Source organism: Bos grunniens, chromosome 18 (assembly GCF_055505025.1).
Source record: "Bos grunniens cultivar Pamir isolate PY7600 chromosome 18, Bosgru_T2T1.0, whole genome shotgun sequence".
Lineage (NCBI taxonomy): Eukaryota > Metazoa > Chordata > Mammalia > Artiodactyla > Bovidae > Bos > Bos grunniens.
Window position 1 is genome coordinate 46,767,854 of NC_141182.1, and position 121,369 is coordinate 46,889,222.

A 121,369-nucleotide genomic window follows, 5' to 3' on the forward strand; every position below is an offset into this window, starting at 1 on the left:
ATAGCCCGCCAAGCTCCTCTGTCCATGGGATTCTGCAGGCAAGAATACTGGAGTGGGCTGCCACTCCCTCCTCCATGGGATCCTCCTGACCCAGGGATCGAAACCGTGTCTCCTGTGCCTCTTGCACTGGCAGATGGATTCCTTCCCTCTAGCACCAGCTGGGAAGCCTTCAGTATGTATAGCAAAGTTGTTAAAACTAGAGGTCATGAAATCTGATCCCCGAGGTTCAAAACCTGACTCTGCCACTTACCAGGTATGTGAAGCTGGGCAGGCTATGTTATTTCTCTGGCCTCAGTTTCATAAGAGTCATATGGTACAGACCGTCTCATCAGAGTGTTGATGAGGATTTAATATCACTTAAAACATTATATGTTTAATAAAATGTTTTAAATATTTACTATTTTCAAATAAATGGATTACATAAAATAATATAAATTAGGTGACAGTATATTAAAATACCAATTGCATCATATTATATTACACATTTTATTAACCTACTCTGTTATACATTTTTATAAATAAAATATTAAAGCACTTGAAAGGGTGCCTGGCACAGAGTATGTGCTCAGTAAACAGTTACTAGATTATGAAGACACAGATGAGAGATGTGACAGGTTCCAGAGGCTTTTTTCATTTTTCCTCTCTAAAGTTCCCTTCTGAGACAGTGTTTATTATGAAAAATTTCAAGCATCACAAAAGAATAGTGTTATGAAACCCCATTACAGTTACAAATATTTTGCCATGCTTCCTTTCATCTTTTCCTCCCACTCTTTGTTTTGTTTGTTCTGTAGGATTTTAAAGCAAATCCCAGACCTTATTCCTCTAGCAAAGAACCTGGTATGTGTTTGTGACAGAGAGACACCAGCAGGAATCACAGCGGTTTCAGATCTCCCTATTGACTCCCAGGGCTTGCCTTGTGGCTCAGCTGGTAAAGAATCTGCCTGCAATGCACGAGACCTGGGTTTGATCCCTGGGTTAGGAAGATCCTCTGGAGAAGGGAATGGCAATCCACTCCAGTATTCTGGCCTGGAGAATTGCATGGACTCGGCTCCAAAATCACTGCAAATGGTGACTGCAGCCATGAAATTAAAAGAGAATTGCTCCTTGGGAAAAGCTATGACCAACCTAGACAGCATAGTAAGTAGGGACATTACTTTGCTGACAAAGGTCCATCTAACCAAAGCTATGGTTTTACCATTATGGATGTGAGAGTTGGACTATAACGAAAGCTGAAAAAATAAAATAAAGAAAGAAAGCTGAGCGCCAAAGAATTGATGCTTTTGAACTGTGGTGTTGAAGACTCTTGAGAGTCCCTTGGATTGCAAGGAAATCAAACCAGTCAATCCTAAAGGAAATCAGTCCTGAATATTCATTGGAAGGACTGATGCTGAAGCTGAAACTCCAATACTTTGGCCACCTGATGCGAAAAACTGACTCATTAGAAAAGACCCTGATGCTGGGAAAGATTGAAGGCAGGAGACGGGGAGGACAGAGGATGAGATGGTTGGATAGCATCACCTAATCCATGGACATGAGTTTGAGCAAGCTCCGGGAGTTGGTGATGGACAGGGAAGCCTGGCGTGCGGCAGTCCATGGGGTGGCAAAGAGTCGGAGACGACTGAGCAACTGAACTGAACTGAACTGATCGACTCCCAGACTCAGGCCCTCTCCCCAGCCCCTGACCAGGCTAGTCTCTTGCGGAAGAACGCATGCCCAGATGCGCGGTGGCGTGGTCGCACGCTGGGCGGAGGGATCCCGGGTTATCGTTTCCCGGTCTCCCACGCTCCGGGTGCTGGCAGGTGCTGGTAGGGTGTTGAGCGGGTCGTGGCCTTGCGGGCCTCCCAGCGCTACGAGGACGCCTCCGAATAGCCTGCGGGAACTATAACGGAATTGCGCCTTACTACCTGATACTTCCTGGCGGTCTGCGGAGTGCCAATATAGTCGAAGAGTTCCGTGTAGGCTGGTTTCGGCTTCAACAGCTAGGGAGGCCCCTCCCTCTCCTACCCTCAGATACGGCTCTCTTCGGCAGAGAGCGCTACCGGCCCAAACTGGCTGCGTTTGGGGGCTTATAGCCCACGGCATATTCTCAGCATGTTCTGCCTGCTGTGACCCAGGACTTTACCGCGTATTCCCGTCCCCAGGGGTTGGGGCCCTCGATGTACACTTGCTCTGGGAGTGGGGATGCACGGAGCTTCCCATGGTTGCTTTAATAAATGAGGATAAACCCACGTGTGTGCCCGTCTTCTCTCCCCCAGTGCCCCCAGAGCTCTGGGGAACACAAGGATCCTAACCTCTAGCTCTCTCCACTCGCAGGACCCAAGAGTCAGGTCAGGATCCCCTGGTCTCTTCCGACCCCAAACCTAAGAGTCTCAGCGTCTAGCGTCCTCCTCCTCCAGGCCCTCAGGAGTACCGTCCTCTCAAGGACACAGATGTCCAGTGGGGCGGGCCAGTGAACCATTAGCTCCGCCCCTTACACACAACATTGTGACGTACAAGCAGCGACAACCTATGAGGCGCGAAGGCGCCGCAAAGCTGGGAGCGGGAGGCGGAAGTTCCTATGGCTGTGTTTCACCGCTTCTCCCGCTTGTGCACGGGCGCCGCTCCGTGCCCCGCGGCCCAGCTGCTACCATGAGCCGGCACAGCCGGTTGCAGAGGCAAGTTCTGAGCCTGTACCGCGAACTGTTGCGCGCTGGGCGCGGGAAGCCGGGCGCCGAGGCACGGGTGCGGGCGGAGTTCCGGCAGCACGCCTGCCTGCCACGCTCCGACGTACTGCGCATCGAGTACCTGTACCGCCGCGGTCGGCGCCAGCTCCAGATGCTACGCTCGGGCCACGCCACGGCCATGGGGGCCTTCGTGCGTACGCGGGGCCCGACCGAGGAGTCCAACGGCGCGGGGGCCCCAGGGACCCTGTCTGGTGAAGGTGACGACCCGAGGAAACCGCTAGACAGCCTGAGGACACCGAAGACACCGCTGGATGGACGGTGACCGGCTGAAGGGCTCGCCCGATGGCTCAGGGGGACTGAGGACTGGGGAGCCCCCCAATGGAAAGTGAGAGGTCTTGAGAAACTAAATCGACAGATTGAGGTAGTTGAAGAACCCTCCTGGGACGTGGGGTGCGATGGCGAGAAATGCCCGGCTTTACTTGCTGTATGGTACCGGGTCAGACTTAACCAATGAGGCTTGGGGCGTACTGTCAAACTGAAAGCTACTTATCCTAAGGCCTGGGGAGCCAAGACGCCCCTCTGTTGGACAGAAAGAGACTGACGCCCTTGTCTAGAACCCTGAGAAATACCACTGCTGGCTCCTCAAAGAGACTCCTCTCTCCTGTATTTAACTCTGAGAAGAGCAGATGAGGAGGAGTTTGGGACGATGCCCTGATGGACGGTGAGAAGCCTGGAAACCCCCTCAGAAAAATCTTTACTCCATTGAGACCAACTGGGATTGGTGAGGAAGGGGGTAAGGGGTCTCTCACCCCGCTAATCAGTTAAAGATCCCCTCAAGACCTATACATGATGGTTCTGAGGGGAAACCTCCCCTCACCCACCCCGATTCCTGCTCCTTTCCCTTCTCAAGACTGTTGGACAAAAAGGCAATAAAATGGGGGTGTGCTTACTTCCCTGTTGGTGGTGGTAAAGATGTGATGTGTTTGGGGGATTTTGATAGTTATCAAGAAGTGACCCTCTGGCAAGGATGGGTGTGGGGAACCCTCTAGAATGGCAGATTGGTTGGAGCAGCATAGTTCTTTCTCCTGGGCAGATCCATAGAGGGAACCCACCCTGGTTTGACCCCCAAGGAAGCCCCTGTTGACCTCTTAATGGAAGGTAGTGAGTCAGAAGAGGAATGGTGGAGCTGAGGAGGCCTGGCTGGTAACCCCTGCGGTAGTAGTGGGACCCTCAAACCTGGCTAAGGAGTCCAGCCTCAGCTACAAGCTGGAATTGTTGTTAGCAAGGCCTAGGGGTGGGAAAGGAGAGGTGGACCCATAGGCCACAGACATACTTCTTCCCATGCCCCCACAGGGACATGAGCTAGACATTCCCTGAGGTGCTGCATTTTGTAGCCCTCAGCTGTATTTGCACCCATTAAAAGCAGTTGAAAGGAGGAGGACCTCAGGAAAGGAACTCAGAGCTCAGATCAAAGGTAGGATGCCATGGCATGCCTGCTGCTCAGTCTTGTCTGACTCATTGTAACCCCATGGACTGTAGCCTGTGAGGCTCCTTTGTCCATAGAATTTTTTCCAGGCAGGAATACTGGAATGGGTTGCTATTTCCTACTCCAGGGGATCTTCTCAACCCAGGGATTGAAACCACGTCTCTTGGGTCTCCCGCATTGGCAGGCAGGTTCTTTACCCCTGCACCACCTGGGAATCCCCAAAGGTAGGATGGACCAAAGAGAAACACAGTCTCTCCCCCAATCCCAATGGGGGAGGCAGTTACTCAAATAGTTATAAAATGAGGTTGAAATCTGAAGAATTATGAAGTGTTTGCCAGAATGTAGGGATAAGCTCTGAGCAGGGGGACGGTGTGGGTAAAGGCCTGGAGAGGGCGAAGGGGAGAAATGCTGGGGCCTGGAGTGCCCCAGAGCACAGGCTGTGCAGTTTATGCAAGTGGCTTCTACTTCAGCTTTGTCTCTGGTTGGTACTCAGCCTCCATGCCCATGTTCATCTGTCCGCCTCAGTTTCTTCCACCAGGGTGTTGCTGTTAATCCTGGCCTGGTTGCATTTCAGAGTAAAAACCAAAATCTTGAAAGTGGCTAGTGGAGTTAAGTCCTACCCATCCAGCCCGCATTAGAGCTCCACCTGCATCTCCCTCCTCTTCCTCCTGCTCATTCCAGGCTCCAAGATCTTGAGCCCTAATAAGGTCCAGGATGGGAGCTTCTGGCAGGGTTGCAGGCAGTGATCGAGTTCTCACTGGGGCTGGGTGTCCTGGTCAGAAGGGAGTTACTGGGTGAATGTCGGGTGATTAAGAGCTTGGACTCTGGAACTGGAATGCTTAGGTTTGAATCGCAGTTCTAACTTACTGATTACTTGATCAGAGGCAAGTGATTTAACCTCCTTGTGCCTCAACACCCTTAACTGCCAAATGGGCATACTAACTACAATAGTGTCTCCCTTTTGCAGCTGTTATGGTATGTTTTTGTTCAGTCGCTAAGTTGTGTCTGACTCTTTGCACACCAGGCTTCCCTGTTCTTTACCATCTCCCTGAGTTTATTCAAACTCCTCTCCATTGTGTTGGTGATGCCATCCAACCCTCTCATCCTCTGTCATCCCCTTCTCCTCCTGCCTTCAGTCTTTCCCAGCATCAGGGTCTTTTCCAATGAATCAACTCTTTGCGTCAGGTGGCCAAAGTATTGGAGCTTTAGCATCTGTCCTTCCAATGAATATTCAGGATTGATTTTCTTTAGGATTGACTGGTTTGATCTCCTTGCTGTCCAAGAGACTCTCAAGAGTCTTCTCCAACATCACACTTTGAAAACATCCATTCTTTGGTGCTCAGCCTTTTTTATAGTCCAAACTCTCACGTGACTACTGGAAAAACCATAGCTTTGACTATATAGACCTTTGTCGGCAAAATGATGTCTGCTTTTGAAAACATTGTCTAGGTTGGTCATAGCATTTCTTCCAAGGAGCAAGCATCTTTTAATTTCATGGTGCAGTCACCATTATGACACAGTGAATTAAATACCTGTGGCAGCAGAGGGTGATGTCCCAACCCCATAACCCTCCTGTCTACTTGAGTTCACTTGTAGCTGCAGAGGAGGGTTCCCAAGAAACTGCCAGCTTCCTGCTCTGAGCCCCTGCATCTCTGCTCTTCTGCTTGAGGGCTTTCTAGGAATTATGAGAGGTGGGTTAATGCCCTCAGGAGCAACTGCAGCCTGTGGGGGACTACAGTCACTGGATAAGTGCCCCAGGTGCCTGTTGTCTGGTGGGACTGAGCCCCAGGTACTCAGTGGCTCCCGCACCATAAGCATATGTTTTGCTTTTGCCCTGTTCACTGTCTCTCCTCATTCCCTAACTCCTGCCTCCTGGGATCACATTGCAAATAAACCACCTCACTCAAGCCCTTATCTCAGAATGTACTGATGTTAAACCACCCTCCTTGGTCCTGTCTGTGTCTGCTGCTGTGTTTTCGCTCTTCTAAGGGACAGGGTCACTGCTTGTCAACCTGTCAAAGAATCTCCTGATCTAAAAAAAATTGCTATAAAGGACTTAGGGGGTGAGAATAATTTGGAATATGGATTGTGGCTTAATAATAGAATGGAATTGAGTGTTGAAATTTCCTGAATCCAGTAACTATACTCTAGTCGTGTAAGACAGTGTCCATGACATTAAAAACTATACACTGAAGTATTTAGGAGTAAAGAGCATCATGTCTACAACTTAGTCTCAGATGGTTCCAAAATATATGCATAGATGTATTACTGAGAGTGTGAATGGTGAAGCCCATGGGGTTAAATGTTAACAATTGATGAAAGTGGGTAAAGGGTATGTGAGAGTTTCTTGTTACTAGTCTTAAAGCTTTTCAGGAATTTGAAACAAAACAAAAAGTTACCAAAAAGACAATGGTCATATCAATGTCTTACTGGTCATTTGTCTTTGGATGCCAGATATCTTCACATACAGGGTATATTTTTACAAGAGATTTGAGAAAAACAAAGCCTGTATTTTCTGAGACTTGGATAGACCTCTCATGCATAACTTTCTCACAGATTTAGCAATCAATTTAAATTCCTGACCTTCAAAATAGTAACATCTGCTCTCCCTCACAGGTTCTGATCTCCACCCTGTCAGGAATGACAGGTCACTAGACTATGTTCTTGTCTTGGATCACAAGCTCCACTGTTCCAAAAGGGTGACCAGGTGCATGAGGTGGTCCAGGGGGCCCTGGGGAATTCTGGGAAACTCATCATACTGGATGAGGAGCCACAGGTCACACCTGCAAGTTCCCACCCATCCCGTTCATCTCTCTCTCCCTAGAATGTCAGCTCCACAGGGACCAGGATTTTAGCCTGTCTTGTTCACAGTCATAATCCTGCTCTTTGACCTGGTTCATAGCAGACACTCAGTGAGTAGTAAATGAATGAGTGAATGACATGGATTTGCTCCATTACTAAATTGGTTGGGATGATACTGCCAAGACTCTGCCCATCCATCCAATTTGCTGGTGACCCCAGGGACACCATGCCTCCTCCTCAGCTGGGGACAGGATCTGGTCTGGCAGTTGAAAGAGAACAGACCCAGGTTTGCACAGACATCTCCCTGAATGTGGAATTACTCTGAGGATCTGCTGCTTCCTGCCCCCCACCCCTGACCCCAGGGTCCATTCCACCTTCTGGTAACAGCTCCCTGATTTTTTTTTTTTTTTTTTGAGAACTACTCCCCCTTACCATTTCAGTACAAGCAAGGCTGACTGCAGCCCCCAGTGAAGCATGTGACACTAGCCAGAGGAGGTGGCTTCAGAACTTAGATGGTAAAGAATCCACCTACAATGCAGGAGATCTGGGATTGATCCCTGGGTTAGGAAGATCCCCTGGAGAAGGGAATGGCTACCCACTCCAGTGTATTCTTGCCTGGAGAATTCCACGGACAGAGGAGCCTGGTGGGCTACAGTCCATGGGGTCACAAAGAGTCAAACACAACTAAGTGACTTTCACTTCACTGCAACTCTCCTGTTGGGCTTCCCAGTGGTGCTAATGGTAAAGAACCTGCCTACCAATGCAGGAGACATAAGAGACTCGGGTTTGATCCCTGGGTTGGGAAGATCCCCTGGAGGACAGGATGGCAACACATTCCAGTATTCTTGCCTGGAGAATCCCATGTACTGAAGTGACTTAGCACACACACAGAACTCTCTATTGACTGCTAAATTGGTGGGATGTAGGTTTGGTGGTTTCGAGGAGCACTCCCCACCATTTGGATAAGACCGAAGCCAGAACAGGAAAGAACTGAGCCCCTGGATCCAGCTGTGCTTGCAGTCCTGAACTTTTAAGTTACCCACAAAAATTAAGTATTAATTCCCAGTTTTTTAAAAGAGATTACTGCTGTTTTTGTTTGCTTTAAATATTTATTTGGCTGCGCCGGGTCTTAGTTGTGGCATGCAGAATCTTTAGTTGCATCATGCGGGCTCTTTATTTTTTTAGTTGTGGCATTCGAACTCTTGGTTTCAGCACATGGGAGCTTCAGTCTGCATTGCAGCATGTGAGATCTTCAGTTGCAGCATTCAAACTCTTAGTTTCAGCATGTGGGATCTAGTTCCCTAACAAGGGGTGGAACATGGGCCCCCTGCATAGGGTGCTCACTGTCTTAGCCTTAAATCAATGGAGACTGGGTTTCACTCACTTGCTCCATGCGTGGCCTCAGGCTAGTGGCTTCCCCTCTAGAGCCTCAGTTTCCCATTTCTGTTAAGCAGGGACACATCATTGGGTAGTTGTGAGAATTCAAGGAAGTGTCTGTCTTAAGTGCACATCCAGGAGACTAGCATGGGGCTCCTGCCTCTGTTCTTGAGTCTGGTTCTGCTCCACCTCTTGTCCTGATACTTTAAGTTCTGGGAGAGGATAAGCTTAGACACCTGAAGCTGGGAACTGGACTCCAGGACTGAGCCCTGGCAGTTCAGCTTGGTGACCTGGGAGAAGAGGGCTTTCACAGTCCAGTCAGTGATGGCCAGCCTGGGAGCCCACCATGTAGAGTGTTTGAACAGAGCACCTGGATGAATGCAGGTCAGGGGCTAAAGCAAGTGCTGTCAGCAACCCACCAACATCCCTCCACCCCTCCTGTATACCTGCACCCCTCTAGTAGCCTGTGGCAAGCACCTATACCTCTTTGCCTGAAGGTCTTTACAGGCAGGAGAGGCTGGAAGTGCTGGGGAGTTAACATTCTCCAGGATTAATCCTGAATCAATGAGCGATGAGAGCTGGTACATATATGCCACAAGCCCTTCACCTCCTGTGTGTCCCACAGTCTCCCAAAGGTCCCTAGGGGCATGGCACGCCAATGCCCAGAGAAGCCACCAGCTCATTGACTCCCTTCCCTGGTTCACTTCCCACTCCCCTATCAATTTGCCTAGGATCACCCCCCCAAAAAAAACTACCTGTGCTTGAGGGACTTCCCTTATGGTCAAGTAGCGAAGACTCCCCTCTCCCAATGCAGGGGGCCCAGGTTTGATCCCTGGTCAGGGAACTAGATCCCACATGCCACAACTAAGAGTTCAAATGACACGACTAAGGATCCCTCATGCTGCAACTAAGACCCAGCACAGACAAATTATAATTAAATAAAAATACCCCATAAAAAAAGGGGTATATAAATATATACACACCATGTTTTAAAAACAAAAAACTACCTGTGCTTGAATCTTTGTCTGATGGTCCGGGGGAACCCAACCCAAGATGGGCTGATTCAATTCTATATTCTGTGCTCAAGGCAAAGGGATCTGTGGAGGAGGTTGTCTAGATGTACCAGGGTCATATCAAAGATTGTCAGTATTCAAGCATCCAGTATCCTCGCACATCCTGCTATAGAATGAAGGTGTGTGTCCCCTCAATACTCATAACCCTCAATGTGATGGTATTAGGAGGTGTGGGGCCTTTGGGAGCTGATCAGATCATGAGGGTGGAGGCCTCATGAAAGGGATTAGTGCCCTTCTAAGAGACCCCAAAGAGGGACTTCCCTAGGGTCCAATGGTTGACTCCATGCTTGCAATGCAGGGGGTGTGAGTTCGACCCCTGGCCAGGGAACTAAGATCCCACATGCCATGTGGCCAAAAAAAAAAAAAAAAAGAGAGACCTCAGAGAGTTCCCTGGCCCCTCTTTGATGTGAGGACACAGGAAGAAGATGGCTATCGATGAACCAGGAAGTGGATCCTCATTAGACACTGAATCTATCAGCATCTTGATCTTGGACTTTTCAGAACCCAGAACTGTGAGAAACCAACTTCTGTTGTTTCTAAGCCACTCAGTCTATGTTATTTGGTTATAGCAGCCCAAACAGACTAAGACATATCCTTTAACAGTGACTATTTATTACATATGACTAGACTGCATTCTCACATTGGAGGGGGACCATTGACATAGCTGAGCTCCAGGTAAGGTATCCTGATCAGTTGGGCTGGAGAGCAGCAGGAGCCCCCTGACGTGGGCAGGAACAATGTGATACCCACCAGGAAAAGGAAGAGGAGGAGGAGGAGGAGGAGGAGATAGAAGAAGGTCAGAGGTCGCCTGGATGCAGGAGTGGGCACTCTGTGAAGGGAAACACAGTGTTAAACATACCAGTGGGTGCCACCGTGAGCCCTGTCCCCCAAACCCCAGACTCTTCTCCCAAATGTCTTACCCAGGGTCCGCCTCCAGCATCACATCTTGGAGACTGGGAGATGCTTGCCTCATCCTGTCCTAAACATAGAGAGTCACCAGCAGCAGAATGGGTGGAAGTGACATTTAATGTGCTCTTTACCTTACTACCATAGACAGGCAGAACTGGGCTTATTTCTCATCCTTTCCTAGCACCCCTTCCATCCTCAAGCCCCCATGGGGACTTGGAATAGTTCCAAGTATAGTGGAGTTCTGTCTGTGCCTTCCCTCCATGCAGTCCCCCTTTTCCTGGTAACGGTGGTTCAACTTGGAAAGGATGGTATCATAACTTCCTACTTTTCTGAATTCACAATTCTACTGCCATGACTAGGCATGTGACCAGATCAGGCCAATCAAAGCCCTCCATCAGCTTGGCTACTGTGATTGGTGGCGAAGCAGGAGTCCGACCTAGAACTTCTGCTGCCTGTGAGTCCGGAGCATTCTCTTCTGGGGTGAGTGAGCCAGTGGGAAGTGAATGTGTAGCTGCTGGGGCAGCCATGTTGCTGAGAAATCCACCGTGAAGTAGAACCCAAGACAGGGAGGCACTGCGCCCTGGCAGTATTTGAGGTCTGAAATTCAACAGCACCTGGACTTTTCAGTTAAGTGGGGAAAAAAAACAACAACCCAGCATCCCCTTTTTTTGTGTGTAATTCAGTCAGGGTTGGGTTGCTGTCACTTGCTATCACGATTCCTGAGTGATACACCTGGCTGAGGACCAACTCACTCGAGACTTCCAGAGCAGGGGTTGTCTTCGGTGACTTGCTACGTGTTTCCGGTGGCTGAGGCCCAACATGAGCATGTCCTGTGGGGCGAGAGAGGTGTGGGGTTCTTGGAGAATCAGTAACAGACACAAAGTTGAGGAAGGGCCACGATGGCAGTATGGTATAATATAGATGAGATTCTGGGGGAAGAGCGAGATCTCAGGGAGAGATGAAGAGAGGGCCGGAGCCCAACAACAACAAACCCGAGAAGAGAGACATTATTTATTCATTCACTCAACAAATACTTAATGCGTGTCTGTTACACTCCAGGTACTGTTCTAGGAGTTGAGAACACAGAGGGCACAAAAGCAGGCAAAATGCTGGCATACATGGAGTTTATATTCTAGCAGGAGAGAGACAGACTGTAATTTAATAAATATATAATGTCACGATGTGGTAAGTACTGTTAGGTGCTAACTTTTCACTCAGTCGTGTCCAACTCTGTGACCCCATGGACTACAAAGTCTGGAATTCTCCAGGTCAGAATACTAGAATACTGGAGTGGGTAGCCACTCCCTTCTCCAGGGGATCTTCCCAACCCAGGGATCAAACCCAGGTCTCCCACATTGTAGGCAGATTCTTTACCAGCTGAGCCACCAGGGAAGCCCAAGTAAGAGGATAAGGAGTGATAATGTTCTGAGGCCAGGGCAGGTCTCTCTGAAGGGGTGATGTTTGAGGAGAGACTGGAGTGAAGGAGGAAGGGAGCTGGGCATGCATCTGGGGGTTTAGAGATGGGAGTGTATTTGAAATGTCTGAAGAGCCAGGAGGGTAGTGTGGTTGTGGTGGGGTGAATGAGGGGGAGAGTGAGAAGAAATGAGGGAATGTAGATACAACAAAGAGACCGGGAAGGAGAACACTGAGACACCAAAAGAGAAAGAGACACTGGGAGAGACAGAGCCAGAGGTTTGAAGGCCTTCTCGAAAGGCAAGGACCCTGCTAGGAGACACACAGAGGGTCCCATGGGTGCTTGGAGGAAGGAGGTCACCCCACCTGCTCTCACCTCCAGGCTTTGTCCTCTGCTCTGGGGCCCCCTGTGGCCACACAGCTCACATGGAGCCCCTGGTGTCCGGGCTGTCCTTCGCCCTAAAGGCTCAAGGTCCCCAATGTCCCCCGCCGGGTCCCATTCCAACTCTGCTGGCGTGGGGAGGCTACTGGGTGCCCAGGGCCCCCAGACCCCACCAGGGCCTGGCCCATCTAAGTCCCCCTCGAACTCCAAGTCCTGTTCCAGTGTGCTGGCCTCCTCCAACACCTGCTCGGAGGACAGAGGTCATGAAGGTTGAGACTGGCACCTGCGCCAGGGACTGCCAGGGTGGGCCATAACAGGCTGGTGCTGACCAGCTGGGCCTGCAGCCGCCACAGCTGCCGGAAGATGCTGTCTTGGTGGGCTCTGAATGTGCTCAGGACTTGCTCCAGGGCTGCCCGGGCCTGAGGCTCACTGCGCTGCGCCAGCCCCTCACCGAACGCCAGCAGCGCATCTAAACGCTCAGCTGCCCCACGTAGGTCTGCCTGCAGCGCCTGGGTACACATGGTTGGACATCATCAATACACCCCACCCCACTGCCTACACACACACACACACACACTGGGTACACATGGTCGGACATCATCAATACACCCCACCCCGCTGCCTACACACACACACACACACATACACACACACACTGGGTACACATGGTCGGACATCATCAATACACCCCACCCCACTGCCTACACACACACACACACACACACACACACACACTGGGTACACATGGTTGGACATCATCAACACACCCCACACCACACCACCCTGCTGCCTACACGGAGACACACATAGACACACACACCACAGGGGCACCAGAATACCAGAGACCTAGGACTGGAGTTACTACCCCCACCCTCTTCCCATCCAGACACGAGGAACATGGAACAGATCCATTTCCAAGGGAAGCTGGCCCTGACTCCTGAGGCCCTTACCCACCTGCAGCTGGACCATCCTGCTCTGGGCTGACATGCAGGGCCCCAAGCCTCGCTCCAAGTCCTGCAGCCAGAGGCCCAGCCCCAGAAGACAAAGATGCAGACTGTCCTGCTCAGCCTCCAGTACCTCCCGGCCAGAGATGGGGTGCTGGGGAACACAGAGCTGAGTCAGGGCCAGTGAGCCAACCTGGACCTTGTTCCCACTCCATTGCACCCAGGCTCCTGCCTTCTGGATGCTTCTCTGCAGCAGAGTCCATCTGTGGGTGTGCCCCAGGGCCGCTCCCACCTAGAGAAACTTCCCAGTGGAGTCAGGCCCGAGAACCTCTAGTTCAAGTTCTCCAGGTTTTCAAGGCTCCTAGAAACTTGTCCATATAGGGCCTGGGGGTCTTGGAGAGGGAGGGGTAATGGAACCAAATTACTCCCACAGGAAACACCGGGGCCAATGATGAGATAATTCTTGGACTTCCCTGGTGGTCCAGTGGTTAGGAACCCACCTGCCAATGCAGGGGACACGAGTTCGATCCCTGGTCCAATGCTGTATGGCAACTAAGCCTGCGCTGCATCTCAACTACTGAGCCCATGCACCGCATCTAGAAAGCAGCCCCACTACGAAGAGTCAGACATATTGGAGTACCTGAACAACAATAAAAACTCTCCGCAACTAAAGAAAGCCCACATGCAGCAGTGAAGACCAAGCACAACCATGCTGCTGCTGCTGCTAAGTCGCTTCAGTCGTGTCCAACTCTGTGCGACCCCATAGACGGCAGCTCACCAGGCTCCCTCGTCCCTGGGATTCTCCAGGCAAGAACACTGGAGTGGGTTGCCATTTCCTTCTCCAATGCATGAAAGTAAAAAGTGAAAGTGAAGTCGCTCAGTCGTGTCCGACTCTTAGCGACCCCATGGACTGCAGCCCACCAGGCTCCTCCATTCATGGGACTTTCCAGGCAAGAGTACTGGAGTGGGGTGCCATTGCCTTCTCCACAGCACAGCCATAAATAAATAAAATATTAACATATAATTCTCTCTCAGTTGATAAAATATGAAGTAGTAGACAGGTCAGGAATCACTGTCTAGAGCATCCCATCCCCACACAGTTGGCCAACACTTCCTGAATCATCGCCTCATCCCCGGTGTGGAGGCCAGACTCTGGGAGACAGACAGGAGGTGGGGGCTGGCCCAGGGGCCCAGGTCACCTCAGCTCACCTCTAGGTTTTTGGATCCAGCTGACTCCTCAAGAGAAAAGGGCGCTGGCAACCTGGGGAGGCCAGCAACAGGCTCCAGGCCCCTCGGCCCACCCCGAAAGTGCTCTGGAGGGTCCAAGGAGTCCTGCCCCAGCTTCTGGGCCTGTTCTGACCTGGGAGGTGGAGGACAGTGACAGGCCTGTGGGTGAGTCTAAGCAAAAGTGAAAGTGAAGTTGTTCAGTCCTGTCCGACTCTTTGCAACCCCATGGACTGTAGCCTACCAGGTTCCTCTGTCCATGGGATTTTCCAGGCAAGGGTACTGGAGTGGGTTGCCATTTCCTTCTCCAGCGGACCTTCCCAACCCAGGGATCGAACCCGGGTCTCCCGCATTACAGGCAGACGCTTTACCATCTGAGCCACCAGGTGAGTCTAGGTGCCCATTATTCACTCTACTCCACCGCTGTCCCGTGTTACCTCTCCCATGTCCCCAGGGGGTCTTAGCCACAATACCTCCTACCCTTCAAGGGCCCCTGCTAATGCCCCCACCACTTTGGACCCCAGTTTCTAAAGCCCCAGCCCCTACCTGATGCTCTCCTCTCCAGATGCAATGCAGATTGTGTCTCCAGTAGCGTCCAGTTCCCTAGGGGCTCCAGGGGGGTGACTGAAGAGCTCTGAAGGGAATCTAGGGCCCAGAGGTGGGGGCCGGGCTATATTTGGGAGCCTGGGGACAGAAAGTCAGTGAGGACCCCCAGCAGGAGCCCTTTTCCTAGCCCCAGTTTCCTCGAAAACTTCCTCAGTAGGACTCACCCAGGCCTGAGGCAGCCGAAAGCCCAGGGGCAGGTTCAGCTCCACCTCCTTCCAGGTGGAACCTGGACCCAGGTAATTTGATGCCTAGCTCAGGTGACCCTACCTCCATTTAACTCCTTCCTCCCTAGTATACCAGTAGCTGACTCTCAAGCTCACCCCACCCAACTAAGGGGTTTCCAGATATGACCCTGCCCTCTCAAGAGCCCCAAGTTCTGAGCCACTCTGAAACCCAGACCGCTCACCCTGGGAACCCACGTCCGCGTGTGCATGCATATTCAGTCGTGTGGGAGGCTTTGCCAACCCCATGGACTGTGGCCTGCCAGGATCCTCTGTCCATGGGATATCCCAGGCAAGAATACTGGAGTGGGTTGCCATTTCCTACTTTAGGGGAGCTTCCCCACTCAGGGATTGAACCTGTGTCTCCTGCATTAGCAGGCGGACTCTTTATCACAGAGCCCCTCGGGAACCCAAACATTTGCCCACTCCCACCCCCAAATGTCCAAAACCAGAGTAAGACTTTTTTGTTGTTGGTTTATTTGGAATGGGTCCTCTTCCTGTGGTTTCCACACAGGTACTGGAAAATAACCCGAGGGGAGCCGCCTCTACCCCAGAGATCCAAGGTCACAGGGCGGTAGCAGTCCAGAGCGGGAGCGGGCTCGGGAATCCGAGCGGGTCCTGGGTCCTAACGTCACTTGCTGAGCAGGAGGCCAGCGCGCAGCACGCGGGGGACTCGGCGGATGGTCAGCGAGACGCGGGTGCCGCGCACCAGGCGGGCTCCCGGCTGCGCCGAGGGGCAGGCGGCGGCGTTGGGCGGCAGGGAGGCTGCCTCGAGCGCGTCTACGCTGGCTGCCGCGATGCCATGGAGGAGGCGCGTGTAGGCGGTGCCACGGAGCACCAGCAGGCTGCGCGGTTCAAGCAGCAGAGAGGTGGCCGGCCGGGGCGGGGGCCGGGGCTGCAGGGAGGGTTGAAAATCAGCGGGTCCCCAGAATTCGGTGGCGGAGGCAGACGAGAGTTCAGCAGGTTTGGGGGTTCAGGGGGTGAGGGTCAGTGAGTTCCAGGGGCAAAGGCTGAGGGGCAAGTGTGCTCCTAAGAATCAAGGCTTTGGAATGAAAATCCCAAGGGCGACAGGGCCAGGGCCTGGAGGGGAGGGGCACGACGGGAGGGAATGGGGAGTGGTCGGCAGTCTTTTGGGAAAGGGTAGGAACTAGGCTGCAGATGGGGGCGTCTAGGTGTCTAAGGAATCTGCAAGGGTCTGGGACTGAGGGATCAGTGGTCCCAGTAAACTGGGTGAAACTGGGCCAAGGACTTGGCTGAAGCCAGGAAGGGAAGGAGAGAGAAGCAGGTGTGGTCTGGGCAGATGTGGGCTATCTCAGGATGCTTTAAGGACACCAGCAGAGGGGAGCAGACAGGAGCATGTGGGATTGACAAAGGGAGCCCCGGGACTTCCCTGGCGGTCTAGTGGTTAACACTCTGTGGTTCCATTGCAGGAGGTGAAGTTTCTGTTCCTAGCCAGGGAACTAAGGTCCTACATGCTGGGTGGTATGGCCAAATAAATAAGTTTTTTGGTTTTTTTTTTTAAAGGGGGAACCCTAAGGAGCAGCTGTGATCAGGGTGTCCAGGGTAGTTTCTGTGAACACTGGGGCATCAGACATGCATCAAAGAAAAGGTCAGGGAAAGTGCTGTCATGAGCAACCCTCACAGAAGGAAGGGGGCTTGAGCAGTGAGTCATAGGTTGAGGTGCCAAGAGAATCTGGAGGTGTCCTGCACGACAGATCACATTATTGGAGTGGGAGGGAGGAGGTCAGTATTGGGGTGCCTATGCAGTGGCCATTGAGAGTCAGGGTGTCTTGGAGGATATCAGAGACACCCCTGAGGGGATGGTGTGGGGGTATCAGGATATCAGTGTCTGTTGGAGAACTGGGGAGCCCTGCCTGTGGTATTGGAGTGCTCACTCTAAATATGTGGGGCCAGGACATCTGTAGGATGTCAGGATAGTCACTCAACAGGTGGGGGTATCGGGGTATCTGTGAAGATCATGATTTCTAGGGCACCCTGCAGGTAGATGGGTATCAGGGCTACCTCATAGGTGGGTGGAACTAGGGTCTCTTGGAGGATATGGGAGGTCGGAGCGCTCACAAGTGGCTGGGGCAGCATCTCAGGGCCCACCTGCTCTGTTGGGTTATCATCCTCTGGCTGCCGAGGCTCGTAGAGGTCCAGCATGGTGTGAGAGCCCAAGCTGATAGTGCTGACGGTCGGGTAGTACAGTGGCCCATCCTCGTGGGGCTGAGGAGTGAGTACCAGAGCTGGATGGGGCAGGAGTCCACACCCCACCCCCCAACCCTCTGAGGTGAAAGGTGTCCCCCAGCTGGGGACAGGGAGGCGAATGCTTGGTTGGGCTATGTGAACTGCTTAATGAGAGTGGATGTGGGTCAACATGATGCCCCGCGCCGTGGTGGGTCCTAGGTCTGGGGGGTGGGGTGAGAGTGTGGTTACCATGATGCCCTCCCCAGGCAGATACTGGTTTACAAGGACGTGGTTGGCTGGGAGACCCCCAAAAAGGCTGAGGTCAGACACTTTGTCCACGTAGCGCTGGAGCCATGGTGGCAGTCGCTCAGGAACCATTCCCCGGGGATGGGGGAGCCCACCTGGGGGAGGATGATGGGATGCTGAGGGCACCCAACCAAGGAGCTCTGGCACCAAGGAGCCCCCATTAGGAATATCCTAGTGGTTGGTAGCACTCTGACCTCCTCAGGGACCCCTAACTCTTTGGAGATCCCCACTCCACTCTTCAAAGCTTTCCTGCTTCTCCAAAACCTAGAGATGCCCCCCAACCCATCAGGAAATTCTAACCCCTCAAGACCTCTACTGACCCCTCAGAATCCTCCTGATCCTTGGGATCCCTTGAGCCCTCAGGGACCCCCCACCTTGGCCTCAATGTCCTGAGACAATCAAACCTGACATGCCTACCCCAGCCCACATCCCTAAGTCAGCTATGCTCACAGTCAGGGACACTCACCCCAGTTCTGTAACTTCCTCCCGGAGAGCTGGGTCCATTTTGGCTTTGGGGCATTGAAGACCTGGGAGATGAAAGGGGGTCAGTCCTTTTTCAAGGACCACCCTCTCTGATTCTCCCACCCAGGCCAACAAAGCGGTTTTTACCTGGGGTGGAAATGGGTCATCTCAGTTTCTGTGGGATCATTCTCTGGGATAGTGTTCCCAGGATTTTGTTGTTTGCCTTCTCCCCCTGTGGAGACCACAAGCCTCAAAGCTGACCTGTGTCTACCAGGATTGAGGAAGGGCTACAATCAGGGTCTGAATCTACCCAGAGCTCTGGGATGGATTGGGCTCTTTCAGCCCAGCAAACAGTCTGCACTCTAATTTTCTGATCCCTGGGCTATCTCAGGACAGTCTGAGTCCGGAACCTCCTTGTTCCTATTGCCTGGGGGAGACAAGGTGCTAAACTGGGTTATTCAGTACAGTCAAGGGAGTACTTTGAAAATTCTCCACTGCCAAGACCCCAGGGGTCTAGAAAGGGTTGTCTCAAAGAAGTCTAAGGGACTTCCTGGATGGTTCAGTGGCTGACTCCACACTCCCAATGCAGGGAGCCTGGGTTTGATCCCTGGTCAAGGAACTATTAATATACCCCACATGCTGCAACTAAGAACCCGCATGCCACAACTAAGAACCTGCATGCCGCAACAAAGTTTGAAGATCCTTAATACCGCAACTAAGACCCGGCACAGCCAAATAAATACTAAAAAAATAAAAAGTTGGACTTCCTTGGTGGTCCAATGGTTAAGAATACACCTGCCAGTGCAGGGGACATGGGTTCGATCCCTGGTTTGGGAAGATCCCACATGCCGCAGGGCACCTAAACCTGTGTACACAACTACTGAGCCCACACACCCTACAGCCTGTGCTCCAAAACAAGAGAAGCCACTTCAATAAGAAACCCATGCACCGCGACAGAGGGTAGCCCCTACTCGTCGCAACTAGAGAAAGCTTGCGCACAGCAAGGAAGACCCAGAGCAGCCAAAAATTAATTAATTAATCAAAAAGCATCCTTAAAAAAATAACCCTAAGAAATCTTCTTATTCCCTTCGTGGTAATGGGGCTGGGATGGGTTTTCTCAGTAGGAGAGTCTGAGCTTTCAAGCTAACTCATTCCTGGGACTCAAACAAGATAGGAGTAGTTGAGACTGCACAGGGCAGGTTCAGGCTCTATAACCAAGGCTCTGGGGCTGCAAAGGGCTATCCCAGTGCATGGATTCTGAACTTTGTAAAACTCTTCTTTCCCCAAACCTTAAGAATAGAATGCAGACTGTACTATCTAACACAGTAGATGGTGGTCTGGGCTTGGTAACCTTGTTCCCAAGGCTCTGGGTCTATGCTGAGCTATCAGAAGAGGGAAGCGTTTACTCTTAACATTCTGAGGCCTGAATTATCTCAGCACAAAAACCTGAACATTGTAAATTCTTCATTCCCCAAATCTCAAGGGCCTGAACTGGGCTCTTTCAACATGTGTTATAACCTCCTTTTCCCTATAACAGTAGCAGGATTGAGTTGTCTTAGCACAGGAAGCCTAAACTCCATAATAACCACCACCTTTCTAGGTATCAGTTTGGAAAGTTCCCTGGTGGTCTAGTGGTTAGGATTCAGCGCTTTTATTGCTGTGGCCTGGATTCAGTCCCTGGTTGGGGAATGAGATCCTGCAAGATGTATGACTTGGCCAAAAAAAATATCAGTTTGGTTTCCCCTAAGTCTTCTGGGAAAAGCTCTTTTGCCAGGCCCTAGCAGGTGTTGAGAAAGGAATATGGAAGGTGAGGGATGGGTGCTGGGTGGCACTCTCCTTTCTGCCAGGATCTTCACTGTGGCCTTGTGGGCTCTCACATGAGAGCTGGGGGTTGGAGAGGGATCTGGGAAGAGGAGAAGAACAGACCAGAACAGTGTTGAGATCACCTGTCGAAGCAAATACTCCTCCTCTTCCTTGGAGATGAAGTCAGGGATGTAGTAGATTACAGGTGGTGCCTAGGACAGAGAGATCCCCCTGAAGGTGTGGCCCTTCCACCTGCAGACTAGTGCTAACACCCATGCGCAGCCTTTCCTCTGGAGCATAGCTCAGGATGTCCCCAGACAGGCCAGGGCCTTAAGTCAAGGGACCGATGACTATTTGGGGGATGAGGAGGTGGGGGTGAGGATAGGGCTGGATCCTGAGGGTAAGAATGGAGAGGGAGGGGTCAGTCCCAGCCCACAAACCCAGGAGCTAGCCTCCCTATCCATCTCCACTCTTATCTCCCACCCTCTAGTCCCCACCTTCACCCTCTGCACCCCCAGTCCTGACAACCTGCTCCACCCTGAATGGTTCCAGGGCTGGGACCCTGGCATCCTGATCCTCCATCGACAGCAACTCCAGGTACCCGGTCAGACCTGTGGGGAGGGGAGAACATGCTGAAGTAACCAAGCCTGCCGCCCTCAGACTATGATCCAGCTTTCTGCTCTTACCATGGGCCACAGCCTCAGCTCAGACCTCTAGGGAAACTCTTTTGGTTTCTAAAACCTAAGCCCTCAGTATCTCAAAAGCCACTCAGTGCACATCCCCCACACTTGCCCGGACACAAGGAGCACCCAGAATACTCCCCCAAACTCCATCCACCAAAGGTCCATCAAACTACACATATTTGCTGTCTTAAGCTCCCACAGAGAACAGCCTCTGACTCCATCCGCCGCTTTCCCAAGAGCGCCACACATATCCCCCAGGGCTACACACCAGAGTCCCTTTAAACACCTTGATTTGAGACCTCATCGTAAAAACTGCCATGCCCTGACTAAGCACAGCACAGCATGCGTGCCTAAAAACTGCAATCCTGGCTAACAGTGTTCAAGGTCTTCATAGATCCTCCTCTCTCCTCGAGCGCTTTCAGACGCTCCATTCTGAGCACCCTTGTGCCCCCAATCTAAGCCTCCTCAGACATACCCATTTTCAGTCTCCTCGGATCCCCCTACTCTAGACTCCTTTCAGATTTCTCTTCCGGAGCGCCCCTTCACTGCAGCACCCCCGGACCTGAGTCTGACTCCTTTCACGCCCTGAACCCCCTGGGTCCCCCGACTCTGTCTTCTAGAATCCCACATTCTGAGCTTCCTCGGACTCCCATATGCGCTACCCTGGGTCCCCACTCTCAGCTCTCTTGGACTGCCATCTCCACCCTCGGCCACCCCGCAAACTGACCGTCCACCAGTGACCCCTCCAACATCCAAATTCAACACCCCAATTCCTTTCCCAGCTACTTCCGCTCCCGTGCCGACGCAGGCATGCTCAGACCAATGGGAATTCTCAAAGGCTCTAAAGCTCCGCCTTCCACCCAATAGGCCCTCTCACAGAGTGTCGCCCCGCCCCCTCACCCTCGTTCGGTGATAGGCTATGCCTCCTGGCCTTTGAGCCACTAGACCCTTCAGAGACCGAGCTTCGTCTGGACCGACCAATCAGAGCTTCAGAATGGAACCCATCCACACCGCGGAGCCAGCCCAGAGCGGAGGCGCAGCCTTGGCGGCCCACAGGGAAAACGCGTGTGTTGGAAGGACCCCCGCAGGTTAGGCCATCCTATACGAGCCGTAGGGAGACGAGATTGAGGGAAGGACTTCCTCTGCCGTGCTCCCCTAGTAAGGGTAGAGAGGCACGGCCGTTAACTCCCTAAACACAGACCCCACACGGAAAGCCATAGAAACGTCTTTATTGAAGGGGATAGGGGTCATGCTGAGTTTGGGGACATGCAGTGAAGGGGCAGTCGTGAGCTGTCCTTGGTTTTCAGGGCCCCAGGTCTGCCCTGGACACCCTGGGCCTTCAGGGTCTCCGTCGGTTTCTGCTGTTCTGACCAGGGTGCTCTGAGGTCCTTCAGGGCCAGTAACTTAGATTTGGCGTTTTGGACCTGTGACCAGAACGTAGATTGAAATGGGGGCTCCAGGATTTGGGATCCCCTGAAGGCCTCGATGCTCCTCGTCTATTAGAGAGAGAGGCTTGAGGATTTGGGGTTCCCTTGGGACTGGGGCTCTTGGAATTTGGGTATCTTGTGATCCATGGACTCGGGGCATCGAAATCCTCTGGTTTCCAGGGATGAGAATTTCTGTTTGGGGGTCTCCTGGTGCCTATGAATAGGGCTTGACGTGCCCTGGGTGCCTAGGATGCATATCCTGACTACAGTCTCCTCCATCTCAGGCATAGGGACTTCCATGGTTGGGGGATTCCTGGGGGCTTGGAATCGGATTTTTTAAATTTGGGATTCCCTGGGGATTTGGGGTTCCATGATTTGGGGGTCCTGGGAGTTAGGGTTTTGGGCTCTCCTAGGGGCTGTAGGAATTAGGGGCAGAGGGAAGTTTGGGACATGTACTCTGGGGGTTGGGATCCTGAGTCCCAGAATGGGGCCTCCAAATTTTGGGGTCCCCCAAAGGGGGAAATCATTACTTAAAAAATAGAGAATTTTCTGGGAGCCTGGCCAGCACAGGTGCTGTGGGCCACATGGGGTGGGCTTCATACAAGGCACTGGGGGTTTCTTGAGGGTGCAGAGGGTAGGAAGACTTGGGGGTCCTGTAATTAGCACTTCCAGGACTGTTTTGGCATCTGTAAATTGGGGGTGACAGTGGGCTGGTTAATGTGGGTCTCTTCTTGAGGGGTAAGAGTAGAGGCTTTTGTTAATGGAGGGAGTGTCCGATTGCAGTCTAAGGATTTTGGGGTGACCATGGGAGTCACAACATCTTGACAGGACTGATAGTAAATGTGGGTCTGTTACTCTTCTCTGGAGATGTTTCTTTCAAGGGGGTTTGACGTGGGGAGGGACTTTGTTAATAGGGAATGGTTTTGCTCCAGTGACTAGTGACTCAGGAATGTTCTACTGTGGAGCATCATGTAGAGAAAGTCACCGTCATTTGGGGTGAGATGGAAATCTGTTCATTGGAGGGTCTGATCTGAGGGGTGGGACTAGCCTGAAGGTACTACACTCAGGGAATCTCTTTCTGGGTAACATAGGGTCTGTACTTGGGGGGTCATCATGGGGGAATCTGTTAATAGGGCCTCAGTGATCGAGGGCTGGCTAATGGGGGTCTCTATTCTGGATGTGTTACTGGGAATCTCTATCTCAGGGTGACTCGGGGGCTCCTCGTGTCAGGAGACGCTAGAGGGGGCTCTGTGTCTCTGTCGGATGTCCAGAGCCTCTAAGACTGCATCTCCGCCCTCAGCATCCAAGGAAACCAGCAGCAGAAGAGCAACCTGGGGAAAAGAACTGTGTCACGCCCCAGTGCAGGGTGCGGGAGCATCTGGACCCATCCCCACCCAGCTCTTCCCCAAGGTCTGGGATTTGGCCTTTCTGGGTTCTGCCTCCACCTCTCTGGCTCTCTTAGGCTCCTCTGGAGCAGAGGGTGTTCTGTCTCCCTTGTTTTTGTTTAGTCGCTAGCTGTGTCTGACTCTTTGCGACCCCATGGACTGTAGCTCACTCCTCTGTCCATGGGATTTCCCAGGCAAGATTATTGGAGTGGGTTGCCATTTCTTTCTCCGGGGGATCTTTCCGACCCAGGGATTGAACCCCTGTCTCCTGCTTGGTAGGCAGATTCTTTACCACTGAGCCACCAGGGAAGGTCTTACTTGCCTCTTAAAAATTGAATTCACCAGAATTCATGGTGGGTCCGGGGAAGCTAACTTAAGTCCTAAGTTTTCCTAACCTCTATTTCCAGCCCCAACCAGAACTCCAGACCTCTCTGTCCAGTGACCTGGCGGATGGCTTTCCCTGAATTATCCCACAGGAGAGGGGACCAAGGGTTGCTATGCACCTGGAGATGGAGTTCTCTGATGCGATGTCCTTTGGGGTCCGGACTGTTGTAAAAGTGCGTTTGGGCTGCGTCACTGAAGAGAAGGGCAAGGTTTCAGGTGATGGGATGACAGACCCACCTCTGTCCTCAATATCCACCCAGACTCTTTGTCATTAATATTTATCTACATCCCCAATATCCTACACTTCCAACAGCCATCTAGACTCTCTTTTCAGTAATATTCCCTGTGTCCTCTGAGACCTACCCATGTCCCCAATGCCTGCTCAGAGCCTTATTAACATCCTCTTCTCCATAACACCCATCCTTTCGGGGGTCCGACTCATCATTTTCCTGGATCCCCAATTAAATACTGGAGATTCTGTCACCAGCATATACCTAAGGACCCATGACCTTACTGCCTACCCCCAAACCACATTCCTCCTCACACCCAGCCCGCAACTCACTTGTCACTTGATGCACTTTTTTGGCTCCAACATTGTCCCCAGGGGGGTCAGTGGATCCACCAATCCTGGGGAGACATGACAAGTGCGAGGAGTCAGAGCCACAAGAGGCCAGAGTCTGGCAGGAGCTGAGCTGCAGGGGGCCTACGAGGAAAGCGCTAGGGTATGGGGATGGGTGTCCACTCTATCCTCCTGGTCCAAGAGGAGGAGACATCTAAGGTGGGTATCAGGGCTCTGGGAAGTACCCTGGGTGATGATCAGAGTCTGGGCTCACCTCTGAATTCGAGATGCTGGTGCAAAGACGCCATGCTTCGGGGGGCAGGTGAAGTACCGGACACCGAAGACAGAGCCATCGTGCTTGCCGGTGGGCTGGTCTAGCTCGATGCCATACCAGTACCCTGCAACAGGAGGGTGTCAGGATGCCTTGAGGCCCTGCCTGCCCCCCGGCCCAGATAGTGATCCTCACCTGGGGCGAAGTCTGTCTTTCCGTAGAAGCGCACAATCCCTTGCTTCTGGCCAGCAACGAGGACTTGGTCTCCAACCTCAGCCTTGGCTCCTTCGCGCTGCTGCAGGCTGCCCAGAGATGGGGATGATGAGGGCTTCTTCTTACCTGGGGGTGGAGGGGACAAGAGTTGAGGGTGAGGCCTCCGCCCAGGGGATGCTGTGCCACCCAGAAAACCACAAGGTAGGAACTCTGTCCTTGATCAAATGAGATGAACTGCAGAGCCTTTCTCTGAAATAGGAGTGGGGGGTTGGGGGGCTTGAAAGAAAACCCCAGCTGCCAGAGAAATGGGGTTGGGGGCTTTAGGCATTAGAGAGAAAACTGAGTCAAGAACCTAAAGAACCCCAAAAACTCTCAAAGTTAAGGATACTGAGGCCAAAGGAAAACCCGAGTGTCAAAAGTCAGAAATTATCCTTTTAAAATGAAGGAGAGGGGGAACTTCCCTGGTGATCCAGTGGCTAATACTCCACACTCCCAATGCAGGGGGCCTACATCAATCCCTGGTCAGGGAACTAGATTCTGCATGCCACAACTAAATATCGCGCGTGCTGCAAGGAAGATGGAACACCCCACGTGCCACAACTAACACCCAGCACAGCAAATAAGTAAGCAAATAAAGAAGTATTTTTAAAATAAAAATATGAAGAGGGGAAAATAAATAAAATGAAGGAGGGAGTTGGGTCTGAGGATAAATCAAGTCACTAAAGCCAGGAATCCCACAGATTCTTCCCTAAAACTGGGAGAAAGCCTTTGAGTCTAAGGGGAAGCTAAGTCACAGGGGGCAGGGAACACATACAGGTCCTTCCAAGAACTGGGTGGGACCAGTACTGAATCAAAGGAGAAACTCAGGTACAAAAGTCAGGGACTCAGAGTTTGTCCTCTAAAATGGGAGTTTGGGCCTGAGGAAAAACTGAGTCACAGAAGCTGGGCTACCCACAGAATATCCTCAAGACTGGCTCCTGTCACCCCATGGGCTCCGCCTGACCTTTGTGTTCCCTGCGGCCCTTGCCAGTGACACGGGAGAAGTCCATTCGGGGAGTCCGAGGTGTGGAGGTGACGGATGAAGGAGGTGCGTCCACTGCCTTGGAGATCTTGGACACAGAGGCAAAAAGACCTGGGGGGACAGAGCCTGGGCTGGGACTTGTCCAGGCCTCTGCCCCCTGCCCCATCATCACCCGACCCCACCCCTCAGTCAGCAGCATCACTACTGAGTGGACCCCTGTGGGACTGACCCTGCTTGGGAGGGCAGATGAAATACCGGACGCCCCCAACACTGCCATCATTCTTGCCCTCGGGTTCATCCAGCTCCACGCCCACCCACTGGCCACTGGCGAACTCCGTGGTCCCGCAGAACCGCAGCGTGCCCGTCTGGAGGAAACAAGGGAGGATATGGCTTGGGTGGGCCTTGGGAGGCCATGATAAGATCACTGGCACAGGGAATTCCCTGGCGGTCCAGTGGTTAAGAGTCAGCACTTTCACTGCTGAGGGCTCAGGTTCAGTCCCTGGAGATCTTGCAAGCTGCACAGAGTGGCCAAAAAGAAAAACAAATCACTGGCAAACAAGCAACATGGTGGGGTGTATGAGGGAGCCCCAGGCTCAAATCTCAGCATCTCAGCTTGGACATCACCATCCACTGGCTATGTGACTTAACCATACTGTGCCTCAGTGTCCTCTGCGAAATGGGAGTAGAAATTGCACCCACCTTACAGGATTGTTACAGAGCTGCCCTGCCCAATGTAGTAAATAGCCACTAGCTACATAATGACAAAATCAGGACCTCCCCCATGGTCCAGTGGTTAAGATTCCATGCTTCCACTGCAGGGGCTATGGGTTTGATCCCTGGTCAGGAAAGTTCCACATACTGAGCAAGGTGGCCAAAAAAAAAAAAAAAAAATTAACTAAAATTAAAATATTTCCCCAATTGCAGTAGCCACATTCCAAGTTCTTAATAACCACATGTGGCTTGTGGCTACTTCACTGGACTATAAATACACAGAACATTTCCAATCTCACGAAGTCTATTGGACATGAATGCTACAGACACGGAAAAGTCCTCAGTACAGGGCTTGGTGCTGAGTAAGGGATCAGTAAGTGTTGACTATTCGTATACTGTGACTTTCATAAAAGGGCTGAACGGGCCTCAGTGTCACCTGTAAAATGAGGATAACAGTCCACCTCAGAGTCTAGTTATCTGGTGGAAACATTTTTAATATATGTGACATTGCTTAGCTGCAGTGAGTGTGGCTATTATCATTTGGGTGAGATTCCTTCACTGCTCTACACCTCAGTTCCTTGTCTATGCTGCTGCTGCTGCTGCTAAGTCGCTTCAGTAGTGTCCGACTCTATGCGACTCCACAGACGGCAGCCCACCAGGCTCCGCTGTCCCTGGGATTCTCCAGGCAAGAACACTGGAGTGGGTTGCCATTTCCTTCTCCAATGCATGAAAGAGAAAAGTGAAAGTGAAGTCACTCAGTCGTGTCCGACTCTTAGTGACCCCATGGACTGCAGCCTACCAGGCTCCTCCATCCATGGGATTTTCCAGACAAGAGTACTGGAGTGGGGTGCCATTGCCTTCTCCGTCCTTGTCTATAAAATGGGCTAAATAATAGTGCTTCCTTTGGAGAGTTGGTGTGGGGATCAGAACAGTGGCTGGCACACAAAGAGCACTTGGTGTACACCAAGCCCTGTTCTAAGGGGTTTACTCATTTCAACTAATTTAAACTTGGAAAAGAATCTAAAAGAGAATGGATATGTGTGTATGTGTAACTGATTCATTTTGCTGTACAGTGAAGCAAACTAACACAACATTGTAAAATACAAATTCATTTTTAAAATAAACCTCATACAACCCCCTGAAATGGGTATTTTTAGTTTCCTTTTACAGATGAAGAAACTGATGCCCAGAGAGGTGAAATCACTGGCCCCACAGCTGACAAGTGGCAAAGAGATGTGCTTGAGCAAATCCTAATAACCACTGTGCTGTGCTGCTTCTCTCCAGGCAGAGACTGTTATTACATGTCTCCAGACAAAGGTTTCACCACTCTGGATTTCTTACAGTCTTCTGTGTTGTAAAATGGAGAGAGTCAACCCCTCCTGCTTTCAAAACTGGCACACTGATTTGATTAGATCATGTACAAGAACTTTCCAAAGGGGGCTGATGCATGCAAAACTCTTGATTAGGAAACAAAGTGTGACTTTATGGCTTCTCACTGTACAAAGAAACAAAATCCAGTCACTGCAGTGGCCTGCAGGTCCAGCCCCTGCTAACCTTGCCACTTCACTCTCCCTAGATAACTCCCTTCCATGCACACTCCTCTGAGCCTTTGTACCTGTGGTTTCGTCTTATATTTTTGCAAGGTGAGCTCCTTCCCATCTCAGCCCGTATATCACCTCCTCAGAGATGCCTTCTCAGAAGACGCTAGCTAAAAGCACCTCTGCCCTCGGCCAGGGCCAATTTATTAAATATTTGCATTTAATAAATGTTTTCAAAGCCCTTGCTACTGGAAATTATCTTAACTGTGAGTTGACTTTATTGACTGTCTCTTCTTCAATAAAAATGGAGTTCTATGAGAGCAAGGCTGGGGCTGACACAAGTCTTTACCCCCAAGGACAGGCTGGGTCCAGCATGGAGCCTGACGGACAGCAGGTAAATGAATTCAATTTGGAATACCTGGATGAATGAAGATGTTCTCTGTCCTCTGGGACTTTATCCCTGCTCCCTCTCCCTGCTGCTGCTGCTGCTGCTAAGTCGCTTCAGTCATGTCTGACTCTGTGCGACCCCATGGACTGCAGCCTACCAGGCTTCTCCGTCCCTGGGATTCTCCAGGCAAGAACACTGGAGTGGGTTGCCATTTCCTTCTCCAATGCATTAAAGTGGAAACTGAAAGAAGTCGCTCAGTCATGTCTGACTCTTAGAGACCCCATGGACTGCAGCCTACCAGGCTCCTCCATCCATGGGATTTTCCGGGCAACAGTACTGGAGTGGGGTGCCATTGCCTTCTCCCGCTACCTCTCCCTAAGACCCCCCTTTCTCCTTTTCTTCTCCTGGCTCACTCCTCCACATCTTCAAGTGGATGCATTCCCCATCACACCCCTGATTGCTCTGACCAGTACTTTTTTCCCAAGCAAGGGAGTGATCACTCTGGGAGCACAGGTGGACCCTGAATGGGGACCACAAGGCCCAGGGGACCCAAATGGGGCCGACCTGTGCTGATCACTCTGCCTGTGCTTCCTCACGAGAGCCACAACTGCTCTGGGCTGTCACTGTCAGCAGATGGATCTGTTGTCCCCCTTGGACTAAGAGCTCAGTCCAGCGTGGGGCATAATGGAGGCACTAGCAGAACGGCTGGATGAAATAAACGCTGTGTGCATGCCTGGGAGGGTGGACAGACAGAGGGGGCGAGTCTGGACTCTGCCCAAGGCCGCAGCTTTGCGCGCTGAGTCCTGCCCTCCCCTCCCTGCTCCAGTTCCTGACCTTCTGGCCATCCAGTAGCACGCGGTCTCCCAGGCGCAGGCCCAGTGCACTGAGCATGAGATTGCCTGGGACGTTGTCATAGTTGGGTAGTGTGACCTTGGGGAGGGCGCAGGAGAGTGGCACTGCCTCCTCCAGTAGCGTCCTTAGCTCCTTGGCCACCAGTGCTGCCTCTGCCTTGTCCAGGGACATGTCCATGGGGTCTGGGACCACCTCTGCTGGCACTTGTCCCTTTCGGTTCTGTGGACCGACAGGAAGAGAGGGGGAGAAAACTCAGTGGTGGTAGGCTGCCCTCCCACTGAGGCCATGCCCCCAGAGACCCTGGGTCAAGGTGAAGCAGAGACGGGAGTAAGGTCATGCTCTGGGCCACCATGGCAACAGGAAGGGATGCGGCATTAAGGTTCAGACCACGGTCCCCAGGGAAGTCCACCCCTGAGCCCTCAGCCGGGGATGTCAAGTATGGAGCCGACGGGGAATGAAGGTCCCACTTCAGTGCTGGAGGTCATGCCTTCAGGGCCAAGACCCCAAGCCCAGGAATGGGGCCATGGAAGGACAAACACAGAAAATGGGCTCCTGTGGTACCAGGTCAAGGGTCCAACTGGGCCAATGGGGAATGAGAGCTTCAAGAAAGGCAAGTGGTCCTGCCCCTCTCCCATTCTCTGCAGAGGCCTGCTGGCTGGAAAGGGATTGGGAAGGAAGGAAAAGGAAGGTAACAGGACTGGGCCAGGGTGGCAGTACCCGAAGCGCCGGGTTGGCGCCGTGTTCCAGCAAACATTTGGCCGCGCCCAGGCACAGGTTGGAGGCAGCGATGTGCAGGGCTGAGCCGTGGTTGAAGTCACTGCACGTGGAATTCACCACTGGGAAGTGGGTGAGAGGAGGGTTCCAAGTGAGCGCCCTCGGCACCCAGCCCTTTCGCTGCTGCCTTCCAGTCTCCCGAAGTCCATCTCTTCATCTCTTAACCCGCAGGCTCCAGTGCCTCCCCCAGCCTCAGACAGAGCCCCGCCCCTGCTCGGCCACGCCCCTCCCGACTAGCTCCTGCCAGGTCTCAGTAGCGTTAAGGACCACTGAGCCCCATTTCCTGCACCTCCCACCTTCCATCCTGGCCTCCCAAGCCAGGTCCATTAGTCGTCTTCCCACCCTTCTTCACTCCCTACACCTGAGCACCCTCCCCCTGCTTCAAGACCTCCTTCCTCTCCGGGGCCCTGCCCGCTCCCAGCCCGGCCCCTCCTCCTCACCTCGGGGCCGCGCACCCTTCAGCAGCACACGCACGAGATCGGGCACGTCGAAATAGGCGGCGTAGTGAAGCGCGTTCATGTTAGTCCAGCGGCTACGCAGGGTCACGTCTGCGCCCAGAGCCAGCAACTGCTGCGAGAGGCGCACCGCCGCCGCAGGGTCCCCTGCGCGACAGCCCAGGTCAGCTTGGGTCCCCTCCTCCAGAGAGTGGGGCCAGGGCCATGGGGCAGACCCTGGGCCTCAGGGACTGCACTTTGGGATCCTAGGCTGTGGGTGGACTCAGGATGGAGGTCTGAGGGCTGGAGTTCTGAGAGTGTCGGGCGTGGGAGCCTAAGTTTGGGGGTTCATGGTTTGGGGGCTAGGACCCTCACCGACTCCGTGGGCCCCAGCCTTGCACGCATAATGGAGCAGTGTCATGTCGGTCAGCCCATCGCGATCATTCACATGGCAGCCTCGACGCAGAATCTAAGGGTACCGGGGACCAGGGAGGGTTACCCAAACACGTGAGGGACCCCTTCCCCTCCTCCCTCGCATCACCAGTGTCCTTACCTCGTTGCCGATGACGTCGATCTTGTGTTGGACTTGGGGCACCCACTGACGCACGATGGCAAACAGCTCAGGGATGGTGGTCTGGGGGTCAAACAGAATCTCCTGGCAGGCAGGGTCGTTGGGGTCGAAGAAGGTGAAGGCTGGGGTGGTGAGAGGTCCAAGGTCACCCCCAGGCAACCTGACCCCGCCTCCTTCCACCCTGAGATACAGCAGCCCTAAGTCTTTGTCTTTAAGACCTCCTAAGGCAGGGTCTCACACTGGTGGCCTGTGGGCCCTGGCCATTTTCTGTGGGCCCAGCATGAGGTTTCAAAATGAAGAGGTTTCACATAAAAATTAGGATGCCCTCGTGTTTTGAAAATTAAACATCAGGCGATTCCTGTATAACAGCCACCTCTACCTCACGAAACAAGAGTGTGACAAGGAGTCTGCATGCCCAAGGGGATTGCTACTGTTCTGGCCCATGGTACTCTGTCAGTCTGGGCACGATTAGGCCGAATCTCCAGAGTAAAGAAAAAAATTTTTAATATTGATTTATTTATTTGGCTGCATGTGGGATCTTTGTAGTAGCAGGCAGTATCTAGATCTAGTTCCCTCACCAAGGATCGAACCCAGGCACCCAGCATTGGGAGTGTAAAGTCTTAGCCCCTGGATGACTAGGGAAGTCCCAGAGTAAAGAAAACTTAAAAGCCAGAAATCAGTTTTAAGAAAAATCTCCCCAATTTTTCAGCTACTGTGCAGTCCACATAAATGTACCCATGGGCAGGATCCAACCTGTGGCCAGCCAGGGAGAAACCCAGAGGAACTTCCATCTCCCTGCTTTAGACTCTGAGGATTGCCCTCTAGTAATGTTCAGCACCCAGCACAGGGCTGGCACGTGGTGGGAACTCTGCCTGTTGAATGGATGAGCACGTGAATGACAAGATGATACAGAGCCCAGGGAAGTACCGTACGGTGTCCAGTAGGCAGCCTGTGTGCTCCTTTAAAACCCCAGCCCTTCTTGGCTGAGATCCCTGCCCTGGCTCCCATCACACTTGAGTACAGATCCAAATCTCACTCTGGCCCAAAGGCCCTGCACCAACTGGCCTTGTCTGTTCTTTGCTCTCTCCCCCTCACTCATTCCCCTCCAGTCACACTGGCCTCCTTCCACCCTTTCAATTTGCCAGGCAAATTGCTGTCTCAGGGCTTTGTGCTTGCTGTTTTTCTTGCCAGGGCCAGTCTCCCCTCAGATCTTCTTAAGGCTCCAGAGAGGCCTCCCCAGACCACCCTGGCCAAGTGAGCACCTCTGCCCTTCTCCATCTCTTGCCTCGCCACCCCCCCAACTTTTTTTTTTTAAATTTGGCTGCATCGCAGGGCATGTGGGATCTTAGTTCTCCAACTAGGGGTCAAACTCACACCCCCTTCATTGGAAGCACAGAGTCTTAACCACTGGACTGCCAGGGAAGTTCCTCTTGCCTTTTTAAAAATTTCTTTAAGAATATCACTACTTGGGTACTTCCCCAGCCATCTGCTGGTTAAGACTGCAGAGACCCGGGTTCAGTGCCTGGTCAAGGGACTAAGATCCTGCATGCCTCATGATGTGGCCAAAAAAAAAAAAACCCCACTACTTGTTTACTCCTTCCTCCCTCCTCTTTTCCTCTCTTTCTCTTCTGCCCTCTTTTTCCTCTATCTCTCTCACTTGTCCCCCTCACTAGGACATTTCTGTTCTCCCTTATCCCCAAGGCCCTGGCATCCAGGAGATGCTCAGTCTCCACTGAATTAATGTACACATTTAATAAACACATACATGAGTTTCTCCTGGAGTCCACCTTAGCCCTCTCTCTGGCCTCAACCACATTTTCAGATTCCTTCACCTTCTGTGACCAAATCCTCCTTGTTTTACAAGCAGCAGGATTCCTGGGCGTGGGGAACAGACACCCTAGGCTCTTTGACATCCCAGCAGGCCACAGGCCCCAGCCACACTTCCAAAGGAAATTTTCCAGTTTTCCGGGATGGATACCCCACCCTGGACACCCAGATAATGTTATTTTTCTATCAGACTGAGGGTAACCTATAGCCTCTCTGATCCCCCTCTAGTAAGTGACACATGTCCACAGAGGCCATCCCTCTTGCCCTATCCTGCTGGTGCCTACTCTCTGAACTTGGAACCTAGTTGAACGTACAGCTACTGAGGATTCCCAGCCAACATCTAAAAGCCTCCTCCTATACCCAGTTCTGGCTGAGCTCCACTCTCTCTATGCAATAACCAGAGGGAGCTTTTAAAAATATAAATCAGAACTGCCACTCCCCTGCTTTTAAATACCCATGCCCCCACCTCCAACTGCTCTCCCCACCATCACATTTAGAATATACACGAAGTCCTCACAGTAGCCTTGAAGGCCCTTCCCAGATCCAGCCCTTGCCAACCTCTAACTTCATCTCTGATCACTCCCTAACTGCAGCACCATGATTTTCTTTTTGTTCCAAGCTCAGTCTTGCCTCAGGGCTTTTGCAACTTGCTGGTTACAGCCTGGAACTCTCTTTTCCCAGCTTTCCTATGGTTGATTCCTCCTCTTGCTCAGTTGTTGTTGTTTAGTCACTAAGTTGTGTCCCAACTCTTTGTGACCCCATGGACTGTAGCCTGCCAGGCTCCTCTGTCCATGGGGTTTCCCAGGCAAGAATACTGGCGTGAGTGAGTGATAGTTGCTCAGTCGTTTCCGACTCTTTGCGACCCCATGGAATTCTCCAGGTAAGAATACTGGAGTGGGCTGCCATTTCCTTCTCCAGGAGATCTCCCTGACCCAGGGACTGAACCCACATCTCCTAATTGGCAGGCAGATTCTTTACCACTGAACCACCAGGGAAGCCCCCCTCATGCTCAGGGTTTCCACCTAAATGCTTCCTCGTCAGAAAGACCCATCCTGATTGCTCTATCTCAAGGTGCTGCCCCCTAGCCATTCTCTATTATTATATCTCCATCTTTTATTTCTTTCATAGCATTCACTCCAATCTGGACTTATCTGATTTTTTTTTTCCTGACCATGCCTCATGGCATGTGAGAGTTACCAGACCAGGGATCGAACTCATGCCCTCTGAAGTAGAAGTGCAAAGTCCTAACCGCTGGACCCCCAGGGAAGTCCCTGAATTTATCTGATTTATATATCTGTAACTTGTTTAGTCTTGCCTTCTCTCCTGAGAGCAGAGATCATGCCTGGACTGCTCACCATTAAATCTCCATCTCCCAGCAAAGGCTTGTCACCGAGTATAGTACTGCTGGTGAATGAGTAGACACTTTCTATATATCTAAGAGGACACCTCCCTCTCAGCTCCACAGCTTCCTACCTCAGAACCTTCACTCCTGTGATCACCTCTCCTGGGATCCCCTTCCCCTTGTTAACCCTCAATCCATCCTTGGGTCTCCCTTGAATGTTATTTATTCAGGAAAACTGTATCTTAAAAGGCTCTTGCAGACTCCTATTCTTGGCAAACACGATTCTCATCATGTCTTTAATTATGTACTTGTATTTTTGTACTTATTTGTGTGACCATTATTGAAGCCTGTGGATTTTCTTAGGCAAAGACTAGATCTGTCTGGCCCCACCTCCTAGGTCCATAGCAGGCTTTCAAAACATGCTTGTTGAATGACTAAAGGACTGAATGATGTGTCATGAATCAAATATTAGGATTATCCCAATTCCATTCTCCAGTGGGTGAATGAATGAATGAGTGAAGGGGGGTGGGGATGCAAGGGCCATGACTCCTCCAGACCACCTTCAAATCCTCGGGAGTCCTCCCACCATCTCCACCAGCGGAGTTTTCAGCCGGATCTCCCTGGCCACCCAAGGCTCCAGGCCATATTGCAGGATGGGGAGGGGGGTTACCGTAGTCCTTAGGGAGGGGGGCTGGTGCCGAGGGGTGCACAACAGGCTTCTGCCGGCGCTCCTGGGTGGGGCTGGGGGGCTCCGGGACGGGCTCATCCTCCTCCTCCTCCTCTTCTTCCTCCGCCCTGAGCGGCGGGGCCATGGGGGCAGGATCTGTCTTAGTCATGGTCCTCGGTGGCCCTCGGGGGGCAGGTGCAGAGTTGGGGGTGGGCTTCAGGCAAATCCTAGGGGCAGAGGTCAACTAGAGAGGGTGATCCACAGTCTCCAGAATCTGAGCCCCCGATACGCTCCCAGGGCTCCGGATTGCTCTCACGCCCCCAGCACTGGATTTTGGGCAACCATAGAGATGTCAGTCACCCATCAGAGGACCCTGGTTTGTGGGCCTACGGTCTACCATTTCCCCCAGGCCAGTCCCCCATTCTTCTCCTCCCGCGTCAGGCCCTTCAGTCTAGGCCGCCCCCTCCCCGGGTTTGTTTATCTCAGGATGCAGGATGCTTTGCCCCTCCCCTTCTCCGCCGGCCTCCCCTCTATCCGTCTTACCTCGGGTGGATGGGGCTGAAGACCAAAGCTGAAACCGGGGAAACTGGAGTAATGGGGTGTCAGTGTCTGGAGAAGTGATGGGGGAGAAGGAGACAGAGAGAAGGGGATGAGGCCCAGACGCCGACGGGGGGATGGGGGTGGAGAGGGAGGGGCACTGACAGCGCATGCGCCGTGTCACCCCCAACCAGGCGCGGGGGCGGAGACAGCGAGAGGCTGTTTGCATTGATGAAAAGGCTGCAGGCAGGAATGGTAAGGGAAGAGACACAGAAGATGGGGAAGAAGAAATGGCCACCAAGAAAGATGTGAGGCTTGGAGACAGAAGGAAAGAGATGAAGCAGTTGTTCATTCGTTAAGTCCTGGGAAAACCTGCACAGTCCTTCCCGCTGTGATAGCGCCTTCCCCGCAGGCCTGCAAACCAGACCAATTAGGGCAGGGGTCTGTGGTAGTGACAGGTGTTTTCTCTCTCTAACGTATCAGACCTGACCTCTTCTCCACGTTCGCCCTAGACAAGTGATGTCTCAGAGGGATGGTTTTGTAGAGACTCCTATGGTCATTGTCATGGTAATTGTCGCAGAGTGCTCGCACCGCACTTACCAGGCCAAGAGAAGTTAAGCCACTTGCCCAAGGGTATAGAGCAAGTAGGTAAAATGGAGCTAAGACTTGAATCCAAGTAGCTCGGCTTAATCACCATGCTACCTGACTTTGGCAGTGTAGGGCACACATCTGCCAACAGACCCCTCCCCAGAAAGGCCTCCAGGAGCCAGCCAAGGATGGCTCCATCACAGTGGCTTGGCTGTTTCACACCTGACTATGGCCTGCCGTGTCCACTCCGATCTGAACATAACTGGTTGACTTTGCCTTCCACCCCTCATCCTTCTAATGCGCCGGCCCAGTAGCTCCATTCAAGGTATTCCCAAGGTATTTCATCCCTCACCCTCATCCCAGGCCCTGACCCTGGTCCATCCTTCATCCTCTCCTACCTGGACTATGGCAGCAGCCCCTTCCCTGTTCTCCCTGCTCCCCCTAACACCCCAATATGCTGCCACAGGGGACCTATTAATGCCTATCACATCAGGACCTTCCTAAAGGCATCTGCTTGCTGCACCTCACCCCAGATAAAAGCCAATGTCTCAACCATAGCCCACAAGTCCCATCATCTTGCCAATCTCACCTCCTCTCACTGTCCCCGTCACTCGCTGCACTCTAACCACACTGGCCTCCTTGTCCCTCCTCACCCCTGGACCTTCGCACTAGCTGTTTCTTCTGCCTGGAATGCTCCTCCCCCAATACCTGATCTCCTTTCTCCTCTCCTTTAGGCTTTCACTTATTGGTTCCTTTTCAGTGAGACCTTTTCGGCTGTATCTAACGTTGCCTCCCAACCCCGCCCTCCTTACAAACTCACTCCTTTCCCTGATTCACCATAGCAACACTGCCCTCCTCCAGCTCACACCTCAGATGCTGCTGTTAGAACAGGGGCTGTTCTCCCTGAAACATCCAATCTGCATGCCTTCCAGGCCAGCTCCTTTTCATCATCCAGGTCTCTGCTTAAACACTGTCTCCTTAGAGAATCTTCCCTCCCTCCCTCTGCCCACACCACCACCCCCCAAACCCCGTCTCGCTGCAGCCCATTATATTTTCATTCAGTCTTTATAGCACTTATCACAGTCTGAAATTATATTGTTTATTAGTTCACTATTTCATCTTCTACTCAAGCAGAATTGGAGCACCATGAGGACAGGACTTTTGTCAGCTGTGTTCACTGCTGTATCCCCAGCTTGGCGCCAGGCTTGGGAAAGGGTATGAGGGGCTCTTCAGCACCAGTTACAACTCTCCCCAAGCAAACAATGCTTGTCCTGCTCTGAGAATATTTTACTGACTACAAAGATTGAAAGTGGGTTTGGGACCTGATACCCAGGGTCATCACTACTGACAGAGGTCTTGGGCCCAGGTCGGCCCTAAAGTTCAAGGGGTTCCTAGGAGGAGGTGGTGGGAGCCAGGCCTTTGAGGGAGGCAGTGCTATGCCCCAGGCATGCGGGCCAGGCCTATGTGTGATGTGTCTCTCTTCCTCTTGTCTTCTGTCATCCTTCCCACGACATTATCTGTCCTGGTCCTTAGGCACTGGGAGTCTGAGTGTCCAGGAGCTCAGGCTTGGCATCCAGCGTGGGAGATGCAGGACCATGGGCAAGGACCACAGCAATGTCAGGCCCTCCACAGATGATGGTGAAGGCTTGGGATTCCTCAGGTCGAGGGAGCTGGGCCATCCCAGGGAAAGTAGTAGTAGAGATGGAGGACACAGGGAAGTAAGAAGAGGGGAGGAGGGAAGGAAGGGGGAGAAACCATGAGGAACAGGGAGGTTGAGAGGGGAAGTGGTATCAGGAGACAGACAGAGACATGGGCAGAGAGAGAGGTGAGAACAAGAGAGACATTCAGGAGGGAATGAGGTGGTATGGGAAAACAAGGACAGAGATGAGGGAGGACAGAGACATGGAGAGACAGATATGGGGGGTGGGAGAAATGCAGGGACAGAGAGACAGGGACATGGGTATGGGGGACAGACAAAGAGGCAGATGAAGAGACACGGGGAAATGGGGAGATAAATGGGATGACAGAGAGATTGGGGGCGGAGGGCAGAAAGACAAAGATAAATGTGGGAGAGAGAAGAAGAGATTGAGAAACAGGGATGGAAGAGGGGCAGGGGATGCAGAGAGAGACACACCGTCAGCCCAGGGGCCCTGGCAGGCTCCATGAAGAGCCTCAGGCCTGAGTCTGAGTTCTGTGCTTGTCCCTCTCCCCTCCCCAACCAGCATGTCCATCTGGTGCATGGCTGGTTCAGGCCAGTCTCAAACAGAGCCTCCAGGGACAGCCACTGCAGCTCCAGCTGACTGCTACCATCTGGGGATATGAACCCAGTCCTGCTAGATCTGCTGAGCCTTCGGGAAAGGCCAGAAAATATGTTAAAGCATTACTGAGGCCAAATGAATGGTATCTGTGGGCCAGGTCCACCCCACTGGCTGTCAGGTGAGGACACCTCAGCTACAGAGGCACCTCAGGGGCTTTCGGAAACTCCTCCCCACCTCCCTTTTCCAAGCAGGAACAAGAGCCCCGGGACCTCAAGTGTGCCCCTGGGGTTTTAAGCAGGAAAAAGTCCTGGCCAATTTTTAATTTTTAAAAACATGATCCTTTCCACTTCCCACCCCAGAAAATTCCCAGCAGTAAAATACAGGGGCAAAGGGCCTTAGATAGGGTCTGGGAAACTCTAGTATAGAGCTGCAAACCAACCTCTATAGGGGCCATGCCCAGAGGTCTCCAACAGAAGTGCACAGGCCTCCTCTGGGGCAGGACAGCTGAGTTTGGATCCTGACTCTGCAACTCACTGGTTGCCTGGCTTTGGGCAAGTTACACTGTACTTCAGTCTTTCATATGGGAAATAGGGACTGTCAAGATCAAGGTCAAGCGAGTTTTCATTAAGTTATTAACTGTGTCTAAAAGAGAGTATGTGTGTATGCTAAGTTGCTTCAGTCCTGTCCAACTCTGTGCAACCCCATGGACTGCAGCCTGCCAGGCTGCGTTGGCCATGGGATTCTCCAGGCAAGAATAATGAAATGTGTTGCTGTCCCCTCCTCCAGGGGATCTTCCTGACCCAGGGATCCAACCCACATCTCTTACTTCTCCTGCATTGGCAGGCAGGTTCTTTACCTCTAGTGCCACTTGGGAAACCCCCTAGAAGAGAATAGGGGTGCTTAAGTATTATTAATAAAGGGAGAAGCCACTACTCAGCTCCCGCCCATAGTTGCTTAGCATTGCCAGATTGATTTTTTTCACGGCAGCAATTTGGAAACCTGGGTGAAATGTTGTGACTTTTCAACTCTGGACTCTAGACGGAAACACTGGGGCTGTGTGAGCCAGGCGGGGCACTCACCGCACACAGCCGGCCCCAGTGCGCCCGCGCCTGCAGCTGCCGCGCCAGCTGTTCCAGGGCCCGCAGCCGCGCCTGGTGCCGCTCGTGGCGCCGCTGGAGCCTCCGCACCCGCCGCTGCAGCGCGCCCAGCGCCGCGCCCAGCCCGGCCCTGGGGTGCTGGGCCGATGCTCCAGGGCGCGGCCCCGCGGGCGCCGGCTGAAGCGACAGGGGCGTCAGGAACACGGTGGCTGGAGCCTCGGGGGCCCCGGAGGCTGGCCCCAGCACCAAGAGCTGTACAGGCCCAGAGGCCAAGGATGGGGTCTCCTGCAGAGGCGGAGGCACGACGGGTTTCTCCGTGCTTCGGGAACTCTGCTGCCTCTGGAAGACAAGGCGCGGGGGGACATCAGTGCCAGACTCCAAGGGAAAATTCCTCAGGTGGGGAGGGCTGGGGATACGATTCCAGCTACAGGGCTTCCCCAGCTCACCTGGGCGGGCGGCACTCGGGAGAAGATGGAGGGCACGGCGTCGGGTCGCAGGTAGCGCACGCCCCAGCGCCACTGGAAGCAAGAGGGGGCGAAGTGCTCGCTGCACAAGTGCTGGTGGCAGCTGGGCACCCAGTGCTCACGGCCCATGTGCCTCAGCCAGGCCTGCAGCCGGGGGCCATCCTTCAGCGGGAACCTGCCAGGGGAGCGAGGTCAGCCATGTCAGGGGTCCAACCCCCGCCCCACAGCAACCGCCAGCACACGCACACCCAGAGAGCCTTGAGTGCCAAACCTCTGCCTCCCCTGGGCCAGAGTCTGGCCATGCCTCCCAACGAGGGTGTGTGTGTGTGTGTGTGTGTCTCGCAGGTGGTGTGTGTGTGTGTGTGTGTGTGTTAGTCGCAGGTGGTGTGTGTGTGTATGTGTTAGTCACAGGTGGTGTGTGTGTGTGTGTGTGTGTTAGTCACAGGTGGTGTGTGTGTGTGTGTGTGTTAGTCACAGGTGGTGTGTGTGTGTGTGTGTGTGTGTTAGTCACAGGTGGTGTGTGTGTGTGTGTGTGTGTGTTAGTCACTCTGTCCTGTCCGACTCTTTGCTACCCCATGGACCGTAGCCTACCAGGCTCCTCTGTCCATGGGATTCTCCAGGCAAGAATACTGGAGTGGGTAGGCATCTCTGGATCTTCCCCACCCAGAGATGGAACCTGGGTTTCCAGATTCTTTACCATCTGAATCACTAGGGAAGCCCACCTCTGCCTCTACCCATATCTGATTTTTTGGCTCCATCTTGTGGTTCAGCTGGTAAAGAATCCGCCTGCAATGTGGTAGACCTGGGTTCAATCCCTGGGTTGGGAAGATCCCTTGGAAAAGGGAAAGGCTACCCACTGCACTATTCTGGCCTGAAGAATTCCATGGACTATATATAGTTCATGAGGTCACAGAGTCTAAGAGACACAACTAAGCGACTTTCACTTTCATCTTTTAAACACCCAGCATCAGCCCACCTCTCCCACAATCTGTTGTCTATCCCCCAAAGCCTCCAATCTCCCTCCTGGTCTCTCTTCCATGGCCACTATCCCCTCCCCACTCATCTGTTCCTCCACAGGAACCTAAGGGAGCAGTTAATAAAATTGGACAAATCTAGAATGTGGGAGATCCTATATACATGGGGCTAAGGGTAGGGCTATAGATTAAAGGGGATTTAAGAAACATCAACACAAAGGCAGATCTGGGCTTCCTCTGCAACCAACCATTCTGTAAAAAGACATTTTAATCTAGTTGGGGAAAATTGAACATGAATTGGTTATTAGATAATTGTAAGAAGTTAATTTTGCTAGGTGTGATCATTACACTGATTTAAGCTTCTAAAATAGTCATCTGTTGGAAAAATATTCTGAAATATTTATGAATAAAAGGCTGGAATTTTCTTTAAAATACTGCATTAAAGATGTACGTGGGAGGAAAGTGGAAGAAAAAAATTAGTGAAATGTTGACTACTGGTGTAACTGAGTGATAGATACATGAGGATTCATTTAAACAACACTATTTTTTGTGTATGCTTGAAAACATGTCAAAAAGTTTTTAAACAACAACAAAACATTAACTGATTAAAAATGGGCAAAGGGCTTGAATAGACTCTAAACAAGACACAAATGGCAGCAGCATATGAAAAGATGTCCAACATCATTTATCATTAGGAAAATGCCCATCGAAACCACAAGCTATTGCCTCATAACCATTAGAATGACTACTATATTAAAAAAAAAAAACAAGTATTTACAAGGATATGCAGAATCTGGAACCCTATGTGGTGTTGGTGGGAATGTAAAATGGAGAAGCCTCTATGAAAAGTAGTATGGTAGTTCCTCAAAAAACTGAAAACAGTATTACCATATGATCCAAATCCCACTTCTGGATATAGACCCCCCCCAAAAAATAAACTTCAAAGCAGGGTCTCAAAGAGATATTTACACACTCAAGTTCATAACAGCATGATTTACAATAGCCAGGAGGTGGAAGAAACCCAAGGGTCCATCAACAAATGAATGTATTAACAAAAGGTGGAATATATATACACACACATACGTATACATACATGATATATATATATACAACACACACACATACACAATGAAATATTACTCAGCTTTAAGAAAGAAATTCCGGGACTTTCCTGGCAGTCCAGTGGTTAAGACTCTACGCTTCCACTGCACGGGGCATGGGTTTTGTCTCTAGTCAGGGAACTAAGATCCCACATGCTGGGGAGTGCAGCCAATAAAAAAAAAAAGGAAAGAAATTCTGACACATTCTATATAACATGGATGAACCTTGAGTACATTATGGTAAGTGAAATCAGTCACAAAAAAAAAGTCCTAATATTGTATGATTCCATGACACTTTCTAGAACCAACATCAAAAAAGATGTCCTTTTCATCATAGGGGAATGGAATGCAAAAGTAGGAAGTCAAGAGATGCCTGGAGTAACAGGCAAGTTTGACTTTGGAGTACAAAATGAAGCAGGGCAAAGGCTAACAGAGTTTTGCCAAGAGAACACACTGGTCATAGCAAACACCCTTTTCTAACAACACAAGAGATGACTCTAGACATGGACATCACCAGATGGTCAATACTGAAATCAGTCTGATTATATTCTTTGCAGCTGAAGATGGAAAAGCTCTATACAGTCAGCAAAAACAAGACCGGGAGCTGACTGTGGCTCAGATCATGAGCCCCTGATTGCAAAATTAAGATTTAAATGAAGAAAGAAGGGAGAACCACTAGGCCATTCCAGTATGACCTAAATCAAATCCCTAATGATTATTTGGGCTTCCCTGATAGCTCAGTTGGTAAAGAATCCACCTTCAATGCAGGAGACCCCGGTTGGATTCCTAGGTTGGGAAGATCTGCTGGAGAAGGGATAGGCTACCCACTCCAATATTGCCCATTGAGTCGGTGATGCCATCCAACTATCTCATCCTCTGTCATCCCCTTCTCTTCCTGCCCTCAATCTTTCCCAGCATCAGGGTCTTTTCAAATGAGTCAGCTCTTCGCATCAGGTGGCCAACATATTGGAGTTTCAGCTTCAGCATCAGTCCTTCCAATGAACACCCAGGACTGATCTCCTTCAGAATGGACTGGTTGGATCTCCTTGTAGTCCAAGGGACTCTCATGAGTCTTCTCCAACACCACAGTTCAAAAGCATCAATTCTTCGGCACTCAGCTTTCTTTATAGTCCAACTCTCACATCCATACATGACCGCTGGAAAAACCATAGCCTTGACTAGACAGACCTTTGTTGGCATCATTAAGCTCTGGCCAGCTGATCCCGTGGCAGCTGCCAGAAATTGTGAGGTTTAAAATAAAAGGTTTATTTTAAGCTGCTAAATGTTATGAAGCATTAGATAACTAATAGTTATCCACATCCCCCCTTCACAAAGTCTTCCACCAGGTGACATTATTTACTTAATATTTTTCTTAAAACTGAGCAATTTTATAAGTTAGAGGAGAAATATTATATGACATCCCTTATATGTGGAATCTAAAAAGAAATGATACAAAATGAACTTACTCACAAAACAGAAAGAGAATGAACTTATGGTTGCCTGTACACACTGCTATATTTAAAATGGATAAACAACAAGAATCTACTGCATAGCACAGGGAACTCTGCTCAATGTTATGTGGCAGCCTGAATGGGAGGGGAGTTTGGGGGAGGATGGATACATGGATAGGTATGGCTGAGTCCCTTAGCTGTTCACCTGAGACAATCAAAACATTGTTAATTGGTGACACCCCAATACAAAATAACAAGTTTTTAAAAAATTGACCAACGTTAAGTATTAAACAAAGATACCTAAAAGAGAAGCTTTTAGGTATCCTAAAATCACAATTGAAAATGGCAAATCAGTCTCAATTCCATAAATAGGAGTTAACCGTAAAAACACCTGGATATCTTAACAGACTGAGGGCTATAAGGTCTGTACCCTCTTTGTTAAAAAGTAAGAGCAAGGAGTGTTAGAAATTAGATAAATAAACTAGGAGACAAGATAAATAAACTCAAACACGTGCACACAAAAGAACACTATGAGCTCTAAAATAAGTTTGAGGCACTGTATGAACTGACATGCTATTTTTAGGCATATATTATGTGAAAAAAATGTTTCAAATGGAGTACACCAGCTTTCATAATTGTGGTAGGCTAATAATAGTCCCACAAAAGACATCCCTGTCCCAATCCTGGATGCTGTGAATACTGCATTTCATGACAAAAGATGTGATTAAGGATCCCGAGATGGGGAAATTATCGGAGATCATCCGGGTTGGTCCTCCATGCAATCAAGTTTGTTTTTTGTTTTTAATTTTTTGGCATACCACATGGCATGTAGGATCTTAGTTCCCTGACCAGGGATTGAACCCCTGTCCCCTGTAGTGGAAGCACAGAGTCTTAACCACTGGACTGCCAGGGAAGTCCTGCAAGTATTCTTCTAAGAGGGAAGTGAAAGAATATATTATTACCACAGACAAAAGAGGAGAAGGCAATGTCACCACAGAGGCAGAGACTGGGATGATGTGGCCACAAGCCAAGAAATGCCTGCAGATACCAGAAACTGGAAGACTGAGAAACAGATTTTCTCCTAGAGCCTCCTGGGGAATGCAACCCTGCTGACACCTTGATATTGGCCCGGTAAAACCAACCTGGATTGTGAGAGCATAATTCCTATTGTTTTTAGCCACCAGCAGTTTGAAACAGCAGCCACAGGAAACTAACCAACATATACTGTATTTGTATAAAGAAACACTGGGAAAGCCACATAAGTTAAAGAGGCCACCTGTGGGGAGGAGGTGGATGGGATGGACAGAGGTTGGTGGTGGGATGCAGAGCAAGACTCCTTGGGCAAAAGGCAGACAGTGGTGGGTAGCTGGTCAATGAGGACTGAGGGCTGACTCAGAGGGGAGTGATGGCAGCCAAAGAGAAGAACCCCAGGGCACAGAGCCAAGAACTCCGGCTGCTGCACTTCCCTCAGCCTCCATCTGAGATCCAGCTGCTCTCACCAGCCTCATTCTGCCTGGACATGAAATAACCCTGTAATAGCACAACCCACCTGCTCCTGGGCAGAGACTGCCAAAGGATTATTCCATATCCACTCTCTGCTTCTTCCTTACTAACAAACTCCAACTTTTTTGAGGCATAATGTGCCCTGTTAAATGACGGTTTCCTGGGTTCCTTTGCCATAGTGGGGCCATGCAATTAAGTCCTGACGAATGAATATTTCCATGTTGGGTGAGACATCTGAGATGGTACCTTAAATGTGGAAGCAACCTCAAATGGAATCAGAAGCAGCTCAAGGGGCAAAGGAGGAAAGGAATATCATTAAAAAACCCCTTCCTAATTTGGTCTTATTTTTATTCTCTTTTGTTCTCTCTAGATAGCAACATCTATAATAGGAAATGTCCCTCTCTAAAAATCTACCTTAAGTGGACAGCCAATCTTTTTTTATATATAGAAATATTTTAGTCTTGTTAGCCATTCTATCTAGAGCACTGCTAGTTCTTTTTTACCTTACTAACATAATTTAAAATGTCATCAGGGTGGTTAAAGGTCTATCAAAAAAGACTACATTTCCCAGCATCCTTTGCAGTTGTAATGCCCAATGATGAAGAATCATTGGGTGGGATTTCTGGGAAGGCTTTGTGAAGTGGACCAGCTTGGTTTAGAGTTGAGTCCCTTTTACTCTTCCTCCTTTCCCTTTTCTCCCTACCTGAAATGGTAGGGCATGAGGGCTGGGCACGTGGCAGCTGGAGGATGGATATGAAAGACAGGACCTTCATCCCTGATGACTATGGAGCTGCCACATCAGTGCTGGTTTGCAAACCTACGTACTTGCTTTGTATGAGAGAAGAACAAACCTTGCGTAGACTGAATTACTGTTCAAACCATTTGCTACCATTCCCCACACAGAGACACATTTCCACTCCACTGACCTGACGCTTGCTATAGACTTGTGAAAGCAGTTAAAGTGACATGGGCCACTTCAAAGTACACAAGTTACCAGGAGCCACTGGGTGATTTCTCCCCACTTTCTCTTTTTTCCCCTCCCACAAGATCAGCAACATTCCACCTAGGGGCAGCTCCTCCAGCCCGAGTCCCTAATTAAGATACAGTAGAGAAATGCCATCAATGGCCTGCCAAGGACATTAGTCTGAGTGAGAAATAAACCTTTGTTGCCGTAAGCTATTGAGTTTCGGTGAGTTTGTTACTGTAGCATAACTTGGCCAGATTGATTCCTACAGACCCCATAATTTGGTTAAGCCACTACTATTTCAGGACTTTGTTAACTGCCAGACAGCTGCAATTCATACCTGATAGACACCCCATGAGATGACTGTCATTTGCTCCTGTGTGCTGAAAGGGTCTAAAACACAATTAATGAAATGTTTCCTTTGGCACCCTGGCAGGAATTTCAAGTTATTTCCCAGTACTTTGTTCATTATTTCACCTTGTTCCTTCTAGCATCCATGCCCTCTGGAATCTACTTTGGAGCCTATTTCTCATCAAACTCTTAGCTAAATGGCTTCTGCAACAGTGATTCAGGGTTGGGCCTTGCGGTGGGAATGGGTCAGCCTGTGTGAGGAACAGCTTGGCAGCCATTGGTGGAGATTTCAACACAGATGTGAACTGATTTTTTTTTTCCCCCACACCAAGTGGCTTGTGGGATCTTAATTCCCCAAGCAGGGGTTGAACCCGGGCCCTTGGCAGTGAAAGCATGGAGTCCTAACCAGTGGACCACCAGGGAATTCCCTGGAGTGATTTTTACACGGTCATCTGGCTGCTGTGTACAGTCATTATTGTTCTCATTATTATGTGTGAAGAGCTTGGAACAGTACCTGGCCTGCAGTAAGTGCTCTCTAAATAAGTTATTACTGTTGTTGCTGTAAGGGAAGCAAGAGTGGAAGCAGGGAGACCAGCAAGCAACTATAACAGCATCTCATTAAGAGACAATGACAGGGACTTCCCTGGTGGTCCAACGGTTGAGACTTCGCCTTCTAATCCAAGGGGCTTGGGTGTGATCCCTGGTCAGGGAGCTGAGCTAAGATCCCACATGCCTGTGGTCAAAAAACAAAACAGAAACAGTATTGTAATGAATTCAATAAAGACTTTACAATGGTCCACATTAAAAAAAAAATCTTAAAAGAGAATGACAGCTTGGACTGCACTGTGATAGCAGAGGTGATAAGTAGTAGTCAGACTGGGAACGTGGTGGGTTTTTTCCTTTCTTTATTTCCTAATAGTTTAGTGAGGATTCTATCATCAGCATTTGTAACTGTATTTCCAAAGAGTTAGGGGTTTTGTTGTTATTGTTGCAGGATGGGGAGTGTCAGAGGGTAGAGTTAAAGCATGGATTAGTTGTATAGACTGCGGGCTGGAAGAAGCACAAGCTGGAATCAAGATTGCCGGGAGAAACATCAATAACCTGAGATATGTAGATGACACCACCCTTATGGCAGAAAGTGAAGAACTAAAGAGCCTCTTGATGAAAGTGAAAGAGGAGAGTAAAAAGAGTTGGCTTAAAGCTCAACATTCAGAAAACGAAGATCATGGCATCTGGTCCCATCACTTCATGGGAAATAGATGGGGAAACAGTGGAAACAGTGTCAGACTTTATTTTGGGGGGCTCCAAAATCACTGCAGATGGTGACTGCAGCCACAAAATTAAAAGATGCTTACTCCTTGGAAGGACCAACCTAGGTAGCATATTCAAAAGCAGAGACATTACTTTGCCAACAAAGGTCTGTCTAGTCAAGGCTATGGTTTTTCCTGTGGTCATGTATGGATGTGAGAGTTGGACTGTGAAGAAAGCTGAGCACCGAAGAATTGATGCTTCTGAACTGTGGTGTTGAAGAAGACTCTTGAGAGTCCCTTAGACTGCAAGGAGATCCAACCAGTCCATCCTAAAGGAGATCAGCCCTGGGTGTTCATTGGAAGGGCTGATGTTGAAGCTGAAACTCCAATACTTTGGCCACCTGATGCGAAGAGCCAACTCATTTGAAAACCCCCTGATGCTGGGAAAGATTGAGGGCAGGAGGAGAAGGGGATGACAGAGGATGAGATAGTTGGATGGCATCACCGACTCGATGGACATGAGTTTGGGTAAACTTCGGGAGTTGGTGATGGGCAGGGGGGCCTGGCGTGCTGCAATTCATGGGGTCGCAAAGAGTTGGACACGACTGAGCGACTGAACTGAACTGAACTGGGGGCAGTAGTGCTGAAGAAAAGAGGATCAATTTGTGTCCTCAGTTTGTCAATGACTGACCCTGCACCTTTCCATGAGCTCTGTCAGGGCAGGAACGAGATGTGTCAGTGTCTCTCAGCAGGGGCTCGCTTACTACAGGAGACACTCAAAGTTGCTGAATTAACAAATGGTGGCAAGTGGCCCCAGTGGTAAAGAGCCCACCTGCCAATGCAGGAGACACAAGAGATGTGGATTGGGCCCTGGGTCAGGAAGATCCTCTGGAGGAGGGCACACAACCCACTCCAGTATTCTTGCCTGGAGAATCCCATGGACAGAGGAGCCTGGCAGGCTACAGTCCATAAGGTCACAAGAGTCTGACACAACTGAAGCAACTTAGCACGCATATGCACGTCAGAGTGATACATTTTAAAAAGCAAGTCTGGACATATTGATTCAGTTCCAAAGACCACTCTACTCTCCTCCTACCCTGAAACAGGGTCCCTCAAAGGATAGCTGGGATGTGGAGTTCCGGGTTTCCTGGGAAGCTCATATGAGACACATTCACCTAATTAACCCTACAAATATTTACTGAGCACCCACTATGTGCTAGGCACTGTTTGAGGTGATAGAGACACAGCAGGGAATAAGACAGACAAAAATCCCTGCCTTCAAGAAGCTGACATTTTAATGGAGGAGACAATAAACGGATATATTTGGTTGCCCAAAAAGTTTGTTGGGCTTTTTCTATATAATCTTGTGGAAAAACCCAAATGAACTTTTTGGCCAACCCAATATTAAACATGTGGTATGCCAGATAGTGTTAAGGTTAAAGGGAAAAATAAAGCAGGAAGTGAGTAAAGAAAATATGTACGTACTGGGAGAGGGTTATCACTTTACAGAGTAGCGGTCATAAAGGGAAGAACTTTCTGTGCAAAGGCCCTGGGGCAACAAAGTGCCTGGCATGCTGGAGGAACATCAAACGGACAGTGACACTGGCATGGAGTGAGTAAGGGGCAGGAGAGAGGAGATAAGGCCAGGCAGTGGGGATCCAGGGCCTGTAGGGCTTCGTAGGCCTGCCTTCTGCCTGCTCCAGCCTCACCTTCTTGTCTTTTATACAGTCAGGTGGGAGCCAGGGGAGGCATCTAAGCCCTGATCTGACTCAGGGGGTTACCAGTCCCCTGTGACTGCACGTGGAAGACTGTGGGAGCAGCTTGTCAAATGGAGAGCCTACTAAAATAGTGCAGTCAGGAGGTGGCCGATGCCAGGGTGGGGGAAAAGATGGGGGACAGAAGTGGTCAATTCTGGATAGACTTTAAAGGAAGAGCCTGGACTTCCCTGGTGGTTCTGGGGGTTAAGAATCCACTTGCCAATGCAGAGGACATGGGTTCAACACCTGGTCCAGGAAGATTCCACATGCTTCAGAGCAACTAAGCCTGTGGACCACAATTACTGAGCCCACTCATGCAACTACTAAAGCCCCCACACCCTGGCGCCCGTGCTCTGCAACAAAAGAAGCCACCACAATGAGAAGCCTGGGTACCACACCTAGAGTAGCCCCCACTCACCTCAAGTAGAGAAAGCCTGTGTGCAGCAATGAAAGCCCAGTGCAGCCAAAAATAAATTTTTTTTAAAAAAAAAAGGGAATGCCAACAGGATTTGCTGATGGACCAGATGAGGAATGTGTCCTGGCCCATTTAGACGAAGGCCACCAGGTACAATCCTAGAGTCTACTAAAGTCAGGTTTATTTACCGTGGCAATAAGTGAACTGCCATCAGAGGTACTGTGGGGAATTTCATCAAACAGAGGAAAATAATTATTATTGGGGTTTGCATGCTAAGTCGCTTCAGTCATGTCCAACTCTGTGACGCTATGGACAGTAGCCTGCCAGCCTCCTCTGTCCATGGGATTCTCCAGGCAAGAATACGGGAGTGGACTGCTGTGCCCTCCTCCAGGGGATCTTCCTGACCCAGGTCTCTTACATATCCTGCATCGACAGTTGGGTTCTTTACCACTAGCGCCACCTGGGAAGCATCATTATTGGGGTTTGGGGGATGGGTAAAGTTTAGATGAAATATAAGTGAAACAGTGTTTGGATAATATCAAAGCAGAGCAGAACTGTGAGTAAATGGATCAATATCAGACCTGGATTGCAAAGTGGGCCCAGGGTCTGTCTCCTTGGAAGCAATTAAGTGTGGATAGATGTGAACTACTGTGTCCAGAAACCCCTTACCTGAAGCTCTGAACCTGGGCTGTAAATCAAGGCTGCTTCTCTGTGTCACAGCGACCTAACTTCTCCAGGCCTTAAGTAAGATGTTTCATTCCTACTGATGTAATTTCAAACAGCAAAGTTTGTGATAGCCTATGATTTTAGAGAACAAAGCTTCCTAGTAAAAAAGCAGTAGTCTCTTAAAGAAGGGAAGTTTTGCTACTTCACATCTGCAGCACATCCCTGAGAAAAATTTTTTTCCTATTAACTCTTCAGCCAGCTTTTCCCATCTCTGTTATCCCACCTAAACAAATTAGAAGGCAGGTTTTTGGGGGTTTGTTTTGTTTCAAAAATTCAAGCTAAGTTTTACTTTCTCAGGTGTGAGAAAAAAGTAAAGTTGGTTCTAACATTTCTAGCCTGAAAGACAGTAAAGGATGGAAAGCTATTGGATAAGAAAGCTTATGGGAAGTTCTGGGAGAGTCAGGAGGTCGGTTTCGTATGTTTTGAGTTTGAGATGCCTCAAGTTCGTGGGGATGGCGAGTGGGCAACTGTAAGCTCTTTCTGAGCCTGGACCAACCTCACTCCTCTACACAGCCCTCCCTTTCCTCCGTTCGCCCCGTACACTACCTGCAGTTAATCGTCTATCCCTGCTGTATCATACTTTTGCACGTTTACATGTACCGTGTTTACTGCAAGTGAAACGCGGGGAACATGATCCCTTCATCCAGCTAACCCTGCTTCCAAATACCTGCAACCTGGACCAGAAGCCCCACGCCGCGGCATTTATCCTCGGGCCCCGCCCCACATTGCTCCGCCCGTGGTCCCGCCTCCCTCTAAGCCCCGCCCCTCGCTTGCGCTCACTTGTAGAAGCTCACCGGGCGATTGTCCGCGCCCAGCTGGCCCGCAGTGTTGGAGCAGTTCGGAGCCAGGCAGTACTTGGGCATGGCTGTCCAGCCCAGCTGGGTTTTGCCCGGTCTGCTGCCGCACTTTGATCCTCACCAGGCGCCGCCGAACCCCGCCCCACCCGCGCGCTTGCCGCCTGCCTCACGTGACGGCCCTTGGGGCCTCGTCACATGCGGAGGGAAGGAAAGCTGCGCCTGCGTATTACGCGCCAGACGGCGTTGCCACATCACGTGGCAAGTGGATAAAGCAAAACCGGCTCTGAGCCGCCGGGACTTCATCACGTGTTGGGGAAGAGGTGGCGTAAAGACCTTTCTGAGTCTGCGCCAACTCTTCAGTCTTTTTTCGGCTCCACCCTAGCTTACATCCGGGCGACTGCTACTACGAGGATAGTCGGCTTGGGGTGGAGGTAGGGGCTTTGGCATTAGCCTCTTAAAAGTTCAAAACTGAAATTCAGTGAATGATGAAAACACAGACGGGATTAAAAAAAAAACTCCACAACGCTCGATCAAACATCTAGCTAAGAAGCCGCGGCTCCACCCAGCCAGAACCCCCGCTCCGCCTCTTAGCCCTCATTGGTCAAAAGGGCCGCCGGTAACCCTGAGATTGGCCAGACCAGCAGCCCCCCGCGCCCAATGGGCGGTGGCGCCGGCTTTCCCGCGGCCGTTCGCTATTCGAGTGGACCGTGGCGGCTGCGGCGGTTGAGAAGTGTAACGGTCGCCGGGCTCCGACGCGACGATGGCGGCCTTGGGGCCCGGAGGCTACGCGCGGAATGATACAGTTGAGAAGCTGCCATCAGTCATGGCGGGAGTTCCGGCGCGGAGGGCCCAGTCTTCTCCGCCCCCGGCTCCACCGCTCTGCCTCCGGCGGCGGACGCGACTCCCGGCGGCTCCCGAGGACACGGTGCAGAATCGGGTGAGGGGTTGCTTGCCTTGTCCATCTCAGTTCCAGGTTCCCTGCTCTTCCTTTGTCCCACCCTTAGATCTTTGGCCCCGCCTATCATCCCCCGGCTGGTACTCCTCTGGCTGCTCTCTGGCCTGCCTAGTCCCTAAGCCCCGCCCCTAGATGAGGCTCCTCCCACTTCCTCGTCTCCTCCTCTCTCGGATACTGCCCATCACCCCTAGTCCCACCTCTCAACCCCTGGCCCCGCCCTCAGTCTTTAAAATTTTTTTTTTTATTGAATGATCATTGCTTTACAGAATTTTGTTTTCTGTCAAACCTCAGCATGAATCAGCCATAGGTATACATATATACCCTCCCTTTTGAACCTACCTCCCATCTCCTGCCCCATCCCACCCAACTAGGTTGATACAGAGCCCCTGTTTGAGTTAACTGAGCCATACAGCAAATTCCCATTGGTTATCTATTTTACATATGGTAATATAAGTTTCCATGATACTCTTTACATACATCTCACCCTCTCCTCCCCTCTCCCCATGTCCGTAAGTCTATTCTCTATGTCTGTTTCTCCATTGCTGTCCTGTAAATAAATTCTTCAGTACCATTTTTCTAGATTACATGTATACGCTTTAGAATATATTTATCGTTCTCTTTCTGACTCACTTCACTCTGTATAATAGGTTCTAGGTTCATCCACCTCATCAGAACTGACTCAAATGTGTTCCTTTTTATGGCTGAGTAATATTCTATTGTGTATATGTACCGCTACTACTTTATCCATTCATCTGTCGGTGGACGTCTAGGTTGCTTCCCTGTTCTAGCTATTGTAAATAGTGCTGCAGTGAACAATGGGATACATGTGTCTTTTTCAATTTTGGTTTCTTCAGGGTATATGCCTGGGAGTGGGATTGCTGGGTCATATGATGGTTTTATTCCTAGTATTTTAAGGAATTTTCATACCATCTTCCCACCAACAATGCAAGAGCATTCCCTTTTCTCCACACCGTCTCCAGCACTTATTGTTCATAGACTTTTTGATGATGGCCATTCTGACCCATGTGAGGTAATATCTCATTGTAGTTTTGATTTGCATTTCTCTAATAATGAGCGATGTTGAGCATCTTTTCATGTGTTTGTTAGCCATCTGTATGTCTTCTTTGGAGAAATGTCTGTTTAGGTCTTTTTTCCACGTTTTAATTGGGTTGTTTGTTTTTCTGGCATTGAGTTGTATGAGCGGCTTGTATATTTTGGAAACTAATCCTTTGTCAGTTGTTTCATTTGCTTTTATTTTCTCCCATTCTGAGGGTTGTCTTTTCACCTTGCTTATAGTTTCCTTTGCTGTGCAAAAGCTTTTAAGTTTAATCAGGTCCCACTTGTTTACTTTTGTTTTTATTTCCTTTACTCTAGGAGGTGGGTCATAGAGGATCTTGCATTGATTTATGTCATCGAGTGTTCTGCCTATGTTTTCCTCTAAGAGCTTTATAGTTTCTGGTCTTACATTTAGGTCTTTAATCCGTTTTGAGTTTATCTTTGTGTATGGTGTTACACATACCATACACAAGTGTTGGTATGTGTTCTAATTTCATTCTTTTACATGTAGCTGTCCAGTTTTCCCAGCACCATTTATTGAAGAGGCTGTCTTTGCCCCATTGTATATTCTTGCCTCCTTTGTCAAAAATAAGGTACCCATAGGTACATGGGTTTATTTCTGGGCTTTCTATCTTGCTCCATTGGTCTATATTTCTGTTTATATGCCAGTACCATACTGTCTTGATGGCTGTAGCTTTGTAGTATAATCTGAAGTTAGGAAGGTTGATTCCTCCATCTCCATTCTTCTTTCTCAAGACTGCTTTGGCTATTCGGAGTCTTTTGTGTTTCCATATAAATTGTGAAATTTTTTGTTCTAGTTCTGTGAAAAATGCCATTGGTAATTTGATAGGGATCACACTGAATCTGTAGATTGCATTTGGTAGTATAGTCATTTTCACAATATTGATGCTTCCTACCCAGGAACATGTAATATCTCTCCATCTGTTTATGTCATCTTTGATTTCTTTCATTAGTGTCTTATAATTTTCTGTGTACAGTTCTTTTATTTCCTTAAGTAAATTTGTTCCTAGATATTTAATTCTTTTTGTTGCAGTGATGAATGGGTTTGATTCCTTAATTTCTCTTTCTGATTTTTCATTGTTAGTATATAGAAATGCAAGTGATTTCTGTGTATTGATTTTGTGTCCTGCAGCTTTGCTAAATTCACTGATTAGCTCTAGTAATTTTCTGATAGTATCTTTAGCGTTTTCTATGTACAGTATCATATCATCTGCAAACAGTGAGAACTTTACTTCTTCTTTTCTATTCTGGATTCCTTTTATTTCTTTTCTTCTCTGATTGCTGTAGCTAGGACTTCCAGAACTATGTTGAATAATAGTGGTGAAAGTGGACACCCTTGTCTTGTTCCTGATCTTAGGCCGAATGCTTTCAGTTTTTCACCATTGAGAATAATGTTTGCTGTAGGCTTATCATATATGGCCTTTACTGTATTGAGGTAGGTTCCTCCTATGCCCATTTTTTGAAGAGTTCTAATCATAAATGGGTGCTGAATTTTGTCAGAGGCTTTTTCTGCATCTATTGAGATTATCATATGGTTTTTGTCTTTCAATTTGTTAATATAGTGTATCACATTGATTTGCATATAGTGAAGAATCCTTGCCTTCCTGGAATCAAATCAACAACTTGATCATGGTGTTTGAGCTTTTTGATATGTTGCTGAATTCTGTTTGCTAAAATTTTGTTGAGGATTTTTGCGTCTATGTTCGTCAGTGATATTGGCCTGTAGTTTTCCTTTTTGGTGTAGTCTTTGTCTGGTTTTGGTATCAGGGTGATGGTGGCCTCGTAGAATGAGTTTGGAAGTGTTTCTTCTCTGCAATTTTCTGAAAGAGTTTTAGAAGGATAGGTATTAGCTCTTCTCTAAATGTTTGATAGAATTCTCCTGTGACGCCATCTGGTCCTGGGCTTTTGTTTTTGGGGAGATTTTTGATCACAGGTTCAATTTCAGTGCCTGTAATTGGGTTGTTCACAATTTCTTTTTTGTTGTTGCTGTTCACAATTTCTATTTCTTCCTGGTTCAATCTTGGAAGATTGAACTTTTCTAAGAATCTGTCCATTTCTTCCAGGTTATCCATTTTATTGCCATATACTAATAGTCTCTTCTAATCCTTTGTATTTCTGCATTGTCTTTTGTAACTTCTCCTATTTCATTAATGATTTTGTTGATTTGATTCTTCTCTCTTTTTCTCTTGATGAGTCTGGCTAAGGCCTGTCAATTTTGTTTATTTTCTCGAAGAACCGGCTTTTAGTTTTATTAATCTTTATTATTGTTTCTTTCATTTCTTTTTCATTTATTTCTCTTGGATCTTAATGATTTCTTTCTTTCTACTAATATGGGTTTTTGTTGTTGTTTGTTGTTCTTTTTCCACTTTTAGGTGTAAAGTTAGGTTGTCTATTTGATGTTTTTCTTGTTTCTTGAGGTAGGATTGCTATAAACTTCCCTCTTAGAACTGCTTTCACTGCATCCCATAGGTTTTGAGTTGTCGTGTTTTCATTTTTATTTTTTTTAGAAATTTTTTTATTTCCCTTTTGATTTCTTCAGTAACCTGTTGGTTATTTAGAAACGTGTTTTTCTCCATGTGTTTGTGTTTCTTACAATTTTTTTCTTGTAATTGATATCTAGTCTCAGCACTGTGATCAGAGAAGATGCTTAATATGATTTTAATTTTCTTAAATTTACTGAGATTTGATTTGTGACCCAAGATGTGGGTGGACCTATCCTGGAGAATGTTCCATGTACACTTGAAAAGATGGATGAAATGTCCTGCATTTGGATGGAATGTCCTGAAGATATCAATGAGATCTATCTCATCTAATGTATCATTTAAGACTTGTGTTTCTTTATTAATTTTCTGTTTTGATGATCTGTCCATTGGTGTGAATGGGGTATTAAAGTCTTCTACTATTATTATGTTACTGTCACTTTCTCCTTTTATGTCTGTTAGTGTTTGTCTTAAGTATTGAGGTGCTCCTTTGTTGGGTGCATAGATATTTACAATTGTTATGTCTTCCTCTTGGATTTATCCTTTGATCATAATGTAGTGTCCTTCTTTATCTCTTGTACTCTTCTTTATTTTAAGATCTATTTTATCTGATATGAGGATTGCTACTCCAGCTTTCTTTTGCTTCCATGCAAAATATATTTGCATGGAATATATTTTTGTGTCCTCTCACTTTCAGGCTATATGTGTCTTTAGGTCTGAAGTGGGTTTCTTGTGGACAGCATATATATGGGTCTTGTTTTTGTATCCCTTCAGCCAGTCTATGTCTTTTGGTTGGAGCATTTATTCCTTTTACATTTAAAGTAATTATTGATATATATGTTTCTGTTGCCATTTTCTTAATTGTTTGAGGTTGATTTTGTGGATCTTTTTTCTTCTCTTGTATTTCATGACTACGTAAGTCCCGTTAACATTTGTTGTAAAGCTGGTTTGGTGGTACTGAATTCTCTTAACTTTTGCTTGTTCAAAAAGCTTTTTATTTCTCCATCAATTTTGAATGAGATCCTTGCTGGGTACTGTAATCTTGGTTGTAGATTTTTCCCTTTCAATACTTTAAATATATCCATAATTTAAGGCAGCAGTATGGAATAAGCATCCCACCGTGGTAAGGGAGAGGAAAGAGAAGAGGGAATGAGGGAAGGCAGGCTAGAGCCCAGGGAGAGTTGGAACAAGTAGCTGGGGACTGAACCCTGGTAGGGACCCTAAAGACCCAGCGGGGGATGAGGTCAACAAAAGCCTAAGTGTCCAGAGAGACTTCTAAAGGTGACTGAGGAGACAAGCAGGAAAGCAGGACTAGGAGGTGACTAGCAAAACTATAACGCGTTCCAAAGTATAAAGTATAAAGTATAAACTTTTAAGTTTCTGCTGAAAGATTAGCTGTTAAGTGTATGGGGTTTCCCTTGTATGTTACTTGTTGCTTCTCTCTTGGTGCATTTAATATTTTTTCTTTGTGTTTAGTCTTTGTTAGTTTGATTAGTATGTGTCTTGGCATGTTTCCCGTTGGGTTTATCCTATATGGGACTCTTTGTGCCTCTTGGACTTGATTGACTGTTTCCTTTTCCATTTTATGGAAATTTTCAGCTATAATCTCTTCAAAAATTTTCTCATACCCTTTCTTTTTCTCTACTTCTTCTGAGACCCCTATAATTCAAATGTTGGTGCATTTGATATTGTCCCAGAAGTCTCTGAAACTGTCCTCAGTTCTTTTCATTCTTTTTATTTTATTCTGCTCTTCATAAGTTATTTTCACCATTTTATCGTCCAGCTCACTGATTCATTCTTCTGCTTCAGATATTCTGCTATTGATTCCTTCTAGAGTATTTTTAATTTCAGTAATTGTGTTATTTGTCTCTCTATGTTTATTCTTTATTTCTTCTAGATCTTTGTTAATTGATTCTTACATTTTCACCATTTTGTTTTCAAGGTTTTTGATCATCTTTACTATCATTATTCTGAATTCTTTTTCAGGTAGTTTGCTATTTCCTCTTCATTTATTTGGACCTCTGTGTTTCTAGTTTGTTCCTTCATTTGTGTAGTATTTCTTTGCCTTTTCATTATTTTATTTTAACTTACTGTGCTTGAGGTCTCCTTTTCCCAGGCTTCAAGGTTGAATTCTTTCTTCCTTTTGGTTTCTGCCCTTCTAAGGTTGGTCCAGTGGTTTGTGTAAACTTTGTATAGGGTGAGATTTGTACTGAGTTTTTGTCTGTTTTTCCTCTGTTGGGCAAGGCTGAGTGAGGTGGTGATCCTGTCTGCTGATGATCGGGTTTGTACTTGTTTTGTTTGTTGTTTACATGAGGCGTCCTGCACAGGATGCTACTGGAGGTTGGGTGATGCCGGGTCTTGTATTCAAGTGGCTTCCTTTGTGTGAGTTCTCACTATTTGATACACCCTAGGGTTAGTTCTCTGGTTGTCTAGGGTCTTAGAGTCAGTGCTTTCACTGCAAAGGCTCAGGGCTTGATCTCTAGTTAGGAATGAAAATTCCACAAGTGGTTTGTTATAGCATTAAGTGAGACTGAAACAAATATCCAAAAACGAGAAACCAAAGATGAACCCCAGACAAATGGCAGTTACAAAATCAGGCAAATAATAATAAAATAACAGAATATACACATATACATATACACCCATGAGCAAAGTGAAAACAGTCCAACAAAAACACAGTAGATTGACCCAGCGAACAAGGTAAATCAAAAATTATATTTACCAGTTAAGAACAAAACTAACTAAAGCACAAACCGGAAAACAAAACTAAAGCAAGGTGTCAGGTGGGGAATAAAGCAAGGAAAAAAAAAACTAACAAATACGTTGAGAGAAAAGAAAAGAAAGAATAGATATGCAGAGTTAAATAGAGGTAGATGAAGAAGATTTATATACAGTAAAGATTAACTGCAAGGGGAAAAGAACAGCTAGGAAAGGCAAACAAAGGCACCCTCAGCCTTTGGATCGTTCCAGGGCTCCTACCTGACTTTATACTTTGGAACGCGTTATAGTTTTGCTAGTCACCTCCTAGTCCTGCTTTCCTGCTTGTCTCCTCAGTCACCTTTAGAAGTCTCTCTGGACACTTAGGCTTTTGTTGACCTCATCCCCCGCTGGGTCTTTAGGGTCCCTACCAGGGTTCAGTCCCCAGCTACTTGTTCCAACTCTCCCTGGGCTCTAGCCTGCCTTCCCTCATTCCCTCTTCTCTTTCCTCTCCCTTACCACGGTGGGATGCTTATTCCATACTGCTGCCTTAAATTATGGAGAGGATGTGAGTGAATTTAGTAATATTTAGAATATTTAGAATCCCCATGCGGGGGGAGGGGCATGGGTATAGACCAGTTCTCTAAATCCTGAGATGCAAAACTTTAGAGTAGGTAGAAGAAATTCCAATAGTACAGCAGCAACTTTTAAAATATATTTATTTGTTTTTATTTATTTTGACTGTGCCCGTTCTTCATTGCTGTGTTGCAGATTTTCTGTAGTTGTGGCAAGGGGTGGGGGCTACTCTTGGTGCACAGGCTTCCTACTGTGGTGGCTTCTCTTATTGTAGAGCACAGGCTCTACAGGGCAGGCTCAATAGCTGTGGAGCAGGGGCTTAATTGTCCCAAGAATATGGAATCTTCCCAAACCAGGGATTGAACCTGTGTCTGCTGCATTGGCAGGGAGATTCTTAACCACTGGATCACCAGGAAAGTCCACACAGCAGCAGTTTAAAAATTATTCTCCAGGACTTCCCTGGTGGTCCAGTGGTTAAGAATTCACCTTGCAATGCGGGGGATGTGGGTTCCATCCCTGGTCAGGGAACTAAGATTCCACATGCTAAGAAGCAACCTAGCCTGAGCAATGCAACTACTGAGCCCTCACGCTCTAGAGCCCATGGGTCACAGCTAGAGGGTCCGAGCGCCACAATGAAAGATCCCGCATGCGGCAACTAAGACCTGATGCAGCTAAATAAATAAGTATTTAAAAAAAATAAAATAAAATAAAAAAATAAATAAAAATTATTCTCCAACTTGCAGAGCTGCAAAGTCTGTTTTTATAAAATGGTGGTAACAATAGCCATGGTGTTGCAGGGAGATGAAAGGAAAGTGTGAATATACCAGATAAAGGGTCGATATGCAATACCTGCGGGTGGATCTTGTTTCTGCTCCATGGCTTCCTGGCTGCAAGTTGCTGGGCATGTGCCTGCTCCTCACCTCTCTGGCCACACTTCCCTTGTCCTTCCTCTCACAAAGGTCCTGTCACACTGGCCTGCCTTCTGTTTTCTTGAGACTCCAAGCTCTTTTCTGCCTCTTAGCCTTTGTGTATGGTGAGTCCTCTGGGCTTTTTGCTGCAGTCTACCTGACTGGCACCTATTCTTTGAGTCTCAGCCTGAATATCTCTACCCTGAAAGGCCTTCTTTTTTTATTCCTCTGAGAGGCCTTCTTGAACCCCAGCCTAAAGCGGTCACCCAACTCAGTATCTTATCCAGCACCTTATACTTCATAGCTTTTATCTCTTATGTTTCTGAAAGCCTTGTGAGCTCTAAAGAATATGAAGGAGAGGAATAACAACCAGTTTCAGAGAGGTGGTACATGCGTGCTAAGTCACCTCAGTCGTGTCCAACTCTTTGCGACCCTGTGGACTGGCTCCTCTGTCCATGGGATTGTCCAGGCAAGAATACTGGAGTGGGTTGCCATTTCCTTCTCCAGGGAATCTTCCCAAGCCAGGGATCGAACCCACATCTGTTAGTCTCTTCACTGGCAGGCAGGTTCTTTACCATTAGCGCCAGAGAGGTGGTATAGCAAGGTGGTTAGGAGCACCACCTCTGGACCCAGACTGCCTGGGTTTTAACCTGAATTCTTCTTTTTTTCTTGAACTTTTCTGTGCCTCAGTTTCCTCATCTGTAAAATGAGGATAATAATACAAATGTTCCCTTATAGTATATTTGTGAGGATTAAGTAAGCTCACATATCTTAAGTACTTAGAAAAACATTTGGCACATTGTAAGTACTCTATTGCTGTTAGTTACTACTGCTGTGATTGTGTATTTTGGGTGACTGATGTCATGTATTTTTCCTGTTTGGTGGTGCAGAGTCCATCCAGCTTGCAAAAGACCTGGTCTAAAAATAATGACCAGCTACGCTCATGCCCAGTAATGCTGATTAACAGATTGAAAAAACAACATGAGTCCCATTGCCTGGGTTAGTCCTGCTAACTTCCAGATGGGTTACCCTTCTAGGCCTCTCTTTCCTCATCTGTAAGGAGATGATGGTGATAGTGACCATATCACAGAGTTTTTGTGAGCATTAAATAAGTTAATACAGTTGTATAAACAGCACCTGTCTCCTGATCAGATACTCAATAAATATTGACCGTTACTGTCCTCTCTATGCCTCTCATTTCGGAGGCCCAACACCTTGTTTGAGAGTGTTTTACTTTATAATAATTAGAAACTAATCTGTTAAGAATATGAAAACATCACGATTTGTTAGTCCATCCTCTGTAAATGTTTAATCAGCCATGATGGGGACTAGCTCATTTGACTTATTTTGCTTAGACAGTTTTTAAATTGTAAGTGTGATTGTTCCAGTTCACTCGTTTCTTTACTCATTGAATCTCTAGACTGTCAATTTACTGAGCAAACGGACAGTGTCCTCTTCTGTTCCCTGCTGTGAGCACAGCGCTAACTTTGAAACCAGAGACTGCCTGAGTCTGTATCCCAGCCTGCTACTCCACAGATGTGGGACCTCGGCCCTCCGTGTTCTCATCTGTAAAGTAGGGCTGATAACAGCGCTTTCTTCCCTGGGTTGCTGTGGGCTCTCGAGTCTTTCACATAAGACACTTACTCTTTTCACTGAGGCCTTCTCCCCTTCCTCTGTCCTCTCAGTTTCCTTCCATGCTTAGTTTTTCTCTAATGCTCCCATCATCACCTGATATCTATTTTACATATTCATTCTGTTCATTTCCTGTGTCTACCATCCCGTCACCACTAGAATGTGAGCTCCAGGAGGACAGGGATTTGTCTACATTCTTCACCGTTCTGTGCTTTAGCACAGTATTTGTCAAAGCAGTACTGAAGAGGATAAGCATTAGCTGCTGGTAGATGACCCTAGAAGCTCGGTGGACATGTTGGAAGTAACAGACTGAATGGATGGCTGAGGGGTGGGGAACCTGCTGGGGCAGGCGCTTCTGATTGGGCCTTTTCCCTGCAGGTATCACTCGAGAAGGTGCTTGGCATCACGGCCCAGAACAGCAGTGGCCTAACCTGTGACCCCAGCACAGGCCACGTGGCCTACCTGGCAGGGTGAGTGAGTCGGTGGGCCTTGGCCTCTAATCACTGATCCTGAATTCAGAGCCTGAAGTCTTCGATGAACCTCTCTGGGCCTTGGCTGTTCCCTCTGTAGAGTGCAGATAATGCTGCCTGCCTCTGAAGGCTGTGGGAAGGATTGTACCGGCCCCTCTATGTCTAGAACGGTACTGGCACGCATGTGTGCTAAGAAAGCCTTATTGTGGCTGCAAGTGGGAGGTGGCAGCAATTCTGGGAAAGACAGGCTAAGATCAAAGCCACAGTTGGTGTCAGGCAGTCTGCATTAGTGTCCTAGCTCCACCATACAGGCCCCTGTCCTAGCCTCTGCTTTGGTAAAACAAAACTAGTGGTACCCTCCTCCTGGTAGTTAGAGAGGACTGAAGGTCATCTGCAACCATTTATTCCACAAATACTGGTCTAACCTGCACGGTTCTAGGCACCGAAGGGACCCCTCCCCCCTGCAGGGCAGGGCAAGGCCATAGTAATTCCTGATGAACAGCATCTGTTACTGAGTCTTTGGGAAGGAGCCAGAATACAGGACAAGGGGGGCTCTTGAATCTGACAGGTGTGGAGTCACATCCCCACTCGTTCCCTGATCTGCTGGGGAACTCTGGGCAAAGAACTGCTCTCTCTGGGCTTCAGTTTCATCATCTATGAAAAGCAGCTAAGACTGCTGACCTCACTTGGCAGTTGTGAGGATTTAAAGATGTTGTATACAGTAAGTCTTTCGTGGGCTTCCCTGGTGGTTCACTGATAAAGAACCTGCTTGCCAATGCAAAAGACACAGATTTAATACCTGGGTGGGAAAGATCCCTTGGAGAAGGAAATGGTAACCCACTCCAGTATTCTTGCCTGGAAAATCCCATGGCAAAGGAGCCTGGCGGACTACAGTCCATGGGGTTGCAAAGAGTCGGACGCAACTTAGTGACTGAACAACAGTAAGTCTTTATTAGACCAGAGCCTGACAATATAGTTACTACAGAGGGAGTATTGGCTTCTTTTTAAGAATTGGTTGATATCAGTAATAACGTTAAGTGCCCTAGAATTCTCAGCATAGCTAATGGGGGAGGAGGAGACTGAAGAGAAGCATCTGAACAGAAAGAGCTTGTCTGTCAGTTCAGTTCAATTCAGTTGCTCAGTCGTGTCTGACTCTTGGCGACCCCCTGAACAGCAGCACGCCAGGCCTCCCTGTCCATCACCAACTCACGGAGATTACGCAAACTCATGTCCATTGAGTTGGTGATGCCGTCCAACCATCTCATCTTCTGTCATCCCCTTCTCCTCTTGCCTTCAGTCTTTCCCAGCATCAGGGTCTTTTCAAATGAGTCAGCTCTTCGCATCAGGTGGCCAAAGTATTGGAGTTTCAGCTTCAACATCAGTCCTTCCAATGAACATTCAGGACTGATTTCCTTTAGAATGGAGTGGTTGGATCTCCTTGCAGTCCAAGGGACTCTCAAGAGTCTTCTCCAACACAACAGATCAAAAGCATCAATTCTTCAGCGCTCAGCTTTCTTTATAGTCCAACTCTCACATAGCCTTGTCTATATGTGGGCTCTTATGTTGGGAGTGCAGTCATCCCTGGACCTCAATACTCCCCTCAGTTTGGGCACATTTTCTTCTTTCTCCCCAGCTGTGTGGTGGTGATTTTGAACCCCAAGGAGAACAAGCAGCAGCACATTCTTAATACTGCCAGGTAAGCTGTGGCCTGGGACGGGGTAAGGGTGGGATCAAGGTCCTGACACATCCCTCCTTCCCCACACTGCCTGGAGGTGCTAGTGGGTGACTCATTCATTTACTCACTTGGTTCAGGTTCAGTCTGCTCTGTGCTAGGCACTGTTCCAGGTGTTGGGAACACAGCCATGAACAAAGGAGATAAGCTGCTCTCCATAGAGCTGACAGCTTGTGGGGGAGACAGACTAAACTAGTTGGCAAGTTACTAGCCAACCATCAGACCTTGACTGTGGCTATGAAGGAAATAAGGATGTGTTCAGGAAGGTTGGCAGGCAGAGGATCCTTATCAGAGTCTTATCAGAGCCCTCCTGGGGCTGAGACCAGGAGAAAGTGAGGGGGTGACTCATGTGAAGGTGTGGGGAAAGCATTGTAGGCAGAGGGGACAGCAAGAGCAAAGTCATTTTTGAATCTCAGGTTGAGTAGTTAAGAATCTTAAGTTGTTTGAGGAGCAGTCAGGGTTCCATGGTTGAGGCTAGAGCCCCAGAAGTCAGATCACCTTGGGGAGTGGTTGGCTATCATGCTGATTGCAAAGAGAAGCCACTAGAGGGCGTTTGCAGGCTGAGGCTATGCTTAGCCACCCCAGCCCTCTAGAATGCTCTATTTCCCTTCCCCACTTTGCTTTTTCCCACAAAATGTACTCCTTTTTGATATACTTTCTAATTTCCTCAATGATGATATTTACTGTCTCTCTCTACAAGATGAGCTGTCTGGGGGCAGGGACTTTCTCTTAGTTAATTTCTGTGTCCCTATACCCTAGGTCAGTGTCTAGGACATTGGCAGCACTTCTTGTTTCCTGTATGAATGAATGTAATTTGGGTTTTAGAAAGATCCCTCCAGCTGCCAGTTTACTGGGGAAGACTCTTGGCCCCAAGTTGGTACCTGGGGTCTGCCTGGTGGCCCATTGATCACTATGTCATCCTTGGGCTTTGGTCCCCACTGAGTTGTGACCTTAGGAAGGCACTCCACTGCAACTTTTTTTTTTGGCTTGTGGGATCTTAGTTCCCCAACCAGTGAGAGCAGTGAGAGCTCAGAGTCCTAACCACAGGACCACCAGTCCTTCCCCTCATTGCAACTTTTTATTCTACAAATACTGCACAAATAGCTCAAGTTTAGCTCCTTTGGCCCAGCTCTCCAGGTGGACAGAGAAGATATGGGTTTTCTTCTTCCTTTACAATCCCTAAGGCAGGGTTCCTGAGATATGGTTTGGCAGATACAGATTCTCTCTTGGAAGGGGCTTCTTGGATCCTTGGCTCTGACTGTGGGTTCTGTCACTGGTGATGAGGGCAGAGGTGGGTCCCCATCCAAGCATGTTTATTCACTTTGTGATCTCAAATGAAATACTTCTTGTATGTATATCTTAAATATTGGACTTACTTGACAACCTTGAAAGTTTTCTACACGAAAATCCAGATGCCCTCTCATTTTGGAAAAGTGAGAGGTTCACATCTCTGGGGCCCACATTCTCCATGGCAGGAATGGGCTGGAGCTTGGTGGCATTTGTCAGAATCTCCATTGGCCAATTCTCATCCTCCCGGTTGCCTTCCCGATGCCCACAGGTGGTAGAGTAGGTCACCTTGATCTGAAGCACATAGTTGAGAAGAGTCCACTCTCAGTCAGTGGTGGGTCTGTCTAAGGAGGTGGTGTGGCCAGAGTGGAGGTTTCCATCCTGGCTGCATTTCAGAGTCACCTGATGCCAGGCTTCACCCTCAGAGAAGGCAGAATCAGTATGGAGTAAGGTGTAAGCACTTTTTACATTGAAATAATTTCAGACTACAAGAATAGTTCAAAGAGCACCTGTACACCTTTCACCCGTATTTCCCAAATGCTAACATTTTACTAACATTTGCTTTATCATTCTCTGTCTCTGGCAATTTTTTGCTGGTCAAGTGGTTAAGGCTCCACAGTTTCACTGCTGAGGACCCAGGTTCAATCCCTGGTTGGGGAACTACGATCCCACAAGCTGTGCAGTATCCACTCCATCAGGGCTTGAGGTTTGGGGGAGGAAAGGGCCTTTGCTTTTACAAAACCTCATTTCTCTGTGCACTGCCCCTGCTTCTCCTGGCTGCAGTAAGTGCTGGGAATGCACCGGGTGCTGTGCTGGGCCAGCTTACAGCACTGGCTCTGGGGAACCATGGTCGCTCACCTCTCCTGGCATCTTGGGAGCGAGGAGTGCACCAAGTGCGGTGAGCACAGCCAGGCCAGGGTCTGGCTGCCCACCCTCAGTGGAACCAGTGATCAACCCCTTTCCTTGTCCCCAGGAAGTCTCTGAGCGCTCTGGCCTTCTCCCCTGATGGAAAGTACATAGTGACGGGGGAGGTGAGTGGTGATCATGGTGGAGTGGGTGGGGAGGGGTCTTGGGGCCATTCCTCTGGCCCCAGCAGACCTGAGGAATCCGTGGAATAGCTCCTTCCTGGACCAGATGCGGCAAGGGGTGGTGGGGGATGGCTTTCGGGCACACCCTGGGGCAGTACCAGCTTCAGCCCTGACAGCCCCTCCAGCCTCACCCGGTGCAGAACCCAGCAGCAGTAAATGGCACCATCTTCCCCAGAATGGGCACAGGCCTGCTGTACGTATCTGGGACGTGGAAGAGAAGAGTCAGGTGGCGGAAATGCTGGGCCACAAGTACGGCGTGGCCTGCGTGGCCTTCTCCCCCAACATGAAGCACATTGTGTCCATGGGCTACCAGCACGACATGGTGCTCAACGTCTGGGACTGGAAGGTAAGAGCTGGTGGGTGGGTGGCAGACAGCTGGCCGCCAGAACACCCTGAGTCTCAGGCATGGGGAGATCTAAATGAGAGAACTTGGTAAAGCGTTTATCCAACACACTTTTTGTTTGTTTAATAATTTTTACTTTTGGCTGGGTCTTTGTTGTGCAGGCTTTTCCCTAGTTGCAGCACTTGCGCCTCTCATTGTGGTGGTTTCTCTTGTTGCAGAGCACGGGGTTCTAGGGTGTGCGGGCTTCAGTAGTTGTGCTCATGACTCTAGAGCACAGGCTCAATAGTTGTGGTGCACGGGCTTAGTTGCTCCGTGGCATGTGGGATCTTCCCGGACCAGGGATTGAACCCGTGTCTCCTGCATTGGCAGGCGGATTCTTTGCCACTGAGCCACCAGGGAAGCCCTATCCAGCAAATATTTCTTGAGCACCTACTGCATGCCAATCCCTATTCCAGGCACTTGTTGTAGGGCATGTGACAAGCTCTCAACTAGTGGAACATATCATTCTTTTTATACTGACCAGCTGTGACCTTGAGCAAGTGACCTAACCTCTCTGTAAGTCTGTTTCCTCATCTGTAAAATGGATGTAATAGTATCTACTTTGTTGAGTTGGGAGAACTCTGGGCTATGCATTGGAAGGCTGGGCTTGGGAACAGCTCGGGGAGGACTTATAGTTGGCAGAAGCGGGTGTCAGTCCTGGCTCTGTTCATTACCTGCTGTGTGACCTTGAGCGTGTGACAGTCCTCCCTGAGCGTGACAGGGTAAGGGGAGAAGCACCTCCCTCATAGGACTGTTGAGGGGTTTCCTGAGCTGTCCTGTGAAGGGCTCAGTGGGGCCCAGAGTGAAAACCCAATCTCCAGCAACACGGGTTGCATTGTCCTTCACTTCTAGCTGTGGCCGTCTTCAACACCACGTGTGGGCTGCAGGGCTTGGACTCCTGAGGAGAGTTCTGGAACTTCCTCTTATGTGGAAGCCCTTTTAGGCTTCAGTCTCCTCTGTGTTGGGAATGATAAGAGGGTCACATGTAGTTTTCCCCAAAAAGAAGGGCCTGAGGAAGACACCCTTGGAGCAGGCGAGGGCAGAGAAACACAGGGCTGAGAGAAGAGGCTCAAAGACTCTGATGAGGTGGGTGCTGGGGTGACCTTCTCTGCACTGATTCTTCCAGAAAGACATCCTGGTGGCCTCCAACAAGGTATCGTGCCGGGTCATTGCCCTCTCCTTCTCAGAGGACAGCAGCTATTTTGTCACTGTCGGGAACCGGCATGTGAGGTTCTGGTTCTTGGAAGTGTCCACCGAAGCAAAGGTGAGTTTTCATCCCCACCCCCTCAGCTAGGCCTAGGGGAGAACCATCAGGGGTAGTAGGGAGTCCTGGTTCTGCCATGATTCGGGGGCAGCGGCTGTCTAGCCTCTCAGTGGGGCAGCCTTCTGCCTCTGGGACTGCTCTCCAGGTGCTGACTGACTGCCAGACCTGCCGGGAAATCTCTTCTCCCCTGCTGGGCCCTGGGGCCACCCCTCATTCCGGGCCTGTGGCCTCCAGCCACTCTGCCTGGAAGCATGCGTGTTCTGTTCTTCCTTCTCCACTTGGAGGTGTTTCTGCGAGTTCTCCCATTTAGCTGTGTCCTGTCCACTGGTCAGGAGAGCCTGTCGTGACCTGGCTGGGGACTAGGCCGTCTGTTCAGGGTCTCACTGTGCCCCACTCTCCCTCCAGGTGACAGGCACGGTGCCCCTGGTGGGGCGCTCAGGCATCCTGGGTGAGCTGCATGACAACGTCTTCTGTGGTGTGGCTTGTGGCCGGGGCCAGATGGCAGGCAGTACCTTCTGTGTGTCCTACTCGGGCCTCCTCTGCCAGTTCAACGAGAAGAGGGTGCTGGAGAAGTGGATCAACCTGAAGGTACCCCAACGCCCCTCCGCTGTCAGTGCAGGAAACACTCTTCCCATGACGTGTGTCTCCAGAGACACACAGCGGTGCCCCTGCGTCATAGCCGGTCACGCCAGCTCAGGGTCTAATTTCTGGTTCTGCTTATTTGATTCCAGGAGAGGCTCTCTGAGCCTTGGTTTTCTCATCTGTAAAATGGGACTACTGCTGTCTGCCTCACCAAGTTGATAGGGGTGTCCTGTGGGGTGGTATATGTAAGGCACTTGGCACATTGCCTGCCCCCGTAACGGGTCAGGGTTACAGTTGCTTCCCCATCACTGTGTAATCCAGTTCATATTTGTCTTCTTTACTGGGCATTCTTGGCTGGGGGGAGGACCGCTTTTTTTCCCTTGTTTAATTTAAGGTATCATGGACTTAATAATTTCTATATTATTTTTACAATCAAAAGCTATATAAAATACATAAAAATTTAGGATGTGTGTATATGTATGGCTGAGTCCCTCTGCTGTTCACCTGAAACTATCACAACATTGTTAATCAGCTATGCCCTAAACAAAATAAAAAGTTAAAAAGAAATACATAAAATTTTAAACCAAAAAATGATGTATCAGTGAATTGCAGAACCACTTTGCTTCAGATCTGAGGGTTTGAGTCCAAGCTGTCTTTCCATCCTGGGATTGGGTGCCTGTTTGGCTGTTAGCAGAAACATCAAAGTTTTCCTGCTTGTCCTATTCCTGCTGTTGCGATTCTCCTCTGGACCTCAGCTTCGGGGTTAACTGCCTGGCAAGAGGCATGTAGACAATTCTGAGCCTTTTCTGTCTTTCCTAGTTGGTTAAACATCATTTTTTTGTTTTGTTTTGATTTTTAATTTTTACAGTGTTGTGTTGTTTCTGCCATACAACATCATGAATCACCCATAATTATACATACATCCGCTCCCTCTTGAGCCCCCCTCCTCTCCCCCCTCCCACCCCTCTAGGTCATCACAGAGCACCAGACTGGGCTCCCTGTGGTATACAGCAGCCTTTCCAGCTATCCACTTTACACCAGATAGTGCATATATGTTGATGCTACTTTCTCCATCCGTCCCTCCCTCCCCCACTTTTGTGCCCACAAGTCCATTCTCTGTAATCTCCAATCCTGCCCTGCCAATGTATGCGTTAATATACGGTATTTATTTTTCTCTTTCTGGCTTACTTCACTCTGTATAACAGGCTCTAGCGTCATCCACCTCACTAGAACTGACTCAAATGTGTTCTTTTTTATGGCTGAGTAATAGTCCATTGTATATATGTACCACATCTTTATCCATCCATCTGTCGATGGACATCTAGGTTACTTCCATGTCCTGGTTACTGTAAACAGTTCTGCAGTGAACATTATTTATTTTTCTCATATGAATCCTCCTGCTAGAACTACTGAAGCTTTTAAGCAAGTCAGAAGTTTTGATAGATAGATGCTTAGTCCCTGAGTAGTGGTCTTAGGATGACTCAGAAACCAAGTCTCTCTAGATTTGGCATTGCTACTCTAAGCTGTATCTAGAAGTTTGGCATGCCCTACCCCGTTATGTGCATGCCCTGGTTGAATGGATAGTCCTTCCTAAAAGATAGTAACTTTTTTCTGTGCTGCTTTGAAGTATATACTCTCTGAAGTTGTTTTTAAGTAATATGGAATCAAATTTAAGCTTAAAATTCAACACTTTTAGTGCAGGTGACCTCGGAGGTCACAATCAGCTAAGGAGATATTTTACATACACAGCTGAGTTCCTCTATAGCAATGACAACTCTGCCCCAATTTATGCCTTTGTGTACCTGCTGCCGCCTTTTCTTCCACAGTGACTGTACATTATATCTTGATTTCAAAGATCTTAAAATCTGCAAAAAATAGTTTTTTTTTTTTTTTTAATTTTGTTTTATTTTTAAACTTTACAATATTGTATTGGTTCTGCCATATATCAAAATGAATCCGCCACAGGCATACATGTGTTCCCCATCCTGAACCCTCCTCCCTCCTCCCTCCCCATACCATCCCTCTGGGTCATCCCAGTGCACCAGCCCCAAGCATCCAGTATCGTGCATCAAACCTGGACTGGTGACTCGTTTCATATATGATATTATACATATTTCAATGCCATTCTCCCAAATCATCTCACCCTCTCCCTCTCCTACAGAGTCCAAAAGACTGTTCTATACATCAGTGTCTCTTTTGCTGTCTCGTATACAGGGTTATTGTTACCATCTTTCTAAATTCCATATATATGCGTTAGTATACTGTATTTATGTTTTTCTTTCTGGCTTACTTCACTCTGTATAATAGGCTCCAGTTTCATCCACCTCATTAGAACTGATTCCAATGTATTCTTTTTAATGGCTGAGTAATACTCCATTGTGTATATGTACCATAGCTTTCTTATGGGGTATAGCTGATTAACAATGTCATGATAGTTTCAGGTGAACAGCAAAGGAATTCAGCCACACATATTCATGTATCCATTCTCCCCCAAACTCCCCTCCCATTCAGGCTGCCACATAACATCGAGCAGAGTTCCCTGTACTGTACAGTAGGTCCATGATGGTTATGCGTTCTAAATAGAGCAGTGTGGACCTGTCCATCCCCAATTCTCTATCTCTTCCCCCTAACCTGCCTCCTGGCAACCATAAGTTCATTTTCTAAATCTATGAGTCTCTTTGTGTTGTGTGCTGCTGCTGCTGCTGCTAAGTCGTTTTAGTCGTGTCCGACTCTGTGCGACCCCATAGACGGCAGCCCACCCGGCTCCCCCATCCCTGGGATTCTCCAGGCAAGAACACTGGAGTGGGTTGCCATTTCCTTCTCCAATGCATGAAAGTGAAAAGTGGAAGGGAAGTCACTCAGTCGTGTCTGACTCTAGCGACCCCATGGACTGCAACCCACCAGGCTCCTCCGTCCATGGGATTTTCCAGGCAAGAGTACTGGAGTAGGTGCCATTGCCTTCTCCGTTGTGTTGTGTAAGTAAGTTCAAAATATGGGCTTCTTAAATGCAAGAACTATAAAGCTTTCTGGAGGCCCACGGCTGACCTGATCTGGGCCACATGAAGCACCAAGTCCACTCAGGTCCCCTTTGCCCCCACAGGTCTCCCTGTCTTCCTGCCTCTGTGTCAGCCAGGAGCTCATCTTCTGTGGCTGCACTGATGGGATCGTCCGCATCTTCCAAGCCCACAGCCTGCAGTACCTCACCAACCTGCCCAAGCCGCACTACCTGGGGGTGGATGTGGCCCAGGGCCTGGAGCCCAGGTACTGCCCGGCACGGGGAGGGAGAAGGGCCCACCTAGAGTCTGTCTGCCAGTATCTACCCATGCTTCCCGATCCATCTGCTTACTGGCAGCCCTGGGCTGGAAGCAGGATACAGACCCTAAGGAGGCAGCAAAATCTCATGATGTCTGTAGTTTAATGCATACGTGCTCAGTCGCTCAGTTGTGTCCCGCTTTTTGTGACCCTATGGACTGTGGCCCGCCAGGCTCCTCTGTCCATGGAATTCTCCAAGTAAGAATACTGGAGTGGGTTGCCATGCCCTCTTCCAAGAGATCTTCCCCACCCAGGGACTGAACCTGAGTCTCTTACGTCTCCTGTGTTGGCAAGCGAGTTCTTCACCCCTAGCGCCACCTGGGAAGCCCACGGTGCTGGGTGATGGATGAACATAAACATTTGAAAAATGAAAAAAGGTCATTTCAGATAGTCATAAACGCTTTGCTGAAATAAAGCAGGGACTCCAGGAGAGGGTCTTGGGATGGGGCTGTGTTGACTGGGAGGCTGGGGGAGGCCTCCCGGTGACATGAAGCCAGCTGTGTGGAGAACTGGGTCCTGAGAGCGAATGCAAAGGCCTTAAGGGGACAGCACACTGGGCTCAGTGTGTCATGGGGACAGCAGGAGGCCATGTCGCTGGAGCCTGGTGTGCTGGGTGGGGGACAGATAACAAATGAGAACACTCATGGAAGCTGCTGAGAGGGGCTTGGAGCCTGTCCTGAAATCAGTGGGCAGCCACTGGGACCTCAGGCATTGGTGTTACTTGGTGAGGCCTCGAGTAGTAGATCCTCTGGCTGCCACATTGAGAGAGAGTAGAGGGGCTGAGCTGTGTTATATCTTCCTGCTTTGTTGTCAGTCTGTGGGGGTGGTGGGTGCCTGGGACTACCTCCTGGGTAAGCGTTCGGAGAGGGTGCCCAGATGTCACAAAGGAAGGAGAAGATGGACCATAGTGTGTTGCAGTGGTCAGCTCTGCTACTTTCCGCTGTGAGCTCTGTGGCCTCAGGCAGGTCACTGTACATAGAATATAGGACCTACCTTTCCTGGAAGTTGTGGGAATTCAGCACAGCTAGAGCTCTCAGCTCAGCACCCTGTGAGTGCTCAGTAAACTGTAGCTGTGGTAGGAAGGTCCCAGGCCAGGACTGGTACAGGGAATTTTGATTATGTGTTGAGGCCAAGAGAGAAGGCCATGATCCTGTGCTCAGAGAGGATGGATTTTGTGCCGAGTAAAATGAGGGGAGAGAAGTGTTGACAGAAGTTGAAAACTGAAACACTCTCAGGGGCCAGGCAGAAGCTTCCAGTTTACAGCCTGTGTATTAGAAGCAAAGCAAAGGAAGAAGACGGAGCGAACAGTAAAGTCGGAGTGGGAGAGCTGGGTTACCACAGCATCATCAGAGATGGCACTGCCAGGCAGGAGGCTGCTCGGGCGTCACCAGAGGCAGCTGTCACTACTCACAGTGACATTGGTAGTGACTGATGACTCACGTGGCCCTGTCAGCTTCCTCTTCCACAGGAAGGCAGAGGCCACCTACCCGGATACAGTGGCGCTGACCTTTGACCCCATGCACCAGTGGCTGTCCTGCGTGTACAAGGACCACAGCATCTACATCTGGGATGTCAGAGACATCAACCAAGTAGGCAAGGTGTGGTCGGAGCTCTTCCACAGCTCCTACGTCTGGAACGTGGAGGTGAGCCCCTCTCTCCCTCCCCCTCCCCCTGCTCAGCCCCAGCCTGGGAGCTGAGAAAGCTTCTGCAGAGTTTGGGAAGCCCGTTCAGCCATACCTGCCAAAGATACTCCTGGACCCCTACTGTGTGCCAGGTGCTGTTCTGGGTGCTGGGGACATGTCTGAGCAGGAAGCTGACATGAGTCTGCATCTGGAGCTCACATCTGGGTGGTAGAGTACACCTATGAACAAATCAGTCTAGAACATGCCGAGTACAATACCTCTCTGAAGCAAAACAAAGCCACCTAGCAGGGAATGGGATCAAAAGTGCTATTTTAGAAAGGAGAGTGGTCAGGGAAAGCCTCTCTGAGGGTGTGACATTCTTCTAGTGAGGGACCTGCAGGAAGAGAGGGGTGAGGCCAGCCACCACTGGGGGTATGGCAGGTGCAAAGACCCCACAGCAGGAGTATGTGTACCTCAGGGAGCTTTCTGTCAAGGGCAATTGTGTACTTTATTGCTTTTTTTTTGGATTTCATTATTGTATTTTTGGCTGTGCTGGGTCTTTGTTGCTTCGTGGACTTTTCCCTAGTCACAGAGAACAGGGGCTACTCTCTAGGTGCGGTCCGCGGGCTTGTCTTGTTGACCATGGGCTCTAGAGCTTCCGTAGTTGCAGTTTGTGGGCTCTGGAGCACAGGCTCAGTAGTTGGACGCTCTCAGTTGCTCCATGGTATGTGGGATCTTCCCAGACCAGGGATCGAACCTGAGTCTCCTGCATGGGCAGGCAGATTCTTTACCACTGGGCCACCAGGGAAGCTTGCTTTTTTTTTGTTTTTTAAGTATTAAAGAAGTCTTTATTTTCTGAGAATGAATCTGTGGGACTTTTTCATTCTCTGAAGATATTCGAAGTACTTCTTGCCAATAAAGCAACTCTTGGAGAAAGAATTGTATCCAATTTTTTTTTTCTGAAAATGTTTGTGCTAGATAAATGATGTTTTCAGTGGCTCAATTCAAGACTGTGAGAAATAACTTCATTCTTTCTTTTGAATAGGCATTATCCAGCTCTTTGCTTGAATGTATCTGCCTTCATGGATCTGACATTTCTGTTGCTTGTACTTTTCTCACTTAACAAGAATATTTTTAAAAAATAATTTTCAAAATTTATGTATAAAAACATTTTTCTTGGGAAAAAACATGAAATATTACAGATAAAGCTAAAGTCTGTTTTGATCTTTTAATAACTTTTTATTCAAAGTCTATTTTATCTAACATTTCTATAGACATGCAAAGCTCCCTTTTAGTTACTATTTGTATGGAGCATCTTTTTCTCTACCTTCACTTTCAACTTGTATGTATCTTTGAATATAAAGTCAGTCTCACTCTTTCTTGTTTTGGCCACACCACATGGCATGCAGGATCTTAGTTTCCCAACCAAGGATCAAACCCATGGCCCCCTGCCGTGGAAGCACAGTCTTATCCATTGGACCTCCAAGGAAGTCCCAACTGAATTGCTTGTGGACAACATATAGTTGGATCTTTTAATCTTTCTGCTATTTATTTCCTTTTGATTAGACAGTTTAACTCATTTACATTTAAAGTAATTCTTCATAAAGTAGGTCTTTTTTTTTTTTTTTTAAGTAGGTCTTACTCTTACTATGCCACATAAGAGAACTTAGGTTGTTGTTCAGTCACTAAGTAATGTCCAACTCTGCGACCCCATGAACTGTAGCACACCAAGCTCCTCTGTCCTCCACTATCTCCCGAAATTTGTTCAAATTCACGTTCATTGAGTTGGTGGTGATGCTATCCAGGATTTACTCTTGCTATATCTTTGATGTTTCTTAATTCTTTTATCACTACCTTCTTTTGTGTTTAATTGATTTTTTTGTATTATTCCGTTTTGATTTGCTTCTCATTTTTTCTTTTGTATATTTTAAAGTTACCTTCTTACTAGAAGATTATAAGTAACATCTTACATTTTTAACAAACTAGTTTGAAATAATAGCAATTAGGTTCAATAGTATACAAACACTCTGCTCTTTATGTAGTTCTGTCCCTCCTCCTCTGTGTTGTTATTGTCACAAATTATTCAATATCTTCATCATTGTATTTTCATCAACACTGATTTCATTTTGTTATTTATTTGTTTGTTTATTTTTGGTTGCACTGGATCTTCGTTGCTCCCTGCGGGCTTTCTCTGTTTGTGGCGTGAGGGCTTCGCTTGTTGCAGAACATGAGCTCTGAGCCCTAAGGCTCAGTAGTCGTGGCTCCCAGGCTCTAGAGCACAGGCTCAGTAGCTGTGGCACATGGCTTAGTTGCCCCAAGGCATGTGGAACCTTCCCAGACCAGGGGTCAAACCTGTATCCCCTGCATTCCCTGGCAGATTCTTAACCACTGGACCACCAGGGTAGCCCTGGAACTTACTATTTTTCACAAAAATCCAATAGTAGGTCACAGTGTTGTCATCAAAGTGGTTGTACTGAATCGCCCTTTGCCTTGTTCTCTGGGGACTGTAGGTGTATCCTGAGTTTGAAGATCAGAGAGCTTGTCTGCCATCAGGATCTTTTCTGACTTGTTCCTCAGACAATACCATCCGCTTCTGGAACATGGATAGCAACCCTGACTCTCACTGGCAGAAGAACATCTTCAGTAATGTGAGTGGCTTCATCGTGATCTGTCTGTTAGGAGGAACAAAGGCCTACTTGAAGCTAAATATGAGGGCAGGAAAGAGTTTTATGGAACCTGGGTGTTCGACTTCACTAGGGGCAGGAATCAGGAACCAAGGCAGGTCACTTTCTGGCTCCTCTCTCAGTTTTCTCTCTCTCCCTCTCTAAGTGGCATGGTCTTTCCTCTTTGCTTTCCTTTGAGTCAGCTCCTACTCTCTTAAGTGTATGTGAACACAGCTACTCCAGGCAATCCAATATACTCAACAAAGAAGAAATTGTTCCCCAAGTCTTGGGCTAGAACCCTCCTGGGGAGCACGTGATGAGCCAAACCAGGCAGAGGTGTACCCTGTCTAGCAATGACTGGGATGGGGTGCTGACATGATGAGAGGCTGGGGAGAAAACAGTTTGCTGGAGAAATGTTGGGTGTTGCTAGGTCAGTGAGAGAGCTTCTCTGGGGAGCTAAGGCCTAAATCATACATTCATTGATTCTGCAGTTACTACCAAGGTCAGTGCTAGGTGCTGTGTTGCGTGCTGGGGACACATCAATGACTAAGACACATTCTTCTCTCATAGCACCTCCAGTCTAGTGGAGGAGGCAGACAATGAGCCAGTAACTACACACACTGTGATATACTCCCAAGCATAATAAGTACTGAGAAAGAAAGTTGTGAGGTATGAGTAGGATACATGAATAGTCATCTGATTCTATCTGTGGCACTAGGGGCAGCCTCTAGAGGAAGAAATAACTTAGATGGGAGGACTGGGCAGCGTAAAGAGGGGAAGGGAGAGTGTTCTACACCAAGGGACAAAGGCCTTGAGATAGGAAAGAGCTTGGTGAGTTGGAAAACCCAAAAGAGGTCAGTGTTACTGGAACATATCCCTTAATGCAGGATATGTAAAGCAAGTGCTCCTTTCCTACTACCCTCACTAGCACCTCTTGTCCCCCTACCATCTTCTCTTCTGCACCTGTGATATATGTGTTGTATTTGGTTATACACAATAGAAAAAGCCCAAACAAGAGGTAAATGTTTGATTTTCTGGCTTATAAAAATAGCCTAGCGGTTACAAGTCCAGGCTGTTTTGGCAGCTTTAGGAAGCACCTAGAGACCTAAGAACCATCCATTTTGAAGGAGTGGCCCTTGTCCTCATGACCCAAGATGGCTACTGGAGCACCAGTCATCACATCCAAGTTCCAGGCAGCGGGACAGTGGGAAGAAAGAAGAGTTTTCACTTGCTTTACATCTCATTGACCAGAATTTATTCACACAACTTCATCTAGATACAAAGGAGTCTGCGAGGCATAGTAATTATTCTGAGTGATGAAGCTTCCAAGTCAGAAACGGAGTTCTCTTGCTAATCAAGATTGGGAGACTGGCTGTAAGGAGACACAATGGCAGCGGTGCTTCAGAGCTACTCATAGCACTGACCTCAGCCTTTTCCTCTCTGCAGACCCTGCTGAAGGTCGTGTATGTGGAGAACGACATCCAGCACCTGCAGGACATGTCACACTTCCCAGACCGGGGGAGTGAGAATGCGATGCCCGTGGACGTGAAAGCTGGTGTTCGAGTCATGCAGGTCAGTCCTGATGGCCAACATTTGGCTTCAGGCGACCGAAGTGGAAATCTGAGGCAAGTGGGCCCTGGCGGTGTCTAGGGCACACCTCCCAGCTTGGGCTCGGGTGCTCAGGGCAGTGGGGAGGAGCCCTGGCCTTGGCACCTCCAGCTGCCCGTTGGGAATGAGGGAGTGTGGGTAGCAGTCTGGTAGCCAGCCTGCCCTGGGAACATAAGTTGAGAAGGGGCTTCCAGAAGGCTGGCTCCCAGTATATCAGAGTAGTTACCTAGGGACTGGGCCATGTGAACTTTGCCTGCCGAGTGGACAGGCACACTTGGATGACGCCAGGGCAGGGGGACACCTTCTTGGCCCCATGGTTCCACTGCTGAACCCTCAGAGAAGATGCCAGCTGGAGCTGGGGTGCTAGGAGAGGGGCCAGAGGATGGGACATCTGAGGGCTCAGGCTGTTTACCACCCTGCAGAGGTTTTTCAGGATGTGACAGGCCCAGTAGGTGCTGACAGAACATGAGCCCTGTCATAGGAATCAGGTGTAACGTGAGAGGGTGCAGCAGTGACAGCCTGGGTGCTGGGTCTCTGGCGGGATGGGAGGGACCAGGGGCGCTGGAGACCGTGTGGCCATGACGGGGCAGCCGCCACACAGCACCAGCAGACAGCCCACGTCGGCACAGATTCCCGTCATCCAAGAACAACAGAAAAAAACTTTCTGTGCGGATTTTTTTCTGTGAAATTCTATGGTTTTTAAACGTTAGCAGCTGTTTTGGTGTCAGTCACTGATGAGGCAAACCACGCAGGTCGGGGGACTGCTCCGGTTGACAGCATCCTGGTGTGAATGGTGGAGAACAGTAAGGAGAGCTAACAGGCATCACGGTCTTCTCCCAGGCCGGCCGCTGGCCTGAGCACCATGGTATCGAGTGATTTAATCCTCTCAGTGACCCTCTGGTGTCAGTGCTGTTGTTCGCACCACTTTCAGATGGATTTGCTGAAGAAAGAGGGTCTGAGTGGCCAGGCTGCGATCACACAGGTGGAGGATGGAGGAGCTGGGATGACCATTTCTTACTTCAGTCATGGATGACCTGTTGTCTGATTTCATTTGGCAAGAATATGCGGAAAGTCTGGATTTGAGACCCTTTAAGAATGAGAGGGAGTTCCCTGGCAGTCCAGTGGTTAGGACCAGGCTTTCACTGCCAAGGGCCTGGGTTCAATCCCTGGTCAGGGAACTACGATCCTGCAAGCCCTGGGGTGTGGCCAAAAAAATTAGAATCAAATGGTCCCACCTGGGGAACTTCTCTGGTGGGCCAGTGGCTAAGACTCTGCTCTTCCAATGCAGGGGACTTGGGTTTAGTCCCTAGTCAGAGAACTGGATCCTACATCTACAGCTAACAGTTTGTGTGCCACAAGTAAGACCAGGCACACCGAAATTAATAAATATATATATTTTAAATGTTCCCACCTGGGACTTCCATGGCAGTCCAGTGGTTTGGACTCCGTGCTCTCACTGCCAAAGGCCCAGTTTTGATCCCTGGTCAGGTAACTAAGATTCCACAAGCCACACAGCGTGGCCAAAAATCAAAAGCAAAACAAACAACAAAAATGTTCCCACCCATAGGGCCTGTCTTTGAGTATGACCTCTGACGCCTGCCCCACCTCCAGTGATCACCTCTAATAATAGCCCTCCCCTAACCCTTGTTCCAGAGAAGGCAATGGCACCCCACTCCAGTACTCTTGCTTGGAAAATCCCATGGACGGAGGAGCCTGTTAGGCTGCAATCCATGGGGTCGCTAAGAGTCGGACACGACTGAGCGACTTCACTTTCACTTTTCACTTTCATGCATTGGAGAGGGAAATGGCAACCCACTCCAGTGTTCTTGCCTGGAGAATCCCAGGGACGGGGGAGCCTGGTGGGCTGCTGTCTATGGGGTCGCACAGAGTCGGACACGACTGAAGCGACTTAGCATAACATAGCATAACCCTTGTTCCCCGAGGGACCATCCTAGATGTTAACCCATGGAACCACAAGGGGCGGGGTGCCTGCTGAGGTGCTCCCAGGCTTGGGAGCTTTCTGGGTGCCGAGAATGGTCAGCCACCTGTAGTCAGTTGGCCAGGGCAGGGTATTCTCTATGTCCCCCCATGGCTGCTCTGACCTTTTCTAGTAGCAGAGCACCTGGGGCTGAGGGCTGGGGGCGGTGGACAGGGTACAGCAGGCAGTGTGTGTCTCCCAGGATCCACGAGCTGCACTTCATGGACGAGCTGGTCAAGGTGGAGGCCCACGATGCTGAGGTGCTGTGCCTGGAGTACTCTAAGCCAGAGACAGGTGAGCCTATGGTGGGGGCACGGCCTGCCTGGCAGAGCCACCGGGACGGGTAGTTGGTGTCTGGTGGGACTGTGAATGACAGCTAGGGCTCCTGCATTTAATAAGAGTTCCTGTTGCCAGGCCCTGGGATCAGGGTGGCTGGGACTCCTGAAAGCAAGACCCAGCAGGCAGGACTTGACCTGCTTACCCTGGTCCCCAGCACCCCATACAGTGGTCAGGCTAAAGAGGTCAAGGTTAATGAGTAAATGGATGGATGAGCTCCTTCTCTGCTGGAAAAGATAGATCAGTAGTCAAACATATTCTTTTGAAAAAATTTGATGCTTATAGAAAATTTACAAGAATATTATCATGGACACCTGTAGATTCTTCACAACTCCCCAGGTTTTTTCTTTAAATCCTATCTAACCCTGTGAATATACATATGACATTATCTGCTTCCCCTCTTTCCTTTTCTCTCGATTTGTGCATGTGTGTGTATACACACATTCATAATAAAATAATACCATGTATATAATTTTTTTTCTTTTTAAAAAAATAATTTTATTTATTTACTTTTGGTTGTGCTGGGTCTTCATTGCTGCTTGAGCTTTTCTCTAGTTTTGGTGAAGGGGGCTGCTCTCTCATTGTGGTACATGGGCTTTTCGTTGCAGTGGCTTCCCTTGTTTCAGAGCACGGGCTCTCGGGTGTGTGGACTTCAGTAGTTGCGGCACGTGGGCTCAGTAGTCGCGGCTCCCAAGCTCTGGAGCAAGGGCGCAGAAGTTGCAGTGCACGGGGTTAGTTGCTCCATAGCATGCAGGATCTCCTCAGACCAGGGATCGAACCCATGTCTCTTGCATTGGCAGCCAGGTTCTTTACCACTGAGCCACCAGGGAAGCCCTGTTTTTTTTTCTTTTGCTAAACCACTTGAGAGGAAGTTAAAACTACTTGAGAGGAAGGCATGCTGCCCTTTCACTCTGAAATGCTTCTGTGAGCATTTCCTAGCAATGGGAACCTCTATTTACCCGACCACAGTGCACTTACCCAACGCACATCTTATCAAATCTGTCATCTCTCTTGGGCTTTTTTTTCTTTTAGCCGTGCTTGGTCTTTGCTGTAGAGCACTGGTTTCTCTAGTTGCTTCTCTAGTTGTGGCGCTCAAGGCATGTAGGATCTTAGCTCCTCGACCCTTGTGCCCTGCGTTGGAAGGCAGATTCTTAGCCACGGACTCACCAGAGCGGCCCTCTCTTGAGTCCTCGTTCCCATCTTGCCGGTTCTCCCAGTCGTCTTCGGCAGCCTTTGTCTTCCCAGTCCAGGTTCACCCTTTAGTTGTCGTGGTTCTTTTGTCATCTTTGTTCTGGTGCTGACGCGAGGCTTATTTCTACAGCCTTGTCTAGTTTCTCTTCATGACTTTGTCTTTCTGCAGAATACAGACCAGTCATCTTACAGAATTTCCTTCCGTTTGGATTTGTTTGTTACCCTCATGTTTTGATTCTGATGATACCTTTTTGGCAGGAATATAATGTTGGTGAAGTTATATACTGATGAGGTTAATATTCTTTCCCATGCTCTTCTTTTCTCCTTCCTTCTCCCATACTCTGTTCTGCCAAATTTCCTCTGCATTTCTTTTCATCCAGTACACCTCTCCCGAGCTCCCCTCCACCTCAGATCACGTGTCAGGCCTTAGACCTAGCAGGTGCCCAGGGTAGGCACCATTTGAGGGGGCCAGCACGAAGGTCCAATGTCTACGTGAGGCTCATGCAGCCAGAGTGCAGAGAGTGAGGAGGTGGGTGGAGTTTAGGAGAGGCTGAGAAGTTGGCAGGGCCTCCCATGGCTGCCAGTAGCTGGACTGGGGGGGAAGGCATACTGGGCTTTGCTGAAGTGTCTGGTGTGGACACAGGTGGAGGAGTGTCCTTGTGTACATCAAGATTCATCCTGCGCGACCCGGTGGTGAGGGATGTAGAATGCCAGGGTCTGGGGCAAGTTGGCTGCAGTTAGGAAACCAGAGATCCCCTTCCACAAGGCCAGGAAAGCTTGGTCACACTGTTGTCTGAGAGGCCAAGCCATCAAGTGGGTCCCTGGGAACCCAGGACCTCCTTCTCACCCACAGGGCTGACTTTGCTTGCCTCGGCCAGTCGGGACCGACTGATCCATGTGCTGAACGTGGAGAAGAACTACAATCTGGAGCAGACCTTGGATGACCACTCCTCATCCATCACGGCCATCAAGTTCACTGGTAAGTCCCTGTCTTCTACATCCTGCACCTCATTCAGTGGGCTCCTTTGGCTGCACATAACAGCAGAGTCCCCTTCAGCTTAGAGAAAAAAGGGAGCAGCAACATCGGATTCAAGCCCGGCTGGATCCAAAGGTTGAATGTTTTTTTTAATTTATCATTTATTTAGTTGGCTGTGCTGGGTCTTAGTTGTGATACTCAGGATCTTCCATCTTGGTTGCAGCATTCAGGATCTTTAGTTGTGGCATGAGAACTCTTAGTGTGGGATCTAGTTCCCAGACCAGGGATTGAACCTGGGCCCCTTGTATTGGGAGCACAGAGTCTTAACCACTGGACCACCAGGGAAGTCCGCCAAAGGTTGAATTTTTTTAAGTTATCCAGACTGTCTCCCTCTGTCGGCTGTGCCTCTCTTGGGTGGACAGGGTCTCAGTCATTCCTTTGCTGCTGGAAAGACACTTCCCCTCTTCCTATCACTTTGGCAGAAATTGAGAGCTGACTTTCCGGGTACTGACTTGAGGCACCACCCCTTTCCAGGACAGTTATCAGTGCCAGAGCTTTGGAGTATCCTCTTAGGCTGGGTCTGACTCCTATTTCTCCAGCTCCCACCCGCCTCCACCTCTGATCCAGGAGAACTGACATTAGGCGAGTGCCCCAAAAGGAAGTCAGAATGCCAGTCCAGGATGGGATGGGTGCTGGGGACCTTGGCAGAAAAATGGGTGACAGCGACAATTACTGGAGGCTAATTCCGTGCTGGGTGATGACCCTTGTGCTGTCCCAGCAGTTACCCCACTTGACAGCCAGAGTCACACAGCCAGTATTTTGCAGAAGGCTGTCTTCCTTCAAAGCCGTCACTCAAACAGGCAATTGAAGGGATCCCTCTGAGACTGAAAAGATTCAGTTTGGAGATCCCTGGCCAAGAGGAGGTGAAGCAGGCCCTTGTAGGAGTTTAAATGATCAGAACCCAAGAACGTATTCAAAACTATATTCAAGAAGAATCCATTTATGGAGAGAATACGTCCCTGCACTCCATGTTCTTGACTAGGAAGAGTTTTGTACATAGAATCTTGTGGCTGAGAATGTATCCCTTGGTCTTCCCCACTTTCTGCCCTGTCTCTGTCTAAGGTGATTAGGAGCTGAGCAAAAACAGGTTAACAGTGTTTGCTATGTTGTGATGTGTGTGTGGGGGGGTGGGGGTGGGTGTGGGTGTGTGTGTATGCACAGTCGCTCAGTCATGTCCAACTCTTTGCGACCCCATGGACTATAACCTGCCAGGCTCCTCTGTCCCTGGAATTTTCCAGGCAAGTATACTGGAGTGGGTTGCCATTTCCTATTGCAGGGGATCTTCCTGACCCAGGGATCAAACCTGCATCTCTTTGTAAGGTCCTAATAAATGCTGATCAGCTCAACTTTCTCAGACAGCCTTAAAAAACTGTTTAGACCACCCCATTCCACAGGGGAGAGGTAGGTAGAACAGATCAGTAAATCTTGGGCTGTGCCCAGCAGTGACCTTAGCTTTAATGAACGGTCTAGATCCAGGAGAGGTGATGACTGGCCAAGAGGGTGACCCACGAGTTGGTCCTTCTGGCAGTGTGGACCTCTGTTAAAGCCCCGGGTAGTGTGAAAGGATGGGCATCCTAAACCCAGCTCCTGTGAGCCCTGCTCTGGCTGAGCTGGCTCACCTGGGCATTGTGCTTGAAACATTGATGATTTGTATAACTGGGCACCAGCCAACGGAAACTGTCTGAAGCTACCCAGCTAAAGAATGTCAGTCTTTGAACTCTTTTCTTTGAATCATATATTCCAAAAAGTGAACAGAAAATCTGTGAATAGTTTACAGCATAATACAATGAATATCCACATCAAAGTTCACAGTCGGTAGGCCTGAACTAGACACACCCTTGTTTTTAGCTAGAGACTGTTCTGATTGATCCTGGTCCTAATCTTGCTAAACACATGGAGTCTCCACCCCAGGTTAGAACACATGGAGTCTCCACCCCAGGTTAGGAAACAAAACATTACCAGTAACTTGCAGGCCCTCTCTGGGTTCCTCCCACACACAGGGCTCTCTCCCTTCTAGGACCAGTGACTCCCACTTGAGTAACATCTTAGCTTGTAGTGTCAGGCCTGGGAGCTTGCAAATGTCCTGTCACGAAGGAGCAGCATCCATTGTACCAAGGCTCTACATGTTTTATATTCATTCTATCTTTTCATCATCACTACAACTCTGTGAGGTACTTGTGCTCTGATTATTCCTCTTCTATAAAGACAGAAGCCTAAAAGCAAGAACATCGATAGTACCTACCAGCTGGCAGCCACTGTCTGGTAGGTACTATCCCAGGGGCTTCAGTGCCACTCCACGGGGCAGTGGCTGATACTGGCTCATTGAACAGACAGGAAGCTGAGGCTCAGAGAGAAAGCTTGGCTTCCGAGCACAGTGTTTAATAACCAGAGGATGCCTGGATCAGCCCTGGCCCGGTCCTGACTCTCTGCACCCTGGGACAAGGACTGTGTGACTCTGAGCCCCTGAGGGTTCACATTTGCAAAAATGTGGCTGGTGACAGTCAGGAGGGGGAGGCTCAAGTGTCATAGGGCCTGGCCTGGGATCTGTGTGGATTTATTTTCTTTTTTGGCTGTGCCACGTGGCTTGTGAGATCTTAGTTCCCTGACCAGGGACTGAACCCAAGCCCCCTGCAGTGGAAATGTGGAGTCCTAACCACTGGACTGCCAAGGGAGTCCCTGTACGGATATTCTGATCATTCTTTTTTATATTTTTATTTGTGGCTGAGCTGGGTCTTCATTGCTATGCAGGCTTTCTCTAGTTGTACCAATTGGTGGCTCCTCTCCCTTGTGGCACACAGCCTTCTTACTGTGGTGGCTTCCCTTGGTGCGGAGCACGGGCTCCAGCGTGCATGGGCATCACTAGTTGTGACGCATGGCTGTCAGTAGTTGTGGCGCACGGGCTTAGTTGCATGTGAAATCTTCCTGGACCAGGAATCAAACCCACATCCCCTGCATTGGCAGGCAGATTCTTATCCACTGGACCAGCGGGGAAGTCCCTCTGATTGTTCTTGATGGCATGAGCCTCCCAGCAGCCTGCCTGTCTCCTCTTGCTGCCAGCTTCAGTCACGTCTCCACTCTGTGGCCTGACTCACTTTTCCGAATCCCAGATTAAGCCTGGTGCCCCTGCTTCCTGTATGCACTTCCAGGTGCCCCTGGCCTGTTTCCCTGTATGCTGTTGCTCTGCAGGGCCTGCCTTGCCCACTGCACTGTTCATACCCCTTCACGCACATGGCTCACAGCTTACAGAGTCCTCCCACCTGCCAGCACTCCTGTCACCACCTCCAGGAAGCCCTCTGTGATGCCCAGCAGAGTTCCCTTATGGTAGGGTTCCCTAGCTAGGATCCCTAGCCCTAGTTGGGCTCAGAGGGGCCCAGCCCTACCTCATGACGGCCTCCTCCTCCAGGCAACAGAGACATCCAGATGATCAGCTGTGGCGCCGACAAGAGCATCTACTTCCGCAGTGCCCAGCGGGTAGAGTAGAGTGGCCTCCTTGGGGGCTGGATGTGGGGGCTCCTCCAGGGTGTCCTCTGAAAACCCCATCTGCCCTGCCAGGCCTCGGATGGACTGCACTTTGTCCGTACCCACCACGTGGCTGAGAAGACTACTTTGTATGACATGGACATCGACATTACCCAGAAGTACGTGGCCGTGGCCTGCCAGGACCGCAATGTGAGGTGAGGAGCTGCCCTGGGCGGCTCGGTCGGCCTGGCCTCAGCTAGTCTCTGGGCAGGGCTTTTGTGGGTCTGTCTTCTCATGAGTTTTCTTCCCCCGCCCATCACTCCCTGAGAAGCTGGGTGGAGTGGAGGGACCCAGTGGGTGTTTCTTAGGAGCTGGGCTCACCCAGGCCTTGTCTCCAGGTCAACAGTGTGTTCCCTGGCTCTCAGGAGCCTGTGTGGGGTAATCAAGAGGTGCTGACATGGTTCATCAACCTCGTTTCTTGAGTATGAGAGTCTGCGGGGAAGAGAGAGGGAGTCCCCAGCCCTGCCTCCGTGGAGTGCAGGGGAGGACAGACAGACAGATAGTGACAGCATGGAGTGGTCAGGGCTGGGATGAGGAGAGCCCAGAGGCTTCGGGGGACATCCATCCCACCTGGGGCTCAAGCAGGGCTCACAGGAAGGGATATCTGAGCTTAGACTGGGAAGGATATGGAGGAATGAGCATGTCCAAAGAGATTCTCCATCTCCTACATTTGCTTATTCCAATTGTGTGCCAGACATAACCTCTATGACCTCAGCCTGAGACAGGGTCCCATTCCCTGATACAAGGTTTCAATCCAGGCAGTGAAGGAAAAGAGGTACTGGGGGCTTCCCAGGGAGAGGAGGGCAGCAGGTAAGGTTGGAACAAGAAGGAGTGTGGGTGGGGCCATGGTAGCCACTCCTGCCCTCACCTTCCAGAGTCTACAACACCATGAACGGGAAGCAGAAGAAGTGCTACAAGGGCTCCCAGGGTGATGACGGGTCCCTGCTGAAGGTGAGGAACTGGGGCCCTGGCTGAAACCACACCCAGACACACACATACCCCTGTCTGTTTCCTGCCCTATTGAGCCATCTGATATATGGGTCCTTCTGAGCATGGGATCAATGGATCACATGCTGGCCAGCATCGACTCAGGCCTGGCTGACTAAGGATGCTTGGGAGCCAGGAGTGGCCCCAGCAGCTCTACATTTATTTACTGAACCCTTCCCCAAGTGGGGGCGTCCCTGGTAGCTCAGCTGGTAAATAATTTGCTTGCAATACAGGAGACCCTGCTTTGATTCCTGGGTTGGGAAGATCCGTTGGAGAAGGGATAGGCTACCCACTCCAGTATTCTTGGTCTTCCCTGGTGGCTCAGCTGGTAAAGAATCCTCCTGCAATGCGGGACACCTGGGTTTGTTCCCTGGGTTGGGAAGATCCCCTGGAGAAGGAAACGGCTACCCACTCCAGTGTTCTGGCCTGGAGAATACCACGGACTCTATAGTCCATGGGGTTGTAAAGAGTCATACACAACTGAGCCACTTTCTTTCACTTTCCCCAAGCAAGGACATTTAAGTAGTTTCCATCTGAGTGGCAGCAGAGTGTGGTGGGAAGAATCAGAGAGGTCTGGGGTCCCTCTTCAAATTTTCCCCCCTGCCTGTGTTATCCAGGATGAGGTGGGAACCTTCTCAAGAGTCTCTGGACTAGGGGAGTTGTTATAATGCTCCAGAGTCAGATCCTCTTAAAGTTCTGCCTCGGGCTGTCTGTGACCTTGGGCAAATGTCATCTCCTCTCAATCCTGTTTCATCATCTCTAAAATGCAAATAAAAAGAGCCTCTAGAGGAACCTCTCTGGAGGTCCAAAAGCTAAGACTTCGCCTTCCAGTGCAGGGGGGCAGGTTCAATCCCTGGTTAGAGAGCTAAGATCCTACATGTCTCATGGCCAAAAAACCAAAACATAAAACAGAAGCAGTATTGTAACAACTTTAATTAGGATTTAAAAAAAATTTTTTTTAAGCCTCTTTCACAGGAGTCTGTGGGGGAAATAAATCCACATACATACAGTACTTAGCACAGGGCCTGGCCGCCATTAGTACCATTGTGATGGTTGTTAATTTCTTTACCTGTGAATTGGGGACAGGAGCTTCTACCTACCATGGGTGTGTTGTGAGGCTAACTTGGGATGAGTCCACGTACCTAGCGCCCAGCACAAGGGGGTCCTTGGTCAGTGGGGCTGTGATATTGAGACCCCAGCCTCTGGGAAGACGGAGGCCACCCCAGTGTCACGTGGGCGCTCTTCTCGGCAGGTCCACGTGGACCCCTCCGGCACCTTCCTGGCCACCAGCTGCTCTGACAAAAGCATCTCAGTGATTGACTTCTACTCAGGCGAGTGTGTTGCCAAGATGTTTGGCCATTCAGGTGGGTGTGCCTCTCTGCTTGGGACCCCTTCGCACCTGCCCTCACCCAGCCTTCTGGCTCAGAAGGCCAGTGCAGGACTTCCTTGGTGGTCCAGCAGTTAAGACTCCCTATTCCCAATGCTGAGGGCCCGGGTTCGGTCCCTGGTTGGGGAGCTAGATCCCACAATGAAGATTAAAGATCCCACATGCTGCAGCTAAGACCCGGTGCAGTCAAATAAATAAATGAAAAAGACCAATGCAGCTTCTCTGCTCTACTTGCAGAAATTGTCACCGGCATGAAGTTCACCTATGATTGCCGTCACTTGATCACCGTGTCCGGAGACAGGTGGGAAAGGCCTGGAAGCTGCCCGGCAGGGCCTCCCTCTGGGAGTGGGTGAGACCTATCCTATGGGGAGAGCCAGGGCTCAGACACTAGAGCCCGGTGCCCACAGCTGGAACTCAAAGCATGCCAGCTTACTCTCGCCGGACAGTGTGCCAAGCCCTGAGTTCAAATCTAGACCTGCCACTTACTTGTACCCTGAGCAGGCCATTTCCCCTTTCTGAACCTGAATCTCTGTGAAAGAGAGATGAGCCCGAGACTTCCCTGGTGGTCCAGTGGTTAAGACTTCAAGCTCCATGGCAGGGGGCAGGGGGTTCAATCCCTATTCAGAGAACTAATATCCTGCATGTTGCATGGTGGGGCTAAAAAAAGAGAGAGAGATGACCCCATCTGCCTTGAGAATCGTAGGTGAGAGTCAAATGAGATGACATATGTCAGTCCCTTAGCACCTGGTTGGTGTCCTAGGGCGTCCCTTTTGTCACTGTTTGATTTACTACCCTCCCTCACGGCTGTCTTCCGTGTTTGAGGTCTTCAGCGCAGCCTTGGTTTACAAGGGGCCCTGGACCCCACCAGGCTGTAGACCTGCACTGAGCTGATGGGAGCTGTTTTCCAGGCCAGGGAGTAGGGTCTTGGCTATGGTGACACAGGTGGCTCCAGGGTCAGATGACTTCCGTATTCACCGTTCCTCCTCCTTCCACATCTCTCCTTGGCCTCTGCAGCTGTGTCTTCATCTGGCACCTGGGCCCTGAGATCACCAACTGCATGAAGCAGCACTTGCTGGAGATCGACCACCGGGAGCAGCAGCAGAACACGAAGGACGGGAAGTGGAGCGGCCACCCCAGGTCCTGGCAGCCTCCTATCCATTCACCAGAGGGCTGTCTTCTTGCCCCGGCCTCCGTAGGGAGTGAGGCTGCGGACACGGGCAGGGCCCGGACCCAGAGCCTGCCCCTTATGCCCTCAGGGCCTCGAAGAGCAGATGAACTTTATGGGGGTTTGATTTTTGTTTTCATTTATTGGGGTATAGTTGTTTGACCATGTTGTGTTAGTTTCTGCTATACAGTGGAAGTGAATCAGCTGTATTTTTGCGTGTATTCTCTGGGAAATGGACTTTGAACACGAAGTTACAGTAACACACGTGAGAAAGGCTTTGAAGTGTAAAAGTGCAAGTGCTAGGAGAGCCTGTGAGCACTTGGTGAGGAGCCCTCGGAGGGCTGTGGGGACTAGAGGAGGCCCCCGACCCAGCCCTCGGTGCAGAGGGAGGAGGTCAGGGAAGGGTTCAGGGGAGCAGGGATGTCTTCTTAATCTTTAAATGGAAGTTGTTCTTTCACTTACATCCCTGAGTTTCCCAAACCTATTTCTTAAGTCTTTAAGTTCCAAGACCAGTTTTATTTGGAGTGAATTCCTATTCTGGTCTTTGATTTGGGATTTTGGTTTGGAAGTTTCACTTGGAGTGGGAGGTTTTAAATTTTCTTCTCTCCTGTCCCTGGAGCTGTCCCTGTCTCTCTCTCTTTTTTTTTTTTCATTTATTTATTTTTGGCTGCCCTGGGTCTTCATTGTTGCACATGGGCTTTCAACTGGGGCTGCTCTCCCTTGAGGTACACACGGCTTCTCATTGCAGTGGCACCTCTTGTTGCAGAGCACAGGCTCTAGGTGCGTGGGCTTCAGTAGTCAGTGGTGCACAGGCTTAGTTGCCCCACAGCATGGGGATCTTCCCAGCCTAGAACCCTGTCCCCTGCATTGGCAGGTGGATTCTTAACCACCAGACCACCAGGGAAGTCCTCTCTCTCTGTCTTGAGGCTTTGCCATTGCCTTCCCCTGGGGACCAGGCCTGACATGGCCTCATTTTCTGCAGTCATCTTGAGGTGATGCAGATCTAGGGACCAAGGGAGTGGACAGCTCTTTGGCCCTTGAAACTAAAATCTCATTGCTAACCCTGCTTTCTGGAACAGAAGCCAGCAGCTCAGGATTCATGCCCTACCATCTGCTTTGCTTTCTGTTCCATTGCTGTGGGCCTTGAAGAGTGTGTCTTATTTTTTGAGCCCAACCTTTGTTGTTTTTAGTTGCTAAGTCATGTCCAACTCTTTTGCGACCCCATGGACTGTAACCCGCCAGTCTCCTCTGTCCATGGAATTTTCCTGGCAAGAATACTGGAGTGGGTTGCCATTTCCTTCTCCAGGCCAGCCTTTGTTATGTGTCATTTATTGTGACAGTATGTTTCTAGCAGAGGGGTTGTAGCAGGTGAGATCTCCCAGCCCCGTGTTGACCAGAAGCCAAGAGTGTGTTCTTACAGACCCAGCCCTAGGCAGGTCCCCTCTCCCACCCCATTTACCTGTGTTTCTCTCCTGCCATCCTTTTTCTTGTCTTCAGGCAGGAGATATATGCATCCGTGCCTAGTGAGATTTGCTCCCTGGGCCCCGGAGAGCAGACGGAGGATGAGCTGGAGGAAGAATGTGAATCTGAAGAGCTGCTGAAGACCCCATCCAAGGAGAGCTTGGATCCAGGTTGGGAAAGGGGCCCTATTTTGAACTCTCAGCAGAGGGATCATTGCTGGGTTTTGGCCACTACTTTCACAGCCTGACACATATTGAAACTCAATAATCACATCAGTCAGGGCTCTTTCAAGGTCATAGCAACTAGACTCTCACTGGCTTAATTTAGAAAGAGGATTTATTGGTTCCTGTAATGGAAACTTTGAGAGTATGGGTTCAGGCATACCTGGATCCTGGTAGTCAGGTGACATTAAAGACACAGATGTTTCTCCATCTCTTGGCTCTGCTTTTCTGTGTTGACTTTGCGCTCAGGCAGACTCTCCCTGTTAAAGGGGCAGAGTATCCCTGGCAGCTCAAGGTTATAACACTAGAGAAGAAAGCACCTCTTCCCCAACAGTTTGGAGTCCTCTGCTCATGACTTACATTCCTGCTATAAGTCACCCGCCAGTTTCTGATCCAGCCACTGTGACTAGCCAGCCCTGAGTCGTGTGGTCATCACTGAGGGCAGAGGCTTTAGTCAACTCCACTTGAACCATGTGATCAAAGGCCAGGGGTGAGTGTAAGGGGCTGTCCCAGGGGGAAAACAGGGTGATGTTAGCCAGAAGACAAACCAGATTCTCTTGTTCAGGCAGAAGGGAGAGAAGTGGCTCAGCGAGTTTGAGAGGCCAGGCCCTCCATGAATTCCTGCTTCCTTGCATATTGCCTTGGCTTCAGCCCTCATGTTGCAAGATGGCTGCTGAAGTTCCAGCCATCAGAGACATGATCAAAGAGGACATTCCCTCCTGGAATCGCCTTTTTGGAGCTTCTTCTTTCCCAGAAGCCCCTGCAGGCTTCTTGCCGGTCATGTTGGCCATAATAGCTCCAGCTGTGAGAGAGGTTGGGAATGGTGACTAACCTATGTGCTCTTAGTGAAGCTGGTGGGCTCTGCCAATAGGGAAGAAACAGGCAGGGGCCCCCTGGATGGCTGATTGGTAGGCAGCAGCCATGTGAGAATTCAACCTGGGGAAAAAACTAAAGAATAAGCTCATTTTCTTTGTCACCACCCTCACATCCAGTCCAACGTCTCTTCCAAGGTGGTGTGGATCCTTTCAGGCCTTTTTCTGAACATTAGTATACATAATATACACAGGGAGCATCTATGTCTACAAATTATATTAGACTGCAGATATTCTCCTGTATCTTTTTTTCTCTCAAAACGATCTCACTGACTACAAAGCAGAGGCCTCCCTCTTTTAACCAGTAGCATCACCACTGATTGTGCTCCAGGGGGACACTGAGATGTTTTCTTTTTTCTTTTTAGCTTTATTTATGTACTTTTATTTTTTAATTGGAGTATAATTACTTTACAACATTATGTTAATTTCTACTGTTCAACACCGTGAATCAGCTATATGTATACATATCCCCCTCTTGAGCCTTCTCCCCCATTTGGGTGTTTTCTGACTTTACACTGTTGTGAACGAGGCTGTGCTGACTACCCACCCCCACCCAATGCCACCTCCTTGGCCATGTGTGAGGGTGTTTCTCTAGGACAGAGTTCAAGGACACATGCTGCTGGATCCCAGGATTAATACACTTCTTATTTTAAAAGATAACCCCAAGGGCCCTCCAAATCCAGTGGCTGCCCCAGCCAGCAGTCAGTATTAAGCCCGCTATTTCCTCATACTTTTGCCAATACTTGATAGTTTGAAGCCTTTTAATTTTGGTCAATCTTAAGCTAGTGGTAAAGAACCTGCCTGCCAATGCAGGAGACGTAAGAGATGCGGGTTCAATCCCTGGGTCAGGAAGATCCCCTGGAGGAGGAAATGGCAACCCACTCCCGTATTCATGCCTGGAGAATCCCACGGACAGAGGAGCTATGGTCCATAGGGTCGCAAAAAGTTGAACACCACTGAAGCGATTTAGTGTGCGTGGGGAAAACATATCCCATTGTTTAAATTTGCATTTCCCGTAAGACTTCCCCGGCGATCCAGTGCTGAAGACTTCGCCTCCCAAAGCAGGGAATGTGGATTCCATCCCTGGCTGGGGACTTAAGATCCCACGTGCCTCACATCCAAAAAGAAACTGAACGTAGACAGCAGAAGCAATATTGTTAACAAAGTCAGTAAAGACTTTAAAAATGGTCCTCATCAAAAGAGAAATCTTTAAAACAAATGTGCATTTCCCCGACAGCTAGTGAGGCCAGCCATCTTTGGATATGTCATTTCCTGTGTGGTCTCTGGAGAGCCGCCTCTTTATGTTCACGGTGGTCTCTTGACTTGTTTATTCTCTCTTCATGGATGTTCTGTGTCTCTTCAGATCCTCAGTGCCTGCTGACCAACGGCAAGCTGCCGCTCTGGGCGAAGCGGCTGGTGAGTCTGCCGGGGGAGAGGGACACTTAGAGGCTAACAAAGTACAGGTGCCTTTTCCCCTTCATATCTTTACTTTCCATGGAGAATCCTTAGCATGGTTTCAGTCTCTGTTTAGACAGCTCTTCATTCATGCCACAGGTATTTACTGCATGCCTATCCTGGTGGCTCAGTGGTAAAGAATCCACCTGCCAAAGCAGGAGACACAGGTTTGATCCCTGGATCGGGAAATCCCCTGGAGAGGGAAATGGCAGCCTACTCCAGTATTCTTGCCTGGGAAATCCCATGGACAGAAGAGCCTGGTGGGTTACAGTCCATGGGGTCACAAAGAGTTAGATACAACTTAGCGACTAAAACAACAATAACAATTATTCACAGCACACTTGGCTCTGTTCAGGTTCTGTTGAGTCTTTTATATGTATTGTTTAATCATCATTGATGTCTGGGCTTTTCATATCCCCTGTTATTTCACAGATAGGAAACTGAGGCACAAAGCGGTTAAGTAACTTGCCCAGGGTCACACAGCTAAGAATTAGAGAAGGTGGGATTGACCCTAGAAGGCTGGCTCCAGAACCCAGGTTCTCAAGCACCCACCCTTCCACTGTCTGCCAAGCAAGTCTTAGTAGGAGGCAGTGGTAAGCAGGATCAGGGAAGCGGCAGAGAAGAGAAGTGTACATATCTTGGGTGTGTTTGAGTGGCAGAGTTGCAGAAATGTAAAGTGTGAGGACAGAATAAGAGGAACAAAGGAGGACCTGAAGGTTTGGGGCCTGAGTAGCTGGGAAGAATCACTGAGATGGAAGACTTGAGGTTGAGTTGGTTTAGGGGGAAGGGTCAGGTGTCTTCAACATGTTTGCTTTGAAAGATTGCTAAACATCTATGTAGAGATGTGGAGCAGTTGCATGAGGACTTCTGAAGTTTAGAGGTAGGTTTGGGACTTCCTGAGCAGTCCAGTGGTTAGGTTAAGACTCCTCTGTCACCACTGCAGGGGGTGCAGGTTCAATCCCTGGTCAGGGAACTAAAATCCCACAAGCCACATGACATGGCAAAAAAAATAACGAGGTTCTGCTGGAGACAGATGCCTGCAAGTTGTTTCTGAGTGAGATTTAAAGCCCCAAGGCTGGAAGAGGGTCTGTACAGTGTTCCTCACCCTCACTGGTATTGGCAAGCTCTTGGCCAGCTGCCTGAGCATCCCCTTGTCCCCTCAGCTAGGAGATGATGACGCAGCAGACAGCACGGCCTTCCATGCCAAGCGCAGCTACCAGCCGCATGGCCGCTGGGCAGAGCGGGCTGACCAGGAGCCTCTTAAGACCATCCTGGATGCCAGGGACCTGGACTGCTACTTCACCCCTATGAAGCCCGAGAGCCTGGAGGATTCCGTCCTGGATGCGATGGAGTCGCAGAGACTGGCAGGCCTGCTGAACGAGGTATGGACTGCTGGCCCCGCCCCACCCATAGCACGCGCACCATGACCGCCGGTTGAGGAGCTGGGGCTCAGCGTGCATGCATTTTGAAAATAAGGTTCACCATCCCACTCTAGGAGAAGGGCATGGCAATCCTCTCCGGTATTCTTGCCTGGAGAATCCCTTGGACAGAAGAGCCTGGTGGGCTACAGTCCATAGGATTACGAAGAGTTAGACACGACTGAAGCAACTTAGCAGGGAGATGCCAGTCTAGGGATGTGAGGGGTTAATGAGATAGCAGTGAGCAGGTGGATGAGCCCTGGGCCAGGTGCACAGGGAAACGTCCCAGAGCAGACCAAGAGTCAGGGAGGCGCTCACTTGAGGGTGAGAGCTTGGGCCCCAGGGCAGGCCTGTACCTGAGTGGAGGGCATTTGAGCAGGTGGTGCCCTGGACCTACCCACTCCTGGCTATGTAACTTGCAGCAAGGCTTGATTCTCAATTCTCTGGTCTTTGGTTTTCAAAAATACAGTCATTTCAAAAAAGACAAAAAAAAGATGGCCAAGAAAAAAGATATCAAAAAGTCATTTTTTAAAATGGTCATAGGGACTTTCCTGGCAGTCCAGTGGTTAAGACTCCACACTTCAAGGGACTTCCCTGGTGGTCCAGTGGCTAAGATTTCTTTCAAGCTCACAATGCAAGGGATCAGGGTTCAATCCCCGGTCAGGGAACTAAATTCCACATGTTGAACTAAGGATCTCTCACGCTGCAGCAAAGACCCAGCACAGCCAAATAAATAAAAACAAATCAATATCTTAAAATAAGACTCCACACTTCCAAAGCAGGGGGCACAGGTTTGATCCCTGATCAGGGAACTAAGATCTCACATGCTGTGGGACAAGACCAAAAAATAATTAAAAAAAAAAAAAGTTAAAAATGGTCATTAAAAAAAGAAGCCCTCAGAGGGCTTTTATAGTTATCCAGGGCCATAAACAGAGTCTGGGCCCAAAAAGGTGCTAACATATCTTTAGATCTTATTCTTTTATTTTCCAAACAAAATTCTTTTTTGATATAAGTTTTCTTATGTAAGTTTTCTGATCCTGAAGCTAAAGCTTCAGTACTTTGGCCACCTGATACAAAGAGCCAACTCATTGGAAAAGACCCTGATGCTGGGAAAGATTGAGGGCAGGAGGAATATGGGGGCAGCAGAGGAAGAGATGGTTAGATAGCATCACTGACTCAACGGACGTGAGTTTGAGCAAGCTCCAGGAGACAGTGAAGGACACAAGAGCCTGGTGGGCTGCGGTCCATGGGGTCACAAAGAATCAGACCCGACTTAGCAACTTAACAACAACAACATAAGTTTCCTTATGTGGCATAATGTAAGTACAGTTAGGTACACAGATCATAAAACCACAGTTTGCTGAATACCTGTGTACACACTTAGGTATCCACTCCCTAAGTCAAAGTATGTAGAGCATTTTCTGCCTCTTGATCTTGGAGGACGACCCCTCTGCCCGTGCAGTCAGTACTCAGTACCCCTCAGTGAAGTAACCAGCATGCTGACCTCGGTCACCATGGATTGGTTTGCCTGATCTTGAGCTTCATGTGAATAGACTCTTACGGGGGGAGCCATACCTATTCCTTATCTGCTAAGGGGCAGATGAAATGGAGGAGCAGCAGGAAGTGAGCTCATGACGGCCCCGCCTGGGCCTTGGCTCACAGGGAGCATCCAACAGCGAGGCCTGCCATCTTTCCCGTTGCCACCAGTGTGGGTGGAGAACCTTGTGGCTCACCCGGGCCCTGGGGCTCACGGCTGCCTCTGAGGGCTGCTCTGTCCTCACCCACAGTCCGAGAGTCCCCAGGAGGATGGCTGCGGGCACCCTTCCTTGTCACCCCCACAGCAGGGATCTCCTGAGGCCAGCGAGCTCATCACCTGCCCCCTGGAGACAGAGGTGACAGTCACAGGGATGGACAGGTGAGTTCCTTAGTTGGAGAGAGGAAGCCTCCACTGGTAGGCGCACCCTGGAAGAACTGCGCTCCGCTTTCTCAGTGGGCCTGAGGGAGGGAGGCGGAGGGGTGAGGCTGTGACCTGGTTCCAAGAAGGGGTGCGTGGAGGGCGCCTTTGGTGCCGGCAGGAGAGGCCAGGCTGTGCTCCCAGCAGGAGCAGGTGCAGATGCCCAGGGCTTCTGGGTAGGGGCCAGGTGTTTCCTAACCAGTGTGTCATTTTTCCCTCTCCCCACCCATCCCTCACCCCCGGCATGTAGTGAGTACTGTGCAGAGGAGGTAGTGGAGGCGTGTGGAGACCAGCAAGGGGACCCCTTCCTCCCAGTCCCCTCAATCGGCTCGAAGGACCGGAGTCCACCTGAGGGTGAGTGGGCACCGGCAGCACACCTTGCAGTCATCTCTTCGTCCGGCCAGACCCCTTTCTGGGCACTGATGGTGACTGTGACCCAGTCTTCCTGAAGCTCAGAGTCTGTCACAGAGACAGCCATCATCCCTGCTGTCTTCACCCTAGACTTCTGGAGCCCAGCTGCCCACCAGTGGGAGCCCAGCTCTGCATCTCTCTCGAAGTGTAGCCTTGCTGGCCCGTAAAATAGGGCATGGGTCCTACGGTCCCCCTTCTTCAGATGAGGGAACTGAAGCCTGGAAACCCGTAGCCGCCTTACCTGACTCACCCATCAGGGCCCAGCTTTGGGCCCCTGACCCCACCCACTCTCTTCCAGACTCGGGGGAGTCAGAGGCTGACTTGGAGTGCAGCTTCACCACCATCCATTCCTCCCCTCCACAGCCAGACCCAGAACCTCAGTTTGACACAATGCCCCCCATACCAGGTAAGCAGCGGCCACATGCAGAAAAGGGCAGTGCGTGGGCCTGGCCGGGTGATGGCTGTAATATATAACCACTGGCCATACATCAGTCCTGCACCCCCAATTCCCTCCCCTAGAAGACAGAGCCATTAGCCCCGCCTTCTCCGCCTGGTGGCCACAGGGTGTGTGATGGGCGAGTCCAGCTTCCTCCATTGTTAAGCGGCTGGTGGCTCTCTCAGGGCGTCTTCCATGACTCATGGTGTTGACGGTTCTCTCCTGCCCACGCCCTCTGCCCAGGATGCCCAGGGACTGCAGGAGAGTTGCCCCGGCCCGAGGTACCAGACATATCCAACAGCTCCCTGCCCCAGACCCCTGAGCAAGAGAAGTTCCTCCGCCACCACTTCGAGACACTTACTGATGCCCAGCCTGAGGGTAAGCCCTGCCCCTCTCTGACACCTGCCTGGGCGCACCAAGGACTGGGCTCGGTGGATGTCCCCGGGGTGCGGCTTTGCGTGGCAGGGCTGGCAAGAGTGGTGGGAGGGCGTGCATTTTACTTTGTAGTTAGGGGCTGAGCCGCACGGTACCCTCTGCCAGCTCGATTTGCTCCCAAGGTGTGTGTTGTCTGCTTTTTCTTTTTGACTGCATCGGGTCTCAGTTGCATCATGTGGGATCTTTTCCTGGACCAGCAGGGAAGCCCCGTGTTATCTGTTGTTGAGGGTCTCTGAGGATCTGTCGGCTGGTCTGTGGGGTCTGCCTGGGCCCAGGGCTGGCTGGCTGGAGGGTTTCTGAGGCCTCCCTTGGCATCTTGCCCTAGAGCTCTTCCTCGGATCCCTGAGAGACCTGAAGGCCCCTGAGACCGAGGATGACTTCTTCAACCCCCGACTGAGCATCTCAGCCCAGTTCCTCTCCCGCCTTCAGAAGACATCCAGGTAGGAGCGGGTGAATCAGTGAACACCCACTCACTCTCCGTTTCCCTGCAGGGCGGGGCTGTGTGCCCCTGCCACCCTCACGGCAGCCACTGCCACCCGTTTACCTAACAGGTTTCCCCACGCCTTCCCTTCCCGACTGCCCCAGCACCTTGTGAAGTCCTCGGAGGTCAGACTCACGGACCTCCGGGGCGAGCCACCAACAGTGGGTGCTGGCTCCACCTCCCCAGTCAGGACCAACGTGAGTACTGGGGCCACCTCCCTCGAGACACGGGGCTTGGGGGCCAGGAGGCCTTGTCCTCACTGCAGGGCTGTGTTTACAGGTCGTCCCTGGAGGAAAGGCTGAGGAGACGCTGGAGGTGTGGTCCCCACTGTGTGAGTGTCCCCATCTCCGGGTGGAAAGCCCTGGGTGGCTCACTGAGCCATGGTGGGGATGGCCAGGGGCCACTCGGACCATGCAACCACGCTGGGTGGGGGGCCCTGTCTGTCAGTCCTGAGCTGGGCTGTGAGAGCAAGCCACCTGCTTCCTTTCCAGCCCCCTGCCTCACGGGCCTGGTGCCCTGCATCCCCTCCTCCTCTGCGCTGCCCACAGACAAGAAGCCACCAGCACCCACAGCCCTACCCGCTGCAGGCCTGGCTCAGGTTCTCCACACCCCCACCACCTGCTCCCACATGGAGGCCACTGCCAGTTCCCATGCCAAGATGTCCCGCAGCATTTCCCTGGAGGAGCTGGCCTCCCTGAGCCAGGAGCTTCAGGCTGTCACCACCACAGTGACACACAGTTCTGACAGCGAGGGCCCAGAACCTGCCCTGCCCTCCCGGGGCAACCATGAGGCCCGTGCCAGCCTGAAACTCAGCCTGTCGAGCATCTGTGACAGGCTCTTGCTGCCCCCACCCCAACTGGAGCCTCCCACCACGTGTGTCTGGTCCCAGGAGCCTGTGGATACCGAGCGCGATGTCACTGTTACAACAGATGGTTTCCCAGCCCACAGCCCTGCAGATGGGATCGCCTCAAGGCTCCACAAGTCCGCCTTTCTCCCAAGGTTCCTGGCTCCTGTGCGCCTCGATACCCCTGTCCTCCCCAACAGTCCCCCGTTCCCAGAGGCCAGGCCTAGGGTCCTTGGCAGCATCGCCTCTCTCCGGGAGCCCACCCCTGGTGAGTACCATCCTTAGGATGAAGGATTGTCCCCTAAGCTCATCCCAAGTAACAGCTAGCTCAGCTCCAAAGGCTACAGGTGCTGTGCCATTTATTCATTGATTTCCTTACATATTTAGTGATTACTTGTATATATTGGGCTTTGTTCTGGGCTCTGGGGACATGGGTGTGTTAAGTCGCTTCAGTCGTATGCTAAGTCGCTTCAGTCGTGTCCAACTCTTTGCAATCCCATGGACCGATGCCTGCCAGGCTCCTCTGTCCATGTAATTCTCAAGGCAAGAATACTGGAGTGGGTTGCCGTTCCCTTCTCCAGGAGATCTTCCCAATCCATGGGAGCTGGTGGTAAATGAGACTACAGAAATTAACACCTTAACTGGGGGAGATGCCCTGTCTAAATTTTTTTTTTTAATGGAGGAGAGGGAAAGAGTAGCTTTATTACTTTGCCAGGCAAACAAAGGGGAAACGCAGTAGGTTAGCACCTCAAGAACTGTGCCCCCCTCCCTGACCAGACTTAATCTGTAAGGAAAGGGTTAAGTGTACCATGAAGTGAGGTGCGCTATGGAGAGAAGGAAGAGAAAGAAAGGGTTTAGGGAGTGACAGGCGGGTGATGGATGGTGAATGATGAGAAAAGGTTTCAGGGAGAAGATGGCATTTGAGCAGAGATCTGCAGGAGGGTTGGGAAAGGAGCCCTGGGGACTGAGGAAAGTGTCCCAGGAAAGGGGACAACAGTTGGGATCGGCCCAGCCACCCTGGCCTCTTCAGATCAGCTGGAGAGTAAAAGTGTCTTTCTCATTTCCTCCCTTGCACCCCCAGAAGTGCCCAGTCCAGTCCAGGACTGCCCTGGACACTGGGAGGACCCCAGGGCGCCAACCAGCTTCCTGCCCCCAGACCCCCTGGAGCTGAGCAATGTGGGGACTATCGTGCACAGACTGCAGGCTGCCTTCCAGGAAGCCCTGGACCTTTACCACCTGGTGAGCCAAGCCCCAGGGTCAGGGGAAAGGGCTGAGGGGGGCTCCCTGGCACTGCCTGGCCCACGTGGCCCCTAACAAGGTGGGCGCCCCTTGCAGATGGTCTCCAGTGATGAGGTGAACGCCGAACAGCGGCAGGCACGAACTGAGCTGGCCTCTACTTTCCTCTGGATCCACAGCCAGTTAGAGGCCAGTGACTGGCTGGTGGGGATGGATGTGGCCACAGCCCAGGCCCCGCCCAGCCCAGGTGCCCCCTCCCCGCCTACCCTGTGCCCCCTGGCCAGCCCAGATTTGCGTGCCCTGCTGGAACACTACTCAGAGCTGCTGGTGCAGGCCGTGAGGAGGAAGGCACGTGGGGACTGAGGGCCAGCAGCCTCTCTGCCGCAGCCCTGTGTTTCTGAGGAAACAGGTATTTTAAGCAAATAAACAGACAGCTTGCAGAAGTGGCGCCTGGTGCCTGTCCTGGCGCATCCACAAAGCCCCACTCAGACGGATGTGGGGAGAGAGGGGAGGAGGACAGCCCAGGGAACTCACCAGCCATGAGTTTGGGCACTGCAGGAGTGACGAACCCAGCACCTGGCTCCGACGTCGCCTGTCCCCAGCCCACTGAGCTGCTGGCCCCTAAGGAGGGGGCCAGCCCTTCTTCCCAATGCCCAAGAACCCACTGGAGCCGCTGTGACCACCGTGTGCCAGACTCTGGCCACCAATTCACATATCCCCACAACACTGTCTCACGGCCCCTGGGCCAGGCCCACACTGGATCCTGTGAGCTCCAGGCTTTTGTTCCCATTTGCAGCAGGGGAAAGTGAGGAAGGACAAACAGGCTCGGCTACTGGACAATCCAGCCCAGGCCACCCAGCTGCTGGAGCTAGTAATTCCTTCACCAGCAGGACTGTGTCCAGCTCCAACATCCCATGGGCTTCCAGCTCTGGCACCAGCCTCCCCAGGCAGCAGGCATCTAGCCACATAGTGTATCTGCTGAGAAGACACTACTGGGAACACAAAAGCCTTCACTGTCCTGAGTCTACAAAAAGGAAGCGCAGCAGGAGCAGGGCCCTCCCCTGAAGCCCAGTCCTATCCCGTGTTCTGTGGGGCCCGAACCCCCACTTGCCTGTGAGTTCCTCTGGGCTCTAATGTGATCATGGCTCTCCAGAAACAGGTTCAGAGAGATATCCAGGGTCATGCCTAGGGCCCCACAGAGCTGAGACTCAAACCCAGGCTTGCCTGGTGGTAGAGCCAGGCCCTTCAGCCTGAGGACGTGGCCCTCTGTTGCCCCTGTAAACACTGAACTAATTATGCAGTTGTTGAAAAGTCTTCCCAGCCCCCAGGAATTCCTGGTCCCATCTCTCATCACTGTTCTACACGTTAGGAGTAGAGCAAGGAACAAGCAAGGGACAAACAGAGCATCGTGCATTCACCTAGAGAGCAAAAGATAGGAATTAATACGATAACTGTGTAACTGCAGGTAAACGGAGGGATCTCTCAGTCACTGTGCTGGTTAAAGGCCTGCCTTAGGTGACATTGAAGCAGAGGCTTGATAGAGGGGACAGGCAGTGTGGATAATTGGGCAAGTATTTAGGCAGAGAGAATTGCTGGTACAAAGGCCCCGTGGCAGGCTCAGATGTGAGGATGAAAGGAATAGCAGTGAAGCCAGGAGGCTGGACTGGAGTGGGCTTAAGGAGATGGTAGGAGAGGAGGTGGGAGGGAAAATGGGTCCCACCAGGCAGGGCCTTGATGTTTTAAGTCATTTTAATCTGGGACTTCCTGATAACCCAGTGGTTAAGAATCTGCCTGCCAATGCAGGGGACAAGGGTTCCATCCCTAGTCTGGGAAGATCCCACATGCCACAGAGCCTGTGCTCTAAAGAGCCCTCAAGCCATGACTGCTGAAATCCATTTGCTCAGAATGTGTGCTCCACAACAAAAAGAAGCCATCGCAATGAGAAGCCCATGCACCACAACAAAGAGTAGCCCCTGCTCGCCACCATTAGAGAAAGTTCCTGCACAGCAGCAAAGACCCAGTGCAAGCAAAATTAAATTTAAAAATAGAAAAAAAAAAATTTAAATCCAAGACACATTCACAATACAGGTTTTTCTCTAAAATCCCTGATCTTGGTGTTTGTGAGATGCCCAGTGTTGCTTATTTCACAAGGTTCCCTTCTTTCTTCCTGCCTTAGGGAGCCCAGGCAGCTCAGGACACGTAGGTGGGCCGCATTTCTGTCAGGAGGCTCCCTACCTGGGTTCACAGGCCACCCCTGAAGACTGAAGACCACTCTCCCCGCCCTGGCCTGGCTCAGCCAAAGCTGTAAAATCTCTGAGATGACTGGACACCAAGGGGACCACCTTGAGCCTCTGTCCCTCGTGGATTTTCCCCTCCTTCCACGTTGTATCATAGTTAAGGTCTTCGACTCCAGGAAGCAAACACCTGGCTTAAGGGGCCCCAAGCTGTAGGGACATTTGTTACTCTAGATTCTGTTATTGCTCTATTCCACCCTTTGTGAGTCTGAGTTTCACTCCCTGGCTTAGGCCCTCATGGTGGCAACACAGCTGCCGTGGTTCCCAGCGTACACCCTCACCTAACTAGGAGCAAAGGCACAAAGCTGGGCACCCACCAAGGTTGTAGGGGAAAAGTGCCAAACCTTCTTAGACACCCTTCCCTTCAGGGCAGTTGCAGGCAACAGGAATGGAAATAGCTTTGATTTACTTGATTCAGCCATTCTTTCCTGGGCATGTTACTGTTTCAACAAAATTGGATTCTCTCAACACAAAAGGAGGGTGGGCTGGCAGTGTGTCTGACAGTCTCCACCTTCGCCGAGCTCTTCAGTCCTGGAAGGACAAGACTTTCCTTAGACAAACCAACTGGTTAAGAAACCACTGCTGGAGCTTCCCTGGTGGTCTAGTGGGTAGGACTTTGCACTGCTAATGTGGGGGACCCAGGTTCGATCCCACATGCCGCAACTTGAGTTTGCATGCCACAACTAGAAGATGCAGAGCTCCACAACTAAGACCCAGCACAGCCAAGTAAATATTTTAAAAAAGAAACCACTGCTGGTGAACATGTGAATGCGGCATTGTCCCAGCCGGAAGCATGCTCATGTGGGATATTTCAAAGAGTTCAGCAGAGGGATCATTTGTGAAGAAGTGGACAGGGGAACCTCAGGGCCAGTACAGTACCCTAAAATGATACTAGAGGAGAGCTATTCCTTGCTGCTCAGACCAGAAGGCACAGGGAGCAAAGTGGAACCCAGAGGAGAGGGGCTGCCCTGAGGGGAGCAGTGATCCTGGCAAGAGGGGCTCCATTTTCTGTGGGGCCCCCCATTACCAAATCCTACTGAAAGCCAGCAGGCACAGGGGTCCAGGTGATGCTTCCCACCCCAGTCAGCCTCCAGGACCCAGGACAGAAAGGGGACTGGGGGCAAGTAAAGACCCCCAAGCCCAGAGTTCTTCCCTAATGTGTTTTCAGCAACAACTCAGGAACCAGTTGTTCCAAGAGACCTGGTGTTGGGCATGGAAAACTAGACACCAGAGAGCCACAAAATGGCTCCCATAACCCATTCACCAGCTCGTTCTTCAGTGCCTCTGGGCCCTGCACTACACGACTGACAGGTCCTAGATACTGGGCCCCCAGACCTGGGCCAGGCATGCCAGGCACACTGCGTAAAGTCCAGCAATTGAGAGATGGAGACACCTAAAATCACATTTCATGGGCTGATTGAAACTCAGATGCTTGCCTAGCCACCCCACCCTTCAAGACCCTGGTGGTCTAGTGGTTAAGACTCCCGAGTTTCCACTGCAGGGGAGGCAGGTTCAGTCCCTGATTGGGGAACTAAGATCCTGCATCATGACTGCTATGTGGCCAAAAAAAAAAAAAAAAGACTTTCAAATAACCCCCATTTATCTCTGTCACATGCCAGACTCTGTGCAAAGCATTCCCACCTGGTTATCTACATGGATTTTCAACACAAACCAGTGGTAGGAAGACTCATCAGTCCCATTTCCAGATGAAGAAACAGGCTCAGCTAGATATGGCTTGGCCCAGGTTCCATGGAGATAAAATAGCAAAGCTCTGGGCCCGCAGACTTCCAGCACTAAACTCCCTTGTTTCTGAAAATGCATTAGTAGGACTGACTCTCCAGGAATGTGAAGAAATGAATAAATATTGCTTCATTCACCACCAAGCCTTTTACAGACTTCCTCTGCCTGGAGAGCCCTCCCTGTTTATCAGAAACCTTTTCTCCATCAAGTTTCACACCTGGAAAGTCATCCCTGAACCCTTAGACTGAATCAGGAGCCTCTTCTGGGTCCCCTGAGCCCCCTGGCTTTTCCCCACTGAAGCTGGGTCCCTCTGCCTGTGCTCCATAGCCTTGGTCATTCTGGGTATCTCCCCTATGGACTAGGTTATGTCTTCATTTTCAGTGCTAAGGTAGGCCTGGCCTGTTGTTGGATTTCAGGAAAATGTAAGTGAATAAGTGAAAAAAAAGTTAACTGCAGGGGAATATTCAAAATCCTTAACCCCTGGCTAAGAAACCAATGACCAATCTAGAACAGAGCCTGGCCAGAGTGCTGGGGTTAGGGTCCTGGGAGCCTCTGGCTGTGTCACGTGACCCCTCCTTTAGTTCCTGAACCGTAGGAGGGTGGGGGAGTGGTGTCCCAATTATTAGGAGCTGGACTAGTGTGTGTGTGTGTGTGTGTCTGTGTGCACACGCAGGTGCGCATTCAGTCGCTCAGTCATGTCCAACTCTTTGCGACCCCATGAACTGTAAGCCTGCCAGGCTCCTCTGTCCATGGGATTCTCCAGGCAAGAATATTGGAGTGTGTTGCCATTTCCTTCTCCAGCGTATCTTCCTGACTCAAGAAATGAACCCAAGTCTCCTGTGTCTCCTGAATTGGCAGGCAGGTTGCTTACAACTAGCACCACCTGGGAAGCCCCTGGACGATGAATAAACCAGTATTGTAATGTTCCCTACACTTGAACAGTGCTTCTGGCCGACCATCAGCTCTTATCCTCTGAGGATCAGAAAAGTAGAGATTCTTCTTGAAGATGCTCAGTGTGGACTCTCACTTTGATCTTACTAAGTAGACCCTGCTGTCCCTCCATCCTCTGGAGCAATCACAGTCACCCCCTCCCCTGATTCCTCATACAGCTGCTGTGATTTGAATAACCAAGAGGCTGGTGGATGTCCGGTAGTGACTAATTTGCTTGGCAAACAGACCCTCTGGTTCTGGGCCCTGCTGGTACTATGGAAAGACTCAGCCTCACTGGGTTCTCTGTTTCCTCTCCCCACGCCCCAAGAGCCACCTAGGTTCCGTCTTGCCCTGCTGCACCTCCTCAGAGGACTTAGGGCTTGTCTTCCCCTGGAGGCTGGAGAGTGCGCTGGGAAACCTGGCAGAGGAGAAGCGGGAGGAGTGGCAGGACCCAAGGCAGAGGTAACCAGAGCTGGCTAAGTCTGCCCCCAGGGCCTGTCAGGAAATTTGCATGGAGAGAACAAGGCTTCTCGGGGGCTTCCCCCTCCCTTCCCACCTGGGAGAGTCATCCTGGACCTGAGGTCTGACAGCAGGTGGAGGAAGCAGCCGCGTGTGTGGAGCTGTCGCCCTATTCCCAGAGGTGATGCCCCGTGCCTTTCTGGTCAGGAGTCGGCGTCCACAGCCACCCAACTGGGACCACCTGCCTGACCAGCTCCGGGGAGACGCCTATGTCCCAGGTGGGCCCCTCTCTGGGCCTGGAGGTGAGGGGCAGGGGAGACATAAAGCATGACCACCTGGTTTCTCTACTCAGACTGCAGCAACCTGGGGGGGCCGCCGGCACACCGGACTTCGGGCCTCGGGGACTCTTGGGCAGCGGTGAGTCTGCGGCAGGCGCCCAAGACCCTGCTTAGTTTCACCTCTGCCCGCTCTCAGCCTCGAGAGACCCTGACTGCCCCTTAATCCCACAGACGCCTCCAGCCTCAGGACCTACCCCACCCACTGCCCTCTCTGCTGGGAATGCCTTTCCTTTCTGAGTAGTGGGCTCATTGTTAGGCCTTCCCCTAAGCACTGTATCTCCAGGGATTCTGTGCCCAGTGGGGCAGAAGAACAGATTCAGGCCCATAAATGGATGGTGATCTATGTCAGAGAGTCGGACAAGGTGACAGGAGCAGGATGCGGGGGTGGAGGAGAAGCTTGGGGCCTCTCAGAAGAGATACTCAGCTGTGAGTACCCTGGAAGAAGGAAAGCCCTAGGCGGGATGTGAATGTGCTGGAGTTTTATTTCAATTTTTACTGGAACAGGACTAGAACAGGACTGTTCTAGGCTATGGATGTTTAAGAGTAAGACAAAAACTCATTCCTTCCTGAAGCTTATCATCTGGTGGGGGTTGCAGGTATAGATAATAAAATTAGGGGAAAAAATACATTGGAAGATGGTATGTACTATGGAAAAATATAAAACAAAGTAAGGGTGATGGGGGCCAGGTGACCAGGAAAGGCTTTGTGGGTGGCGTTTGCTCACACAAACTGCAGTCTCCGGCCTTACCAGACCTCCATGGTTCCCGGTTCTAGGCACTTCATTCCATCCAGTGGAGGGGAGTTGGGGTCCTAACCCCCCTGTCCCTCCCACAGCCCTCCCAGGGCACTCTGACTGCCACCCCTAGTAGCCCCGGGACCCTTGGCTGCCCGCTGTGCCCCAAGACCTTCCCATTGCAGCGCATGCTAACCCGGCACCTCAAGTGCCACAGCCCTGCTCGCCGCCACGTATGCCACTGCTGTGGCAAGGGCTTCCATGATGCCTTCGACCTCAAGCGCCACATGAGGACACACACAGGTGAGCCATGGCAGGGACTGGGAGGGGCTTCTGGCGGGAGATGGGAGGAAATGGAGGGAGGTGCAGGGGACTCAGAGGCTCCAAGCACCTGAGTTCTGTGCACAAGTGGTGCTTGTGTTTGTGGGGCAGGACTCAGGCCTCAGCGGGCTAGGAACACCATGCACCTCAGCTCCCGGCCAGGGGTTGTCAGGCAGTGCCAAGTTGGGGGCCTGCTGAGGGATATGGGGAGAAAACAGATAACTGGTTACAGGATTCAGGTCCCAGACTGCAGGGTGCAAAAGGGAACATCATAATGAGGAAGGTGGGGACACAGGTGTCTGGTCCATGTTTGCACTGGGCGGAGAGGGAGCAGATGATGGGATGCAGGCCAAGGTCTGGCGAATTTGGAGCAAGAATGTGTGTGTGGGGGGCGGGGGAATGCTCACGGAGGGGAGGGTGGGGAGGCTCTGGTATGGGGATCATTGCCCTCCCTCTGGCCCACCTGCACAGGGATCCGGCCATTCCGCTGCGGAGCTTGTGGAAAAGCATTTACGCAGCGGTGCTCACTTGAAGCACACCTCGCCAAGGTGCACGGGCAGCTGGCCAGCTACGCTTACCGCGAGCGCCGTGAAAAGCTGCACGTGTGCGAGGACTGCGGCTTCACCAGCTCGCAGCCCGACGCTTTCGCGCGGCACCGCGCTCTCCACCGTGCTGCCTAGACTGTGTACCCGGCGTCCAACCCATGAGACGGAAATAAACAAAGAAAAGGCACTCACAGAACACAGCATTTATTACACAAGGGAGAGAGGGTCACTCGGTCCAACGATGGCCGCAATGCGGGGCCGTGCACACGTAGTACAAGCGCATGGCATCCTGGCAGAAAAGATACATGGTTAGGAAGGCTCTCGACTCACAGCAAGGTACAACAAGCAACCTCCATTCAGAGAAGCCTCATCCCAAAAGAACAGACAATAGAGGGCTTTCCTCACTGCTAAAGGTCCATCTCAGGATACCTGGAAGGGCAGGGTCTTCCCCAGTATAGGTATCCCCACTCCCCGGGAAGGACCAGACCAAGATCACCCAGAAAGTTTTGCTCGCGCCACTCACCTCGGCCCGAGCACTGTGTGACTGGAAGAACACCGCCTCCTTGTGGCCGCACCTGAGGAGACAGTCACTCAGAGCCTGCCATACCCTCCCCTCCCCGCTTCTCGGTTTGGTGAGGATAAGCCAGCCAGCTCCCCTCCCCAATACCAGCTGCGCACTCACTTTTGGCACGGGTGGTCTTCGGTTCGCGGCAACGTGGGGTCCTGGGACACGTCAGCGATGATCTGGGTCAGCTCGCTAAGGGAATAGAGGGTGAATAAGTATGCTTGGTCCGGCCTCCCAAGCCAACAACTCCGTCCCCGAACTCCGGTCGTGCCACTCACTCCACTTCGTGCGTGATTTTGTTGACGTAGATGCAGCTGTTGTCGGCTTCCTGCTGGTAATCACAGTTCCGGCACTGCGAGAGGGAGTGTGCGGCGGGAAGCGGGTCAAGGGGTGATACCCGAAGGGAGTGGAAGGAAGGGCAGGGTCTTTCCCGGAGGGTATGACTAGGGCACGGAGTCTCGGAACTGGGATCATGGGGTGTAACCGAGGATCACCTCCAGGATGGCAAAGACAAAGTCTAGTTCATTTGGGGGAAGTTCATTTGGGGGACAGTCTGGCGTTTAGACCAGGAGGGGTCGGGGCGGCACCGGGAGTACGGCGGGGCCACGTTGGGTACCAGGGAGCCGGTCCCGGAATACCCTGCGGGCGGCGCTCACCGCGTAGAGCAGAATGCGGTTCTCCTTGTCCTCCTTGGGGTAAAGCATGTTGTTACTGTGAAGAGGGGAAGAGGGAAATCAGAGGTCAGTATTGAGGCCATTACTTGCTGCCCTTCCACAGTGCTGGCCGGGCCTCACCATTCCTGGCAGAATCGAATACCCACGAAGCCTGGCTCGTAGGTCCCGTCGGGTTCCATAGCGACTCACTGCCTGTCCAACTTCCGCGCTTGCTCCGCCGTGCGACAGGTCGCAGGAAGGGTCAGAATTCCTAGCTTCGCCAAACTAAGGGCGGAGCTGGGCACGTGTGCTGGTGCCCAACGGCTTTGTGCTCGCCTGTCTGTCCTGAGGTTTGATTAATTACTTGCTTCAGTCTCTTGATACCCTAGAATAATTGCTTCCAACTTCTGGGCCGTGCTTCCCTAGTTCACACAATAGTCTAGTACGAGAGCCAGCAAAACGATGCGTCACGTAACGCGCAAAGAACTAAGCATTAATGAAGACGCCCCAGCTCTTTGCAAGTTGAAGGCCAGTGCACATGCGCGAGTTTACCCTTCGCGGACTGGGCTAGCTTTTGCCAGTTCTTCCTCTCGGCTTCAGCCTTCGCCCGCCAGGCCGTTTCCCGTGCCGCTATTGGAGGAACTGCACCCTGAGAAAGGCCGTGGAAGGCCTTTCAGGATTGGCTGGGCCTACCCAAGCCTACCCGAGAACCCTCTTCCTGCCGACGGCGAATAGACGCGGCGATTGGCGAACTCCCCTGACGGGAGGGCGTGGATTCGCCAGGTCCGAGAGCAGGGGCGGGGCTGATATCCCAGAAGCGGTGGCGGCTGCGGAGCCGGTGTGAGGCGGCTGTCCGGGCTGCGGGCCGCCACAGGGCGCGGCGAGATGGAGGTGACGGGGTTGTCGGCGCCCACAGTGAACGTGTTCATCAGCAGCTCTCTCAACAGCTTTCGCTCCCAGAAGCGGTACAGTCGCAGCCTCACCGTAGCTGAGTTCAAGGTGTGGTCATGGGGGCGGGGTCCGGAGAGGCGGGGCGTTGAGGGGGCGGGACCAAGAAGAAATGGAGGGTCTTCCACAACGCAGGAAAGGGGCCAGAAATGAACCCAGGTTGCAGAGGTTGGGAACGAGACCTCAGCGGGGCGGGGCCAGGTGGAACCTTAGGTTCCAGAGAATGGGTGCGGGGCCAGGGAAAATCAGAGGTTGCAGGGAGTTGAGGGCAGGCCCGAACGGGGTGGGGCCAGGAATACCTAGTGGGTCCCAAAGGGTAGGTCTCTTGGAGGAACTGGGATGGGATGGTGGTTATTGATACAAAGGACGGAGCCTCAGGGTAGAGGGTGGGGCCACTGACAGCCTTCCACCTCATCCCCGCCTCCCCCATCTTGTATCCTCACAGTGTAAACTACAGCTTGTTGTGGGCAGCCCTGCTTCTTGCATGGAATTGGAGCTGTATGGACCTGACGACAAGTTCTACTGCAAGCTGGATCAGGATGATGCGCTGCTGGGCTCCTACCCCGTAGACGACGGCTGTCGCATCCATGTGAGGCCTCCCTACCTAGGATCCCTCCCTTCCGTTCTTTTATTTATTCAACAGATGTTTGCAGTGCTTTGCACTATATGATAACCAAGATAGCCTCTAACCTCATGAAGTTCCCAGTCCAGCAGGGAGAGAGACAGACCCATCCCCAGTTATTGGCACTCAGCGATCTGGACTGGGCTGAGAAAAGCCTAGGGGACTGGAGGCATCCAGCAGAGGTGCTTGACCTCACCCAGGGGTATATGAAGGGGATTCTTGAAAGGCGGGTTGCCTGAGTTGAAATCTGAAGGATGAGGAAAGGGCCTCCTAAGAATAGAGGTGGGAGGGACATGCCAGGCAGAGAGAACAGAGGGTCAGATGGGTCAGGGTGAGCGAAGAGGCTCATGTGTCAGAAGCCAGAACACAGAGGACCTCTGCATGCATCAACTCACATCATCCTCTCTGTTCTCGGTGTCCCCCACAAAAACTCAGACGAGCCAGCATCCTGGGTGAGCTTTGCAGATGCTAGTCCCTGTGCCTGAATGGTTGTTTTTTCTATGCCTCCACGGCTTGCTTCTTCCTTCCAGTCTTTACATAAATGTCACTGGGTGTGAGGGCTTCATGGCCTTCAGTATAAAATTTAAACCTCCTGCCTTTCCCACTTGATTTGATTTTCCTTCTTACTAATCACCCTGTGACATACCGTGGAGTTTTCTTCAGTACCTGGAACAGAGCCTGGCACACAGAGGATGCTCAGTGATTCACTGTTGAATGATGAATTGAATCCAGAAAATAAGACTTAGAAAATGGTATAATTAACACTATTTTGCAGAAGAGAAAACTTAGCTTCAGGATGGAATTGACTTTCCTAAGGAGGAACATGGGTAGATTACCTCTTTCATTTATTTATAACTATTCATTGAGCATACGTGATGTGCCAGGGGTATAGCCATGAATCAAGTTTGAGAAGGTCTCTGTTTTAGTTTTGTCCAGTATGTGAGGTAGTTGTTAGCTAAACATTTACAGAAACAAATGGGAAGGGTTAGTGAGATGAGGGCCATACAGGAGGACATCACAGAGCTGGAAGATCATATACTGTGGAGCCTGACCCATCAGCAAGATCCAGGAGGACTTCCTGGAGGAGGTGCTGACTGAGCAGAGACCTGAAGAATAGGAAGAATTAACTAAAGAAGGGAAAAGCATGCTCCAGGAGGAGGGCACAGCATGTGCACTCTGAGGTGGGAGGGAGCAGAGTAGGTATGGGGGCCGAAGAGTGACCTCTTCTGTTGTGGAGGGAAGTGGCAGCCAGGGGAGGGTCCTGGTGTGAGTCAGATGTTAACAGGTGCCCTCTGACTGCCCATGGGGAAATGACTGGAGGACAGAAAAGTAGGGAGACCAAGGAGGAGGCTGCTTCCGTAGTTGGGTCCAGGACCCAGTTGAAGTGATGGGTCCTGGACCATAGTGGGAGTTGGTCAGGACTGTGTTGGGCTCACAGTCCTAGAACTGTGAACTAGAACTCACAGCCCCTAGAACGGACTGGGCTGACCTAGGCAGTCTCACCCTAGGGATGCTGGGTGGATCACGCCAGGCCGTGGCATCTCCAACAGGAGGGTTTTACACATGGATTCAGTACAGGCCAGCTGCTGACTGACGTGGCCACACAAGGAAAGTTTCCTAAAGATGGAGCCTCTGGAGAATTTGTATTTTTTTAATTGGTTAATTTATTTTAATTGGAGAATAATTACTTTACAATATTGTGATGGTTTTTGCCATACATTAGCATGAATAAGCCACAGATATACGTGTGTCCCCCTTATCCTGAATCCCCCTCCCACCTGCCTCCCCTGTATTTTTTCTAAAATTCTTTTTCTGTTTCTAAATATCACCCCTATTTCTTATAACAGTGAACAACAGCAATCTCAAACTTACAAAAATCCCTAATGTAGAAAATAGACATTCTTAGTGATCCTTGGCCAGAGATAAGGGCCGTTTCTATTTTGCCGAGCGACTCCAGCCAAACATTTTAGGGTGTTCCTGACCTCTGTCTTTCTCCCACATCCATATCTAATCTCTCTGCAGCCCCTGTTGGCTCCACCCACAAAATCTATCCAGAATCTAAACTCTGCTCCCCAGTACCCCCATACTGGCCCCACTTCCATCCTTCCCTTCCACACACCGCCCCCACCCCACCCCTCCGCAGGGCCATCACATAGCCTCTCCCTGCCCCCATCCCGGTGCATCTCCATCTGCTTCCCACACTCAGCTGAGGGAGCCTGTGAGCCCCTGAGTCAGATCAGAGCCCTCCTAGTGGAGCGCTTCCATAGCTGCCTCTCGTTGTGGGTAAAAGCCAAAATCCTCAATGGTCTTTTGTGTCTCCCACTTTCCCTGTGGCTCATTCCACTCCTACCTCGCTGACCCTGCTGTTCCTCAAAGGAGCTGAAGACATTTATACAGCTGGGGCTTTGTGCCCGTTGTTCCTCCTGGCCTTGTCTCAGATACCCCTTCCTGTCAGAAGCCTCTTCAAGTTGTATTTGTCTGCATAGAACCTTGTCGTTGTCTGGTGTTTAATACACATCTTTGTGCATTTGTTTCCAGTTGGCCTCCCAACAGAATGGTCACTTCTTGAGGGCAGGGATTGATCTGATTTTGCACTGTGGCCCTAGTACCCAGCACAGGCTTCTCAGGTGATGCTAGTGGTAAAGATCCTGCCTGCCATTGAGGAGACATAAGAGGCATGGGTTCAATCTCTGGGTCAGGAAGATCCTCTGGAGGAGGGCATGGCAACCACTCCAGTATTCTTGCCTGGAAAGTCCCATGGACAGAGGAGCCTGGCAGGCCACAGTCCATGGGATCACAAAGAGTTGGACACAACTGAAGCGACTTAGCACTAGTACCCAGCACAGGGCCCAGCAGGGCACCCTGGAGGAACAAGTGAGTGGATATTAGGGACGGTACAGGAAGAGATGCTCCAAGACATGGAAGCTGGGGTCAGTGTAGAAGGGTCCCAGGGTCCGGAGAAGACAGACATGCTGCCCAGAGGGTGAGCAAGGCCTGAGCTCTGCCCTTGGGTTCCAGTGGCCTAGGGCCATCCATCATGTGGATGCTGGCGTATGGGGTAGATGGGAGGCAGATGCAGCCTCCAGGGCCTCAAGATGGAGTGCGGAGGGTGAAACACCTATTGTAGACACCTGCTGTAGAGCCCTTTGGCTGGGCTCCAGGGAGGACAGAAGGCTGGCATAAAGGTGAAGGTAGGGAAATGTGGTTTTTCGGAGGCAGGAGAGACTTAAATCTGCAGAATGTGCAGCCGCACTCACCCCCGCAGCATCCTAGGTCTCTGTGCCCACACCCTGATCCCCACTGACCTCCCTCACCTCATTCCAGGTCATTGACCACAGCGGTGCCCGCCTTGGGGAGTATGAGGACATATCCAAGGTGGAGAAGTATGAGATCTCACAAGAAGCCTATGAACAGAGGCAAGGTACGGGATGCCCAGCGATGGATGGGGGCCTGGGGGGCTAGAGGAAGTGTGGGGACAAGCAGAGGTGTGTGCAGGGGCACACAGGATAGACAGGGACACTGAGGGGAAGTTGGCGCTGTATGGGGTGGGGTAAGGCTGGCATGGGGACAGATGGGTCGTGGGAGAGCAGTCTGGGTGGACAGGCATGAGATATGGATGGAGGCTGGGAGGTGTGGGGCATGTGGGCAAACAAACAGGGCCATGGGAAAGGCTCAGGGTGTGAGGCCTGGTCAGGGCACAGTGTGGAGGGCAGAGCGTGGTAGATTATGTGGACCGGACAGAACAACGTGGAGCCCAGTGCGGCGACAGATCAGAGTGTGGGGGGAGGGATGAGGAAGGTTTCAGGGGTCGGATGGAGTTAAGTGTGAAGTTGAAGGGCCAGGGAAGATGGGGTAATGTGAAAGGCTGCAGGCAAGCACCTTCTGTTTATTTTCAGGATTATGGGGAAGCCCAGGGGTTCTGTAGAGAGGTCGGCTCTGGTGGGAGACCTGGGGGGGGCTTGATGACAGCCCTTCAACACCCAGAACGGGAGAGTTTGTCTCTGGATGTTGGCCTTGTGGGGATGGCAGGTTATGTCCTCAGGCCAGAGGTCTCCCAGGTCTCTCATGTCTGACCCCCACCACCCACTCCACCCACAGACTCAATCCGCTCCTTCCTGAAGCGCAACAAGCTAGGTCGATTCAATGAAGAAGAGCGGGCCCAGCAAGAGGCTGAGAACTCCCAGCGCCTTATTGAGGAGGAGGCCCAGGCCAGCACCATCCCTGTGGGCAGCCGCTGTGAGGTGCGGACACCTGGGCAGCCCCCTCGCAGGGGCACCGTCATGTATGTAGGTACGTGGCCCACAGAGGCCCCCTGCCCTGCCCTGCAGTGGGCAGTGTGGGGGACTTAGCCTTCAAAGGGATCTCAGTCCAGGAGGGGAGATGGCTCCAGGTGTGACTGATGGCCTAGTATGTTCACAGCAGGGAAGTGGGAAGCAGAGGCCGTGTGACAGAGGAAGCAGAGGCCAGAGGGGTCAGTTCTAAGGTGAAACCCTGGGGTGCAGTGATCAGAGCTGAGATGGGGAAACAAGCAGAATTATTAGGGCTGTGATGGGGGAAGCTCAGGCTGAAGTGATCAGAGCAGACATGAGGGAAACTGAGGAGGCTGTGTGAGCTGGGAGGAAGTACCAGACCCTTGAGAGTAACCCAGGAAGGCTTCCTGAGGGAAGGGTTATCTGAAGGAAAGGGATGAGTGAAGGTGGAAAGGGGGGAAGAGGGAGCCGAGGGAGTAGTGAGTGCAAAGGCCATGAAAGGGCTTGGTCTGAGCAGGAACAAGCTTGACTTGTTTGAGGCAGAGAAAGGAAGTCAGCGTGGCTCGTGGGGAGTGAGAAAGGAAAGATGAGAGGTGAGGCCTGGGGCACGGGCAAGGCTGGACTGTGCTAGGCCTCAGGGACAGGAGAGAGCAGTGTCGGTTGTTTGTTTTTATAACAGCTTTATTGAACTATAATTTATACACCATATAAAGTTCACTCAGAGTACCATTCAGGAATCCCTTGGCAGTCCAGTGTTTAGGACTTCTACAGGGGGCACAGGTTCACTCCCTGGTCAGAGAACTAAGGTCACACAAACCAAGCAGCATGGCTAAAAGAAAATAAAAATGAAAAAAGCATACCATTCATTATAGTGTATTCATGGAATTGTGCAACCACACCACAGTCAGTTTTACATTTTCATCACCCCCAAAAGAAATGCTATAACCATTAGCAGCTATTCCCCATTTAGGAAACCCCAGCTCCTCTGGTCCACATTGGTGACCACTAATCCATGTTCTGTCTCTAAAAATTTGCCTTTTCTGGAAGTTTCATACAAATGGAATCATATGTGGTCTTTTGTGACTGGCTTCTTTTACTAAAAGCATAATTTCAAGGATCATCCATGTTGTAGCATGTGGCAGTGTTGTGTTTTTTAATATTCGTCTGTGGCAGGTCTCAGTGGGAAGACCCCCATGAAGCATGTGGGATCTAGTTCCCTGACCAGGAATCGAACCTGAGCCCACTGCATTGGGTGTGTGGAGACTTAGCCTCTGGACCACCAGAGAAGTGCCAGCATTAGGGTTTTGACTTGCATTTCTGCGTGGCTAATGATATTGAGCCTCTTTTCAGGTGCTTAATGCCTTGTGTATGTCTTCTTTAGAGAGACAGATTATTCGGCTCTTTTGCCCATTTTTTAGTTGGGTTGGTTGTCTTTTTGGTTTTTGAGTGGTATGTTAGGGCTACCATATCAAGTACCACACACCCTGCGTGGCTTAAACAACAGAAATTTGTTTTTCACAGTTCTGGAAGCGGGAAGTCTTAGATTAATGCCTTAGCAGGTTTGATTTCTCCTTAGGCCTCTCTCTCTGGTTTATAGACGGCCCTCTCCTCTCTTTGTCCTCACATGCTCTTTCCTCTGTGTGTAGGCACTCCCTGGAGTCTTTGTCCAGATAATCTTGATGAGGATGTCAGTCAGCCTGGATTAGATCCCACCATAATGGCCTCCTTTTAACTTAATTGTCTCTTTAAAGGCCCTGTCTCCAACACAATGTAGTTCACATTCTGAACTACAAGGGATTAGGGCTTCAACATTTAAACTTGGGGGAACACAATCAAGCCCATAACAAGTTGTTGTTTGTATACATTAGGTACAGTTCCCGTATCAGATTTATGATTTACAAATATATATCTCCCATTCTGTAGGTGGGTTGGTTGTTGTTGTTTAGTATTTATTTATTTGGCTGCATGAGGTCTTAGTTGCGGCGTGCAGGATCTCTCGCTGTGCACAAGCTCTCTGGTGTGGTGCACAGCCTTCTGTAGTTGCAGTGTGCAGGCTCAGTTGCTCTGCAACATGTGGGATCTAAGTCCCCTGACCAGGGATTAAAGCTGTGTCTCTGCATTGCAAGGTGGATTCTTAACCACTGGGCCACCAGGGAAGTCCCTTTTTACTTTCTTGATAGTGACTTTTGAAGCACAAACATTTTTAATTTTATGAACTCCAATTTTTTTTTTTTTTTAAATTTTTGGCTTGTGTGTAGGGTATTATATCTAAGGAACCAGTGCCTTAGACAAGGCCACAAAGAGTTATTCCTGTATTTTCCTCTAAGGGTTTCTAGTGTTATAACTTACATTTAGGTCTTTGACCCATTTTGAATTAATTTTTGTGTATGGTCTGAGGTGGAAGTCTAATTTCATTCTCTTACATATGGATATCTAGTCTCCCCAATACGATTTGATGGAAAGTCTATTCCTTCCTCATTAAACTGTCTTGGCTCCCTTGTCAGAAATCATTTGGCCATAAACATTGTGGATTTTATGCTGAGTGGGATAGGCAGCCTTTGAGGAATTTGGGGCAAAGTCAGGATAATCCCATGGACAGAGGAGCCTGGCGGGCTACAGTTCATAGGGTTGCAAAGAGTCAGACATGACTGAGGGACTGAGAACCCCAGTGGTGCTGCTTCTCTTTGATTTTTACAAAGCCCCCTATGACTGGGGCTGTTGAGTGAATAAGGGGTCAGAGGTGGGAACAGGGAGACCAGTGAAGGGACTACCGTATTCAAGTGGGCTGGAGATGGTGGTTGTCCTGGGTGGTAGCAAGGAGTGGTTTTTGCCTGGACAGGCTTTACAGTCAGTGGGCAGGCACAAATCTGGGGTGAGCTGCGAAGAGGGGCTTCACAGGGATTTCTCCCCTGGGCAGGACTGACAGATTTCAAACCTGGCTACTGGATTGGCATCCGCTATGATGAACCACTAGGGAAAAATGATGGCAGGTAAAGATCCTCACTCTAGTGTCTGTGTGTGTGCCTGTGCACACACGTGTGCGTTTATGTGTAAGTGCATGTGTGTACTACTGGGGGAGCCCGCCCACGCTAGCATCTGGAGTGCGAGCCCTCTGACACTGCCTCCCCCATCATGTCCTGCAGCGTGAATGGAAAACGCTACTTTGAATGCCAGGCCAAGTACGGCGCCTTCGTCAAGCCATCGGTCGTGACAGTGGGGGACTTCCCGGAAGAGGACTACGGTTTGGATGAGATGTGATGGCCAAGGAAGGGCAGCCCCCTGCTGCAGCCAGCTCGCCTACTCATTGCCCTTCCCTGTGTGCCCGTGGCCCTCTCCCCGTGAGCCTGTTTTTATTTTATTGACTACCCTCGCCATTGACTTTTGAGACACATGTATTAAATTTGCCGAAAACCTGGGAAGTGTTTGGAGGACTCAGTGATTTTAGGAGGGGCTGTGGACAGCTGGATGGGTGAGGGTGAAGCAGGAGGCTAGGCAAAATCCAAGTTGGGCACGGTGAGGCTTTAGGTATGTGACAAGTGCATGCAGCTCATGCATTCTAGAAAGCCTGATCCACCCTGTTTCTGTGTGCACGTGTAGTAATCCCTCATTAGCTCCTTGAAGGGATTCCTGACTATAATATTTGAGAGATTCTACTTAATTGTCACAGTTAATTATAACTTCTGGAGAAGAAGTTGGCAGTGGTAGGAGCAACCACAGTAAGCAGAATGAGGTTGAAATGCTTAGGAGCTGAAGGGGTCCTGGGGGAAGGTGCTCACATGTACCTACAACCTGATAGATCCATTCTCCAATGCCTACTGTAGGGTACACAGACTCACTCAGATACTCAGAACATTCACACACCTGGACTGACTTCTGGAGAACACAGACACTACAGATCATAGGTAGAGAAACACAGTCAGTGCACAAAGATTCTCTCCTCCACATAGGAGAGTGAAGCACACAGGATACACTCAGAGACTGACATCACACACAGTTGATGGGTAGACATACACCTACACACACGCGCACACACATGCGAATCAGTGAAGTTGTCTATAAAACAAAACTGGCTGTTTTTTATTTTTATTTGTTTTGGCTGCACTGGGTCTTAGTTGCAGCTCCCAGGATCTTCATTGCAGTATACAGACTCTTAGCTGCAGCGTGCAGGATCTAGTTCCCTGACCGTGGGCCCCCTGCATTCAAATCGAGGAGTCTTACCCACTGAACCACCAGGGAGGTTCCCTAACTGGTTACTTTAGAAAAGGACCCCAAGGCTTAGGTCCCTTCCACATGAGGGAGTTGTCAGAGCAAGGAGCATTGGGGGGTGTCCTCAAATTCTCAAAAACTACCAATCAAACTTCAGCCAGAGTTCAGCAGAATTAGCTAATGGGTTGGCATTTGAGGACCTGAGGCTCACTTTAAAATCAGGCCCACTATGCACCTCCATGTGATGAGGCTAAAGAACAGGGACAGGAAGATTACATGCTTTCCTGGACACACTGATCACCCAAAATCACCTTTGAGCTCCAAGCACAGGTCACAGCATCAGTGAATATGAGGATCTGCCCAACTGCAGTGGAAGATCTCAGCACAAACTTCCAGGGTGTGCTTTAATGGCTTCCAGCTGTCAGCATGGAAGAAGCTGTCCCCATCAGAGGACAATGGAAGGGATCATGCTGGTGATTTCTAAATACGAAACACTTGCTATGGGCTTCCCTGGTGACTCAGACGGTAAAGAATCTGCCTGCAATACAGGAGACCTGGGCTTAATCACTGGGTTGGGAAGGTCCCCTGGAGAAGGGAATGGCAACCCACTCCAGCATTCTTGCCTGGAGAATTCCATGGACAGAGGAGCCTGGTGGGCTACAGTCCACGGGGTTGCAAAGAGTTGGACATGACTGTGTGACCAACACGTCTGTGTGAAAGTCAACCACAGTTAGGGATTGGGGAGACACATTTTATAGAATAACCTGGTGCTTAAGCTTTAAGGGGGGCCAGAAAGGAAGGGGGACAGTGGTCAATGTGTTAAGGAAGTACCAGCTGCTGTAACCAATATCCCCCTACACACACACTCCAGTGCAGAGGTTCTGGTTAATTGGCAGCAGTCTCCATGATTGACACACCCAGACTCCATATTGGGGCTCCATCATTTTCTTGTGTTTGGAATTACCAGCTTCCAGGTGGCAAATAGGGGACATTTCACCGTTTTCTTTTCTATGTGTTCCATTTCTGCTTCTGTGGGTGAGAACTTGTCAGTCATGCAGCCACTCCGATGCAGAGTGAGCTTTGGAACATACTCCTGGGCTGAGCAGCTCCCTCCCAGCTACTAACTATGAAAACCGACTGTGAATGTTGGTGGCTCTAGCATGACCACCCTTTACAGGGTCACTAGATCCACAGTCTCAGGGGAAGCAGCGGGAAAGGGCTGTGGGATCCACCAGACCCATTAAGTCCGCAACTGCCCATGCCTGACCTGCACCACCCACCAGCCTCCTCTTAATCCTCGGGTAAATGCAGGTGGAAGACAGTGGATGTCTAGCACTCTTTGTGCACATTTTTGGAGTCCTCCCCACCCCCACAGCGTCAGGCTTGATGCTGGTTACAGGCTCATGAACACCATACGAGCCTGGGAGTTGAAGGCAGACACACATATAATTACCAAGTATTTTCTCTTATTTTTTTGATTGTGATATTTCATATGAAAAAGTTTACTGACCGTAGGGGAAAGGAGAATAAAATCACTAAATCTGCCAGGTGGTGCTGGTATGAAGGAAGGGATGAGATGGAGGATATTTGAATAGTAGTCATATGAACAAAAGAGGACTAGGCTTTGTGGGCCTGAAGTAATCCTTTCGGTGATTCATGCTGACCAGAAACTTGATCCCAGTGCTAAACACAAAGTTAGGGTGAATGCAACCTTTTCCCTGGTTCCTGGAACTGTGATAAATGGCTAACTCAACATGCTAATGGCTCACTTGAATTCATTTGTGTACCAGTACAAACTTGGGACAATTCAATAGGTTAAGAGGTAGTGTAACTTAATGAGAAAGAGCCAAACAGCCTTGGTTCAAACCTCAGCTCTGTCCCTCACCAGCTAGCGTACTGAACAAGTCCTTCTTCCTGGGTGTCAGCCTCATTTCTATTAGTTGGAGCCAATAATAGTAACCACCCGAAACGATTTTATGAGCATTAAATGAGCTAATACATCTAAAGCACTTAAATTCAGAGCCAGGCACGCAGGTAAGTACTGTATAAGCCATAGGAATAAAAATGCCTGTATACGGTCAACAGTTACAATACTGGCTTCATTTAAACCTCATAACGGGTCCTGGCTCCAGTTTCTTCGTTTTCTTCTTCCCATCCCATCTTTTCTGGGCCAAGTCTGGGGCCACTCTCTCCTAAAGGGTTTTCCAGGCTGGCACCTGTCTCCCAAAAGTCCCTGAAGCCTCAGGACCCCTAGCCTCTGCACGGTCCCAGATGCGGGCAATGACCTCTCGCTCAGTCGCCGCGGGGGGCAGCAACGCATGCATAGGCTCGCTGTCGCTGGGCGGTGTCTCGCAGTCTGCCGCACGAACTGAGTTTCCCAGATAACCAAGCGATACCCTGCGTCTAACCCTGTGCAAGTCTGGAAGCGAAGGTCTTGCTCCCTTCCTGCGGTACGGGGAATTTTGGGGTG

General features: G+C 50.2%; 9 protein-coding genes and 1 long non-coding RNA gene across 30 annotated transcripts; 5 read left to right on the plus strand and 5 right to left on the minus strand.

Moving 5' to 3' along the window:
• Positions 1 to 2,188: 2,188 nt before the first annotated feature.
• Positions 2,189 to 3,612, plus strand: SDHAF1 (succinate dehydrogenase complex assembly factor 1). Its single transcript, XM_086352225.1, has one exon. It carries the CDS (start codon positions 2,509 to 2,511, stop codon positions 2,983 to 2,985), a length of 477 nt encoding a protein of 158 aa, XP_086208351.1. The 5' UTR covers positions 2,189 to 2,508; the 3' UTR covers positions 2,986 to 3,612.
• Positions 3,613 to 9,991: 6,379 nt separating this feature from the next.
• Positions 9,992 to 15,312, minus strand: SYNE4 (spectrin repeat containing nuclear envelope family member 4). Its single transcript, XM_086349386.1, has 10 exons — positions 15,299 to 15,312; positions 15,044 to 15,049; positions 14,820 to 14,957; positions 14,259 to 14,409; positions 13,060 to 13,203; positions 12,435 to 12,614; positions 12,100 to 12,348; positions 11,063 to 11,140; positions 10,322 to 10,380; positions 9,992 to 10,230 (listed from the first exon to the last, which is right to left on the minus strand). The coding sequence occupies exons 1-10, from the start codon at positions 15,310 to 15,312 to the stop codon at positions 10,038 to 10,040; spliced, it is 1,212 nt and encodes a 403-aa protein (XP_086205512.1). The 3' UTR covers positions 9,992 to 10,037.
• Positions 15,313 to 15,557: 245 nt separating this feature from the next.
• On the minus strand, positions 15,558 to 21,384 carry ALKBH6 (alkB homolog 6, nucleotide demethylase). Of its 11 annotated transcripts, XM_086352184.1 has the most exons (8): positions 21,269 to 21,309; positions 20,387 to 20,469; positions 20,002 to 20,070; positions 18,203 to 18,322; positions 18,060 to 18,120; positions 17,537 to 17,688; positions 17,210 to 17,326; positions 15,558 to 15,995 (listed from the first exon to the last, which is right to left on the minus strand). In XM_086352184.1, the coding sequence occupies exons 6-8, from the start codon at positions 17,663 to 17,665 to the stop codon at positions 15,732 to 15,734; spliced, it is 510 nt and encodes a 169-aa protein (XP_086208310.1). In that variant the 5' UTR covers positions 17,666 to 17,688; positions 18,060 to 18,120; positions 18,203 to 18,322; positions 20,002 to 20,070; positions 20,387 to 20,469; positions 21,269 to 21,309; the 3' UTR covers positions 15,558 to 15,731. The 11 variants fall into 11 exon arrangements, with proteins under 11 accessions (XP_086208310.1, XP_086208305.1, XP_086208311.1 ...); XM_086352179.1 differs by lacking the exon at positions 18,203 to 18,322 and having other exon boundaries at positions 21,269 to 21,384; XM_086352185.1 differs by lacking the exon at positions 17,537 to 17,688 and having other exon boundaries at positions 21,269 to 21,351.
• Positions 21,385 to 21,492: 108 nt separating this feature from the next.
• LOC147353702 (uncharacterized) lies at positions 21,493 to 24,235 on the plus strand. Of its 2 annotated transcripts, none has more exons than XR_015145886.1 (2): positions 21,493 to 21,629; positions 23,761 to 24,235. It is a non-coding gene; the product is annotated as an uncharacterized LOC147353702 (long non-coding RNA). The 2 variants fall into 2 exon arrangements; XR_015145885.1 differs by lacking the exon at positions 21,493 to 21,629 and adding an exon at positions 23,173 to 23,378.
• On the minus strand, positions 21,755 to 35,604 carry CLIP3 (CAP-Gly domain containing linker protein 3). Its single transcript, XM_086352037.1, has 14 exons — positions 35,449 to 35,604; positions 34,909 to 35,132; positions 31,052 to 31,191; positions 30,874 to 30,967; positions 30,505 to 30,666; positions 30,008 to 30,126; positions 29,273 to 29,509; positions 26,031 to 26,166; positions 25,784 to 25,912; positions 24,763 to 24,906; positions 24,571 to 24,694; positions 24,300 to 24,364; positions 23,857 to 23,929; positions 21,755 to 23,299 (listed from the first exon to the last, which is right to left on the minus strand). The coding sequence occupies exons 2-14, from the start codon at positions 35,072 to 35,074 to the stop codon at positions 23,245 to 23,247; spliced, it is 1,644 nt and encodes a 547-aa protein (XP_086208163.1). The 5' UTR covers positions 35,075 to 35,132; positions 35,449 to 35,604; the 3' UTR covers positions 21,755 to 23,244.
• A 1,500-nt stretch (positions 35,605 to 37,104) lies between these two features.
• THAP8 (THAP domain containing 8) lies at positions 37,105 to 51,267 on the minus strand. Of its 3 annotated transcripts, none has more exons than XM_086352177.1 (4): positions 51,135 to 51,267; positions 39,832 to 40,024; positions 39,368 to 39,724; positions 37,105 to 37,700 (listed from the first exon to the last, which is right to left on the minus strand). In XM_086352177.1, exons 2-4 carry the CDS (start codon positions 39,976 to 39,978, stop codon positions 37,560 to 37,562), a joined length of 645 nt encoding a protein of 214 aa, XP_086208303.1. In that variant the 5' UTR covers positions 39,979 to 40,024; positions 51,135 to 51,267; the 3' UTR covers positions 37,105 to 37,559. The 3 variants fall into 3 exon arrangements, with proteins under 3 accessions (XP_086208303.1, XP_086208302.1, XP_086208304.1); XM_086352176.1 differs by having other exon boundaries at positions 51,121 to 51,253; XM_086352178.1 differs by lacking the exon at positions 51,135 to 51,267 and adding an exon at positions 46,707 to 46,925.
• Positions 51,268 to 51,809: 542 nt separating this feature from the next.
• Positions 51,810 to 100,738, plus strand: WDR62 (WD repeat domain 62). 5 transcript variants are annotated; one of them, XM_086351800.1, is made up of 32 exons: positions 51,810 to 52,074; positions 61,841 to 61,932; positions 63,566 to 63,628; positions 65,925 to 65,982; positions 66,215 to 66,385; positions 67,548 to 67,685; positions 68,091 to 68,273; positions 71,368 to 71,528; positions 73,033 to 73,222; positions 75,712 to 75,849; positions 77,311 to 77,489; positions 79,653 to 79,744; positions 81,831 to 81,956; positions 85,417 to 85,484; positions 85,566 to 85,687; positions 86,408 to 86,483; positions 87,772 to 87,883; positions 88,144 to 88,207; positions 88,921 to 89,043; positions 90,569 to 90,702; positions 92,989 to 93,041; positions 94,244 to 94,462; positions 96,286 to 96,413; positions 96,703 to 96,806; positions 97,162 to 97,269; positions 97,543 to 97,677; positions 98,060 to 98,174; positions 98,286 to 98,412; positions 98,495 to 98,546; positions 98,707 to 99,327; positions 100,141 to 100,298; positions 100,395 to 100,738. In XM_086351800.1, exons 1-32 carry the CDS (start codon positions 51,898 to 51,900, stop codon positions 100,656 to 100,658), a joined length of 4,551 nt encoding a protein of 1,516 aa, XP_086207926.1. In that variant the 5' UTR covers positions 51,810 to 51,897; the 3' UTR covers positions 100,659 to 100,738. The 5 variants fall into 5 exon arrangements, with proteins under 5 accessions (XP_086207926.1, XP_086207927.1, XP_086207928.1 ...); XM_086351801.1 differs by having other exon boundaries at positions 51,865 to 52,074; positions 73,048 to 73,222; XM_086351802.1 differs by lacking the exon at positions 51,810 to 52,074 and having other exon boundaries at positions 61,860 to 61,932; positions 77,311 to 77,436.
• A 5,055-nt stretch (positions 100,739 to 105,793) lies between these two features.
• Positions 105,794 to 107,846, plus strand: OVOL3 (ovo like zinc finger 3). The gene is made up of 4 exons (XM_086352260.1): positions 105,794 to 105,996; positions 106,071 to 106,135; positions 106,891 to 107,092; positions 107,582 to 107,846. The coding sequence occupies exons 1-4, from the start codon at positions 105,903 to 105,905 to the stop codon at positions 107,788 to 107,790; spliced, it is 570 nt and encodes a 189-aa protein (XP_086208386.1). The 5' UTR covers positions 105,794 to 105,902; the 3' UTR covers positions 107,791 to 107,846.
• POLR2I (RNA polymerase II subunit I) lies at positions 107,844 to 109,088 on the minus strand. Its single transcript, XM_086352238.1, has 6 exons — positions 109,015 to 109,088; positions 108,877 to 108,931; positions 108,499 to 108,572; positions 108,338 to 108,412; positions 108,179 to 108,230; positions 107,844 to 107,944 (listed from the first exon to the last, which is right to left on the minus strand). The coding sequence occupies exons 1-6, from the start codon at positions 109,071 to 109,073 to the stop codon at positions 107,882 to 107,884; spliced, it is 378 nt and encodes a 125-aa protein (XP_086208364.1). The 5' UTR covers positions 109,074 to 109,088; the 3' UTR covers positions 107,844 to 107,881.
• A 598-nt stretch (positions 109,089 to 109,686) lies between these two features.
• TBCB (tubulin folding cofactor B) lies at positions 109,687 to 118,109 on the plus strand. 4 transcript variants are annotated; one of them, XM_086352192.1, is made up of 6 exons: positions 109,687 to 109,872; positions 110,267 to 110,410; positions 113,768 to 113,864; positions 114,542 to 114,733; positions 117,611 to 117,683; positions 117,837 to 118,109. In XM_086352192.1, exons 1-6 carry the CDS (start codon positions 109,759 to 109,761, stop codon positions 117,949 to 117,951), a joined length of 735 nt encoding a protein of 244 aa, XP_086208318.1. In that variant the 5' UTR covers positions 109,687 to 109,758; the 3' UTR covers positions 117,952 to 118,109. The 4 variants fall into 4 exon arrangements, with proteins under 4 accessions (XP_086208318.1, XP_086208320.1, XP_086208319.1 ...); XM_086352193.1 differs by lacking the exon at positions 109,687 to 109,872 and adding an exon at positions 109,890 to 109,989; XM_086352194.1 differs by lacking the exon at positions 117,611 to 117,683.
• The last annotated feature ends 3,260 nt before the right edge of the window (positions 118,110 to 121,369 follow it).

Coding starts and splice junctions, on each gene's coding strand:
- SDHAF1 (XM_086352225.1), top strand. CDS start 2,509: ATGAGGCGCGAAGGCGCCGCAAAGCTGGGAGCGGGAGGCGGAAGTTCC.
- SYNE4 (XM_086349386.1), bottom strand. Junction 12,615..13,059: donor GCAGGATGGTCCAGCTGCAG/GTGGGTAAGGGC, acceptor ATGTGTACCCAG/GCGCTGCAGGCAGACCTACG. Junction 11,141..12,099: donor GCAGAGGACAAAGCCTGGAG/GTGAGAGCAGGT, acceptor CTCGCCCCACAG/GACATGCTCATGTTGGGCCT.
- ALKBH6 (XM_086352179.1), bottom strand. CDS start 21,293: ATGTTGGAGGGGTCACTGGTGGACG. Junction 18,121..20,001: donor AGGAGTATTTGCTTCGACAG/GTGATCTCAACA, acceptor TTCATCTCCCAG/GTCTTCAATGCCCCAAAGCC. Junction 17,689..18,059: donor GAGGAAGTTACAGAACTGGG/GTGAGTGTCCCT, acceptor ATCCTCCCCCAG/GTGGGCTCCCCCATCCCCGG.
- CLIP3 (XM_086352037.1), bottom strand. CDS start 35,074: ATGACTAAGACAGATCCTGCCCCCATGGCCCCGCCGCTCAGGGCGGAG. Junction 25,913..26,030: donor CATCTGCCCTCCCAAGCAGG/GTCAGTCCCACA, acceptor CTGTCCCCCCAG/GTCTTTTTGCCTCTGTGTCC. Junction 24,695..24,762: donor AAAGACAGACTTCGCCCCAG/GTGAGGATCACT, acceptor CTCCTGTTGCAG/GGTACTGGTATGGCATCGAG.
- THAP8 (XM_086352176.1), bottom strand. CDS start 51,203: ATGCCCAAGTACTGCCTGGCTCCGAACTGCTCCAACACTGCGGGCCAG. Junction 40,025..51,120: donor CGCCCGGTGAGCTTCTACAA/GTGAGCGCAAGC, acceptor CTCCCCTGGCAG/GTTCCCGCTGAAGGATGGCC. Junction 39,725..39,831: donor CCCGAGTGCCGCCCGCCCAG/GTGAGCTGGGGA, acceptor CTTGTCTTCCAG/AGGCAGCAGAGTTCCCGAAG.
- WDR62 (XM_086351800.1), top strand. CDS start 51,898: ATGGCGGCCTTGGGGCCCGGAGGCTACGCGCGGAATGATACAGTTGAG. Junction 63,629..65,924: donor CACATTCTTAATACTGCCAG/GTAAGCTGTGGC, acceptor CCTTGTCCCCAG/GAAGTCTCTGAGCGCTCTGG. Junction 68,274..71,367: donor AGAAGTGGATCAACCTGAAG/GTACCCCAACGC, acceptor TTGCCCCCACAG/GTCTCCCTGTCTTCCTGCCT.
- OVOL3 (XM_086352260.1), top strand. CDS start 105,903: ATGCCCCGTGCCTTTCTGGTCAGGAGTCGGCGTCCACAGCCACCCAAC. Junction 105,997..106,070: donor GGGAGACGCCTATGTCCCAG/GTGGGCCCCTCT, acceptor TTCTCTACTCAG/ACTGCAGCAACCTGGGGGGG. Junction 106,136..106,890: donor TCGGGGACTCTTGGGCAGCG/GTGAGTCTGCGG, acceptor TCCCTCCCACAG/CCCTCCCAGGGCACTCTGAC.
- POLR2I (XM_086352238.1), bottom strand. CDS start 109,073: ATGGAACCCGACGGGACCTACGAGCCAGGCTTCGTGGGTATTCGATTC. Junction 108,932..109,014: donor ATTCGATTCTGCCAGGAATG/GTGAGGCCCGGC, acceptor CCCTCTTCACAG/TAACAACATGCTTTACCCCA. Junction 108,413..108,498: donor AAAATCACGCACGAAGTGGA/GTGAGTGGCACG, acceptor CTATTCCCTTAG/CGAGCTGACCCAGATCATCG.
- TBCB (XM_086352192.1), top strand. CDS start 109,759: ATGGAGGTGACGGGGTTGTCGGCGCCCACAGTGAACGTGTTCATCAGC. Junction 110,411..113,767: donor ACGACGGCTGTCGCATCCAT/GTGAGGCCTCCC, acceptor ACCTCATTCCAG/GTCATTGACCACAGCGGTGC. Junction 114,734..117,610: donor GGGCACCGTCATGTATGTAG/GTACGTGGCCCA, acceptor TCCCCTGGGCAG/GACTGACAGATTTCAAACCT.